The sequence below is a fragment of the Lepisma saccharinum genome, chromosome 12 (assembly GCF_977018435.1).
Source record: "Lepisma saccharinum chromosome 12, izLepSacc3.1, whole genome shotgun sequence".
NCBI classification, from domain to species: domain Eukaryota; kingdom Metazoa; phylum Arthropoda; class Insecta; order Zygentoma; family Lepismatidae; genus Lepisma; species Lepisma saccharinum.
The window spans coordinates 37368441-37512619 of record NC_139240.1 but is presented as its reverse complement, the minus strand read 5'-3'; the positions used below and the strand labels follow the sequence as shown (position 1 = coordinate 37512619).

Genomic DNA, 144179 nt, shown 5'->3' with positions numbered 1-144179 from the left:
GTTGCAAACACTTTTGCACGGACTCCATGGAATGCAGTGGATAATACACGCACGTGCTTTCGCGTGTCTTCAGAACATTCCGGACCTTACAGAGGAACTTTTACGCCATACAGCAAGGACTGTAGGATTACTTTTTTTAATAACCAATATATATACACATATAATGGACATTTGAGTTTAATATTCCACTCATTATGTATTTGTAGTGGACTAAGTTGTTTTTCTTTACTTATCACGTGTGTATTCAAATATCTACTCATATTTAATGGACGGTGTTGGACAATTTTGGTATTTTAATACGTAATGCAGTATAGCATTATTCACTATAATATGATATATTTTCAACAATCTTTTTTTTTCTCTCATTTTTATTGGAAGATGGTACTTATATCTTCTATACATATATTATTCTCTCACAGAGATTCAATGGACGGAGAAACTTGCGTGTGCTTCGATACAATATATATTCACCAGGATCCTCTTATATTAGTGCAAATTGTCTTGAAATTTATTGTGGCGTGAGCAGTTGCTCCCATATTCCTAGTGCTTTGGTGTTAGCCCCCCACATGCTTAGTGGGTGGAGCCACAACTTATGGCTTTGGCCATTCTGACGTCAGTTCAGCAGACTAGTGATAAGCAACTCCTCTCGTGGGAGGATTGGTCGAGTTCAGTGGTGTGTGTGTCTGACGTATCAAACATAGTTCTCTGACCCGAGCTGACGTTACAGCTTAGCTCGTGTTGATAAACATTTCTTGGAAGCCAATGTATGCGTGCTCAGCATAAATATTGTAGTACGCACGCGTTCATTTCATTCATGCTAGAGACGAACGAAATATGGCATTGGACTTCTCATTTTTGATTGCCATCTCGGCTTTTAATTTTAGTTTGCTCCCACAGAGCTTTTGTCTTGATATTCGATAGTCCAAATTAGATTACGACTTGACACCTGTCAACCAAATCTAATTTTGACTGCATTTTTTTTCCTTCCCTTTAGTTTTAGAGTTAGTCTGTAGTGTTCATTTTCACTGATGTGAAATGTATTTTTATTTTTCTTCACTAAATAAATAGACCTTCTAAGGGACTGCATTGGCATAACCGGCACTGTACCTGCAATTTGTCTAAACGTTTTAAAAAAAAAAAATTCAAAGGAATTTTTTTCGCCCAGCTGGATACCGTTACGTATCCCTCATTTTCATTTTCGAGTTACGTTTAGCTAAGCAGCCTGACAGGAAGTATAGGAAAGTGTTAACTTCAGCACCAGCTCAGCGAAAAGCATTCGCCAATATTTGCAAAGGAAAATTGATGAGAGAGAAAAAGGGGAGGTGTTTTGATGAGGAGGAAGGCAAGTTGGATCTGGCTCGGGAGAGACAGGGGAGTTGGTCTTGGGGTTTGAAGAGAACAGGAGAGTGGTTCAGGAGTAAGAAGAAGGGAGTTTTGAGTATTGGAGAGAGGAGAGTGAGTTTGATTTTGAAGGAGATTGAGGCTGGATGCGGACTTTCAGAAACTTGTTTGGAAGTGGAGTGCAGCGAAGCTGAGTGAGAATTTGAGAGGCGAACTTCAGCAAGCAAGTGACAGTTACTATAGAAACTCTTCGGTCCACGATTCTAAAGAGAGACAGGTAATATGCTTTTCTAATGCCATCCTTTGCCAATGCAGACTTAAGGTCATAGTAACCCGAATCATGAGAGTTGCCATTTTATAAAGGGTTTTATATATTTAAGTTTATTCTGGTACCTCCTGCAGTATGCAGATGCAGCCTAGCGAGAGCTTACGAGCTACCGCTAACCCCCAATAGAATTATATCTTTAATCTAAAAGGCTCCAGGTCTGATCCCCGAACCTTTCGAGGTTCACACGCTCAGTAAAAGTGTGTCACAAGACGATAGATTACATTGAGTTGATGGTCACTAATGAAAAAGAAGAATTAGTTGATTTTGCTGGAGCCACAACAACTGCAATCATAGAGATTAATATTTAAATAAAAATACATACAAAAAATGGAAAAAATTGAGAGTTATGAGCTACAATCATCCCCCCCAAACAGGAGGACCTTTGCAAATTTAAATCAACCCAACACAGAGATTGAGGTTGATCTTGATGTAGGGGATGGCTTTATACACCCTCACAGAGCAGATCTATACATCAAATTTGATGTTGTAAAGCTCGATGGTACAGATTATCCGGCAAATTCAAATATAAGATTGGTGGACAATTTTGTGCCACATCTGTTCTCTGAAATTGAGATCAGAAAACATGGTGTTGTTATAAACAGAGTGGATTACCCTGGCATTACCTCTACAGCTTTGGCCACACTAAAATTATCCAAAACCGAGGCTTCTTACTACAAAATAGGTGGATTTGAGGCTGGTGATAAAATAATATCTAAGAGTCACACAGTGCTGTTTCCCATGCGCCTGTTGCCAGGATTCTTCTCAGATTACAAAGATATTATGTGGAAGGGTGGTTTAAGAATCACATTTAGAAGAGCTGCCAATGATAATAATGCTTTGATGAGGTACAGTACATTAAACTCTACAGACATGTCCAAGGATGATTTTCTTAAATTATATGAAGCTCTGCCTAATACCCTACCTGATGAGGGCAAGTGCCTTATTCAGACTATGGAGCTAAGAATCCCGGTTGTTGAATATGAAGCCAGTTATGCTCTTAAATACAAAGCTGATATCCTAAAAAATCCACAGGTGCCTTTACAATTTTATACATATCAATGTGTACAGAAGCCTGCCACTGGTACCTATTATGAATTTGATGCTACAAATTCATTCTCCAGTATACAATATGACATGCCAGATTTTGTGGTGGTACTGTTTCAGACTGGAAGACACAATAATCAGGAAAAAAATTCAAGTAAATTTGATAACTGCAACATCAAGAAAATATATCTTAAAGGTACTATTATCGTATGGGTGAAACACCTACGAATCATATATTTCGGACTTCTTTACATTGCTAACGTGTTGCGGAACATTTCTTAAGGCAAAATAATGCATTTCTAACTAAGATAATGTTTATTTTCTCTATTTACGAGTACTTACTGTTACTTGTTGTTTCGAATCTGTAACACATTATGGCCGTGATAGCATACTGGTTTAGGGGGCGTTCTGAGAGTGTTTTGTCGATTTATGCAGTGGTGCAACCTCGTTCACCGGAAAATATCTACTTTCGTGCCCCTATTTGAAATTATGCTAATACGTCGCATTTACGTGTAGAACTTGTAAAATAACCTTGTGATTTACCACGTTCATTGTCCATACACAGCAATTCGGAACCATCTTTCTTTCGCAATTCGGAACCATTTTTCTTTCGCAATTCGGAACCATCTTTCTTTCGCAATTCGTTAATGCTCTTCCTTTACGCACAACACTCTTGCAACCTTGAATATTGACGTCAGACGAGGAATGCCTACGTGGTTAGGTTAGGCCTGTTAGGTTAGGTTCCATTAGCATAAATACAAAGAAAAAATAATATTTTCGCTAAGGGACGCGTTACCTTTGTATTGCCTAACATGAAAAAGGTCTCTCCTGTGACGTCAGAACACAATGTTGCTAGAGTATTGTGCGATAAGTGACACACATTCGGGTCGGAACCATCTTTCATTCGAAATTGGTTAATGCTCTTCCTTTACGCACAACAATCTTGCAACCTTGAATATTGACGTCAGACGAGGAATGCCTACGTGGTTAGGTTAGGCCTGTTGGGTTAGGTTCCATTAGCATAGATACAAAGAAAAATTATTATTTTCGCTAAGAGACGCGTTAGCTTGTATTGCCTAACATGAAAAAGATCTTTCCTGTGACGTCAGAACACAATGTTGCTACAGTGTTGTGCGATAAGTGACACCCATTCGGGTCGGAACATCTTTCTTTCGTAATTCGTTAATTCTCTTCCTTTACGCACAACAATCTTGCAACCTTGAATATTGACGTCAGACGAGGAATGCCTACGTGGTTAGGTTAGGCCTGTTAGGTTAGGTTCCATTAGCATAAATACAAAGAAAAATTGTAAAAACAGCTCTCTCCTGTGACGTCGGAACACAATGTTGCTACAATGTTGTGCGATAAGTGACACCCATTCAGGAAAAATGGCTTGTTCCGAACTCGACAGGTGGTTCTAGTGAAAACACGGCGAGGCTGAAACACTGGCTACGGGGTTGCATCGCCTTAACACACGGAACATTGCACTCTCATGCAAAAAGCAAATGGCGGGAGCAGAAACAGCGTGTCGGACAGAGATTTTCGCAGAAAACAAAACGCATTCACATTAAAATGGATCAAATCTACATTCAGGAACTTCCAAAACGCTCAAGAAAATGATTTCCGTAAGTACTTTCTCCTGTAAATTTGAAGGAAATTTGAAGGAATCCGTTTCACCCATACGATAATGTTACCATCTTAAAAATGGCAGAAATGAGGTATTTCCTAGAGAAAATTATAATTTAGACATGTCCAAGGATGATTTTCTTAAATTATATGAAGCATTTACAGCATACAAAAGGGTCACTACTGGCAATACTGACATGTATTACACACCAGATGAATTCAAAGCACAGAGACCCATGTTTGTCATCAACACCTCAAAAAGGAAACAAGTTGTGGTTAATGACAGGACAAACATTAAAATTATTTGTGAATTCCATGATGCACTCCCTGATGACACCATATGTAGTGTTATTCTTATAGGGGAAAAGTCATATGTTTATGATGTAAGAAATGAGAGAGCCACAGAGCAATTCTAGAAGATTTCTGCATATTACATTGTTTTAGTACTAGATATGCAAGTTGAGACTGGTGCCCAATTGAACTTAAACCGGAAGTGGACCGGAAGTAAATATGTGTGGGTAGGTGTAAGTGGGTGTGGGTGTATGTGGGTGGGTGTGGGTGGCTCTTATGAGCATCTTGGCTTAGTTTTAAGTGTATCCAAAACAATATCAAGAGGGGCATATTTTTAACAAGCTTATGGACAACAATCTCACAGATGTAGCTTTTTTAAGTGTAGGCAAATCAATCTGAGGGGGCTCATACTTTCACGGGAAATTCCCGAGGGTATTTTTACAAAAATCTTGGATTAGACAGAGTACCACACTTGAGCAATAAGCTCATATGCACATCTTGAGCTAGTTTTAAGTGTAGCCAAATCTGCCTGAGGGGGGCTCATACTTTCTCGAGTTTATAATATGGCCTTTCCCACTACTTCTCTGGCATCCAGTGCTACCTTGGTTACGCGCGTCGTGTACAATTCGTGTAATTTATTCGCAATGCGATGATCGGTGCTAAGTTTTCTTTTACCTTGAAACAGGCATTCTTTGTAGTCTTTCATGCTAAATTTACTGATACTTATTTTTCCCACCCCTTTCGCTTTCTTGATCTCTTTTTCTTCTGCAATCTTGACGCAGTACATTTTGGCACGAAGCCCCGCAAATTCGCTGATGTACTTCCCGCCAACTTCATCTTTGTATTTTCCAATCGTAATTTTATTTTCTGTCGAATGCAAGTGATGGCCTGATGGTAAGTTGCTAAAATCAAAAAGATGCTTCATCGAACTCAGATCATGTTCGAGGCTTGGTGTTTGGATTTGAAAAACGAAGCTATCCGTGTCAATGTAACATATTTCAATGTTATCTCCATAAAAGGGTTGAAACTGATCGTAGTAGGATTGGTACATGTGGAATTTAGAGAGTTCAAGGACGGTGGCACCTATGGCAATCGGATTGTTGAGCATCACTTGCTTCTTGTTCTTCTCGACGAATATCAGATTCTCGTCGAAAATGGTGAACTTTTTGAAGTAGGGGGAAGCAGCAATTTTCTCGAATTTCTTTTCGTCCGTGACCAACGTTGCGTCGATGTAATGGCGCACGTTCTCCATCGTCTTGCCGTAGATGGCGTTCTTGAATAGTTTGTACAGATCCTTGTCTGCAGGCGATGTTGATTGCGCTCTGCGTTGCGTGTTCTCGGCTATGTAGGGTTCGACCCACTTGCTCTGTCGGAACTTCAATCCTCTATGTACTTTCTTCAGCTGCAAGCCGTGACTTACGTAAAATTGGAGGAGTCGGTAGTGCAGAACGTAATTCCGCTTGTTCTCCACGTTTGAGTAGTGTAATTAAGAAATTCAAGCAAGTGTATAATAAAGAACATTTTCTGAAGTCTACTAGCTCTCCAGTCAGGGTGACAGCCACCACCCTGAAACTTAAGGCGCAGCTGAAAGCTGCCCGGCGGGCGCTAAAAGCACGCGCCCCCACTTCCCCTTCATCCCCTTCGCCCTCTGTGTCCTTACCCGAGGACATGATACAGGACGAAGCCGCGGATGAAGAATTTATCAAGGTGACAGGGCCTAGAAATAGAGTACGCCTTAAAAGGTAACGATCATACCTACAGCTATGGCTTATTGTCTCCAATGGAACCTTAACGGTTTCCGTACACATCTCGAGGAACTGCAAATTCTAATATCTGAATTTGACCCTGCCATTATATGTCTCCAAGAGACACATTTTCGTCCAAATGAATCAGTGATTTTGAACGGCTACACGCTTTACCACACCGACAAGCTTCCTCAGGGTCGTCGTGCACACGGTGGTGTTGCAATCGGTGTTCGAGATAACATCCACTCTACACCAATCTTTCTCACCACCTCCCTCCAAGCTGTCGCCGTGCGGGTCCATCTACCACAGCCAATATCTGTGTGCTGTGTCTACATCACAAAGGAGGAGCGATTCTCTCTTGAGGACCTCCTTTGTATATTCGAACAACTTCCGTCTCCTGTAGTTCTTTTGGGCGATTTTAATTCCTACCATTGTTTGTGGGGCTCCGTTCGTACAGAGCCCCGGGGTCAAATTGTAGATCAATTCCATGAGGCATCAGGTTTAACGTTGCTGAATGATGGGACTCCCACATATTTCAGTCATTCCTCAGGCACATACTCTTCGTTGGACTTGTCCTTCTGCAGTCCAAGCCTTGCTCCTACCACATCTTGGAGCGTTCACCCTGATCTCTGTGGGAGTGATCACTTCCCACTCTTTCTTACTCTGGAACATCTTCAGCACTCACGTGAACAACACCCTCACTGGCATCTCAGTCGGGCCGACTGGGGTGCCTTCGAGAGTGCAGTGGACCTTGAAGTCGATCTTGCGTCGACTTTACCACCAATCGACGCCTTAGATATATTTGTGTCAAGAGTGCATGATGCTGCACGCACCTCCATCTTACATCCCAGTGGAACTGCGAGGCGACGCCCAGTCCCCTGGTGGACTGCGGATATCAGTGCAGCCATCAAGGACCGCAATAATGCCCTAGATCGATTTAATAGAAACCACACTGCCGCAAACATCGAGCAGTTCCGCATTAAACGTGCCCGTGCCCGTCAGCTCATTCGAGCCAGTAAGAAGGCGTGCTGGGTCCAATACGTGTCTTCTCTGACGAAGCAGGCTTCGTCGAAAGCCGTTTGGACCAAAGTACGTCGCTTCCAGGGGGGTGCATCTACTCCTCTGAGCGCTCTCTAGCACGATGGGACGTTGTACACCGATTCCGGAGACATTGCCAATATCTTGGCCACGCAGTTTTCTGATGCCTTTAGCTCGGAAAATTATGAACCACGTTTCCGCCGTGAGAAGGACCGTCAGGAACGATGCCCTCTAGTTTTTCGAAGTCATAACACCGAGCCTTACAACTCTCCATTCACTGAACGGGAGTTCGATCAGGCACTTCGAGATTCTAAGAATACAGCTCCTGGAGTGGACAAGATCCACTATGAGATGCTTCGTCATCTGCCCATTGGAGCCAAAAATTTCCTTTTGGCGGTATTCAACAGTCTTTGGTTGGAGGACTCTTTCCCTTCGTCCTGGAAAGAAGCAATTATCGTTCCTATCCTGAAACCAGGTAAACAACGCACCGCAGCCTCGAGTTATAGGCCTATTGCCTTTACTAGCTGTGTGTGCAAGTTGATGGAACGCATGATCAACAAGCGTCTCACCTGGTTTTTGGAGGAAAACTGCTTGATAAGTAATTTTCAATGTGGTTTTCGCTCCAACCGTTCCACACTGGACCATCTGGTTCAGCTGGAAAGACATATTCAGGATGCATTCCTCAACAAGGAACATTTAGTTGCAGTTTTCTTTGACCTCCAAAAGGCATATGACACAACGTGGCGCTTTGGCATCCTAAAGCAGCTCCATTCTTGGGGCGTCCGTGGCAGTAGTGTAATTGGATTGTTTCAAAGTAATACTTGGTACGAGTGCATTTGTAGCCTCTTTTTTTTATCAATTGCATATCAGTTTTTGACATATTTTGACAATTTTTTGTCGATGTTTTAGCGTTTAGCGATGTTTTAGTGAAATTTCCCTTTTTTCCCACCTCATACTTGGTACGAGTGCATTTGTAGCCTCTTTTTTTTATCAATCGAATATCAGTTTTTGACATATTTTGACAATTTTTTGTCGATGTTTTAGCGTTTAGCGATGTTTTAGTAAAATTTCCCTTTTTTTCCCACTCGCATTTGTAGGTATACCACGATCTTACGTGATATAACTTAACCTATCCTTTTTTTTATTACGTGCTAAACTACACGAGAGCCTCTACGTGCTTTGACCTACTTTAGAGTAGACCCAAATGGACAGTTCTACGCCCGAAAGTGGAGCTCGGAGTGGGGCTCGGTGGGGCTCGACTTAATGGTTTTCTTTTGTAAGGCATAAGCCCCATTTTCTCGCAGTGTTGCCAACACCTCACTCGATCACGATCTTACGTGATATAAATTAACCTGTCAGTAGTGGTGGTGGACCGGTTCTAAGCCCGAAAGTGGGGCTCGGTGGGGCTCGCCTTAATGGTTTGCTCTTGTAAGGCATGAGCCCCATTTTCTCGCAGTGTTGCCAACACCTTACTCGAAAAAATCACCAAGGTTTTTTTTGGTCTAACCTAACCTAAAGCAAGGAGCTGGCAACACTGCTTGAGGCTTCTTAATGGTTTGCTCTTGTAAGGCATAAGCCCTATTTTCTCGCAGTGTTGCCAACACCTTACTCGAAAAAAATCACCAAGGTTTTTTTTCTGGTCTAACCTAACCTAAAGCAAGGAGCTGGCAACCTTGCTTGAGGCTTGCCTTACAGTGCATAAAGCAAGGTTGCCAACCTACTGGTACTTTTGCCATAGCCTTTTACAAAAAAAGAGAGAGGAGAGAGAGAGGGGGAAGAGTTAAACAACCGACAGCTGCCAACACCCACCTACAGCTTTTTTTTTGGTCTAAGGCCGCGTCCGAATCGGCAGCAGATGTCACCTAGAGCACCGTTCCATCGGGGGATCCAGCCAACCTCCGTTGTCCGAATTCGCGGTAGACGTGGAGTCTGAGGGAAGAGCAGAGAGGCGCGACAGATGCACGCTTGAACTCGCTGTGACGCTGAGCTTGGCAGCCATATTCTAATTTTTATTTTGTCCAGACAACATTTACTGATTAGACGATGTAAAACTCAGTTATACTTTAACATTTTATCAATAATACTGAATGTAGAAAAATTGTAAATGATGAAATAGCGTGTTACATTTTTAACTAGGTGGAAATCATTGTCATGTTTGTTTGGCGTCTGCCTTCTGCTTCCGTGAGATGCGCCTGCGCCCCAGAGCGCAGTTGGTGAAGTTCGGGCTGACACCTGGCGGGAAAAGTGACAACCGTACTACAAGGGGACATGTAGATTCGGACGACTTGGACGCGACTTCTACGGCACTCAAGAGCAACGGTAGAGAACGGGACGGAGTGCTTGCCAATCCGGACACGGCCTAACCTAACCTAAAGCAAGGAGCTGGCAACTTTGCTTGAGGCTTGCCTTACAGTGCATAAAGCAATTTTTGCCAACCTACACACACTGGGCAAGGAGAGCCGGCAACAAATATGTACTGCCGTAAAAGAGAGATGGGTGGATGGCAACACAGTATGCTCCGTATGGAACGATGTGCCACTCACACGCACGCGCGTGCCTCTTATTATTTCCGTATTGTGACGCAAACAAACAAATAATAATTGTTGTTTTTTAGGATACCTGGCCCCTATAACCCCGCCAGGGTGCGTGGTACCCAACCAAAAAAGTAAAGGTTTTCCCGTACGGCCTTCGAACGTAAAATTGATTGACGTGGGGGCGAATCTCTTCGGGGGTGTTTTTCAATTTGTACATTTACCCGTGCATACTATTCATCATTAATTTAGCCGTGTTCTGTTTGGCTTCCACGCCGCCGGTGTGGGATTCGTGACGCCGCGATAAACATCAACTTCCGTACCGGGTGGAACGTCCGCTCCGGCGGCGTGGAATTCGCGCCACTCCCAAGTTCACGCTGAAAGGGGGGAGGCCAGCTGCTGTACGTAACCCCCGACCAGCTTGTGATAATACTCGAGATGCTGCCGTGGGAAACACAAACATTGCTTGTTCTGCAACGCTTTGCTGAAATAGTAATGCGAGAGATGCCAGTTGAGTTTGTGCCCTCGAACCTGGTCCGCGCGCAACACGCTCTGGCAGCACAATTCGGGTCGCCCTAAACTCAGAGGCCTAGTGAGTTGGCAATACTGACACGACCTAGTTTTTGCTTATATTGTCACCGCAACCGGATGCGACGACGGGTGGAGAGAAGAGAGAGGGGGGAGATGACTTTCGTTTTCTGTGGAAGCTTCTAGACAGAACAGTGAAGTTTTTGCGACTGTGCGCGATTATACTACTATTTGTGAGTGTTAAATTGCTAGCAGCCTTTTGTAGGTAAGTTTTTTTTTTGTTATTTCTTTTGCATGTGTGTGTGTGTTAATAATAATAATTACGAGTGGCGTTAGTGAACAGAAAGTGTTGTTTTGATTAAACATCGAAATTTACGATAAACAAAAAAAAGAATATGAGCATACATAACGTGCGCTTGAAAAAAAAACTATTCTTCATCGCGAATAACATAAAAGCGAGGTAATAATCGGAGGGAGGGGAGGGACGATGATTATGATCATGTTAGTTTACTCATGGTGGATGGTATTGACGCGTGTACTCTAAGTTGGATTTGTTGTTTTATGCACAGTAAGGTTAAGCGAAACTGGACCTACAGTGGGATCTGCCGGGTATCGAACTTGGAGATTAAAATTATACATGTACACAGGAGGAAACTTTATCTTTTTGAATGTGTTGATACTCTAAATTGGATTTGTTGTTTTATGCACAGTAAGGCTAAGCGAAACTGGACCTACAGTGGGATCTGCCGGGTATCGAACTTGGAGATTAAAATTATACATGTACACAGGGGGGAAACTTTATCTTTTTGAATGTGTTGATACTCTAAATTGGATTTGTTGTTTTATGCACAGTAAGGTTAAGCGAAACTGGACCTACAGTGGGATCTGCCGGGTATCGAACTTGGAGTTTAAAATTATACAAGTGTACAGGGGGAAACTTTATCTTTTTGAATGTGTTGATACTCTAAGTTGGATTTGCTGTTTTATGCACAGTAAGGTTAAGCGAAACTGGACCTACAGTGGAATCTGCCGGGTATCGAACTTGGAGTTTAAAATTATACATGTACACAGGGGGGAAACTTTATCTTTTTGAATGTGTTGATACTCTAAATTGGATTTGTTGTTTTATGCACAGTAAGGTTAACCGAAACTGGACCTACAGTGGGATCTGCCGGGTATCGAACTTGGAGATTAAAATTATACATGTACACAGGGGGAAACTTTATCTTTTTGAATGTGTTGATACTCTAAGTTGGATTTGCTGTTTTATGCACAGTAAGGTTAAGCGAAACTGGACCTACAGTGGGATTCGAATTATACATGTACACAGGGGGAACTTTATTTTTTTGTCTGTGAAGGTTCTAAGGTTTTGTGAATATGTTGGAAAAGCACTAGTATATACATAGAGCAAAGTTACAAGGTTTTACGTCCCATAGGAGTCCTATTGGAAACATAATGATTAGTGCTTAAACAAAAACATTTTCATAGTTTCGCACCTCTACTAGATTGGTAGAAAAATATACTAATGGGCAATAAAATCTGAAGAAGATTCGTGTCTAGCAAAAATAAGCTAAATAGAATTACACATGCATACAATATTTATTGTGCTTTTTCTATCTACAATCATATTTTTCTTATATATTTTTTTAATTTTTTTATAGGGTTGACTAAAGCGCATATTTGAGGAAGACAACACCACCCATATATAAATAAACCCTCAAACTAACACTAATTAGAATTAGCTTACAAAATTTTTCTCATAAGGCATTTTTTTGTAAACACTCTACCACCAACAGATCACATATAAATAAACATACCTCGAAAAAAAGAAAAAAATGCGCTCGATGAAAAATTGCCCTGTGTGCAAAACAACCATATCAAGCAAACATTTTGCAAGACATTGTCGCACCTGCGTGCCAGGCAAGCATTTGGCTGCCACCGAACTGTGTTCCGGGTGTAATAAACGCATCACAATTGCGTATGCCAAGAAGCATAAGCTTACTTGTCTAAGCGAAAGTACATCTGGGGCTCAGCCTTCGACCTCCACCAAGAGGAAGGCAGAAGCAGCCTCCATCAATGCACCACCCACGAAACGCGTCAAGCCTGCGATGAAAGCAGACCGGTCTGCTTTCGAGCGTTTGTTAGAGGACTTTGTCCTCACTTCGGAGGGCTTATGCGACGTGCGTAGCTTTTTGGAGAACGTGCAAGCCAAAATCATTTCCATCCTCGGCGATGCGCTTGCAACGCACTCCACCAAATTCTACGCATCGCTACGTTGCCAGTACAAGAAGCCGTCTGATGAAATTTACAGCTTCTGCCACAACACCAAGGCGAAGACGCTGCATCTGGCGGATGTCGATAACCTCGAGGTCATCTACAACCAGTTTGCCGAGGAGCTGCTGGTTAAACAAGAAGAACATCAAGCTAAGGGCTCGGGGGGTTCGCTGTGCGGTGAGCCTCACGAACTGTGCGTCAAACTTTGCAAGTTTGTGCCTCTCTCTGCCTCCAGCTACGTCCCCTTGCCACCTACCATTGCGGCAAAGAAGGCTGTCCTGAACATTCAGAACAGTGACGCCAAGTGCTTTTTCTGGTCGGTGCTGGCAGCGTTGCACCCTGTCCACTGGAAAAATCATCCGCTTCGTGTTGGCCACTACCTACCCTACGAGCCAGAGCTGGAAGATGCGATGGCTGGGATCGACTACCCGGACTACTTTCGGACATTCGAAAGTTTGAGGCTCGTACACACAACCCGCGGTTGGCCATCAACGTTTATGGCCTTACTGACAAAAATGTGGTGTACCCCATCCGGGTGAGCGACGTAGAGGACGATGGTGTGCAGGAAATTCACCTTCTGCTAATCAAGGATGAAACTCACCATCACTACACCCTCATTCGCTCGCTCTCTCGGCTTGTTTCGAACCAACGGGGCAGTGAAAGTAACCACGTCGAGGTGTGTCGCAGGTGCTTGTCCATATTTGATAATCGAGAACAGCAGGATTACCAGCGCATCAGAGGTCCCAACATCGCTGCAGAGAAGCTTGCCAGCCACAAGATCTACTGCAATGCCAACGAGCCGGGGGTGGCAGTCTTGCCCAAACCTGGCAGCGTGGAGCGTTTCCACATGCACGGCGCCATGGTGGAGCATCCCGCTATCATCATCGCGGATTTCGAGGCCTTCCTCAAACCCCTGTCCACTTGCGATCCCGATCCCGAAGTTTCCTCCACCACCCCTTACCAACTCCACGAGGCATCCAGTTTCGCATACGTTGTGGTGCGACGAGACCAGCACATCGCCCCCGAGCCCTACGTGTATCGCGGTCCCGACGCAGTTAAACATTTTCTAGACAGGATGGTTGTCGAGGCCATCGAGATAGGGAAGGTACTGTTGGCCCCCAAGCCTATGCTCCCACTGCCCCCCGACGATCAACGTAGACACGACGAGGCCATCGCTTGCCCCGTCTGCGTCGAGGAGTACACCGCCAACAACCGTAAAGTCCAACACCACGATCACTTTGACGGTAGGTATGTTGGTTCTTGGTGCAACGATTGCAACCTCATGGCTCGGGACCCGCGATTTATTCCGATCTTCTTCCACAACGGCTCGGGGTACGACTTTCACCACCTGATCAAGCATCTTGGATATGACAACGAGGGAATCAACGTTCTCGCCCAGAACGAGGAGCGTTACATCAGTGTGAGCAAACGAGTGTCGATCCCGGGATCACGCTGTACCGTCGAGCTTCGCTTCCTCGACTCCCTGAGGTTCCTCCCGGCAAGCCTCGATGCTCTCGCGGGGAAGCTTAGCGACGAGCAAATACTCATCACCTCTGCAAACTTTCCGAACTTGGACGCCGGTCTCTTCAGGCGTAAGGGGGTCTACCCCTATGAATACGTCACAGACCCTGCCAAGTTTGCGGAGACGTCGCTACCTCCCCAGGCGAAGTTCTACAGTCAGCTACGAGGCTCGGACATATCTGAGGATGACTATAACCATGCCCAGTCCATGTGGCGCGAGCTGGGTTGTCGAACTCTCGGGGGCTACCACGACGCCTACCTCAAACTTGATGTGACGCTCCTCGCCGACGTGTTCCAGACGTTCCGTGCGACTGCAATGAAGATCTACCAGCTGGACCCCGCATACTTCTATAGTCTCCCCGGACTGGCGTGGTCAGCCATGTTTTTGGTAACGAAAATCGAGCTGGAGCTTCTTTCCGATTATGACATGGTGCTGTTTGTGGAACGCGCCATCCGGGGTGGCATGGTCCAGGTGTCGCAACGGCACGCGCGCGCCAACAACCATCACATGGCTACTGGCTACGACTCCACCCAACCGTCGAGCTACATCATGCACACGGACGTGAATAACTTGTACGGACACTCCATGATGCAGCCACTCCCCTTTAGAGGGTTCGAGTGGGCTGACCCTTCCAACTTCGACATCAAAAGCTTCGACGATTCGGAACATGGGTTCTTCGTCGAGGTGGACCTTGAGTTCTCCGAGAAGCTGCAGGATTTGTTCTGCGATTTTCCCCAGCACCCGAGTTCAAGTGTCCACCCGATTCCAACCAGAAGAAGCTCATCATGGATTTCGAAAACAAGAAGAATTACGTCCTGCACTACCAGAATCTCCGGTGGTTGATGCAGCGAGGGGTCACGGTCCACGCAGTTCACCGCATCCTCAAGTTCGAGCATTCTCCGTGGTTGCGTCCATATATTGAAGTCAACACCAAACACCGCACCACAGCCACGTCCGAGCTTGATAAGGATTTCTTCAAGCTCATGAATAATGCGGTGTTTGGCAAGACCATGGAGAATGTACGGAATCGTGTGGACATAAAATTAGTGACGAGGAAAGAGCGATGTCGTCAGCTTGTCGCGAGTCCATTGTTCAAGTCTCGAACAATATACAACGAGCAGCTGGCTCTGATTCACATGAATCAAGGTGAGGTGAGGCTCACCAAGACCATCTACGTTGGAGCCACGGTTCTGGATCTGAGCAAGCTACACATGTTCGAGACGTACTATGACATATTACGTCCACACTACGGCCACAACATCTCGCTTCTCTACACGGACACGGACAGCTTGGTGTACCACGTTCGCACAGCCGACGCATATGGGGATATAGCCACAGTTCCATCTTTGGTTAACCTCTTTGACACCTCGGGCTATCCCCAGCAAAACAAGTACGGCATCCCGGCTCGCAACAAGAAGGTGCCCGGAAAACTCAAAGACGAGAAGGACGGTGATGTAATTCTCGAGTTTGCCGGTCTTCGCCCCAAAGCCTATGCTATTCGGGCAGAAGGATCTATCACGAAAAAGGCTAAGGGTGTGGGCAGGCAGGTCGTCCAAGAGTACCTCAAGTTCGAGGATTACGTCAAAACCCTTCAAACTAGGACGTCAATTCCAGGAGTGGAGCAGCGCATCCAGAGCGTCGACCATGTGTTGACAACCAACCAGGTGAGAAAGGTTGCCCTGGACGCACACGACGACAAGAGGTGCGTTCTGAAATGTGGGATTCACACGCTCCCATGGGGCCACCATTGTCTAGAAACTAGTAAGATGTGCCTCAAATGTAGTAAATAGTATGTATGTATGTATGTATGAAAAAAAAAAAACAGGTGGAGGTTTGGGATTTTTAGCGGGACTAACTCCCTGCCGCGCCCTACGGGGTGAATATGGGGCACACGCAGGGCCAAAGGGGTAGTTCCTTTGTGCGTTCAAGTGTGATTTATTTCTAAAATTCATTAAAATTAATTTTTTTTATTATTTTTTTATTCCAGATTATTCTCACAAATGTAAGAAGGTGTTCCTCGCAGTACATCCTAAACATTGCGTTGCAGGTTAATCTAATATTTGAACCTACGGTCAGTATAATTTTTTGAGAATTATGTGATTTTTTTTTTCTTGTACTTAAAACTGCTCGGTCACTCTTTCATTCTTGACATCATACACAAAAGACTTCTCTGCAATCAGGATGACACTGCACAGAGTATCGACGGGCAGCGCGTCGTGGAACTCGCAGACGACCTTGATGTTGGTACGATCGTTGACCACCACTTGCTTCCTCTTAGATGTGTTGATGACGGTCATGGGTCTCCGTGCTTTGAATTCGCTGGGCGCGTAGTACACGTCCACGCTTCCCTCGGTCACGCGTTTGTAAGCCGTGTAAGCTTCGTAAAGTTTGAGATAATCGTTTTTGGTCATGTCGAGGTTGTAATTCTCGCGCGGGAACACTTCGTTCCTACCGTTCTTGAGATAAACGTTCTTGATTTTGCAGTCGTCGAATTTGCTGGAATCTTTTTCCTGATCGTTATTGCGTCCGGTCTGAAAGAGCACCACGACAAAATCTGGCATGTCAAACTGTATGTTGTTGAACTGCGTCGTCACGTCGAATTCCATGTGACTTCCCGACGCCATCTTCTGCACGCACTGGTAACCGTGAAAGTGAATCGGCACCTGCGGACTTTTCAAGATCTCCGCTTTGTACTTGAGGGCGTAGTTCGTTTCGTATTCCACCACCGGCATTCTCAATTCCATGCTCCGGATGACGCATTTCGCTGCTTCGGGTAAAGTGTTGGCTATCGGCGTGGTGCCGTCCGGACCCAAAGTAGCGTATCGCATCAGTGCGTCGTTGTCGTTGGCCGCTCTTCGAAACGTGATCCTCAGTCCTCCCTTCCACATGATCTCCTTGTAGTCCGAGAAGAAACCAGGCAGGAGACGCATGGGGAAGAGCACCGTGTGACTTCTCGTCGATATTTTGGTCCCGGCTTCGAATCCCCCGGCCTGGTAGTACGCTGCGTCCGTTTTGGATAATTTCAACGTTCCCACTGCCGTCGACGTGATGCCTGGATAATCTATTCTGTCGATGACGGTGTTGTGTTTCCTCACCTCCACCTGCGAGAACAGGTGAGGCACGAAGTTGTCCACGAGTATCAAGTTTGCTGCTGCGGGAAACGCGTCTCCGCTTTCCTTCTTCACCACGTCGAATTGAAGGTAGAGGTCCGCTCTGTGAGGATGAACGAACCCATCGCCTACGTCCACGTCGTATTCGATCTCCCTGTTCGCTTCGTTCAGATTGGCGAACGTGCGACGGTTGGGAGGGAAAGATTGCAATTCGTAACTTTCGATTTGCTCCATTTTACATGTATGGTTATTTATTATACGTTGATCTCCACGATGGCCGTCGTAGTGGCACCTGCGAAATCCACCACGTCTCCTTTCTCGTTCGTCACCACCAACTCTATGTCGTCTATGCGGTTGTGACATACTGGAAAATTGATCGGCGAAGAGGGCGTGTAGATGATCGGTTCCATGAACTCGGAACTTGGTTTGAAAGTGGCTATGATCCCCGTCTGCTTGTGACTTCCTAATAATCCGTCAGACTATGGAGCTAAGAATTCCAGTTGTTGAATATGAAGCCAGTTATGCTCTTAAATGCAAAGCAGATATCCTAAAAAATCCACAGGTGCCTTTACAATTTTATACATATCAATGTGTGCAGAAGCCTGCCACTGGTAGCTATTATGAATTTGATGCTACAAACTCATTCTCCAGTATACAATATGACATGCCAGATTTTGTGCTGGTACTGTTTCAGACTGGAAGACACAATAATGAAGAAAAAATTCAAGTAAATTTGATAACTGCAACATCAAGAACATATATCTTAAAAATGGCAGAAATGAGGTGTTCCCTAGAGAAAATTATAATTTAGACATGTCCAAGGATGATTTTCTTAAATTATATGAAGCATTTATAGCATACAAAAGGGTCACTACTGGCAATACTGACATGTATTACACACCAGATGAATTCAAAGCACAGAGACCCATGTTTGTCATCAACACTTCAAAAAGGAAACAAGTTGTGGTTAATGACAAGACAAACATTAAAATTATCTGTGAATTCAACGATACACTCCCTGATGACACCATATGTAGTGTTATTCTTATAGGTGAAAAGTCATATGTTTATGATGTAAGAAATGAGAGAGTCACAGAGCAATTCTAGAAGAATTACATTATCTTAATACTAGATATGCAAGTTGAGCCTGGTGCCCAATTAAAATATTCGGGTTAACATTAATTCTCTGAACTTAAACCGGAAGTGGACCGGAAGTAAATATGTATGTGTGTGGGTGTGGGTGTAGATGTAGCTAATAAGATTACACTTTACAGAGTATTACACTAGAGGCAATAAGCTCTTATGAGCATCTTCATATTTTTAACAAACTTATGGACAACAATCTGGCAGATGTAGCTTTTGTAAGTGTCGGCAAATCAATCTGAGGGGGGTCATACTTTCACGGGAAATTCCCGAGGGCATTTTTACAAAAATCTTGGGTTAGACAGAGTACCACACTTGAGCAATAAGCTCATATGCACATCTTGAGCTAGCCAAATCTGCCTGAGGGGGGCTCATACTTTCTCGAGTTTATCCTATATACTTTTACACTACTCGTTTAGTATCAGTTTTGGCTCCGATCCTCCAGGTGGCTTCTCTTTGGTGGGGGCCAGGGCCAATCCGTGATGTTTCTCGTGAAGCGTTTCGGGATAATCGAGATCCACTTCCAAGAAACAGCCTCATTCGTTATTTTCGGTCCAGTTGAGAAAATCCTCGCAGGAGAGTTCCTCTTCGGTCATCCACACGTAGTCGCTGATGGGAAGACACTGGGACATGGAATGGCCGTACAAGTTGTTGACATCCCAGTAGACGATGTAGGTGTTGGGCTTCGATGCATCGTAACCAGGCGTATGAGGATTGTTTGCGAGAGCATAGCGTCGGGGACATTGGACGATGTCACCGCGTATCGCACTCTCCATGAAGGCATACTGTTTTTTCTCTGCGATGAGCCCCAGTTCCACGTTGGTGTATTTCATCATAGATTCTCAAGTCAATCCCAGCGTCGTGAAGAAATACGCAAGATCCAATTTGTAGATCGCGATGCATCTCTTGCGAAACGACTCGAAAATGTCCATGAGAAGTGTCACGTCCAATTTAAGATAGAGATCGTGATAGTCGCGAAAAGTTTGGCAATTGATGGCCGTCCACACACTACGAGCGTGTTCGTAGTCCTCTTCGGAACAGACGTCCTCCGTGAGATGAGAATAAAATGCCTCCCGGGGTGGAAGTTCTGTCTCGTCAAATTTGTCGAAATCATTGACGTACTCGTAGGGGTAGACGCCCTTGCGACGCAACAGATTCAAATTCTCATCCCCCGAAAACATTTGCTTGGTGGCCACAAGATCTTCGTCGCCAAGTTGAGCTGCAAGGGTGGCGAGGCTGGAGGACAGGAAATTGTAAGAGTCCAGGATTCTAACTTCCACACTTCCTCCTTCTTCGAGAGAGATCCACACTCTTACTGCAATATACTTCTCGCTCGTTCTAGGGATGATGCAGATTCGAGTCGTGATATTGTACAACTCTTTGATGAACAGATGCGTATCATATTTTTCCGTGTAATGCAGAAACACGGCAACAAAATGCAACTCCTTAATTTTAAGATTGCAGGAATTACAGATGGTGTTCAGGAATAATCCATTCTGATGGTCATGGTGTACGACCTTGTGATTTTCGGGGGTGAAAGCCTGGTTACACTCCGCACATCTTGTCGCCGTGTCATGTCTCCGTTGTTGTTCCGTTGTCAGAGTAGGTGGAGAAACGTAAGAGCCTTTCAGGCTGGGTGCAAGTTCTCTTGCGCATTCCGCTATCTTCTTAACAAAATTTTTTGCCGCATCAGGTCCACAATACAAGATGACATCATTTAATTTTTCTCCGTAAATGGAGAAACTGCAAGGCTCGTGGTGAAAAATTTGCATTGTGCTTGAGGTAGAGGGATCAGGGTTGCAAGACGTCATGGGGACTTGAAAGCTTTCAAATTCCGCATAAAGGACAGCGGGATGGTGGAGAAGAGCCTGGTATTTCTGAAATTTCATCTTGGTTCCGGGTTCCGGCATGACATCTTCGGGTTCTGCATTCACGGAGCCAAAACACTTGTGCTGTTCTTTGATCTTCTTTCCCCCGCGAAAAATTCTCAAACACCGATCGCAAATTTCAATCTTATTGCAATGCTTGCTCATCTGTCTTCCGAGTAATCGAGAAAAATTCCGTATCAAACTGTAACGACCATCTACAAGCAAGAGTCGAATTACATTATTCTGGTTCTCGCAGGTCTTAACACACAAATGTTGTCGCAATCGTCAACCCCAAACACAGAAATATCGATATCTTCTCTTTTTTCCTCTCTATAGTTTTTTATAAAATGATCTATGTTGTTCAGGTTCACAGGATAGGAAATTCCTTTCATTACATTCTTAAATTTTCGCTCGTATCATCTGTAATTGGACAAGCGTTTCGGGTTTTTATCATTATTCGCCGGGTGTAATGCGGCGATGACAGACCATAAGAAACTCTTCGCATCATTACTTTCTATGTTTAACACGGCTTTTTTTTAATGTCTGGTGCAATATTTTTCGTTTTTTGAGGACCGCGTAAGGGTTTGAAGTTGCACACTCGAAGCTGTAACATGTGGCTGCGACCGCAAAGACTCCATCCACTTCCGCGTCCTTCAAAATATTCTTGTTTTTGTCCCAGATGCTCAAATAGCCGTGTCACAATCTCGTCAAGATCGTCATGATTGCCCTCATGTAAGCCTTCGCACCCTACGCAAAAGCTGAAAGTGCTTGTCTCGGACGAGACAACTTTCTCATACAGCAGGGTCAAGACGAGATGAATTTTAACTGCAACATTAACGAGGCAATCCCGTAATTTATCAACTACCAGAGATTTCACATTGTCGAGGAACGTGGTCGAGTCACACTTTTCGTCACTTCCAGATTTATACGCCATGATGCGTGCACTTTTATTCAAAGCACCGCCTTCATGCGCATCAATGCGAGATTTCTTTGCCGGGGGGACATCATGTTCCGGTAGACGACATTTTTTCAAATGCCTAGCAATATTAGGTTTAGAAACCAACTTCGCACAGTTCACACATGCCACTTTCCCGCAAAGACCGGAGGGAACTGGTTGCGATTCCATTTTTTCTCTGTTATTTATATACAGAGACATTTTTTTGGTGTGTGTGTGTGGTGGTAGGGGAAAGCGCACTGAAACAGAAGGAAAAAAATATCAAAAAAGCTGAAAAGTGCTAGACATTTTTCCTTCCACAAAAAATGCATATATATATTAGACGCGAACAGTGTGTGCACTGTTGTAGGAGGTAAAAAAATAAAAAAATGTGTGTGTCAATTTTTATGACTCCTCTGAATATGTGTGTGTGTGTGTGTGTGTCAGATGCAAAACAAAATAAATATATATATCGTGAAAAAATAAAACACGCTTGAAAAACAACTTACCTTTTAAGAGAGAGACAGACTTCAAAAAAAAACTTGTAGCTCACTGAACTTCCACGATGATATATATGTATACTGTCAGACAAACAAATTAAGAATACTGAACTGTCACGATTGACGTTCACTATGATAATGATGTTCAAAAGGAGAAACTGGTACGTTATATAGGAACCCCACCCACGCGACCTCTCTTGGTTAAAACACAATGAGCGCTATAGTCAATGAACCCCGTTGACCGATTCACTCATGCATGTATGTGTGTGTGTTGCCCTGGTACAAACGAACAATGCTATACTTTTCCAACAAAATACTTTTTTTTTGATGCGCACAATGTCCTGGGGGACATATGGCAATGAACGGGCGTTGACAGTTCCACCCATGCATGTTGTCGATCATTTCCTCGGCCTCTTCCACGCCCGTCAGGGGTGATGTGGTTTAAAATTCCAAAACAGCAAGTTGACGAGCGTTTTTTTTTGTTTCGATCCGAAAGATTTTTGGCTAAGCTCTAATTGCGTGAAACGGGTGACTCCGCTCTGCGAGAACCATCACAAAACTCAACCATGCTTGAAACGAAGCGTCCACCGGTTTCGTGTTTGTGATTACATAAAAAATAATACGCGAAAAGGTTTGAAAATTCGACATGCAGCAATGCAGCTTTTTTTTTGGTCGAGCATAATGTGGATAGGTGATCTTCCAAAGCGGATGTTGTGCTCGCTTCCGCCGCCTCTTCCTCTGATTCTATCATTATTGGGGATGTGGATTCTTCGTTCATGACCGTGGAGGCGGAAAAAATATAGATTCGCTTCGGGTGGAAGAGGATGCGAGGTGAATAGGTTCGGGGAGGAGTTGCCGTTGTTATAGCGGGGTTGCTGAGGTGGGGTCGTTTACCGCCGAAGCGGGCAGCGCAAAGGGCAATGCAGGCGAAACGAATATTTCTTGCGCCCTCAAAAAAATAACATTGTTCTCCAATCGAGCACACACGCTTGCAAGAAAGACAAAAAAGCTTGCGAGCGAAAAACTGCGAATCGTTCCAATATGCAGGTTCGGAGCAAAAAAAGCGAGTGATGTTTCGAAGCCACGAACGTTCGATTTCCGCATCATCGCATATCGCCGCCAAAGTTGCCTCGTTCAACGACGATAGTTTCGGAAACGGTTGCAAGATGCTTCGCACGTTGCGTGAAAACAGCTGCATCTTGGACGAAATTTCGGGTTCTTGCCGTGCAAGCCCCGGAATGGTCAACGTCTGGATCGATGCACTCATCGAATCGAAAATCGATTTCAATTTTTCTCTCCCACTCTCGAGCGACATTCTTGGTATTTTAGAACTCGTTCTCGAACGTTTCGCAGAAAATCCGGATCGTTTGAAAGCGTTTGGTCCGTGATGAAGACGTTGCGTTAAGCGATGGAACACAATTTCTCTATCGGGATTGAAAGATTTTGTTTGACCGAGCGTAGCTATCCACGCAAGCATCAAAAAAATTGCGCGAACGCTTTTGGGGAGCTTCGCACATATCAGTTTGTTTTTCATGGAGTAATCTACATAAGATTCCAGCATCGAGAACGAACAACGTTGATTAAATTTGTGGCAACATTCGTAATACAAATCCAAACTCGTGACGATTTCGCCACCACGCACCCTGGCGGGGTTATAGGGGCCAGGAATCCTAAAAAAAAACAATTATTATTTGTTTGTTTGCTTGCGTCACAATACAGAAATAATGAGAGGCGCGCGCGCGTGTGTGTGTGTGTGTGTTTGTGTGGCAGAGAGATCACATCGTTCCCGAGAGGTTTACAAATGTCACGATATATAAACATTGGTCCCGGACTTGGAAAATTACGATAAGGTGCATTCATCCTTCAAGGATGAGAAAGTGCATTTACTCATCACTGCTTTTCTGCGCTGTGAAACATCGTCAGCGCAATAAATGAGGCGCGGAACGTGGAGAGAAAGTGAGTTTTTGAGGTTTTGGTGCGGTTTTCTTAGAGGTCAAAAAATCAGGGGTGTCATAGAAGATACATTTACTATCTACTTTTGTATTCACTTGTTTGGCTAGAAACAAGCCGAGAGAGAGAGCGAATAAGAATGTAGTGATGGCGAGTTTCATCCTTGATGAGTTAAAGATGGATTTCTCGAGCATCATTGTTGTCTACGTCGCTTACCCGAATAGGGTACACCACATTTTTCTCAGTGAGGCCATAAACATTGATAGCCAACTGCGGGTTGTGTGCACGGGCCTCGAACTTGCTAATATTCGAGACGTCCACCAGGTAGTCGATCCCAACCATCGCATCTTCCAGCTCTGGCCCGTACTGCTTGTAGTGGTTAACTTGGCGTGGTTGTTTTTTCCAGTGGACAGGGTGCAACGCTGCAAGCACCGACCAGAGAAAGCACTTGGCGTCACTGTTCTGAATATTCAGGACAGCCTTCTTTGCCGCAATGGTAGGTGGTAAGGGAACGTTGCTGGACGCAGAGAGAGGTACAAACTTGTTAAGTTTGATACACAGCGAACCTCCTGAGCCCACAGCTTGATGTTCCTCCTGCTTGGCCACCAGCTCCTCGGCAAACTCGTTGAAGATGACCTTTAGGTTGTCGACATCCGCCAGATGCAGCGTCTTCGCCTTGGTATTGTGGTAGAAGCTATAAATTTCATCAGACGGCTTCTTGTATTGGCAGCACTGCGATGCGTAGAATTTAGTAGAGTGCGTTGCAAGCGCATCGCTGAGGATGGAAATAATTTTGGCTTGCACGTTCTCCAAAAAGCTACGCACGTCACATGAGCCCTCCGAAGTGAGGACAAAGTCCTCTAACAAACCCTCGAAAGCAGACTGGTTTACTTTCTCCACAGGCTTGACACGTTTGGCGGATGGTGGCAAGTCGGCTTTCGCTTTTCTTTTGGTCAAGCGTGGGACAGGTGCTCCGACGACTTTGCATGTTGTTATATGCTTTTTTAGATTAACAATAGTAATATGTTTACCGCACCTGGGACATGGTACTGTAGCGGTAACATGTTTACCAGGTACACAGGTACGGCGGTGTCTTTCGAAATGTTTACTTGAAACACCAGTTTCACACATAGGGCAAATTTTTACCGATTGAATCTTGTTGAAAAAATATTTGTGGGGTATGTTATTTTATATATATTTGGTGGAGTGTGACAAAATAAATACTTTGCAATAATAAAAAAAACATGGAAGGCTAATTCACGATGGTGCTGGGTTTGGTGTGTGTTATTTATGTATATGCTATTCTTGCTTAAGAGGTATGGTTAGCATGCAATAGATCAGTATGCTAGAAAATACAGAGGGGGGTTGAATCGATTTTATTTGCCAGTCGAATAGTTCTCGTCGAATCCTATTCAACAAACCTAAAATCATCATCCTAGCTCAATTAGGAGCCAAGAAAATCAATATCTTGGAAAAACGTCTTAAGAAAATTTTCTTGACAGGCCGGAAGTAACATCCTGACATACCGGAAGTCGACCTTCTTAAAGATTAAGATATTTGTCTTAAGACGTTTTCCAAGACGCTGAGAAGCAACTAGTCAGTGTTGCCAACTCCTATTGCTAGGTTAACTTCGCCTGTAAAATATCACATGGTGAAATTTTCTTGGGGAGGGTTGGCAACACTGCGGCACACTTAATGCTCCAGAACCGGTCAATTACATCTACTTGCCGCCAAGTCTGCTAATGCAGACGGCGATGTTCTCCTCCACCTTTTGCCAGCTAGCGACCTGCAGAACGTGTTCCGTTGTCGCCTTCTTGACACTTGGCAGGCCGAGTGGGATACGGAAACGAGGAACAAGCTTCGCTCTATTAAGCCTACCACAGGTGCTTGGCGTTCCTCGTCCCGTCCCTCTCGGCGAGAAGAAGTCATTCTAACCCGCATGCGTCTAGGACACAGCCGTCTTAAGCATAGTCACTTGCTACAAGCGCTGGACCCTCCGTTATGTCGTGTTTGTAATGTTATTTTAAGCATTCGACACATTCTCGTTGAATGTGTCGATCTTGCTTACCTCCGGCAGACTTTTAACCTTTCCGGCTGTTTGTCATCCCTCTTGGGTGATGACCAGAATTTTATCAAATGTTTTTAGTTTTTTACGAAGAGCTGGACTCTTCCACCGTCTGTAAGGAGGTTTTTAGTTTGTTTGTTCTGACTTTTTAATGTGTTGTGTTTGTCTCGTGCAGGTCTTTTTACAACCTTGCACTTTTAATTTTTTCGCAAGGGGCTATTTACTCCCCTTTTTAAGATTTGAGTCAGAATTTTAGATAAGGGGCTATTTTCCCGTATACATAGAAGGGTGCAAAATGGCCTTAAGTGCCGACACACCCAAACAATTTTAAATCAATCATGACCTGTACATGGGGAAATCTCCCCGGTGCTTCGTGAATGAGATCCGCTTCCTGGGCCTCATTTTCGATAAGAAATTAACATGGCTACCTCACCTTCGCCAGTTAAAGTTCTCTTGTCTACGAGTTCTCAACTTTTACGCGTTTTATCTCATACATCTTGGGATGCTGATAGGACGGTACTGCTTCGTCGGTACCGTACACTCATCAGGTCGAAGCTTGATTATGGATGTTTTGTGTATTCTTCTTCCCACCCATCTAGACTTCGCATCCTAGACACCGTCAACCATGCTGGTATACTTTCGTACCAGTCCAGTCGCCAGTTTATACGTAGAGGCATCTGAGCCGTTGCTGTCTCTGTGAAGACAGCGGCTGGTAGTGAACTACTTCCTCCATCTTCGCTATATGCCTTCACATCCTTCATTTCACACCATCTCCGACGAGAGTAGGCTGGCAAGGTATCGGCTCCACCCTAGTTCCACTAGACCATCTGGTGTTCGTGCAGACGAGATCCTGTCAGCACTTTGTGTTCACAGTGATCTTCCTGGCGTCTCTCCACTCATTCCGCCTCTCCTACCTTGGAGTTTCCTGCACTTTCCATCGATTTTTCCCTGACTGCCCTTCCTAACGCAGAAACACCAATGGTTGTATACCAGCAACGGTTTGTAGAACTTCGTGCGAAGCACCCCAATTTTAATGTGTTTTACACGGATGGGTCCAAGACAGTCGAATCAGTTGGTTGCGCCTTCGCCCTTGACTCTCAAAGTTCCAGTTTCTCACTACATCCTGCCTGTTCCATCTATACGGCAGAGTTGTACGCCATTCTAAAGGCACTGGACTTTGCAGACGTCAATGGTCTGAAGAAGGTCCTTGTGTGCTGTGATTCGACCAGCGTGTTGCAGACTCTGGATTCGCCGTATTCCCGGCATCCGGTAGCGCAACGCATATTCAGACGACTTGTGTCCTTATCTGCCAGTGCGGATGTTCACTTCTGTTGGGTCCCTACCCACTTTGGCATTTAGGGGAACGAAGCAGCTGATGCTGCTGCCAAGTCTGCTGATGCAGACGGCGATGTTCTGGTCCACCTTTTGCCTACTAGTGACCTGCAGAACGTGTTCCGTTGTCGCCTTCTTGACACTTGGCAGGCCGAGTGGGATACGGAAACGGGGAACAAGCTTCACGCTGTTAAACCCACCACAGGTGCTTGGCATTCCTCGTCCCATCCCTCTCGGCGAGAAGAAGTCATTCTTACCCGCATACGTCTAGGACACAGCTGTCTGACGCAGGGTCACTTGCTGCAAGGGCTGGACCCTCCGTTGAGTCGTGTATGTAATGTTGTTTTAAGCATTCGTCACATTCTCGTTGAATGTGTCGATCTTGCTTACCTCCGGCAGACTTTTAACCTTTCCGGCTGTTTGGCATCCCTCTTGGGTGATGACAGCAGCATTTTATCAAACGTTTTTAGTTTTTTACGAAGAGGTGGACTCTTCCACCATCTGTAAGCAGGTTTTTAGTTTGTTTGTTCTGACTTTTTAATGTGTTGTGTTTGTCTCGTACAGGTCTTTTTACAACCTTGCACTTTTAATTTTTTCTCAAGGGGCTATTTACACCCCTTTTTTTAAATTTTGAGTCAGAATTTTAGGTAAGGGGTATTTCCCCGTATACATGGAAGGGTGCAAGATGGCCTCAAGTGCCGTCGCACCCAGCAATTTTAAATCAATAACAATAACAATTCTGCAAGTCCGAACCTATACCCTTTGGACTAGAAATTGTGGTCCAAGCTTCAGGAGATGGCTTGTAAGAAGAGACATCCCAATATTGAAAGTTTAAAGTGGTTGGTCTCTTCTGAAGACAGTTGCTCATTTTCCAGTCGATGTGCTGCGTAATTCAATTGATCCATGGCCACAAAGACTTACGGAATGTGTGTGTGCTAAGGGCGGTCATTATGAATATTGATTTGTGATTTTGATTTGTCATGCATCCATTTCAGTAATGTTATTAGGATATTAAAATATCAAAATAGCATTTTGTGTCAATTTTTCTTAAATCTTTGTGACAGTATTTATGGTAAGACTAGGTAATTTAAACGGCTTGAACAGTCCCAATTAGCCTATCTTTGCTTAAGATATGCTTAAAATCATTGTTCATTGAGCTTTTGTCAACATAGAAAAAGGCAAAAATTATGGCATTTGTAGTTTGATATTGAAAGTAAAAATATTATTGCACACATCTTCATGTTTTAAAGTACTGTCAATAAATTCCATGAGTCTAGACTACAATTCCTTAAGTCACACCTTTTCTCAATTGTCAGTTTCACTAACATATTCCAATTTTGTTTATTAGCAGGCATTTTCTGTAGTATGCGTGAAGCATAATAATTGACACTGAAAGTGAACCCCCTCCATGTAGGACTGCCTTGACGGGGCGAGGGGGCTTAGTAAAGAGGCCAATTTCATCTCATCATTTCACCCATTCTTCATATCCATATCTCACGTTTTCACCATTCCATCACGTCATTCATCTCCATATCTTTGACCTCCCTCTAAGAAACTAAGGTAGGGAGGTCATTTTCATCTCATCATTTCACTCATTCTTCACATACATATCTCACGTTTTCACCATTCCATCACGTCATTCATCTCCATATCCTTTGCCCTCCCTATAACTAAGGGTCCTGCTAGAGGAGACAACCTCGATAAAAAACCCCTATCCCAAGGTGTGAGTTGCACGTGCCGATGGGACAGTGTTGGCTGCAGGGGTAGGTGCAGTCGCGAACGTGGCCTCGGGGATTTCGGTTTGGTCCTCGAGTAGCCTCCATTTTTGGGGGTAGGCCTTCCTCGGCATAGAGGGCATGTCGAGGCGACAATTTATGGACCCTCCACACTAACACATTTTGTATATGGGTACAAAAAACAACTCAAACGGGGGGAAACCCCAAAACGAGCGCGGCCTTCGAGCCCGCTCCAATTAGTGGAAAAGACAAGTAACGTGCCACGTTACCTTGTTATCAGTATTGTTGACAAGACCGATAGTAACGATGTTTCTGCAACAACAAAGAAACATGGAGCTGCTACATTGAAGGACTTGTCACCATTCCTTATCAAGAAACAGCTAGACTACGCCGCTGGTTCCGATGTTCCAGAAATAAAGAAGCTGAGAAACGGGAGACTACTTATCCAGACCAGCACAGATCGCTAGACCAACAACCTTTTAAAGTTACGATCTTTGGGCGACTTCACTGTTAATGTTGAACTCCATCATTACTTAACAGTAGTAAAGGTGTGATTCGCCACTGGGATCTGCTAAATGCTGAGGAGGAAGAGATCCTTGAAGCACTCTCAGACCAACATGTCACCGCAGAGCAGCGAATCAAGTCTCGCAAAATCCGGAGAACTTGTGCCAACTGCTTCGATTATACTAACGTTCCAAACGACCACTCTCCCAGATATTGTACGGGCTGGATATTTGAGACTCAAAGTCCGGCCATACATCCCTAACCCGATGCGATGTTTCAAATCCCAGCACTTTGGGCACACTCAGCCTTCCTGCAAGGCCAATACCGCCCTTTGTGGTAAGTGTAGTCTGCCTGATCATGGGACCGAACCTTGTTCTTCTGGTCCCAAATGCATTAATTGCCAAGGCGAGCACCCAGTCTGGCATCGTGACTGCCCCTCTTTCCAACAAGAGAAGAAAATCAGAGAGTTGGTCGTCACAGAGAAAATCTCTGCTGGTGAAGCAAAACAACGTCTCCGTGACAGTATACGCACCACTTTACCTGTGCCATTCGCTACAGTTGCTGCAGCTGCTCTTACCCGTCGCAGTATAGGGGTACAAACCAGCGACGTGTCCACGCAAACAACAACGCTTCCCGTAGCTCGCCCTGCTTCGAGGAAACCAGCAACCACTCCTCGCTCCACAGAGAAGAAGTTCAAACAGGTACATAGTAAAGAATACTTCCTGAAATCCAGTAGCTCTCCAGTGAGGGTGGCATCGACCACCCTGAAACTTAAAGCGCAGCTGAAAGCTGCCCGGCGGTCGCTCAAAGCACCCGCCCCAACTCCCCCTTCATCCCCTTCGCCCTCGGTGTCCTTACCCGAGGACATGATACAGGACGAAGCCACGGATGAAGAATTTATAAAGGTGACAGGGCCTAGAAATAGAGTACGCCTTAAAAGGTAACAATCTTACCTACAGATATGGCTTATTGTCTCCAATGGAACCTTAACGGTTTTCGAACGCATCTCGAGGAACTGCAAATTCTTATATCTGAAATTGACCCTGCCATCGTATGTCTCCAAGAGACACATTTTCGTCCAAATGAATCAGCGATTTTGAACGGATACACGCTTTACCCCACCGACAAGCTTCCTGAGGGTCGTCGTGCACACGGTGGTGTTGCAATCGGTGTTCGAGATAACATCCACTCTACGCCAATCTTTCTCACCACCCCCCTGCAAGCTGTCGCCGTGCGGGTCCATTTACCACGGCCGATATTTGTGTGCTGTGTCTACATCACAAGGGAGGAGCGATTCTCTCTTGAGGACCTCCTTTCTATATTCGAGCAACTTCCGTCTCCTGTAGTTCTTTTGGGCGATTTTAATTCCTACCATCGTTTGTGGGGCTCCGTTCGTACAGAGCCCCGGGGTCAAATTGTAGATCAATTCCGTGAGGCATCAGGTTTAACGTTGCTGAATGATGTAACTCCCACATATTTCAGTCCTTCCTCTGGCACATATTCTGCGTTGGACTTGCCTTTTGCAGTCCCAGCCTTGCTCCCACCACATCTTGGAGCGTTCATCCTGATCTCTGTGGGAGTGATCACTTCCCTCTCATTCTTACCTTCGAACATCTTCAGCACTCACGTGAACAACACCCTCACTGGAATCTCAGTCGGGCCGACTGGGAAGCCTTCGAGCGTGCAGTGGACCTTGAAGTCGATCTTGCGTCGCCTTTACCACCAATCGACGCCTTAGATGTCTTTGTGTCAGGAGTGCATGATGCTGCACGCACCTCCATTCCACATCCCAGTGGACCTGCGAGGCGACGCCCAGTCCCCTGGTGGACTGTGGAGATCGGTGCAGCCATCAAGGACCGCAATCATGCTCTCGATCGATTTAATAGGAACCACACTGCCGCAAACATCGAGCAGTTCCGCATTAAACGTGCCCGTGCCCGTCAGCTCATTCGAGCCAGTAAGAAGGCGTGCAGGGTCCAATACGTGTCTTCTCTGACGAAGCAGGCTTCGTCGAAAGCCGTTTGGACCAAAGTACGTCGCATCCAGGGGAGTGCATCTACTCCTCTGAGCGCTCTGGAGCTGGATGGGACGTTGTACACAGATTCCGGAGACATAGCTAATATCTTGGCCACGCAGTTTTCTGGTGCGTCTAGCTCTGTAAATTATGACCCACGTTTCCACCGTGAGAAGGAGCGTCAGGAACGACGCCCTCTAGTTTTTCGAAGTCATAACACCGAGCCATACAACTCTCCATTCACTGAACGGGAGTTCGATCAGGCACTTCGAGATTCTAAGAACACAGCTCCTGGAGTGGACAAGATCCACTATGAGATGCTTCGTCATCTGCCCATTGGAGCAAGAAATTTCCTTTTGGCGGTATACAACAGGCTTTGGTTGGAGGACTCTTTCCCCACTTCCTGGAAAGAAGCTGTTATTGTTCCCATCCTGAAACCAGGTAAACAACGCACCGCAGCCTCGAGTTACAGGCCTATTGCCTTAACTAGCTGTGTGTGCAAGTTGATGGAACGCATGATCAACAAGCGTCTCACCTGGTTTTTGGAGGAAAACTGCTTGATAAGTAATTTTCAATGTGGTTTTAGCTCCAACCGTACCACACTGGACCATCTGGTTCAGCTGGAAACACACATTCAGGATGCATTCCTCAACAAGGAACATTTAGTTGCAGTTTTCTTTGACCTCCAAAAAGCATATGACACAACGTGGCGTTTTGGCATCCTAAAGCAGCTCCATTCTTGGGGCGTCCGTGGCCATATGGCGTACTTCATTCAAAACTTTTTATCAGATCGTTTTTTCCGCGTACGTGTTGGGAACTCCTTTTCGGATCTTCACGAACACGAGAACGGTGTCCCGCAGGGCAGCGTATTAAGTGTGACTCTGTTTGCCATAGCAGTGAACAGTGTTATGGCAAGCATTGTTGCCCCTGTACATGGTCTTCTGTATGTAGACGATCTCACGATCTTTTGTCGCTCACGGAATCTCGCGTCAGTTTCTCGTCAACTCCAACTGACCATAAACCGTTTTGTTGAGAGGTCCTCCCAAACAGGTTTCACCTTCAAATCCGTGTGTGTTCACTTTTGTCGTCAACATACATGTCATTTCGATCCTGACCTGTTCATGGGGAAATCTCCCGTGTGCTTCGTGAATGAGGTCCGCTTCCTGGGCCTCATTTTCGATAAGAAATTAACATGGCTACCTCACCTTCACCAGTTAAAGTTCTCTTGTCTTCGAGTTCTCAACATTCTACGTGTTTTATCTCATACTTCCTGGGGTGCTGACAGGACGGTACTGCTTCGCCTGTACCGTGCACTCATCAGGTCGAAGCTTGATTATGGATGTGTTGTGTATTCTTCTGCCCGTCCATCTAGACTTCGCATCCTAGACACCGTCCACCATGCTGGTATACGTTTGTGCTGTGGTGCGTTTCGTACGATCCAGTCGCTAGTTGTATGTAGAGGCATCTGAGCCGTCGCTGTCTCTGCGAAGACAGCGGCTGGTAGTTAACTACTTCCTCCATCTTCGCTCGATGCCTTCACATCCTTCATTTGACACCATCTCCGACGAGAGTAGGCTGGCAAGGTGTCGGCTCCACCCTAGTGTCACTAGACCATTTGGTGTTCGTGCAGACGAGTTCCTGTCAGCACTTGGTGTTGACAGTGATCTTCCTGGCGTCTCTCCACTCATTCCGCCTCTCCCTACCTGGGAGTTTCCTGCACCTTCTATCGATTTTTCCCTGACTGCCCTTCCAAAGGCAGAAACACCAATGGTTGTATATCAGCAACGGTTTTTAGAACTTCGTGCGAAGCACCCCAATTTTAATGTGTTTTACCCGGATGGGTCCAAGAGAGTCGAATCAGTTGGTTGCGCCTTCGTCCTAGACTCTCAAAGTTTCAGTTTCTCGCTACATCCTGCCTGTTCCATCTTTACGGCAGAGTTGTACGCCATTCTAAAGGCACTGGACTTTGCAGACGTCAATGGTCTGAAGAAAGTCCTTGTGTGCTGCGATTCGACCAGCGTGTTGCAGTCTCTGGATTCGCCGTATTCCCGGCATCCGGTAGCGCAACGCATATTCAGACGGCTTGTGTCCTTATCTGCCAGCACAGATGTACACTTCTGTTGGGTCCCTAGCCACGTGGGCATCCAGGGGAACGAAGCAGCTGATGCTGCCGCCAAGTCTGCTGATGCAGATGGCGACGTTCTCGTCCACCTTTTGCCAGCTAGCGACCTGCAGAATGTGTTCCGTTCTCGCCTTCTTGACACTTGGCAGACCGAGTGGGATGTGGAAACGGGGAACAAGCTTCACGCTGTTAAGCCCACCATAGGTGCTTGGCGTTCCTCGTCTCGTCCCTCTCGGCGAGAAGACGTTATTCTCACCCGCCTGCGTATAGGACACAGCCGTCTCACGCATGGTCACCTACTGCAAGGGCTGAACCCTCCGTTGTGTCGTGCTTGTAATGTTATTTTAAGCATCCGACACATTCTCGTTGAATGTGTCGATCTTGCTTACCTCCGGCAGATTTTTAACCTTTCCGGCTGTTTGTCATCCCTCTTGGGTGATGACAACAGTATTTTATCACGTGTTTTTATAGTTTTTTGCGAAGAGCTGGACTCTTCCACCGTCTGTAAGGAGGTTTTTAGTTTGTTCTGACTTTTTAATGTGTCGTGTTTGTCTCGTGCAGGTCTCTTCACAACCTTGCACTTTTAGTTTTTCCCAAGGGGCTATCTACACCCCTTTTTTAAATCTCAGTCAGAATTTTAGATAAGGGGACATTTCCCCGTATACACAGAAGGGTGCGAAATGGCCTTAAGTAGCGACACAACCATAAGTTTTAACTCAATCAATCAGAATTTTAGATAAGGGGACATTTCCCCGTATACACAGAGGGGTGCGAAATGGCCTTAAGTGCCGACGCACCCATAAATTTTAACTCAGTCAATCAATCAATCAACTGAAAGTGAAGTTACACATCTAATCTTGACTGCTTAGTTCTCTTGCATCAAAAACACATGCACACACACCTTTAAGATGTAATTCTGCTGGAGGTTTTTGAAAGGGCATAAATGTAACCCATTAATTTTTCAATTCAATGTTTCTTACTTCTAACATTTCCATCTGATAAAGAAGGAAAAGAAACTTCTATTAACAGAAAATGAAGAAACACAAAACTAAATAATCTTAGAGATTCACAAACGTGCATAACATAATATGTCAGAGCTCTGCAAGAGCCTGTCAGTTGACTTCCGTTGCGCGACATGTGGTTCGCACGTAGATTTCCAGTAACATTGTTTTCTAGCTTTCCCAATTGGATTCAGCTATTTCTTTTCGAGTAGCTCTTAATTGTCCTCACAATGGTGGACAAACTATCTTTGGGGCAGGGGGGGAGGCCTCTAATGGAAATTGAACTTAAAACTGTTTGTACTAAAATCATTTATGAGCGATAACCATTTGGCTATGCAGGAACCCAAAATGAACCATTACTTGGATGATAACCAAAAAAATCCTAATTACATGTATTTCTTATTCACAATTGATATAGAATTAACAAATTGTCATTATTCCATCCCACTAGTTATATTCCAAAGAGAGGTGCCTTCCCGATGGTGCAGTGGCAGCATCGCTGCCTTGTAATCAAGTGGTCCTGAGTTCTATACCCGGTGGAGGCACATAGTGGTTCGGATCCCACTTTGAATTGTAGGCCAAGTCCCGATTAGCCTTACTGTGTATAAAGTGGACTTAAAGCACCAAATCAAATCAAAATATTCCAAATAGATTGTGTTAAAATGTAGGAACAAAAATGAAGGTATAAATTGGATGTTTCTACAAAAATGTTTCTACATCATACAATTAAACAATTCCCCCTCCATGTAGGACTGCCTTGACGGGGCGAGGGGGCTTAGTAGGGAGGCCAATTTCATCTCATCATTTCACCCATTCTTCATATCCATATCTCACGTTTTTCACCATTCCATCACGTCATTCATCTCCATATCTTTGACCTCCCTCTAAGAAACTTATGTAGGGAGGTCATTTTCATCTCATCATTTCACTCGTTCTTCACATCCATATCTCACGTTTACACCATTCCATCACGTAATTCATCTCCATATCTTTGCCCTCCCTATAACTAAGGGTCCTGCTAGAGGAGACAACCTCGATAAAAAAAACCCTATCCCAAGGTGTGAGTTGCACGTGCCGATGGGACAGTGTTGGCTGCAGGGGTAGGTGCAGTCGCGAACGTGGCCTCGGGGATTTCGGTTTGGTCCTCGAGTAGCCTCCATTTTTGGGGGTAGGCCTTCCTCGGCATAGAGGGCATGTCGAGGCGACAATTTATGGACCCTCCACACTAACAAATTTTGTATATGGGTACAAAAAACAACTCAAACGGGGAGAAACCCCCAAAACGAGCGCGGCCTTCGAGCCGGCTTCAATTAGTGGAAAAGACAAGTAACGTGCCACGTTATCTTGTTATTAGTATTGTGCAGAAGACCGACGATGAATCTGGAACAACAACGAAGAAACATGGAGCTGCTACATTGAAGGACTTGTCACCGTTTCTTATCAAGAAACAGCTAGACTACGCTGCTGGTTCAGATGTACCAGAAATAGAAAAGCTGAGAAACGGGAGTCTACTTATCCAGACCAGCACAGATTGCCAGACCAACAATCTTCTAAAGCTAAGATCTTTGGGCGACTTCCCTGTTAATGTTGAACCACATCGTCAACTTAACAGTAGTAAAGGTGTGATTCGCCACTGGGATCTGCTAAATGTTGAGGAGGAAGAGATTCTTGAAACACTCTCAGACCAACATGTCACCGCAGTGCAGCGAATCAAGACACGAAAGTCCGGAGAACTTGTTCCAACTGCATCAATTATTTTGACCTTCCAAACGATCACTGTCCCAGATAGGGTACGGGCTGGATATTTGAGACTCAAAGTCCGGCCCTACATCCCTAACCCGATGCGATGTTTCAAATCCCAGCACTTTGGGCACACTCAGCCTTCCTGCAAGGCCACTTCTGCCCTTTGTGGTAAGTGTAGTCTGCCTGATCATTGGACCGAACCTTGTTCTTCTGGTCCCAAATGCATTAACTGCCAAGGCGAGCATCCAGTCTGGCATCGTGACTGCCCCTCTTTCCAACAAGAGAAGAAAATCCGAGAGTTGGTCCTACAGAGAAAATCTCTGCTGGTGAAGCAAAACAACGTCTCCGTGAAAGCATACGAACCACTTTACCTGTGCCATTCGCTACAGTTGCTGCAGCTGCTCTTACCCGTCGCAGTGTAGGTGTACAAACCAGCGACGTGTCAACCCAAACAACAACGCTTCCCGTAGCTCGCCCTGCTTCGAGGAAACCAGCAACCACTCCTCGCTCTCAAGAGAAAAAGTGGAAGCAGGTACACAGTAAAGAATACTTTCTGAAGACCAGTAGCTCTCCAGTCAGGGTAGCAGCCACCACCCTGAAACTTAAGCTGCCCGGCGGGCACTCAAAGCACCCTCCCTCGCTTCCCCTTCTTCATCCCCTTCGCCCTCTGTGTCCTTACCCGAGGACATGATACAGGACGAAGCCGCGGATGAAGAATTTAACAAGGTGACAGGGACCAAAAATAGAGTACGCCTTAAAAGGTTACAATCTTACCTACAGATATGGCTTATTGTCTCCAATGGAACCGGGGTGTAAGGGGTGCTGCTTCCACGTAGTGCACCCAAAAGTCAACCTCACTTCCACGTAGTGCACCCTGGACAAGAGACTAACGAGGCTCTGGCGACTGGCGCTATGGCCAGTATAATTTTGTGTGTGTTGTCCTGTTTTATGTCCTTGTGTGTGCTGAGTGCGCGTTTACAGCCTCAGCTTTTAACAAGTCAGAACATTTTAAGGTTTTAAAGTTTTTAGTTATGCAACGTTTGAGTTGTAATTTGTAATGGTAAGGGGCTGGACCCCGTATAATGTGACGGGAGCAAATTAGCCTAAGTGCTGACGCTCCCAAAATTTTAAATTCAAATTCAAATTCAAATTCCAATGGAACCTTAACGGTTTCCGAACGCATCTCGAGGAACTGCAAATTCTTATATCTGAATTTGACCCTGCCATGATATGTCTCCAAGAGACGCATTTTCGTCCAAATGAATCCGTGATTTTGAACGGATACACGCTTTACCGCACCGACAAGCTTCCTGAGGGTCGTCGTGCACACGGTGGTGTTGCAATCGGTGTTCGAGATACCATCCACTCTACACCAATCTTTCTCACCACCCCCTCCAAGCTGTCGCCGTGCGGGTCCATCTACCACAGCCAATATCTGGCACATATTCTGCGTTGGACTTGTCCTTCTGCAGTCCCAGCCTTGCTCCTACCACATCTTGGAGCGTTCATCCTGATGTCTGTGGGAGTGATCACTTCCCTCTCATTCTTACCTTCGAACATCTTCAGCAATCACGTGAACACCACCCTCACTGGAATCTCAGTCGGGCCGACTGGGAAGCCTTCGAGCGTGCAGTGGACCTTGAAATCGATCTTGCGTGGACTTTACCACCAATCGACGCCTTAGATGTCTTTGTGTCAGGAGTGCATGATGCTGCACGCACCTCCATTCCACATCCCAGTGGACCTGCGAGGCGACGCCCAGTCCCCTGGTGGACTGTGGAGATCGGTGCAGCCATCAAGGACCGCAATCATGCTCTCGATCGATTTAATAGGAAGCATACTGCCGCAAACCTCGAGCAGTTCCGCATTAAACGTGCCCGTGCCCGTCAGTTCATTCGAGCCAGTAAGAAGGCGTGCTGGGTCCAATACGTGTCTTCTCTGACGAAGCAGGCTTCGTCGAAAGCCGTTTGGACCAAAGTACGTCGCATCCAGGGGTGCATCTACTCCTCTGAGCGCTCTGGAGCTCGATGGGACGTTGTACACAGATTCCGGAGACATAGCTAATATCTTGGCCACGCAGTTTTCTGGTGCGTCTAGCTCTGTAAATTATGAACCACGTTTCCGCCGTGAGAAGGACCGTCAGGAACGACGCCCTCTCGTTTTTCGAAGTCATAACACCGAGCCATACAACTCTCCATTCACTGAACGGGAGTTCGATCAGGCACTTCGAGGTGTCAAAATTTGGGGTGGGGTTTAAATCCTAAACTGGTTAACAATTTCTTTTCATTTCTAAAAAAAAAAAATGAAAAGGCCCGCTAATCTCCACCACGTGTCATTCTATAGAATGAAGGGATCTGAACCAGTTGTTTCTGCAATTAATTGCTGGGGTGATGTAAACTACTCATCATTCATCCTCTTGATGAGACGACTCGTCATTGACATGACGAGTTATCGCTTGGCAATGCGAAAGGTACACTATTACACTAGGGACTAGACTACAGAAAAGACAATGGTCACTCGTTGGGTTTTGTGAACCGTTGAACCTGAATCATGGCTGGGTGTTAGGATAATTACCTGTCTATCTGAAGTCTTTAGCTGAATCGAAATAATCGAAGTCCTCTGTAACCTTCTCTCTTATGCTGACCAAAGCGTGCTTCCACTACTGACCTCCTGCCTTGCTGACCACCTTCTCCCTCTCCACTCAATCCCAAAAGTCCATCACTTCCCAGCTTGTCTCACCTCTATATTCCCTGGCCATCGAGCTCTTCCTCGATGCCGAATCGCCGAATCGTGTGATTATAATCATTGCTACCATGTAAACCGCTGACTCTAAAACCAGAAGTATTACCTGTTTCCTGAATGCTCAGGAGGTTTGCATGGCACAACACAATGCATAGTAAACATGCCTCAGAGGCTTGAGACAGCTGAGAAAAACAAGTGAATGCCCTGGTCAACATGAAGCGTTCAGAGAGACTTAATAAAATAAACATACAATCCTAGGGATTGATACGATTTCAATATCGAAAAGTACGTACGTTCTAAATTCTGAGACTATCCTGAAAATATTTCCACAGAAGGCAATCATATCTTCTTCAATGGAATTTCACTCGAAGCTCCTTGTATATTAGTTCGGTTTGTAAAATTGTAAGAAAGGCATGACACGACAAACATTTCCCGTCAAATTTAGTGTGCACAACAGCATGTTCATGGTGGTAGTATCCTTCTGCGCAATGATGGGCGCACAGAAACAAAGCTACACTGAGAGAAAAAATAGTTATTTCTTTCTATTGACAGTACACACAAAAAATATCTGCTTCAACTGAAGAATGGATGAAAACATTTTCTCTGGGTGATTTAGAATTCAATCAGATTGCAAAACTTAAAATAAAATATTCTATTCAAATGACTAAATGGACATGATAAAGACTGAGTACGCAAACTTACTCACTTTAGAAAACGGCTTCTTCAATTTTGACTAAAACGCCCGCAAATATATCGATTTAGTCACTATTGACTAAACCATTTTTAACAGTGTACAGAGAAGCGGTACTGATTACTCTTGACTACCCTAGTAGTCATAAAAAAGTTTTTAGGAACAAACTGAGAGAATGTGGAGTGGCGTATACGTCCTCAAGAGGAAAGCTTGTTAAGGCTAGGGAAATAGCAGATAAGAAATGCTGCTGTTCAAAGAAATGTAACACAATTTGAAACCCTTGGAAAGACGACTGGACATTTATCGCCAGTTTTACTCTTTGGAATGGTCGCTAAAAAATGCTTTCATTATGGGATCAATCACGGTAACCCCTGTTCAAAGACATCGGAAGAAAGCTGGAAAAACAGGAAAATTTGTAGCACAGGAACAAAAGTGCATTGGCTTCAAATGCATCACATCATTCTCAGCAAGGACAGTCCACTGATGTTCACTGCATGCTATAAATTCCAAAAAGTGAATCCCCTGTTTGTTGATCTCAGAAAAACTAAACTTGTCCAGTCCCATCCAAGTGGATTTAAGAGAACTACACCACTCTTGTACCCTCAAGGGTGCAAGATTACATCTGAGAAAAATAAAGATCTGTTGCAGCTCTTAAAGTACATACCTCCAGTGCATCATGAATTTTACAGACACCTTGCAACAGCGGCTGCAGCAACAGAACAAGATGAAGATAGCACAGATGTCTGACCAGGGTCACAAGAAACATGGTGGTTCTTTGTACGGTTTCATTTTCAGATAGCCCCCCCCCCCCTCCATGTAGAACTGCCTTGACGGGTCGAGGGGGCTTAGTAGGGAGGCTATTTTCATCTCATCCTTTCACCCATTCTTCATATCCATATCTCACGTTTTCACCATTCCAACACGTCATTCATCTCCATATCTTTGACCTCCCTATAAGTAAGGTAGGGAGGCCATTTTCATCTCATCATTTCACTCATTCTTCACATCCATATCTCACGTTTACACCATTCCATCACGTCATTCATCTCCATATCTTTGACTTCCCTATAACTAAGGGTCCTGCTAGAGGAGACAACCTCGATAAAAAAAACCTATCCCAAGGTGTGAGTTGCACGTGCCGATGGGACAGTGTTGGCTGCAGAGGTAGGTGCAGTCGCGAACGTGGGCTCGGGGATTTCGGTTTGGTCCTCGAGTAGCCTCCATTTTTTGGGGTAGGCCTTCCTCGGCATAGAGGGCATGTCGAGGCGACAATTTATGGACCCTCCAGAATAAATAATTTTTGTATATGGGTACAAAAAACAACTCAAACGGGGGGGAAACCCCCAAAAGGAGCGCGGCCTTCGAGCCCGCTTCAATTAGTGGAAAAGACAAGTAACGTGCCACGTTATCTTGTGATTAGTATTGTGCAGAAGACCGAGAGTAACGATGAATCTGCAACAACCAAGAAATATGGAGCTGCTACATTGAAGGACCTGTCACCATTCCTTATCAAGAAACAGCTAGACTACGCTGCTGGTTCCGATGTTCCAGAAATAAAGAAGCTGAGAAACGGTCTCTTGCCCTGTTAATTTGTTAAAGAGCTCTTGTATGATCTTACAAGCATATGTAGCAGAATAAATATTTTTTTTGGAAAAAATAAAATAATGTTTATCTTAGAAAAATAATAGCCTGCACTTAATTCTTCATATTCATACATTCCCTATATCACATAAAAGACTACTAACTTGTATTTCTAGGTGCTACATTATCACAAATGTATCAGTTTCATGTCTTCTTTTTTACTTCAGTGTTCTAAATATATTCAGTTGTGTACTTATATTTTAGTTCAGAGGTCTAACACAAGTTCCTACAGTGTAGGACAATGGCCAATTGCAAGTGTATGGGCTTGCGAGGGTCCACATAGTGGAAAAATCATGTAAATTGTGCATCAGGGACTTCACAGAAAATTTTAAGAAATAAGGCCCTCCTAAACACAAGCTGATCATGAGTAAATCAATTATCAATAAAAGAGAGGACAACCATCCCTGTACAGGAAACATGTGAAGCAGAGGCAGCATCTGATCACTCAAACAGTCACTGTGGGAAAAATATGAACTTTGAATTCTAAAAACCACAGTACTTTGTGATCTCAGAGTAGTTGCTGTCATTGATACACATGTTCTATTAGTCTATGCAGTTTCAATTAGCCATTTTTCAACATTGTGGGTGCTTGTGTTGACCATCTGCAATGAATGATAAAATGCAAGTACACAACATCATATAAATGCATCGGGTTGACAAGACATTCAGGCCACACTGTACATTATGGAGGTTTCACTCATCGCATGCTAACCAGAGACCATCATGTACTGACATAAGTGCAGAATGCTTTTGTTTTTAGGTTAGGCTTGTTAGGTTTAGTTCTCTTGGCATAAATACACTGCAACTTTTCGGGGCTTCACTGCGGCTTGTATTGTTTATGCTAAGAGAACTAAACCTATCAACGAAGTCATTATCGGAACACAAAGGGTGAGGCTTAACCAAAAAGGTGTCTGCTTTGCGTACGATGAGAGGGACCCACATTATGGTAGATTGAATGTACTGCAGATATCTAGTACCAGATGGCTATTCAAAGCAACTAGTGAAAATACATACAATTGGAAGGAAACCTGGAGGTATTGTAATTAGTAGCTATTAGTATCTCCTTCTTGGTATCTGTGGTTTTAATATGGTTAATGGTGAAAGAATTAGATTTTTCTATTTGGTATTAAATGTCTTCAAAAAATATTGAGAAATTTCATATTGTGTATCAGTTGCTAAACTAGTAGGTAAATTTTGTAGGTCCATCCAGAATATTCAGCAGACATGAATGGACGGTGTAACGTGAAGGCACTTCACTTTATGAATAACAATATAATTTTAGCCATTTTATGCAATTAATTTCCTGCATATGTGCTAATTTGAAGACCCTTAACTGGGAAATAAACATGCCTGCAGAACTGTAATTTTAAATACAACCTCCAAAGTACATCACATGAAAATTCCCATACACAAAAAGTAATCCATGTACTCATCTACATAAATTCTACCTTGATTGAAAATTATTGTATTTCAAAATGTTGAAACAAAGTAACATATCAGTGATTCAAAAGCTAGTTAATAATGAACAATATAAGTAGTTCAAAACAATACAAATGTCTGCATTTTACACTCAAATAGCATTCATCTAAAATTTATAGAACTAACACATTGTGACTCACATTTTAAGTGCAAAATTACATAAATATGACACATGTTGAAGCATCTTCACTAAAACGTGAAGAATTATATCATTATTGCTAATAACTGTCAATTGTCTCATAAAAGACAATTATTGCTCGAGATTCTTCATAGTGAGTAGTCAGTCTTTCCTTCAACCAGATCATCTTTAAATATTACTGCATACTTTCTTTGCATAAGATTTTCACAATATATATTCTACATTCATAAAATAACAAAAATATTTTCTTCAAATACAAAGAAAAGGCAAGAAACTTTTAAAAATAAAATGTGGGAAACTACTGTTGGTATGCACAACATTAGAAATTTTTGCCTCCTGCAAGGTGTTTCAACAAATACTGTAATAATTGTAAAATGTACAAAAACCGTTATCTTTTCAGTATTTTCAAATTTTGAAATATGCCTGCGTTGTTCTTGAAGGAGGTAAGAGTATTAAATGCACATGAATTAAAACAAGGTAAAAGTTAATCCTTAACTCCATTTGAAAATGACAATTGTTGACTATCAATCTTTCAGGATTTGACCATTTTTGGTGACATAGTGTGGATCCTGTTTGCATAAAACCTTCTCCAACTATTTTGAGAAAAATCAATCTTGTCAAATTTTTAGTGATTTTAAAGAATAGCTCATTCACTAAACACAGTATTTTCAAATGTACATACCGGGTGTTTCAGAAATTATTGCAAGTATAGTATTGAACTTATGTTAATGAAACCAGTCCAGAATGAATGAGGAATGCAAAGGCTTTTTTTGTTTTTTTTTAACACATACAAACGTGTGCACCATGGGTGACATGGCTCACATCAACACAATAGTCTACTCATATCAACATGGGCCTGTTGATAGTGTCTATCGCTTTGATGATATTGCTCCCTTAGGTCAGCGATATCATGTTCCATTGGTGGGATGAAACCCCACAAAAAGAAGTCAAACAGTGTAAGGTCTGGTGACTTGAGTGCCATGTAGTGACAGGAATGTGAACTCTCAATCCTTCCTTCCAGGAAGGAACTGATGGGATTACAGCCCCTCCCGAAAAATTTAGATCAAAGTTTTCAAATGAAGGCCGTAAACTCGGGAAAAATCACAGTAGTAACTGAACCCCAGTCTCTTAAAATGACTCCCAATTAACATTTTTGTCTTTGGAACAACTTTTAAAATTGTCGAAATTAATAATTATGAAATATTTTATTGTATATCCCCCCCAAGAATGCAGTTCTGTAATATCAACCATTACAATTCCAGCCCCCTCCAAAAAAATCCTGTGTACGCCAGTGTTTACAGGTTACCTAATAATTTCTATTTCAGTGAAGAATATGCTCCAGTATCTTTGTGCACTCCATTCAATGTAAAAATGTTCAACAATGGAATCAGCATTAAGTACACCAGGCTAGTAGCATTGTACAAATAATGAGAGTTGATTTTACCCTGTGTACACACTTTACATATGAAACATTGGTGACAAATGAAGATGCTAGCATGTAATGTTAATTGGACATTATCCAATGTCTAGAACTAAATTATTCTAACATAATGTTTTGATAGAGCTGTTTCACTATTCCTGACCTATCTATTTCACATTTGCTGCTTGTGTTCATATTTTCTCTTGTATTCAAGAAGTCCAGATTTTCCAATGTAAGATTGCATTCACATGGTATATGAGATGTGTACAGATGAACATAAGCAGCACACATGCAAAAGTGAAATAGATAGGTTGAAAATAACCGAAACTGCATGGAATGAATCACATAGAATTCAGCGGAACAATATAACATGCCACCCAAAGAACCAAATTGGAAAATAATTGGAAACAAATTGAAAAATTAAAGAGTGCCTCATAGCAATGGCCCAAAATCCTATGTCATTCCAGTACAGAATTGAAGCAAACGTGGCCCTCTCTCCTCAGAAAATAGAAATAGTATCATTCATGTAGCAAGAATTAGTACATAATTCTGGCAGTTGCTGTGGAGTAGTTGGTAAGTGCACCAGATTTGTAGTGAAAATAGCAAGTTTGATCTCCACCAATGGCCAAAAGCAATTTGTTCACCTGAAGATGAGAGATGTGCTCTCTAGAAATGTTGTGTTAGATTGAATGATTTGGTTTATTTTATGTCACTTTTCTGCCACTTTTAGCTAATCACAAAGATGAGGATGAGTGATGGTATGAAGTTGATGAAGGGACTCGCAAAGAACACCTATGCCCAGGCTGGAATTCGAACCTGAGACCTCTGATGCCGTAGCATGCTGTGCTAACCACTCTGCCATGGACGTTGGTATTGTGTTAGAATATGTATAGTTAGAAGCACTAGACAATGGATAATGTCCAATTTAACATGTCATGTTAATATAGAGGCATTGTCACTAACATACAGAGAATTATTGAATGAAGATGTTCTCTTGGTTTATGACCAGGTGAGGTCTGGTGACGATTGTATTTCGCTGAACCCACCTGGCTGCTAACTCATGATAACCTCTTGACCATTCTTGAAATTGTCAAAGCCTTGGTAAAAGCATGCAGTATTGAAGAAGGACAACACTATAATTGGTTCAAAGGAGACTGCATTCATGTTCTGATTGGTGCGCTAATAAGATCTGGTTCACTGTTTCAATGGAATGGGAGGCTCCACAGTCTGCGAGTCTGCTATACCAAAAGCTGATATGAACACATTGACGATTGTCACTAGAAATATCCCTATGACGACGAGGTTGTTGATTTTGTTGGCTTTAGGCATATCTCTCTCCCTCTTGATATTGTACTTGCTCATGAAGATGAGTCCGACTCCAACAACCACCTGCAAGGAATTAATTCAGAACAATTACAATGTATTTTCACATAGAAATTGTAAAAACTCTATCTTGAGGTTAAAAAGGAAGTACCATTTATTTTTAGCTAGCTCCATCTATGTTTATTAAAGGTTTAGTGCCATATTATACATGTTCTTCTCAGAAGTTGGCATAACCACTTTTTGTAGATGCAAAATAATGTAATATAGCTATTTTTAGTCGTTTTTATTTTTTCTGCGACATTTCATCCTGGTTTCGCAAAACTTTTTCAAACTTACACCAAGGTAAACACACAACACACAACCTTACATGGCTAGTCACTCTACACTTCTATGGAATGTATAATTTGTGTCCTTATTTACTCCTAGGAAAACTGGCTAGGTACAGCAAGGTGGAAAGGTCAGGAAAAATAAAAACCACTAAAATAACTGTATTATATTATGAGATTTTTTTATTTATTCAAGATTTATTTCGTATTTTGCAGATTTAGATGTTTTTGAGTTTGTCATCAATTGCATAATCTTAAACGTTCAGAGGAGGGGGGAGGTTAGTACCTTGTTAACACACCAATACTTAGGAATTAATATGAAACAGGAAAAATCTTCCACTGTAGAAACCTATTTTATACAACTTTTGCATAATATCATCCAACCAAAAACTCACGCTCTTTATTCATTCAGTTTTAAATTACACTCACTTAGAAACCATAGGAAACATTGATGAATTAATTTGATTAATTTTATTCCACTTTTTTGCCACTTTTGGCTAATGGCAAAGATGAGTATGAATGGTGAAGATGAAATTGATGAAAGACAATTACAAAGATGAATGGACAGCACAAAATACAAGTTTTACAGTGGATTATACTGCATACGTCAGAGCCTCGTCAGTTTGCAATTGACTGTCCAAGGATACTAAGTGGAAGAGTTGACAATTAGATCCTTAGGGCAAAGTCACCCTTTACACTCCCGTAGAAAGCATGTACAAGTGGTGTAAGGGGTGACCTTCACTGAAGGCAGCCACATGTCAACATCCTTTCCATATAGTACAAACCGGTAATTTCAATGTTACAGGCCAACAAGAGACTGGCACCTGGACTCACAGTCAGTATAATCCTCTGTGGGCTTGTGTCAGCCACATATAATTGTGATTGTTCTGTCATCCATTTCATGTTATAAGCATTCATCCTCATCATTGCAATTGGCGAGAAGTGGAAGAAATGCTACTGTAAATAAACTAAATCAATCAAAACATGCATGTACAGTCAGCTGTTAGATTCCCATAGATAGGATGAGCCAAGTATTGTACAGTCCTATGAAGGTGATCGGGGGGGGGGCTTTGTAAACCAAGTCCATTTTTCAAAAGTTTAACAGTATTAAATGAACGTAAATTGTGTGTGGGGGGAGGGGGTCATTATATTATTATAAAACATGAAATTTAGAAATGTCATGCAAATACTACAGTTTTTTTCTTTATCTTCTAAAACATCTATTGAAGTGTTAATTGACTGTTACTGACACCATCCCTTAATACACACTCCATACTATTTTCAATGATACAGGTATTTATATCATGGAAGTAAAAATGTACAATGTTCACTTCAATCATAGTGCCTGACATACCCCAGCTGAAGCAATAAAACTCCCCTACGTTCCCAAAACTTTGGATCTGTTGTCATTTGACGCAGCTGTGGAAGGAATGTGGATGATGACGTTAAAAGTCACAGATATTTGTCAAACTAGAGGCTGCAACAGGGGCAGGGAAGTTACAGATAAAGAAGCTCCCCTATGAAAGAAGTCTAGAGAATCTTCTAAACACTTGCCACAACTTAGACTTATGCTCACAAACAAGATGAACAAATGTAATAGATACCGTTCATGTTCTGTGAATTTATCTTCGCGAACTTGTGAACAAAATAATATATGCTGTCTATATTTTCACTCTTCACCTCAAAGAAATTAGAATACATAATAGTTTCTCAATGGGGCTTGCGGCAGTGCCAGAGGGGGGGGGGAGGCGAGGGCTTGGCCCCTGCCTTGCTACGGGCCGCTACTTCGCTCGAACCCATTGTGATCTGTAGGAATAAGAGTTTTTTACTCTACATACCCTTTTAACTTATAATGCCTGGAAAAATAGTGTTTTTATATTATAAAGATACAAATATAGATTTTATTTTTTAAAAAAACATAAAGTTGCTGACCAAGGCAGTTTATTAAGATTTAAAAACACTTTACACGTAAAAACTTTAGTTCTTTGTCTGAGGAAGACTTTGATAGAGGGTAGAAACGTTACATGTAAAATGTTTTTAAATCTTAATAAACTGCCTTGGTCAGCAACTTATGTTTTCTTAATATGGAAACAAGGCTTAATTATATTACCATTAGAATTTTTTCTATTACATTTAAAACATGTTCTATTGGTTATATGTGTTTTGAGCACAAATATAAAATAATGTATTAAGCAAAATTTTTGGCTACTCTCAATGTCGAGTGATGGTTAGATAGAAGTGCTACTCTCACAAAGAGAGACCCAAACATGGATCCAAACCTAGAGCCTTAGATATCAAGATGTGGTCATTCCATGTGAAATCACCCAGGCCATTTCACCACCCAACACATATCTTCAGGAAATCATTTTATACTTGTAGTTTTGACCTAGTTAAAAAAAAAAAAAACGTGTATTTTTTTTCTTCTGTGGGCTTTGTAGTTAGTTACAGGAGGTCACATTTTTCAGGGTTTGCTTATGTATGTCACTCCTGACGCTTCCTTGTAGGAGTGTTGTAAATTAATGATAAAAGATACTTTTAAATTTAAGTAGCTCTGAGTTACTCTTTTGCAATAGGAGTAATGTTAACAACAGTTACTTTTCAGTTATTTTGAAAATTAGTAACGTGAGGGAAGGGTGTCGGGAAAAATGCGCCCGGGAAAATTGCGCTCTCGCAATAAAAGTGGAAAAAATGCGCCCTCTCAAGAGTAGCCACAATGAAAAGTGGGAAAAATGCGCCCAGCACACACAACCTTCACCAATATGATAATATGTTGATTAAAACAACCTTTACGCAGCTTCCGCTCACACTTAACACAGGCTTGGAACTGTCAGGAAAGATAATTTTGTTTTTAAAGTACAGTAAAAATATTCATTTTTCTGGCGTGTTTAGAAGCTGGAGATGATGTCCGTATTCATATATATATTTTTTTAATTTTACTTTTGTAATTTTTATTTAATATGTTGTAATTTTTATTTTATTTCATTAAAGTTTTTATTTACATTTGTATTTCCATTTCTTGTGACTTCCGTTGACGATCTTTTACTCCATTCTTTGGATGTACGCCAGACTTCTCAGGCACTTGGTAAGGTCCTTGGGTGTGCTTGTTTTGTAAGTATGTAAAATTTTGCTAATCTGTTCATCCAGTTTTATGTACGTTCGTTTCCTCTTCGTTCCTTCCAAACCGATGCTAGCCCTGTCATATTTGTATCCGCTGTATTCCGCTGAACATTAGTTGCTAAAGAGCTTCGAATTGTCACGGTATCCAGTGACATGTGAAAAAAAAACACCGTTCGATATTAATAATTTTTGTTTATTGATTCATATTATGTTTAAACGTAAAGTGTGAGGTTTGAGGAGCTTCAGCGTCTTCAGAAGGGTGTAGAAGTTGGGATGAAGTCGAACTTTCTTCTGCAGCTTATTGTTCCACCCTTCGACAGCATTGTTCGTGCGGTGCTTTGCATCTCCACAGTGCCACACATCAACTGGTAGATTTGGATTTTGCAGCCATTGTTGCACAAAGTAGTCAAGAAAAGGTGTCAGTTTCTCTCCTGCTGACTGATCATGTGTGCTGGGCGCATTTTTCCCACTTTCTAATGTGGTTACTCTGGGGAGGGCGCATTTTTCCCGCTTTTATTGCGAGAGCGCATTTTTCCCGGGCGCATTTTTCCCTGATTCGAGGGAAGAGCTAAATGTGACAACTCTCTGTGTGTTTTTCCTGGATGATTTTTTTTGTAAGGCAATAAAAGTATGTAGATTCAAGGAAAAATGCCCAAAGACTTTTGTGATCTTTCCTTACAGTTGCAAAAATGATTTTACATAGACAAAACATGTTTCTTGCTGCAAAAACATGAAATTGTACAGGGTGGGACAGAAAAACCTGATAATTTTAAAAATTATATAACACAGTAAATAAAAAGAGTTAGTCTTTATTCATGTGCTAGCCTTACAGCCATATGTATACTATTATTATTTAAAGAAAAATATGATTTACACCAACATTAAGTGCGGAAAATATCATCTTGCAAATGGCGCCCATTTTGGTCCACACACTATGGGAGTCGGCTGCTGAAACTTCTTTCTTCTGGGAAAGAAAACAACTACTGATTGTTTCATTACATTGCGTCCCATGGTGGGAGGGGAGATGGTGGGGATTCCATTCCTCATTAGCTGCCATTTCAGTCACCATATGGAGCTGTTGAACGCAGTGCAGCGTACCATGCTTTCATTGTTAAAAGGCCATTTGCAAGATGTTAGTTTTGTACTGGATGCTGGTGTAAATCATATTATTTTTTGTTTCAATAATAAATGCATACATATGGCTGTCAGGCTAGCACATGACTCTTTTTATTTACTGAATTGTATCATTTTAAAAATCATCAGGCGGTATTTCTGTCCCACCCTGTAGATATTAATAAAGCTTGTGTCCTGCACTTTCCGAAACTGTTATGGTGCTGTACTTATCTTAATTGTTAAGCTCGGTATACTCGATTTGGCTCATCTTCTTTTTTATGCAAAACCATTTTCTACACGGAAAGCGGTAGGTGGTATCGTATTTTTCCCCGCCTTTCCCAATCTGCATTCCAAACATACCCTTCCCATTTGAAAATCGCACGAAGGGGCATGTGCTCCCCACTAAAACCACAAAGGTTGGCTTTCGGGCTGTTGCAAATACTTTCTACGGATTCTTTGGGCCCAACTTAGTAGTGCATTTTTTTGTTTCAACTTGATACGATCTCCCGTTCTCGAGAAAAGGGTAGTGTCTGGGTCGCTCTGAAACACCCTCTATATATATAGATAGATAGATAGATATAGATATATATATATAAAGAAAATAAAATGAATGATCATTTCAGCAAAACTCACTCCTTGTTCCATTTCTCCATTTCATTCTTTTATTTGTTGTAATAATATAAATACATGAGGACTTGTATGTACCAGAAACATAAGTAAAGCACACATAAGTCTTCAAATATTTAATTTATTGCAGTAGTCATCACTGATTGTGTGTAATTTATTTGCAAGCAAATTTCCACAAGGAAGTAACTGTAAAGGTAACTTAGTTACATTCAAGTACCAGTAACTTTAATTGAGTTACTTCTTAAAATTAGTAACTAACTCTTGTTAATTTTAAGATGTAATTTTTCGAATGTGTTTGTTACCTAAGTGAGGGATCCAAGTTCACAAAATTGCATGGAGATATGTTTACTGGTGACATTTCATCCATTATTGGTCGAATTGAATTGTCAACTCGATTGTGAGCCACTCGGTCAATGCACCTGGTCACAGAGAGAGTTATTGAATGTTCTAATCAGTAAACATAGTATGGGGAGGAAGTGTTATTTAAATGTTTAAAACATGTCAACTCCCCCTCCATGTAGGACTGCCTTGACGGGGCGAGGGGGCTTAGTAGGGAGGTCAATTTCATCTCATCATTTCACCCATTCTTCATATCCATATCTCACGTTTTTTCACCATTCCATCACGTCATTCATCTCCATATCTTTGACCACCCTCTAAGAAACTTATGTAGGGAGGTCATTTTCATCTCATCATTTCACTCATTCTTCACATCCATATCTCACGTTTTCACCATTCCATCACGTCATTCATCTCCATATCTTTGCCTTCCCTATAACTAAGGGTCCTGCTAGAGGAGACAACCTCGATAAAAAAACCCTATCCCAAGGTGTGAGTTGCACGTGCCGATGGGACAGTGTTGGCTGCAGGGGTAGGTGCAGTCGCGAACGTGGCCTCGGGGATTTCGGTTTGGTCCTCGAGTAGCCTCCATTTTTGGGGGTAGGCCTTCCTCGGCATAGAGGGCATGTCGAGGCGACAATTTATGGACCCTCCACCATAAAATAATTTTGTATATGGGTACAAAAAACAACTCAAACGGGGGGAAACCCCCGAAAACGAGCGCGGCCTTCGAGCCCGCTCCAAGTAGTGGAAAAGACAAGTAACGTGCCACGTTACCTTGTTGTCAGTATTGTTGAGAAGACCGATAGTAACGATGTTTCTGCAACAACAAAGAAACACGGAGCTGCTACATTGAAGGACTTGTCACCATTCCTTATCAAGAAACAGCTAGACTACGCCGCTGGTTCCGATGTTCCAGAAATAAAGAAGCTGAGAAACGGGAGTCTACTTATCCAGACCAGCACAGATCGCCAGACCAACAACCTGTTAAAGTTACGATCTTTGGGCCATTTCACTGTTACTGTTGGAACCCCATCGTCAACTTAACAGTAGTAAAGGTGTGATTCGCCACTGGGATCTGCTAAATGCTGAGGAGGAAGAGATCCTTGAAGCACTCTCAGACCAACATGTCACCGCAGTGCAGCGAATAAAGACGCGAAAATCCGGAGAACTTGTGCCAACTGCTTCTATTATATTAACGTTCCAAACGACCACTCTCCCAGATATTGTACGGGCTGGATATTTGAGACTAAAAGTCCGACCATACATCCCTAACCCGATGCGATGTTTCAAATGCCAGCACTTTGGGCACACTCAGCCTTCCTGCAAGGCCACTACCGCCCTTTGTGGTAAGTGTAGTCTGCCTGATCATGGGACCGAACCCTGTTCTTCAGGTCCCAAATGCATTAATTGCCAAGGCGAGCACCCAGTCTGGCATCGTGACTGCCCCTCTTTCCAACAAGAGAAGAAAATCAGAGAGTTGGTCGTCACAGAGAAAATCTCTGCTGGCGAAGCAAAACAACGTCTACGGGAAAGTATACGCACCACTTTACCTGTGCCATTCGCTACAGTTGCTGCAGCTGCTCTTACCCGCCGCAGTGTGGGTGTACAAACCAGCGACGTGTCAACTCAAACACCAACGATTCCCGTAGTAGCCCGCCCTGCTTCGAGGAAACCAGCAACCACTCCTCGCACCACAGAGAGGAAGTTCAAGCAGGTGCATAGCAAGGATTACTTTCTCAAGTCCAGTAGCTCTCCAGTGAGGGTGGCGGCCACCACCCTGAAACTTAAGGCGCAGCTGAAAGCTGCCCGGCGGGCGCTCAAAGCACCCGCCCCCACTCCCCCTTCTTCATCCCCTTCGCCCTCTGTGTCCTTACCCGAGGACATGATACAGGACGAAGCCGCGGATGAAGAATTTATCAAGGTGACAGGGCCTAGAAACAGAGTACGCCTCAAAAGGTAACTATAATACCTCCAGCTATGGCTTATTGTCTCCAATGGAACCTTAACGGTTTCCGTATGCATCTCGAGGAACTGCAAATCTTAATATCTGAATTTGACCCTGCCATCATATGTCTCCAAGAGACACATTTTCGCCCAAATGAATCAGTGATTCTCAACGGATACACGCTTTACCGCACCGACAAGCTTCCTGAGGGTCGTCGTGCACACGGTGGTGTTGCAATCGGTGTTCGAGATAACATCCACTCAACGCCAATCTTTCTCACCACCCCCCTCCAAGCTGTCGCCGTGCAGGTCCATCTACCACAGCCAATATCTGTGTGCTGTGTCTACATCACAAGGGAGGAGCGATTCTCTCTTGAGGACCTCCTTGCTATATTCGAACAACTTCCGTCTCCTGTAGTTCTTTTGGGCGATTTTAATTCCTACCAACGTTTGTGGGGCTCCGTTCGTACAGAACCCCGGGGTCAAATTGTAGATCAATTCCGTGAGGCATCAGATTTAACGTTGCTGAATGATGGGACTCCCACATATTTCAGCCCTTCCTCTGGCACATATTCTGCGTTGGACTTGTCCTTCTGCAGTCCCAGCCTTGCTCCTACCACATCTTGGAGCGTTCATCCTGATCTCTGTGGGAGTGATCACTTCACTCTCATTCTTACCTTCGAACATCTTCAGCAATCACGTGAACAACACCCTCACTGGAATCTCAGTCGGGCCGACTGGGAAGCCTTCGAGCGTGCAGTGGACCTTGAAGTCGATCTTGCGTCGACTTTACCACCAATCGACGCCTTAGATGTCTTTGTGTCAGGGGTGCATGATGCTGCACGCACCTCCATTCCACATCCCAGTGGACCTGCGAGGCGACGCCCAGTCCCCTGGTGGACTGCGGAGATCGGTGCAGCCATCAAGGACCGCAATCATGCTCTCGATCGATTTAATAGTAAACACACTGCCGCAAACCTCGAGCAGTTCCGCATTAAACGTGCCCGTGCCCGTCAGCTCATTCGAGCCAGTAAGAAGGCGTGCTGGGTCCAATACGTGTCTTCTCTGACGAAGCAGGCTTCGTCGAAAGCCGTTTGGACCAAAGTACGTCGCATCCAGGGGGGTGCATCTACTCCTCTGAGTGCTCTAGAGCACGATGGGACGTTGTACACAGATTCCGGAGACATAGCTAATATCTTGGCCACGCAGTTTTCTGATGCGTCTTGTTCTGAAAACTATGAACCACGTTTCCGCCGTGAGAAGGAACGTCAGGAACGACGCCCTCTCGTTTTTCGAAGTCATAACACCGAGCCATACAACTCTCCATTCACTGAACGGGAGTTCGATCAGGCACTTCGAGATTCTAAGAACACAGCTCCTGGAGTGGACAAGATCCACTATGAGATGCTTCGTCATCTGCCCATTGGAGCCAAACATTTCCTTTTGGCGGTATTCAACAGGCTTTGGTTGGAGGACTCTTTCCCCACTTCCTGGAAAGAAGCTATTATTGTTCCCATCCTGAAACCAGGTAAACAACGCACCGCAGCCTCGAGTTACAGGCCTATTGCCTTAACTAGCTGTGTGTGCAAGTTGATGGAACGCATGATCAACAAGCGTCTCACCTGGTTTTTGGAGGAAAACTGCTTGATAAGTAATTTTCAATGTGGTTTTCGCTCCAACCGTTCCACACTGGACCATCTAGTTCAGCTGGAAACACACATTCAGGATGCATTCCTCAACAAGGAACATTTAGTTGCAGTTTTCTTTGACCTCCAAAAAGCATATGACACAACGTGGCGTTTTGGCATCCTAAAGCAGCTCCATTCTTGGGGCGTCCGTGGCCATATGGCGTACTTTATTAAAAACTTTTTATCTGATCGTTTTTTCCGGGTACGTGTTGGGAACTCCTTTTCGGATCTTCAAGAACAAGAGAACGGTGTCCCACAGGGCAGCGTATTAAGTGTGACTCTGTTTGCCATAGCAGTGAACAGTGTTATGGCGAGCATTGTTGCCCCTGTACATGGTCTTCTGTATGTAGACGACCTCACGATCTTTTGTCGCTCACGGAATCTCGCGTCAGCTTCTCGTCAACTCCAACTGACGATAAACCGTTTGGTTGAGTGGTCCTCCCAAACAGGTTTCACCTTCTCATCCGAGAAATCCGTATGTGTTCACTTTTGTCGTCAGCGTACATGTCATTTCGATCCTGACCTGTACATGGGGAAATCTCCCCTGTGCTTCGTGAATGAGGTCCGCTTCCTGGGCCTCATTTTCGATAAGAAATTAACATGGCTCCCTCACCTTCGCCAGTTAAAATTCTCTTGTCTTCGAGTTCTCAACCTTCTACGCGTTTTATCTCATACTTCTTGGGGTGCTGATAGGACGGTATTGCTTCGCCTATACCGTGCACTCATCAGGTCGAAGCTAGATTATGGATGTGTTGTGTATTCTTCTGCCCGCCCATCTAGACTTCGCATCCTAGACACCGTCCACCATGCTGGTATACGTGTGTGCACTGGTGCCTTTCGGACCAGTCCAGTCGCCAGTTTGTATGTAGAGGCATCTGAGCCGTCGCTGTCTCTGCGAAGACAGCGGCTGGTAGTTAACTACTTCCTCCATCTTCGCTCGATGCCTTCACATCCTTCATTCCACACCATCTCAGACGAGGGTAGGCTGGCAAGGTATCGGCTCCACCCTAGTGTCACTAGACCATTTGGTGTTCGTGCAGACGAGATCCTGTCAGCACTTGGTGTTGACAGTGATCTTCCTGGCGTGTCTCCACTCATTCCGCCTCTTCCTACCTGGGAGTTTCCTGCACCTTCTATCGATTTTTCCCTGACTGCCCTTCCAAAGGCAGAAACACCAATGGTTGTATACCAGCAACGGTTTTTAGAGCTTCGTGCGAAGCACCCCAATTTTAATGTGTTTTACACGGATGGGTCCAAGACAGTCGAATCAGTTGGTTGCGCTTTCGTCCTAGACTCTCAAAGTTTCAGTTTCTCGCTACATCCTGCCTGTTCCATCTTTATGGCAGAGTTGTACGCCATTCTAAAGGCACTGGACTTTGCAGACGTCAATGGGCTGAAGAAAGTCCTTGTGTGCTGCGATTCGACCAGCGTGTTGCAGTCTCTGGATTCGCCGTATTCCCGGCATCCGGTAGCGCAACGCATATTCAGACGGCTTGTGTCCTTATCTGCCAGTGCGGATGTACACTTCTGTTGGGTCCCTAGCCACGTGGGCATCCAGGGGAACGAAGCAGCTGATGCTGCCGCCAAGTTTGCTCATGCAGATGGCGACGTTCTCATCCACCTTTTGCCAGCTAGCGACCTGCAGAACGTGTTCCGTTGTCGCCTTCTTGACACTTGGCAGGCCGAGTGGGATACGGAAACGGGGAACAAGCTTCACGCTGTTTGGCCCACCATAGGTGCTTGGCGTTCCTCGTCTCGTCCCTCTCGGCGAGAAGAAGTTATTCTTACCCGCATGCGTATAGGACACAGCCGTCTCACGCATGGTCACCTACTTCAAGGGCTGGACCCACCGTTGTGTCGTGCTTGTAATGTTTTATTAAGCATTCGACACATTCTCGTTGAATGTGTCGATCTTGCTTACCTCCGGCAGACTTTTAACCTTTCCGGCTGTTTGTCATCCCTCTTGGGTGATGACAGCAGTATTTTATCACGTGTTTTTAGTTTTTTGCGAAGAGCTGGACTCTTCCACCGTCTGTAAGGAGGTTTTTAGTTTGTTCTGACTTTTTAATGTGTCGTGTTTGTCTCGTGCAGGTCTCTTTACAACCTTGCACTTTTAGTTCTTTCCCAAGGGGCTATCTACACCCCCTTTTTTAAATCTCAGTCAGAATTTTAGATAAGGGGACATTTCCCCGTATATACAGAAGGGTGCGAAATGGCCTTAAGTGCCGACGCACCCATAAATTTTAACTCAATCAATCAATCAATCAATCAAAACATGTCAACTCTACAACATTAACTACAGCTGTAAATCATGACAGGAATCTAATATGTCCAAGAGCCTATACTGCCGCCACCTTGGCATTTAGTTGTTGCCTCACCTGGATGATTAGACTTAAGCTAATCAGGACAAGGTTGACGTGGTAGTAAGGGTGTTGGCCTCCGCTCTCGAGAACGTATCTGAGCTGGTTGGCGTTGGCCGACAGGAGTGCCAGATCCATCATACCCTGCGCCAGGGTTTTCTTCGTTGCATACTGGTTCACATCTAGAGGCCGTCGCCCTGACTGGAAGAGAGATGGTTCAAAATATTAATGGGTACTTATAACTTGTGTAAACAATTTGCATTAATTTTATAATAAATAAATTGCAAACGTGCACAATCCCTTATGATAACTTCGTTATTAGTGCATATAGCAAAAGTGGAAAGAAGGGAAATTTGTTTGAAATAAGTAAGTTTCAAACTAAATACAGACACACACACACGTAATGCAGATAAACGGTAAATATCCATGCAATAAATAACCAAAGATTTTTTTCACTCAAGAGTACCTAAAAAAAGAACATTTTGATAATTCTAGGTTGAAACCAGTTCAGTCTATATACACATGCATAAATGCAAATTTGTGTGTGTGTGTGTGTAGTTACCAGAGGGTGGATTTAAATGCACTAAGAAGGCCACAATATGCATTAACAAGTCAGTAGAATATATACTAAAATTTTTAAAACTTACCCTAAAAATTACCATAAAAATGAACATGCTACATAATTCCAAGGATTGAATGAATTTCAGTCTTTCGTGGCTGACTAATATAATTTCTCAGCATGGATAGTGAAAAATTATTGCATTCCTATTACTTCTATTTTAAGAATGAAGGCCATTTACATGAAAGAAATTGGTGAATATTTGATGGAGCTTATTTAACGTCTTTATCTCAAATAACTAAATCATCATGTTGTAAAGTTATTGACTGTTCAACACCAATAACAAAAATTGTCGGCAAAAAATATAAAGGGACAGATACCGATGACAACCTATTTTACATGTTCAAAGAACGATGGTAGAACTTCACTGTATAAGGTAAAACTAAATTCATGTGAACAACCCCATGCTTTGCACACCATGACGTAGTGTTTTCATAGCTATGAAATTCTGGCCAGAAACCCACAACACAATTAAACTTGCTTTGAAAAAAACAACTAGTTTTCTCATCTTGAGACTAAATCTATTCTATTGTAATCAACCTAGTATGAAGCAACTTCATAAAAAGCATTCTTAACTTAAGTATTCTCATTTTGCATCTTTACCCTCCTAAACATCTCTTCAATCCTTAACCATACTATGCTAATACTCTTGTTTTTTTATCTTATTTTATTTTCATCTTTACTTTTTTTGTATTAAACTTACCTAAATGACACCAAGCACAATCCTGTCAATTCATGTAGTGTATACTTTTGTGTAATTTTGTTATAAATAATAATAATAATAATAATTTCTTTTTTTCCGTTGATCCATGTCCATAGGTATGAAAATCGTCATATAATAATACATACAGTAATAAAATATTAATACAATTTTAGACAAGAATTTCAGAAATGATTTGAAGAATTTCTACATGACAGAAATTCAAATAAAGGAGGAATACTCTGTATGAATGAAATGACATATAATATTTAAGGTGAGCACAATAATAAGCGAAGAAAATTTAATATTGTAATATAATGTAAATGTAAATATGTAACTTATACAACATGGAAGAAAGTGGAAGAATGCAAAAATATAAAGAACCGATTAATGATCATTTAGGAACAATAATAGCATGTAGTGAATAATTTGTATATGATAATATAAATGATATAATAACCTATTCTGTACAATCGAACTCTCTTTGTTGACAATTTATATAATTATAAAATATTTACAAATTTAGAAATTCATGACCCTTTGTTCTCATTTTTTCTCAGTATTTTTTTTTTTTTTTGTGTTGTGTAGTATATGTATCCATTAGGGCTAGGTGGCAGAACAGCCATAGGCTGAATCTCGCTCTTCAATTAAGAATAACTGAATTGAATAATTCTAGAAGTGTAACGTAGGTGAGATTTTCTACTCAAACGCTTAGAGACAAAACTCCTAAAAATTAAAATTGAGAGCGGGTACGGTAGGGGCAGTGTATTAATTAAGTCACTCCACTCTTGGGGTATTTGAGTTTTTATTTTAAGTCTACTTTATGCACAGAATGGCTACGAGACTGGACCTACAGCTTAAAGTGGGATCTGAACCACTGTGTGCCTCCACCGGGTATCGAACATGGGACCCCATGACGACGTTACCACTGCGTCATCGGGGAGGCCTTGAGGTATTTGAATTGGAGTATGCGAGCATTATTTATGTAAACATTGCCCCCTCCATGTAGGACTGCCTTGACGGGGCGAGGGGGCTTAGTAGGGAGGTCAATTTCATCTCATCATTTCACCCATTCTTCATATCCATATCTCACGTTTTTCACCATTCCATCACGTCATTCATCTCCATATCTTTGACCTCCCTCTAAGAAACTAAGGTAGGGAGGTCATTTTCATCTCATCATTTCACTCATTCTTCACATCCATATCTCACGTTTTCACCATTTCATCACGTCATTCATCTCCATATCTTTGACCTCCCTATAACTAAGGGTCCTGCTAGAGGAGACAACCTCGATCAAAAACCCCTATCCCAAGGTGTGAGTTGCACGTGCCGATGGGACAGTGTTGGCTGCAGGGGTAGGTGCAGTCGCGAACGTGGCCTCGGGGATTTCGGTTTGGTCCTCGAGTAGCCTCCATTTTTGGGGGTAGGCCTTCCTCGGCATAGAGGGCATGTCGAGGCGACAATTTATGGACCCTCCACCATAAAATAATTTTGTATATGGGTACAAAAAACAACTCAAACGGGGGGAAACCCCCAAAAAGAGCGCGGCCTTCGAGCCCGCTCCAATTTGTGGAAAAGACAAGTAACGTGCCACGTTACCTTGTTATCAGTATTGTTGAGAAGACCGATAGTAACGATGTTTCTACAACACCAAAGAAACACGGAGCTGCTACATTGAAGGACTTGTCACCATTCCTTATCAAGAAACAGCTAGACTACGCCGCTGGTTCCGATGTTCCAGAAATAAAGAAGCTGAGAAACGGGAGTCTACTGATCCAGACCAGCGCAGATCGCCAGACCAACAACCTTTTAAAGTTACGATCTTTGGGCCATTTCACTGTTAATGTTGAACCCCATCGTCAACTTAACAGTAGTAAAGGTGTAATTCGCCACTGGGATCTGCTAAATGCTGAGGAGGAAGAGATTCTTGAAGCACTCTCAGACCAACATGTCACCGCAGTGCAGCGAATCAAGACGCGAAAATCCGGAGAACTTGTGCCAACTGCTTCTATTATATTAACGTTCCAAACGACCACTCTCCCAGATATTGTACGGGCTGGATATTTGAGACTAAAAGTCCGACCTTACATCCCTAACCCGATGCGATGTTTCAAATGCCAGCACTTTGGGCACACTCAGCCTTCCTGCAAGGCCACTACCGCCCTTTGTGGTAAGTGTAGTCTGCCTGATCATGGGACCGAACCTTGTTCTTCTGGTCCCAAATGCATTAATTGCCAAGGCGAGCACCCAGTCTGGCATCGTGACTGCCCCTCCTTCCAACAAGAGAAGAAAATCAGAGAGTTGGTCGTCACAGAGAAAATCTCTGCTGGCGAAGCAAAACAACGTCTCCGGGAAAGTATACGCACCACTTTACCTGTGCCATTCGCTACAGTTGCTGCAGCTGCTCTTACCCGCCGCAGTGTGGGTGTACAAACCAGCGACGTGTCAACTCAAACACCAACGATTCCCGTAGTAGCCCGCCCTGCTTCGAGGAAACCAGCAACCACTCCTCGCTCCACAGAGAGGAAGTTCAAGCAGGTGCATACAAGGGAATATTTTCTGAAGTCTACTAGCTCTCCAGTCAGGGTGGCAGCCACCACCCTGAAACTTAAGGCGCAGCTGAAGGCTGCCCGGCGGGCGCTCAAAGCACCCGCCCCCACTCCCCCTTCTTCATCCCCTTCGCCCTCTGTGTCCTTACCCGAGGACATGATACAGGACGAAGCCGCGGATGAAGAATTTATCAAGGTGACAGGGCCTAGAAATAAAGTACGCCTTAAAAGGTAACACCCATACCTCCAGCTATGGCTTATTGTCTCCAATGGAACCTTAACGGTTTCCGTACACATCTCGAGGAACTGCAAATTCTAATATCTGAATTTGACCCTGCCATCATATGTCTCCAAGAGACACATTTTCGTCCAAATGAATCAGTGATTCTAAACGGATACACGCTTTACCGCACCGACAAGCTTCCTGAGGGTCGTCGTGCACACGGTGGTGTTGCAATCGGTGTTCGAGATACCATCCACTCAACACCAATCTTTCTCACCACCCCCCTCCAAGCTGTCGCCGTGCGGGTCCAGCTACCACAGCCAATATCTGTGTGCTGTATCTACATCACAAGGGAGGAGCGATTCTCTCTTGAGGACCTCCTTTCTATATTCGAGCAACTTCCGTCTCCTGTAGTTCTTTTGGGCGATTTTAATTCCTACCATAGTTTGTGGGGCTCCGTTCGTACAGAGCCCCGGGGTCAAATTATAGATCAATTCCGTGAGGCATCAGGTTTAACGTTGCTGAATGATGGGACTCCCACATATTTCAGTCCTTCCTCAGGCACACACTCTGCGTTGGACTTGTCCTTCTGCAGTCCCAGCCTTGCTCCTACCACATCTTGGAGCGTTCACCCTGATCTCTGTGGGAGTGATCACTTCCCACTGCTTCTAACTTTCGAACATCTTCAGCACTCACGTGAACAACACCCTCACTGGCATCTCAGTCGGGCCGACTGGGGTGCCTTCGAGCGTGCAGTGGACATTGAAGTCGATCTAGCGTCGACTTTGCCAGCCATCGACGCCTTAGATATATTTGTGTCAAGAGTGCATGATGCTGCACGCACCTCCATTCCACATCCCAGTGGACCTGCGAGGCGACGCCCAGTCCCCTGGTGGACTGCGGAGATCAGTGCAGCCATCAAGGACCGCAATCATGCCCTAGATCGATTCAATAGGAACCACACTGCCGAAAACCTCGAGCAGTTCCGCATTAAGCGTGCCCGTGCCCGTCGGCTTATTCGAGCCAGTAAGAAGGCGTGCTGGGTCCAATACGTGTCTTCTCTGACGAAGCAGGCTTCGTCGAAAGCCGTTTGGACCAAAGTACGTCGCATCCAGGGGGGTGCATCTACTCCTCTGAGCGCTCTGGAGCACGATGGGACGTTGTACACTGATTCCGGAGACATAGCTAATATCTTGGCCACGCAGTTTTCTGATGCGTCTAGCTCTGAAAATTATGAACCACGTTTCCGCCGTGAGAAGGACCGTCAGGAACGACGCCCTCTAATTTTTCGAAGTCATAACACCGAGCCATACAACTCTCCATTCACTGAACGGGAGTTCGATCAGGCGCTTCGAGATTCTAAGAATACAGCTCCTGGAGTGGACAAGATCCACTATGAGATGCTTCGTCATCTGCCCATTGGAGCCAAACATTTCCTTTTGGAGGTATTCAACAGGCTTTGGTTGGAGGACTCTTTCCCCACTTCCTGGAAAGAAGCTATTATTGTTCCCATCCTGAAACCAGGTAAACAACGCACCGCAGCCTCGAGTTACAGGCCTATTGCCTTAACTAGCTGTGTGTGCAAGTTGATGGAACGCATGATCAACAAGCGTCTCACCTGGTTTTTGGAGGAAAACTGCTTGATAAGTAATTTTCAATGTGGTTTTCGCTCCAACCGTTCCACACTGGACCATCTGGTTCAGCTGGAAACACAGATTCAGGATGCATTCCTCAACAAGGAACATTTAGTTGCAGTTTTCTTTGACCTCCAAAAGGCATATGACACAACGTGGCGCTTTGGCATCATAAAACAGCTCCATTCTTGGGGCGTGCGTGGCCATATGGCGTACTTTATTGAAAATTTTTTATCAGATCGTTTTTTCCGCGTACGTGTTGGGAACTCCTTTTCGGATCTTCACGAACAAGAGAACGGTGTCCCGCAGGGCAGCGTACTTAGTGTGACTCTGTTTGCCATAGCAGTAAACAGTGTTATGGCAAACATTCTTTCCCCTGTACATGGCCTCCTCTATGTCGACGACCTCACGATCTTTTGTCGCTCACGGAATCTCGCGTCAGCTTCTCGTCAACTCCAACTGACGATAAACCGTTTGGTTGAGTGGTCCTCCCAAACAGGTTTCACCTTCTCATCCGAGAAATCCGTGTGTGTTCACTTTTGTCGTCAGCGTACATGTCATTTAGATCCTGACCTGTACATGGGGAAGTCTCCCCTGTGCTTCGTGAATGAGGTCCGCTTCCTGGGCCTCATTTTCGATAAGAAATTAACATGGCTACCTCACCTTCGCCAGTTAAAGTTCTCTTGTCTTCGAGTTCTCAACCTTTTACGCGTTTTATCTCATACTTCTTGGGGTGCTGATAGGACGGTATTGCTTCGCCTATACCGTGCACTCATCAGGTCGAAGCTAGATTATGGATGTGTTGTGTATTCTTCTGCTCGCCCATCTAGACTTCGCATCCTAGACACTGTCCACCATGCTGGTATACGTGTGTGCTCTGGTGCCTTTCGGACCAGTCCAGTCGCAAGTTTGTATGTAGAGGCATCTGAGCCGTCGCTGTCTCTGCGAAGACAGCGGCTGGTAGTTAACTACTTCCTCCATCTTCGCTCGATGCCTTCACATCCTTCATTCCACACCATCTCAGACGAGGGTAGGCTGGCGAGGTATCGGCTCCACCCTAGTGTCACTAGACCATTTGGTGTTCGTGCAGACGAGATCCTGTCAGCACTTGGTGTTGACAGTGATCTTCCTGGCGTCTCTCCACTCATTTCGCCTCTCCCTACCTGGGAGTTTCCTGCACCTTCTATCGATTTTTCTCTGACTGCTCTTCCAAAGTCAGAGACACCAATGGTTGTATACCAGCAACGGTTTTTAGAACTTCGTGCGAAGCACCCCAATTTTAATGTGTTTTACACGGATGGGTCCAAGACATTGGAATCAGTTGGTTGCGCCTTCGTCCTAGACTCTCAAAGTTCCAGTTTCTCGCTACATCCTGCCTGTTCCATCTTTACGGCAGAGTTGTACGCTATTCTAAAGGCACTGGACTTTGCAGACGTCAATGGGCTGAAGAAAGTCCTTGTGTGCTGTGATTCGACTAGCGTGTTGCAGACCCTGAATTCGCCGTATTCCCGGCATCCAGTAGCGCAACGCATATTCAGACGGCTTGTGTCCTTATCTGCCAGCACAGATGTACACTTCTGTTGGGTCCCTAGCCACGTGGGCATCCAGGGGAACGAAGCAGCTGATGCTGCCGCCAAGTCTGCTGATGCAGATGGCGACGTTCTCGTCCACCTTTTGCCTGCTAGCGACCTGCAGAATGTGTTCCGTTCTCGCCTTCTTGACACTTGGCAGACCGAGTGGGATGTGGAAACGGGGAACAAGCTTCACTCTGTTAAGCCCACCATAGGTGTTTGGCGTTCCTCGTCTCGTCCCTCTCGGCGAGAAGACGTTATTCTTACCCGCCTGCGTATAGGACACAGCCGTCTCACGCATGGTCACCTACTGCAAGGGCTGGACCCTCCGTTGTGTCGTACTTGTAATGTTTTATTAAGCATTCGACACATTCTCGTTGAATGTGTCGATCTTGCTTACCTCCGGCAGACTTTTAACCTTTCCGGCTGTTTGTCATCCCTCTTGGGTGATGACAGCAGTATTTTATCACGTGTTTTTAGTTTTTTGCGAAGAGCTGGACTCTTCCACCGTCTGTAAGGAGGTTTTTAGTTTATTCTGACTTTTTAATGTGTCGTGTTTGTCTCGTGCTGGTCTCTTTACAACCTTGCACTTTTAGTTTTTTTCCCAAGGGGCTATCTACACCCCTTTTTTAAATCTGTCAGAATTTTAGATAAGGGGACATTTCCCCGTATATACAGAAGGGTGCGAAATGGCCTTAAGTGCCGACGCACCCATAAATTTTAACTCAATCAATCAATCAATCATTATGTAAACATTGTTTATATATTGAATTCATTGGGGCGAAATTTTAGTTTAATGTTCACACTGACCTAGAATCAACATTACCTGTGGAGATCCTCCAGGAACTGCTGGAATCCCTGGATTCGAGGGAGTGACGGAGGGTCGCCTGCTGCCTGGACGACGCGGGGGCAGGAGTCCATCGTCGATCCCTGACTCTGGCGGCTCAAGGTCGTCTATTTCGGGTCCACTGGTGGGCCTCCCCTCCCAGTTGACGTCGGGCTCCCTCAGCCCCGCCAGTTCCACGGATGGAGTTGTCGGCATTCTCTTCGGAAGCGGCGATGCTGACGATGATGATGAGGAGGAGGAGGAGCTTGAGCTTGTTTCTGACTTTGGTCCACGCTGGCGCAGAGATTCCGTCAAATCTGAAAACAAATGAAGAAGAATTGGGAATCAATCAAGAGTTATGCGTTTCAAATGTTAATAACGAAACCAAACTCCTACTGCAACAGCCCCTGAGGGCCTGCCCCTGCCAAGCTGCTTTTCATTGGGTGACGAATGATCGAATCCCATTGCCGCTGTTTTCTGGCTTTTCGAATGTTAATTGATGTAAACCCTTAAGTACTATGGACGATGATAATCACACAATTATTATGGAAGGGTCTGCAGGCCGTTGTTTCTTCCGCCGCGTCGTAACACTCGGCGTCACCGTTGTTGTCTGGTTCGCCTGCGACATAATCCCCGCTCCCCACTTCCCTTGCCAGCATTAGGATCGGCCGCCGTAAGAGTAGAAAATACCTATAGTAATGAGACTTACGAAACAAGAACAAGAAAGCCTGTTTCGTCTCTGTAGCACCCCAAGTGTCACTTCAGAATAGGGGTGTAAGGGGTGATCTTCACGTAGTACACCCTGGACTGCATTTTGCATACAAACGAGGCTCTGGCGACTGGCCCCATGGCCAGTATAATTCTGTGTGTTGTCCTGTTTCCTTGTCCTTGTGTGTGTGAGTGCCCCTATACAGCTTTTAACGGAAGTCAGAATATTTTAAGATTTTAGTTATGCAACGTTAGAGTTGTTATTTGTAACGGTAAGGGGCTGGATCCCGTATAATGTGACGGGTCCAAAATAGCCTAAGTGCTGACGCACCCAAAATTTTAAAATCAAATTCAAATTCACTTCAGAATATTAGTTTTGCTTCTGAGGTGCACGAGGTGGCTTATGATATTGTAAACGCAAGTTGCTAACATTTCCATTGCAGTATTTAATCACATTAGGCTATATTTTACTATATTTCATGTGTACATACATTGTATTTCATTGTACTATTATATTGCAATGTCTATGATATTGTCGAAATTGACATGTTCGATATCACAGCAGGGGTGCATTTACCAGTTTGGTTTCTCCATAGTTGTTTACTTCTTTCATTTGAAAATTATGATTTTCTTTAATTTTCGAAGTAGCCCCATCATCCCTTACTGCGTACGCCAGTGATATGAATGGAAAATAGCCTACACAGCAAGACAAATATGGTCTGTTCTTCTGTGGGGATAAGATCGTCACGCTACCCATTGTATGATAACGAAGCACGACACCTACCGCTAATGTTGAAAGTTAATCGACGACTGCAGCGATCTCTAGCAGCAGAAGATGCAATTACCTTTTACAAATGCGTGAGCTGAAAAGATTTTAATCGCAGTCTTCATCAGAAAAATGACGAAGGGATTAGAGCTCGCTGTTTTTAGAAGCACGCTAGCCAAATTCTGAATATTAAATGCATTTTAACGCACAGTTACGTGCCACGCGAGCAGTCTGCGTGTATGTTCACGCATAATGGAAATCCAGCTTTAAGACTGTGATTACTTCTTTTAGAATCCTCAAAAATCTAACGACCGATCAGCTTCTGGGTTCTTTATGGTAAGTAGTGTGTTGCCAGAATGTCTGAGGAGTATCGAGCGATTGATTGAAGCAGAAAGGAAGACCAACAGGGATCGTTAAAAGTAGTCTGCTGGTCTATTTTTGCAGCTGAAACTGCCATCTGTAGAGCCTAGTTTTTTGGCGTGATATAATTTTTACGGGGGTTATTTATAGCTTTTGTTAGTCTTTCATGTCATTCTTTACAGATCTGATAATTGTTCCTAATTTATTTCATACACAAGAAGCGCGATGAAGAGTTTGCAATTGCTTTGCAAGTCTTCAAATTTAACTCACTCTTCTTTTTATCTCTTTTTACCCTACGTGTGACTTACTCTTTCTCTCTCAGTACTTGTCCTCTTCCCATCTCTCTTTCTCCTCCCTCCCTTTCTTATTTTCTCTGTTACTTCCCTCTGTCCCCCTCTGCCCCATCGCATTCTCTCTCTCTCTCTCTCTCCCTCCCTCTCTCTCTGTGTCTGTATGTGTGTCTGCTTCCTTATACTTGCCTATCTCCTCCATTTTTTTCCTATTCCACTTCTCTCTATCATCTCTGTTTTCGTCTCCTCTTTCTTCAGAGCGGTTTTAGTCGGAAAAGGAGGGGGGGCACGTGCTCCCTCAAATATTATGAAAAGCATTTGTAGCAGTATATTACAACGAACAAAAAATGATCAATCAAACCTTTTCCAGACACTAAAAGAGAATAAAACAAACTTGATCACAATTTCATTAATCGGCACTAGATGTAAATAAGTCGGCACGCGACTTGTTCATTACAAGGCAATAACATAAACTGATTTGCATTCTAGATCAAATGTTTCCGATGCTTTTGAGAGTTCCGCCTGAACAAATGAATTCTCAAGCTTATCCCTTTCTGTAATTAATTGTTAATACAAATAACGCAGAAGTTCTTCTATTTCACAGAAATCTACTAATGCTAACACCTCATATTCAAAGGCTGCGGGGTTCGTTTCCTGGTGAAGGTACATTGCGCAGTGGCAGGCCCGTAGCTAGAGGGGGGCAGGGGGGGCAACTGCCCCCCCTGAGAGCCTGCCTTGCCCCCCCTATGAAAAATACAGAACATATTCCTACCTGGGATTCTCACTAATCTTTACAATTATATTCTGTATTACTCTAGCATCATAACAAAGACATTTGTTGATTTTGTGATTTATGAAGGTGGATTTCGTATAATGTCGTATCAGGATTGGGGGGAAAGAATTCCCTTCCAGCTTCAGACTTCGGGAAATGATTTCGCAATTTTCAGTATATAGTAGAACAGTTGTGACATTTTGAATAGTCTTGTATTAAAGGTGCCTAATGTGTTTAGATGTTTTTCTTGGATGTGTTGCTATGAGGTTTGAACTGCATAATTATTTGTTTCGCAAGTCTACCTTTTGGTAATAGCGATTCATGTGATAAAGAGAGGGAGTATTTTTGTTACTTAGCGTTGCTTTTATGACACATCTAGCTAATCGTGACAATGAGTGATGAGTGACGTGAAATTGATGAAGAGACACTCACAAACAGTGTTGCAACCACAGGGGGGCAGGGACATTGTCCCCCCAATCTTGGACGGAAGTCCAATCTAGGGGGGGCAAACATTGAAGTAAAGAAACATGAGTAGCAGAATCTAAGAATAGCAGGACAAATGGATACTCAAGATGGAATTAGTTTTCAAGTGTTTCTCGCACTTTTCTTCCAGACGGCTAAGGACACTTGCAGGGGGCACAGAGGGGCAATTTCACTTTCGATTTCAAATTTTATACAAATTAAAGTACGCAAGTCAGCCTTTGGAGCCAAAACGATCTAAATGGGGGAAAAAATGTTAAAGAGAATGCCATGGCGTCCGTTATATTAAGCCTGAATCACACGGAACTGGATATCCAGTAGGAATGCTCTAGTTGACGCTGGACTGGCTACTCATTTGCTAGTTTTCGCCTCACACGGTACTTGTTATACCGTACTTGTCGATAGTCTTTCGTTCCCATAATGGCGGCCGCGCGAGATGTAAACAACGTATCACTTCACACTTTTAAAATACGATAACTATTCAACCGAGAGAAATATCGCTTCGTATTAAATGGTTTTAGGTAGAGAAAAATGGCGCTGATTAAATACATACTTTACAACGTTTACTATACACGTATGGAAGAATATTTTAGCTTTTTCAATTGTAAACATGCCTTTCGTGCTGTATGCACTCGGAAACCATAGACAAAAAATGCTACTTTGCGAACTCACAGATTATCTTCACATGGGCAAACTTTGCTCTGATTGGCTGTTCCAGAGAATCTAGTCGAAGAAAGTTAGTAGCAATTAGAACATGTCCTATTCCTCAAAACCAGTCAAGCAGTCAGCCAGGCGACCATGATTTCTACCTAGAATGTTAGTTCATCGCCAACTAGGGCATTCCAACTAGATATCCAGTTCCGTGTGATAGGGGCTTTATTTGCGCCCTATTAAATAAATATTGTTTTCAGTTTGCAAATATTTGGATTAACGATTTTCCTGCTCGCTTCGATCCCAATATGATTCTTTGCTGTAATGCATTCTAAATTACCCGAGAGAGAAGGAAGGCCAGATATACTGTATACTTCAGATTGTTGCTGCTTAAATGCATGAACAATTGTTTTGAGAAAAAGGAGCGCCCACATTTGATAGACAATTTGGCGGAGGAATTGATCATGTGGCCTAATGTATTTAAATAATATATATATATATATATTAAAGAAACTTTGAATACGTACACAATTTAGCATTAACATGTTGCATACGTATTTTCTTATTTTACGTTGCTCCATGTTCCATATGTGTAAAATATATGTTGTACATGGAAGTTATACCTGTCATATGTACAAAAAGAATAATGTTCGTCATGCATATTCTGTCTTTCAAAAATACAGTTTGTATGCTTGTTTTCCATTATTAGCTAATATGAAATTGAACTTGTTGGAAAAATATTTCAAATCATTTGTTGAAAAACAAATGCTTTAGCACCGACTTCTACCCCCTTTTGCATGATTTACGACAATAATAACATTTTTAATGCTACTATTATTACTACCACTACCCCCTCTATAGTACTGTAATTATTATTTGCACGTTTGTCCTGGTACTTGACTCCAGATAAAAATTTGTGGTTTCGCCTCTGCCCACAAAGAACACTCATGCCCAGGCTTGAACCTGAAACCCCTGGCTTCGTAGTGTGTTATGTAACCATCCCAATATGCAGTTCGACTAGTGAAAGATGTAGGACGCAGGTTACTGTCTCAAATTATTATCAGACACGATGAAAATGTGATAGTGTTTCACATTTATTATTTCGGTTGGAAAGCGATAAAATTTGTAGTTTGATACAGGTTACACTAAGCATCTGATGGAGTATAAATATCAATTTCAAATCTTATGAATCATTTATCTATGCAAACGCATCAAATATGATAAGCAACATAGGTATGTGTTATGATATCCATTTTATAAAGGAAAAATTAAGTTTTAACCCTTACTGTTTGCATGATATCGTTTCTACAGCATGTTATATATTGCTCTCAGAATTTTAAAGGGCAGTAAAAATTAATGCCATTTGCAACTGTGAAGCTATCAATGGGATTTCATACATTAAGGACAGAAGATGCCATATTTCGATTGCTTGTAACATCGAAAGAAGAATTAGACAAGCAAATAGTGACTGAGAAGAGTTGCTTGCCTTGATGTCCTGTACACACTGTGAAAGTTGTCTGTGTTATTAGGCGGCACCCTATGAATATCGGTTCAAGAAAATGACAAGTAGAAAAATGCTGCAGTGAAATAAATACGATTGATTGATTGAATTGGTGTTTTAAGTCCACTTATGCACAGTAAGACTAATCGGGACTGGACCTACAGTTTTAAAGTGAGATCCGAACCACTATGTACCTCCACCGGGTATCGAACCCGGGACCCCTTGATTACAAGGCAACGACGCTACCACTGCGCCAACGGGGAGGCCCTAAATACGATTGAAAATGTCTCAAATTATAATCTATTTACATTGTGTGTGTTGTAGACGTTGTCTGTTAAAGTACCTCAGGCACAACCTAATTTTTTGACAAATTATTATGTCAACTCTTCTTGTAAGGAGTGGATTCTCCTAATTTTATTCATTCTATCTTAAGCCATTCTGTGACTGGCAGAAATCAGTATCAGCATAAAAAAAACCCTGATATTTGGGGTTTGTACGCTTCTGCTCAAAAAGTGGTGACGATAAGCGGCCCAGAGACCTCGTGCCGCGGAAATGGGGTAAGCGAAGGAGGTCTCTTATAGCGTTCGGTTTCGTACCATAGTCATTAAGGAAGGTATTTTTCATAATGTAAAGAGGATACAACATTTCCCTCTATAAAACTTGATATGAAATATTAATGATGACACTGTAATTCAAGAAGCCATTGATCAATCAAGGGATTCCTATTTGATTGTCGGGTGTCAAACACATGTATTTCAACAACACAATATTTTGCAAAATGGTTAACGTAACCAGCAGGCAAACATTGTCTGTAGTGATGCAAGAGTCTTTCATTTGAAGCAAATATAATCCGTGGTGGAGTAAGAGACCCATGCTTCAATGTTTTAGCAAGTAGGCCTACAACAAATGTACTACACATTTTTACACAATTCATCAGTCTAGATAATATGTAACCATTATTATTGAACTAATTCGATTTTTCTTGCATAACACAACACAATGGTGTTGTTGGATTCTCGTTAGATTCCTTTTTGCATAAAAATCTTGCATACTGGAAACTAGAGGGAAACATTATGAAGCACGATTTATAAATGACTTCCTTAATCAGTTCTGCGGAGAAGCCCGAAGCTGTTGGTACACATTAATCGTCTATTAACATTATTGACCTGTAAATGTAAAGTAGATACAGTCCCGATTAGCCTATTTATGTTACACTTTATCTTTGTATTCTTTGGTAGTCCAAAAGGTTATTATCGAAATATTGTTATTTGATGTTGCTCGAACTTTTTTTGTTTGTTGGAGTTTCAAGATAACATCCCTTTCCTGTTACTTATTACTTTTGGAGGAGGTGGGGGGCAAGTGTCTCTCTGTACCTTGCTATAACTGTCAATACAACACAAAATATATTAAAAATTTGCCCCCTCTAGGATTGACTTCGCCCCCCCTACTAAGAATTCCTGGCTACGGGCCTGCGCAGTGGTACGGATTCCAGTTTGAAGGTCCAGTTCAGATTAGTTTGACCGTAAACTTGACCTACGTAAAATGAACCCCTGCAATTGTCTTGATGTGAATCGTATATATATATATATATATATATATATATATATATATATATATATATATATATATATATATATGATAATCTGCACATTTTATTTTCAGTGTTACATCTTATCATACTCCTACAGCATATTCTGTGGCTTTCCCTGTCAGTCTATCCGTCTGTTTCTCGCTCCCTTCTTTCTTTCTCTTTTTCTTCATGTCTTTCTCTCTTCCTCTTTGACCTTCTTCTCTCACATGCCTATTTGTTCTCTCTCTCGGTTGCAATTTTCTTCACACACGCCCCTTTCACTATCAGATCTGGCTAGGAGCCTGTTGACATGCAGCACCTGGGAGCATGTCCAATGTTTGTGTTTTGTCATTCAGCCTTCCGTGAAGAACAAGCTCAGCAGAAGCTGGCAACAGTGAGTGATTCTACGAAACGACCAGGTCATAAATAAGCATCGATCTGTGTATGGAAGCAACTGGCAATTTCTCAGAGATTTCACAACACCATAGCACAGGAACTCGGATACAAATTTAGGGACGAGAAATACTGAAGGAGATAAGAAAAATAGTATGTGAAATTCAAGTACAATATTTACGCTTAAAACTTTCTGACACGATTATGTATACGATTAAATTATTTTTATTTTATTTTCATTTGCTTTATTTTACTTCGCTTTTTGTGCCACTTTTGGCTAATTTGCGAAGATGGAAATGAGTGATGAAATTGATGAATGGACACTCACAAACATCCACGCCCAAGCCGTGATTCGAACCCGGGACCCTTATCGTTGTAGCGCGATGTGCTAACCACTCGGCCACAGGGTCCGGCCAACTAATAAGAAATTCGTTCCAAGATATACAGGGTGTAACGAAAATACTGGACAATACTTCAGTAATGCATTCTTCATACATAGATAAGAATAAAGTTTGCATCAACATGGGTCCGGAAATGTGTAATATCTGAGTAAGACCTGCAAATACAGTGGGATGCACAAGTATTTCTCGGCAAATAGTCCTTGACTATTTTAATTAATTTTTCTCTTTTATTATACATGTCTTAAGGAATATATTTTTAAGAATGCTGCTGCAGAGGTTGTCAACAGCTTGTTTCGTCTTTGGTTTCAATTCTTGAAAATCTCATTGCTTAAAACAAAGAGAATAAACATGGTGATGGACAATTTGCGTAAGAATATTGGAATATTTATGCATCCCACTGTACCAGGTGGTTATAATTAATGTTCCCATTCGAACCATGGGATTGCGGTGAATCCATGGGGAAGCGAATGCTGATAAAAAAAAGAATAGTGTGTGAATAGTGTGTGTTTGTATATATTTACAGTATGTAACATTGTTATATTGTTATTCGTACACATAGAATTTCCGAGGAAAAAATGTCATATCTACTAGTAAATATAATCATTTTCATATGTACCTGGAAGTTAATGTTAATGAAGGTTTCACCAACAAATGTCAATAAAAATGTATGTTCAAAGTGTATAAACAAAGCATATAATTTGTGTGAAAAGAGAAAAACACGCTGTTTCATGCAACATTGTTATTCGTACAGGCAAGAGTTTCAATCTTCCTCGCATAGAGCGCCACCGCTATTCGGGCGATTTCGTGTATAGTTTGCAACTTACTAACAAGTTTGAACATGCAGGCGCGTGGGCGCGCTCCCCGTCAAGCGGAATGCTGGCGTAGGTATTGTTGTAGGCCTATCGTCTATCTATCACCGTGTTCGAAATGAGCAAGGTGAAGGAAGTTAGTTCCGATCTGAAGGAAAGTTATTATAAATTTGGCCCTTAGAGGTTATTCGTTAAGAAAAATTGGACAAACAGTCAATACATCACACTCCACAGTTCAATACTAAACAAATTTAGAGAGGAAGGTTCAACACAGAATGTGCCGAGAAGAACAAAAGAGAGACGGTTGAATAAACGTGATGAACGCTTTATTTTAAAAAGAGTGCGAGAAAACCCCCGACTAAGTGTTCCTCAGTTACGACCGTTAGTAGAAAATGTTGCTTGCAAGATGATGTCCGACCAAACTGTCCGACGTGCCTTGTGGAAGCATGGATATCATGGCAGAATACCACGAAAGAGGTCCGTATGTAAATAAGGTGAATCGCAGGAATAGACTATCATTCGCGAAGGAGCACATCCACAAGGACCAGGAATTTTGAGATAGTATCATATGGTCAGACGAGCCCAAGATTAAAATATACGGATCAGATGGGATAAATAGGGTCTGGAAAAAATCAAATAAAGACAATGATCACATTAACACAGTTCCAACAGTTAAACACGGTGGTGGGTCATTAATGATTTGGGGCTGTATGTCGTCCAAAGGTGTTGGTACCATCCAGTTTATTGATGGTATCATGGATGCATATGTCTATTTGGACATATTGAAGAACAATGTAAAGCAGAGTGCCCAAAAAATGGACATGCCGCCTATCTACAGAATCCAGCAAGACAATGACAGTAAGCATAAGGCGCGAGTTAACATGAATTGGCTAATATGGAATGTGTCCAAACTACTACAAACACCAGCTCAAAGTCCAGACTTAAATCCCATTGAGCATTTATGGGCAATTTTGAAGAGGCTAGTCCATAAAGCAGCCGTGAAGTCCAAACAAGAGTTGAAAACTGTTGTGCAAGCAGAGTGGAATAAAATAAGCTCTGAAACATGTCGGAAACTGGTTAATTCTATGAAGAACAGGTGTCAAGCAGTAATTAAAGCCAAAGGATACGCATCAAAGTACTGCCGAGACGACAGGTGTTTCGTATACGAGGCGTTTCATCAACGAGGATATCGTTGCACGCATTCATGTCGCCGCAGCGACGATAACAGACACGGCGGGGTTGTTTTGCTTGCACTAGACAATCGTTGATTCAGCGTTGTCATCTCTGCATGGAAGTTAATGTCAGACAGTTTGAACATCGTCTGTGATGTGGTTCCCTCAGGACCTCCACTCTGCACACAGTGAACATGTCGACTCATATGCAACCTAGCGTACCACCACCACTATCTTTGTTTTTCTACGTAATGGTGATGTCCAATACGGATATTCGCTTTCTTCTTAGTTGTCAGTCTCCACATATCACTTCCGTGGATAACACATATCGCTAAACAATTCCCTACCCACTTAACTTCAACAGACCCATTCGCTTCCTTTTGGGAATCCCTTGCGTATCAACTTCACACATCTGCCATGTGCTTTTTTGAATAGAGCATGCCGCATTTCTTTATGGAACGCCCTTCACCGCGGTCATATGGTTTGCCGTTGTGCCACTATTCCCTTGTAAACATAATTTTCACACTTTTCCCACTTCAATAAATCCGAATGATTGCCGTTTTCGGCATTTCGTCACATGAACTTTTGTGTTTATTTTCGCTTGTAGGATCACCTCCTAATTGGAAACGAACTTTAGTAACACCCTATACAGGGTGTCGCAAAACTCTTTCAACAACGCTTGGGTGCTGGTAGATATCATAAAAACAAGTATCTTTTCCCTATAAAGTTTACCTCGAAAGCGCTTAGTTTCAGCTTAGGCAGCAAACACATCATGTTTACATTTGTTCGTTCTTGGATTTCCCATATCTCACGTCTCCCTTGCAATTGTTGATATCGCATGACACGAAACACTCCGTGGTGATGTGGTTAGCACAGCTCGCTACGGCGCCAGGTATCTCAGGTTTAAATCCTAGCCTAGACATTGGTGTCATTTGTTATTTCATCATATCATCCTCATCTTCGCGATTAGCCAAAAGTGGCAGAAAAGTGAATTAAAATAAACCAAATCAATCATGGAGATATTTTAGAATGAGTAATCTTGAATTTCAGTTTGTCCATTATTTATCTTGGTCAGTTTATAAATAATTTTTAATGCTTCTTACAACATCGCAAGTATCATTAATGTTTTGGATTTTGCTCAGGCAATACTTCCAGGTTGTTGTTTTCAAGTCGTCCCTCTTAACGAGGAACCCTAGTGGCAACCCTGCCACGCGCCCCTCGTTGTTATGTCAGAGCAAGCGTTTGCTGTGTTGGGTTTCATACGTACAGGATATATATTTTAAGCGCTTATAGCGCAGAAACTAAGCGCTTTCGAGGTAAACTTTATAGGGAAAAGTTACTTGTTTTTATGATATCTACCAGCACCCAAGCGTTGTTGAAAGAGTTTTTGCGACACCCTGTATATATATATAAACACACAGGGTGTTTCGTAAGTTCGTTTACAACGCTTGGGAGGTGATTGTACGAGTGAAAATAAGGTGGAAAATTCATGTAACGAAATTCCGGAAACGGCTTTGTTGCCGAGTTATTGACGTTTGAAAACGTGGGAAAATTATTTTCCGAAGTGAATAATGGCAAAACGGGTGGAGAGAAGTCGTCGGTGTTGGGCGGTCCACTAAGAAATTGGGTACGCTCTTGTCAAAAAATCACGCGGCAATGTTGTGCAATGTCGGCGCAAGGGATTCCCCAAAGGACGCGAACGAAGATGTTGACGGGAGTGGGGTGGGTGTGCGTTCTGCGTGAGCTGGTATCGACGAAAATTGGCATGTGTTGAATGACACCAAAAAACAAAGAAAATTTCTTGAGCGAAGGGCACCATGACGTAAAAACGAAAAAATTGAACTGTCATAGGTTGCATACCCTGAAGGGCAGATGGGTGTCAGTGTGATCTGACGTTAAGTACCACACTTCCCGCTAGGGGCGCCAACAGTGTAGGTTGCCTTATGAAGGAGCGCACATGTCGGTGCCATTCGTGCTTCAGGTGCTGTGCCAGCAGCAGGTTGTTAAACATTCCCGGTTGAATGGAAAGACGTGAGGTTCTTGGACAGTAGTGTTGGGCAAACATTTGGCCTAGCAGTGTTACGTGTTAATTCTTAGCCACAGCCCATCGTTTTCTGTGAAGTGTACTAGTGTTAACGGCCATAAACACTTGTAGCCCGGTGTAAGAGATGGCTGCATACACGTCCCAAGAGCTGGCGGACATGCATCTGATTTACGGGGAGGCTGGAGTTAATAGCAGCGCTGCGAGGCGTCTGTATGGAGCACGTTTTCCAAATAGAGTGTTACCATCGCAAAACCTTATTTCAAACTGTAGACACTCGACTTCGGGAAACAGGATCAGTGTTGCCACCTCGTAGAGAAGTTGGACGACCGTGAAGTGTGCGAACACGACGGTTTGTGGAAGTTGCGCTAACTGCAGTGATGTATCATCCAGGCACCAGTACGCGCGCACTAGCCCACGAACGAAACACCTCCCATGTGAATGTGTGGCGAGTCCTGGCAGAAGAGGGGATGCACCCGTACAAATTGAAGAAAGTGCAAGATCTTTTACCTCGGGACTTTGGCCCAAGTGAGAACTTTTGCCAATGGTTTGTTCATCAAATTGAAACTATCCCCAATTTTCAGAATACGGTACTATGGACTGATGAGGCTATCTTCACGAAAACTGGTGTGTTCAATAGTAAAAACAGTCATGTGTGGGAACATGAAAATCCACATGCACTGCTAGTGGCACATCATCAGCACAGATTTGCAGTGAATGTGTGGTGCGGGATACTGCATGACCATTTGATTGGACCGTACATTCTCCCTGTTCGCCTATGTGAACCCACTTATCAAGCATTTCTCAGTGAGGTTTTGCCTGAACTTCTAGAGGACGTGCCCTTGGCATTGAGACAAAGACTGTGGTTTCAACATGACGGTGCACCCCCACATTTCGATCGGAATGTGCGCCATTTCCTCAATACCGTATTGCACAACCAGTGCATTGGCAGGGGAGGGCATGTGCCATGGTCACCTCGATCGCCTGATATTACGCTCCTGGATTTCTTCCTCTTGGGGGAGAGGTGAAACGCCTCGTTTACGAAACACCTGTCGTGTCAGCCGAGGACCTTTATGCCCGTAACAATGTAGCTCCAGCATCGATAGCAGAAACGCAGGGGTTGTTGGGTCGCATTAGACAATCCTCGATTCGCCGTTGTCGCCTCTGCTTGGAAGTACATGGTGGACACTTTGAAAACGGTCTGTGATGAGGTTCCATTCAAATCTCCATTAAGCATACTATGTGTCCTTCAGGATATGCAACCTATGACAGTTCATTTGTTTTCTTTTTTACGTCATGGTGCCCTTCGCTCAGGAAATTTTCTTTGTTTTTGGTGTCATTCAACACATGCCAATTTTCGTCGATACCAACTCACGCAGAACGCACACCCGCCTCACTCCCGTCAACATCTTCGTTCGCGTCCTTAGTGGAATCCCTTGAGCCAACATTGCACAACATTGCCGCGTGATTTTTTTGACAAGAGCATACCCAATTTCTTAGTGGACCGCCCAACACCGACGACTTCTCTCCACCCGTTTTGCCATTATTCACTTCGGAAAATAATTTTCCCACGTTTTCAAATGTCAATAACTCGGCAACAAAGCCGTTTCCGGAATTTCGTTACATGAATTTTCCCCTTATTTTCACTCGTACAATCACCTCCCAAGCGTTGTAAACGAACTTACGAAACACCCTGTATATATATATATATATATATATATATATATATATATATATATATATATATATATATACAGGGTGTCGCAAAACTCTTTCAACAACGCTTGGGAGCTGGTAGATATCATAAAAACAAGTAACTTTTCCCTATAAAGTTTACCTCGAAAGCGCTTAATTTCTGCGCTATAAGCGCTTAAAATCTATCCTATATGTATGCAACCCAACACAGCAAACGCTTGCTCTGGCATAACTACCAGGGGCGCGTGGCAGGGTTGCCACTAGCGTTCCTCGTTAAGAGAGACGACTTGAAAACAACAACTTGGGAGTCTTGCCTGAGCAAAATCCAAAACATTACTGATACTTGCAATGTTGTAAGAAGCATTGACAGTATTTATAAACTGACCAAGACAAATAATGCGCAGACTGAAATTCAAGATTACTCATTCTAAAATATCTCCATAATTGATTGATTGATTGATTTGATTTGATTTAATTCGCTTTTCTGCCACCTTTGGCTAATCGCGGAGATGAGGATGATATGATGAAATAACAAATGACACCAATTTCTAGACCAGGATTTAAACTCAAGACACCTGGCGCCGTAGGGAGCTGTGCTAACCACATCACCACGGAGTGTTTAGTATATCATGCAATATCAACAATTGCGAGGGACACGTAAGATGGGGGAAATCGAACAAATGTAAACATGATGTGTTTGCTGCCTCGTTTCGAACACGCCAGACTGTTTTGTTATTACAATTTATTTGACAATTATTCCTATCTGTGCTAGCGTTATTGCTAATCGTGTTCGTCTTATAAGGAAATAGTTGCAAGGCTCTATTAATTTAATGATTCTATTGATTCATTGATTGGTTGATTTGCTTTATTTTACTTCGCTTTTTGTGCCACTTTTGGCTAATTTGCGAAGATGGGGATGAGTGATGATATGATGAAATTAATGAATTGATCCTCACAAACATCCATACCCAAGCCGGGATTCGAATCCAAGGCATCGTAGCGCGATGTTCTAACCACTCCGCCACGGGGGGCCGACTTTCAATTTAATGATCATTAAATTGAAAGTCGGCCCCCCGTGGCGGAGTGGTTAGAACATCGCGCTACGATGCCTTGGATTCGAATCCCGGCTTGGGTATGGATGTTTGTGAGGATCAATTCATTAATTTCATCATATCATCACTCATCCCCATCTTCGCAAATTAGCCAAAAGTGGCACAAAAAGCGAAGTAAAATAAAGCAAATCAACCAATCAATGAATCAATCAATCATTAAATTAATAGAGCCTTGCAACTATTTCCTTATAAGACGAACACGATTAGCAATAACGCTAGCACAGATAGGAATAATTGTCAAATAAATTGTAATAACAAAACAGTCTGGCGTGTTCGAAACGAGGCAGCAAACACATCATGTTTACATTTGTTCGATTTCCCCCATCTTACGTGTCCCTCGCAATTGTTGATATTGCATGATATACTAAACACTCCGTGGTGATGTGGTTAGCACAGCTCCCTACGGCGCCAGGTGTCTTGAGTTTAAATCCTGGTCTAGAAATTGGTGTCATTTGTTATTTCATCATATCATCCTCATCTCCGCGATTAGCCAAAGGTGGCAGAAAAGCGAATTAAATCAAATCAAATCAATCAATCAATCAATTATGGAGATATTTTAGAATGAGTAATCTTGAATTTCAGTCTGCGCATTATTTGTCTTGGTCAGTTTATAAATACTGTCAATGCTTCTTACAACATTGCAAGTATCAGTAATGTTTTGGATTTTGCTCAGGCAAGACTCCCAAGTTGTTGTTTTCAAGTCGTCTCTCTTAACGAGGAACGCTAGTGGCAACCCTGTCACGCGCCCCTGGTAGTTATGCCAGAGCAAGCGTTTGCTGTGTTGGGTTGCATACATATAGGATAGATTTTAAGCGCTTATAGCGCAGAAACTAAGCGCTTTCGAGGTAAACTTTTTAGGGAAAAGTTACTTGTTTTTATGATATCTACCAGCTCCCAAGCGTTGTTGAAAGAGTTATATATATATGTATATGCTGGGTGAGTCTGTTAAAAGAGGCCCCGTGGAAAATGTTTCCCTCTCATGTAGGCAACCCTGGTACACCGAAGAGAAGAGCGGGGTAGACAACAGTCCAGGATATCGGTGTCAAGCAGTTTAGACAACATGACATAGAGGGGCATTGAAAAGAAAGTGTCCAGTAGTGACCTTGAGGCAGGCAGCGTGCAGGTCAGTTGAGTGCAGTTGAGCGGCGAGAAAATTTGTGAGTGTTGTTTGGTGGGTCAGCATGGTGTTAACGGTGCAGCAGCTTATCTTTGTTGTCGAGGCGTATGCACGCCTCGGTTCTTGGAAACAGTGTGCAGATTTTTTTACGACGGATTTCGCGGTGAATGGAGTTCCAGCGAAGGCCACAACCAAATCAGTAATGCAAAAACTGATTGCAAAATGGCAGGAAACCGGATCCGTGCTGAATAGGCCAAAAGTGCGTCCAAAGACTGTCCGCACTGAGGCAAAGGTGGGCGACGCAGCGCAACTAATGATACGCAGTCCACGAGAATCATTTCTGCGTTTCGCACAACAATTCCAGTTGTCCAAGTCAACCGCTATGCGGATCCTGAAGCAGGACTTGAACTTGCACGCATTCAAAGTTACCGTGATGCATCAGGTGTGGGATGTGGACAAGGCAGCTCGCGTGCAGTTTTGTGAGTGGTTTCTGTCCAATATTGCTCCGGAGGTGCTGCAGGATGGTTACTTGTTCATTTCCGATGAAGCATGGTTCCATCTGTCAGGCTACATAAACTCCCACAACACGCGACACTGGTCAGGTGACAATCCACACGTGTTCATGGAGGTTCCACTGCACGCACAGAATCTCGGTGTCTGGTGTGCCGTGTCGTCTCGACGCATCATCCCCGTGTTCTTCCATGAGACTGAACTCGGTTCGTTACATCAGTAACATATTCAACGTGTTTGAACGCTTCCTTTCAGCAGGATGGAGCCACGGCGCATACAGCATGTGCAACGATCACGCGCATTGAGTCAGTGTTCCCGCCTGATCGCGTCATCAGCCGTGGCACGAAACAACCTTGGCCACCTCGTTCTCCAGATTTATCACCCTGTGATTTCTTCTTGTGAGTAGCTCTAAAGGGACAGGTGTATATCAACAACCCTCACACACTCGAAGAACTCCAGAACAACATTATCATATTTATCCAGGCCATCCCGCAGGATGTCCTCGCCCGTGCTTCTCAGAACATGTGGTATCGTCTGCACACGTGCCTCGAGGTCAACGGAGGACATTTCCGGCACCACCTCTAGGTAGGTTGTTGTCACACTGTACTGTATTTACAGAAAATTAACAACTGGAAAGACTTGAAGAGGAAAGAAATACACAAAGACGAACAAGAGAAGTTTCTGAGAAAATGTTTGGAGAGAGGCACAGTGCCTAAAGGATTAAAGACAGAAGAGATGTTTCATTCATTTACGTTTATGTCATGTTGTCTAAACTGCTTGGCACCGATATCCTGGATAGTTCTCTACCCCGCTCTTCTCTTCGGTGTACCAGGGTTGCCTACATGCAAGGAGCACATTTTCCACGGGGCCTCTTTTAACAAACTCACCGAGTATATATAAAGGGTCTACCAATTTGAACGTCAGAATGGCAACACTGACTTGAATGACGAGATGGAACTGTAACATCTGTGTGCAGTAGTCTGTGGCAAGTTATCATGGAGAGATACACAATGCAACAACGCATAGAAATTATTCGAATTTATTATCAAAATTCGTGTTCAGTTCGACAGACATTTCGTGCATTGAGGGGAATTTATGGTCAACATAATCGACCGACAGAACGCTATATTTACCGCCTCGTAGAGAAATTTGAAAGAACAGGCTCAGTAGCAAACGAGCCAACATCTGTGCGTCGTCGAGTCGGTCGTTCAGCTGAGAATATCGTTTTGGTAAGCCACAGCGTGGTGGACGATCCAAACCTGTCTTGTTTCACGACGTTTGCAATAACTCGGCCTTTCATAGATGACAACATGGCGATCAAGATCTTCACCTAAAAGCTTATAAAGTGCAACTGACTCAAGAACTTAAGACTAATGATCATCGTCTGCGTCGGGAGTTCGCTAATTGGGCTCTACAGCAGTTGGATGCCGATCCAGGTTTTGGCCGGAAAATCATCTTTTCCGATGAATCACATTATTTTTCTTCATGGCTACTTTAACAAACAAAACTGTAGGATTTGGGCAGATGAAAATCAGCAAGTGATTCTGGACTAAGAAAGCGAATGTGATGTGGTTTTTGGGCCAATGGCGTGATCGGGCCTTATTTTTTTGAGGACAAACATGGAAATCACGTGACTGTCAATAGGGAGCGATACAGGAATATGGTGGTGCAGGTTTTGTGGCCCAAACTGGCAAATCTTGACATCAACAATGTGTTTTTCCAACAGGACTGTGCAACTTGCCACGCAGCTCGCCAAACACTGGAATTATTGCAGGAAAAGTTCCCCGGACGAGTTCTGTCCAGAAAGGGTGATGTGAACTGGCCACCAAGATCATGTGACCTAACCCCCCCCCCCCCGGAATTTTTTCTATGGGGTTACTTCAAATCTAAGGTCTATGAGACTAAGCTACGCACTGTTCGTGACCTGAAACGGAACATCGAACGAACCCTTGAGGCTATACCGCTCAATATGTGTGCAGACGTCAGAGCTGTAGCTAGGGGGGGAGGGGAGGGGGCAGCGGGGCGGTCGCCCCGGGCGCTGATGGAAGGGGGCGCCGAACGGCAAGAAGAAAAAACATGAAAATTACTTGTAATAAAGGATCCATGCGATCCCCTCGAAAGTATTGGCGCCCTATTGAAACAATATCATTGTCAGTTTGCAAAGATAATGTTTTTTTTGCTCGCTGCGCTCGCTTTGCAAGCTTTTCTTTTAAACAATTAAAAGAAAATAAATAAATACCCAATTTATATATATACGTATATATTATTTGTTTGTTAGTGAGAATGTGTTTTACAATAGTATATGTAGCTGTAAAAATACTATTGGTGTAAACTGCAGTCTGCATGTCGTAGCAACTGCAGTAAATTTCCTTTAAAACAAAGTAATTTTTGCGAAATTTGACGGAAAACTATCTCTTCAAAAAAGCTATTTCATATAAAAGAATACGTCGTGATGGTCTTTGGCTCTTTCAGTGATCTTATCAGGCAGCTTTCAAATAAAAGGTGTACAAGACGAGAGTACACGTCACTTAGAACAACAATAATAAATAAAAGTCTATGCTGCTTGGCGTATGTCTACTGTCTTCCTTGTTTGCCAAATCAGATTCGTCACAGTTTTGCCGTGCTCAAGGATTTTTCCACTGGCATAAACTTAATCCGCGATCACGAAAATTCACAATTCCATAGAACTGCTTTTGCCAAGTAGAGGCAGCTATCGTCACGTTTGAAGACCAACACTGCTATACGTAGACAAAGTGATACAACAGCAAATTCTGAGTGAAACTGGTAAATGGAGGCATATACTACGGGCACTATTAAACTGTATTTTGTTTCTGGCATCAAGAAATCTTGCATTACGAGGCACTGATGATGTTTTGTGGAAGAAAGCTGATGATACTACAGAACAACACGGGAATTTATTGGGCCTATTTATGTTGTTGGCGAAATATGACGATGTGTTAAAATCTCACGTGTCAACAATAATACACTCTCCATCAGCTCTTGATGTAATATATTTATCTCCACAAATTCAGAATGAACTTGTCCACATCGCAGGGAATCAAGTACGTCAGACAATAATTGAGGACATTAAAAGGGCAAAATATTTTGCCATTTTGTATGACTAGACTCCTGATGTCAGTCATAAAGAGCAAATGTCCCAAATTTATCGTTACGTTACAGTGTCTTCAGAAGGAGAGTGCAAAATCGAAGAAAGTTTCGTTGGCTTCATTACTACTGACAACAAACTGGCGCTACCTTAACTGAAGACATTTTACATGCTGTTCAGTTCAGAATGATGGCCTTTCCATGTCAAAATGCCGTGCTCATTGCTTTGTTAAATTTAGTTGGTGTTCATGCTGCGTCAGTAGACACAGAAACCGTCAATAAATTTGGAGCAATTCAAAATGTTTACAGTTTTATTCAGTAAATCAACTCATTGTTGGGGTGTTTTAAAAAATCATGTTCATATTACTGTGAAGGGTCAATCAGCAACTAGGTGGTCTTCAAAAGCAAACGCAGTACAATCTCTAAGTACCCAATTTCCGGATGTCTGTGCAGCTTTGGAGGAATTATGTGACATCTCAAAAGAGTCACCCGAAACAGTTATACGGTGCCAAATGCCTGCTACACAGCCTTAAGAAGTTTAACTTTCTTGTGTTCTTATTCTGCTGGGCTGATATTAACGACGTTAACCTACAGCTACAAGAAAAGTCTGTTACAATAGATATAGGTGTTAGTCACTTACAGGGACTGCAAAGCTTTCTGTCTGCTAATCGGCAAAAAATTGTAACTAACGCTATTGAGAAAAGCAAACAGATATGCGATGATATGAGCATTGCAAGTAAAGAACAGCGTCCCAAAAACAAAAACCAAGTTTTTCGATGAAGTTGCAGAAAATGAAAGTGTAGCCATAAATGAAGAACAAAAAATTAGGAATAGCTTGTTTTGTGCATTGGATTCAATTTTGTTACAAATAGGCGATCGATTCAAGGTAATGAAAGGAGTTTTGGAGGATTTTTCCGTAATTATTCCAAGCAATATGGCAGTTATGTCAGAAAAAAACGTTGAGAAAGGGAGTCTTTGATCTGGCTTTATTAAACCCCGAGGATATCAACGGAAGTGAGTTACTTCATGAACTGTTGTTCTTTAAACATGATGCGCAAGCATTTTTAAAAGACTTTCACTTGGAATGCTTATCAGAATTGTCAGCACTTGCTGCTCTCTCATTCATCATACAATATCATGTATTGAGTTGTACCCAAATTTTGTCACTGCATTAAATCTACCTTCGTCTGTTGCATCTTGTGAAAGGAGTTTTAGTAAGCTAAAGCTTATAAAGAATTACTTGCGTTCTTCCTTGAGTGAAGGAAAGCTGCCTAACCTGGCTATTTTGTCTGTTGAGAAGTACAGAGTTCAATCACTTGTGTTCGATGATGTTATCAATGACTTTGCTGCTCGAAAGGCAAGAAGAGTGAAAATGTAGTTAGTATGTTCGCACAGGAGAATTGTCAAATAATCGGGTACTGATTGTTGTTCTTAGTATTTTTTTAATTTTTTTTATTGTTGTTGATTTCAGCTGATCAGTATACCATTTTGTAGTGTAAATAGGTTTTACTTTGGTATTTGAAAAGGTTTAATGCAATAAGAAAAATATTACATTACATTAATGATCTTTCTTAGAGATTTTTCTGCTGCCTACGAAATATATATGCTATTCATATGGTAAGATTTTTTTTTGCATGCATGCATTAGTTTCATTTCTAGGATATATTATCATTGCACATTGCATAATGATCCTTGATTCAGAAGAATATGTGTATACGTACAAACAACTACGTAGATAGTTGTAATTACATAAAATTGCTACAATTATTAGCATAAATGAAACGTCAATTTGAATGAACGACATTATTTAAGTAAGGCACAACAACAAATGCTTCTACCCCTCCCTTAAAAAAACAATGGTAGAAGTTCGACAAGGCGAGTGTAGAGGGCGCCAAAATTTATTCTCGCCCCGGGCGCAGAAATCTCTACCTACGGCTCTGGCAGACGTGTTGGAAAATTGGACATTCAGAATCCATTCCACCCACCAAAGGAGATGAGGACATTTTAACGACATATTGTTCAATACATAATGTCATTGTTTGCTCTTCAAAATAAAATAAAAATATATGTCATTATCACTTGTGGTTTTCATCTTATCTAATTTTAAAGATCTGACGTTGGTAGACCCTATATATATATATATATATATATATATATATATATATAATGAAAGTATCATTTGCACAATCGATACAGTCGAACTCTGTGCCGGAGTTGACAGCACTGCCCGGCTTGGCCATTGGCATCCCTTCATCAATGGCATCACTTATCCTCACTTACTTAGCCAAAGGTATCAGAACCTAATCCAAACAATCGATACAGGTGAAGAGATCGATTCAGTTCGGTAGTTAATGTAATCGATTCCTAAAAATCAATATTTCTTCAAACACTCACCTCTCCATTTCCACATATTCTGTTTCAGATGGGCCTTTTTCCTTATTTCACTGGATATTATGCACTAATGTATTTCACCAAGTGCCGATATTGCAAACAAACTGCTGTGTTGTTCACAGTTTGACTGACACACAAGGATTTCCGGACGATTCATGAGATAAGCAACACTATTGCCAGGCCGCTGTTGTGTAATTCACTGTTTAAATATGCGAACTGATAGGTTCGAAATGTTTACTTTTCATTAACATATATACTTCCGGTCTCGTGCTAAGCGTAACGCGCTACGAAGTATTATTTATGCAATCATTCAGTTCATCATTCATGCTGATCCCAAGACAGGTACAGTGGGATGCACATGTATTGCTCGGCAAATTGTCCATGACTGTTTTTATTGACTGGATTTTTATGTGTGTAGTGGTGCAGAGGCTCTTAACAGTTTGTCAAACGGAAAACAACGAGAATAAACATGGTGATGAACAATTTGTTTGGGAATACTTATGCATCCCACTGTACAAAAGCAACGTAGAATATCCCAAATACGTAGAAAATAAAGTTATGCCTTGATCACACGAGGTAAGATTTCCAGTTGGATTTGGACTAAGCCAAGCGTCAGGTCAACTTTGCAGCAGGTTTTCGCATATGTAGATCCAAACGTGCGCGCAGCATATAGTTCCACTGAGACGGGTTCTATTCCGACACAACAAGAAAACAGTTATTTAATTTTTAAAATACAGACAAAATAATACGTACATCCATGAACAGGTATGTACTTGATCGGTGTCAATCACTGTGCAGACGAACTTGCATCCGCAGATTCGCCAACTGGAGTTTGTATTGCGCTGAGGAATCGCTGAAGCCCAAGAGCGAGTCGAGCAAGACTGAATACGTTGAAGAGCGCGTGGAATCCGTGATACCAGTGTTGCACATCCCACTATTTTAACCCTATCTTTATTGTGATTAATAATCGTACTATACAGCGGCGAGAATGGCTGAATCGAAGTCTCCTGTTCAGCAAGTATTATTTTGGGCTTCAAATCAAGCAAGTTGTTTAAAATGCATAATCTTCCTTACGGCAACAAGATCAAAGTAAAACAGGGCGTGAGGAGATTTGCCGTCAATGTGTGGTGCAACTGTATCACAGGTGTTGAATGATTTTCGGTTTGAATTTAGGAAGAGGAAACGATTGTTTGTTGTTTGACGACAAAAGAATCTCCGCGATATTAAAAGATATCGCCGTGAGAAGAAACATGTTTATTATTTGGACCAGAGTTGCTTTAACTCGGTGGGGGAGGGGCGGAGGCGTGCATTGAATCATTTTTTTATATACCACCGTTGAAAACCACCGCCAGCGCTGAAGAAACCGACGAGAAAGTGAGAGGGGAAGGAGGAGGCTTTGGACAGACCAAGATTTGAATGCTAGTTTGGTGAAGTGATTCATAAATTGAAACCAGAGTAATAGCAGCAGACAATACACCTGATTGTATATATTACCACTAACAAATCATGCTTTTTTTTGCTGGTATAACTTGAAGTGTCTTACAGTAACGGATGTATTGCGAACGAAGTAACCATGTTTTTCATAAATGTATTTCTTTCTAAACCAAGAACAATAATTTGTAATTAAATTCAAGAGGACCTATCGTTGTTTACTTTATCTTTGTTCATTTATCTTTTTGCGTGCTCGAAATATACACACATGCTCTCATGTTTCGAAGATATTTCGCACTTATATTAAGTAATGACACATTTATTAAATAATCTATGCGCAGAAAGTACTTCTAAAATATTATGTTTCAAGAGACAAAAATACATTCCGCTTGACATGCATGGGGGTTTTGGTGTGTTGTGCGGTTGGCAATACTGTGTATTTTGTCACTGTCTGCGATGCAAGCAGCTCGGCGGTCGAGGCAAGACTTGCACGGAAGATTCTGAGGCGCGGATTGATACATAAAACCTGCTGCAAAGTTAGCCTGATGCGCGGTTTAGTTGTGTAGTACTGGCTTACCTGCTATTTTCGCTGGATTCATTGATAATAAAATTTTTGTTCAACTAAATATGTCAAACATTTAATACACTGGTATTAATAAGGATTTTCATTATCGACCATTTTGTCGTGTACAAATCTCATCGCTTTGGATACATTTCTAAATATTAATGAACTCTATCTCTATCTCTGTTCTTTTTCTTTCATCGAACAGCGAACAAAAAAAAAAACACTCGGAAACCACAGACAAAAACTTTCCCTTGCGAAACTTACAGATTATCTTCACATGACCAAAGTCTCGGTCTGTTTGACTGTTCCCCAGAATCTAGCAGCGAAAATCAGTTGCAATTAGAACACGGTCAATACTGTATCCCGGGATCTCTCGAGCATGGCAGCGCAAGAAGGGGAGAGATCGAGTGGGCGGAGCGAAACAGTACACGCTGATGCAAAGGCTGGTAGCGGCAGTCGTTTTCCCCTCTCCACGCAAACCTGTTCTCTCTTACGTGTTCATTTGTCGAGCCCTCTTGAGTCACTACGTGCCCAGAGACTTCCTTTCGTTCTTTCGTTAGCCTGCTCCAAAGATCGCCAGGACTCCTACCTAGGAACTTCAGTGACAATCTCCCTTCCACGTACTACACCCTGGAATGCATTTTTGCAGACTAACGAGGCTGTAGCGTCTGGACTCAGCCACTAGGACCTTCTCTAGAGCTTCGGAAGGGGGTAAGGGTGGGTCACGGTCCACCCTCCTGGAAAATTAATTTCAATCTAAAAGTATATATTTCACACATATAATTTCATTTTAGTCACAGTAATATATGTCAATTATTATAATGGCGTTGTTGTAACAACATGAAAACTTTAACCCTGGAATAGTACCTAAAAAAATCTATGTTTAATGGTACCTATACGTCCCATAGACGTACACATAAAAAAAGAAGTTACTATACCCTCTATAAATGATTTAATTTTTTTCCATACTCTTCTCGCTGCATTTTAGATACTTTTTATTGTTAATGAATATAATTAAAATAACATTTTTCCGTAAACTCATACATTTTAAACATTTATAAACTAGGTTGCATAGAAAGAGTCATAATATATATGCAAATACGAGTAGGTAACTCGAACAGCAAGAAAATAATAAACAAATAAAGATTATACTTAGGTATAAGACAATCCCTTTAACTAGGAAATGGATGTAAAAGTATTAATGAAGAATACATGAACTAAAATTTACTCTCTATCACTAACAAACAGTCATTTAGACTAGCCACAATAACTAGAAAAAACTTCATGAATAAAAATGTTCACTCCTCCTTCCACATCCAGAACAGTAAATAGTTACAAACAAATCAGTCTTTAAATTATCATTTTTTACAAATGTGGCAAACGATGAAAGAAGCTCGCCACAGATAGGCTTTTTGCAGTTACAGCAGATCATTTTACTCATCCTTCTCTTTTTATACGAGCAGTAAGTACAGTACTGCCTCTTTCCAGATTTCGCTGCAGGTTGAACCACAACAGGTGGATCCACAACGCCAAGGCAATTTTGTATGCTGCTTCTTAGAGTGTGAGGCATATGTGGCTGTTTCATTCGTTCCTTCATCCATGGAAACGTTAGTTGATTTGCCAATTTGATGAGGAACTGAAATCTCGACAAAGGCTCGACGTCGTCATCTTTTTTCTTTTTCTTGTAAAAGTTGAGCACATATATTATGTAAGAGTTGTAGCATGCAATATTGAGCATGTTGTAGAACTGGTTCATTGGCCACCTTCTTGTTTTTCGTATGCAAGAAGTATTCGTGACACACTGGTCAAAGGCATCAACTGCTCCCTTTGTTTGATTATAACACAGAATTACCTCAGGCTTCATACTGTTTTCATTTATTACATCGTCGTCATGCATTGTGGAAATAAGAGTGACCAGTTTGTTAACACGTGGAGTAAATGAAACTGCTGTCGGATCCTCATGAAAAAGAAAGAGCGATGACTGAGGAGGTCGTGAAAGATAACTGGGGTCCACAAACTCCTTAGGAAACTCAGGTTTATTTTTCTTCGTCGTCCCAATCATTGTGAGGCCTCTTTCTGCCATTTTCTTAGCTAACTGGATGCTGGAAAACCAATTATCCATTGTAACATTACGACTTGAATTTTGGATGATGTCTGTTAGCTTTTCAACAAAGTAATCTGCTGCAGGCGTGCCTGAAGGTGTAGTTCCTTTACCAAGGTACGGGATCGCATTTACCATGTAATTCGTTCCTTGGTCGCAAAGCATCACAATTTTTATCCCATACTTTGCTGGTTTGTTTGGGATGTACATTTTGAACCCGACTCGTCCTCGGAATGGCACTAGTTGCTCATCAATTGTCATGCAGGCACTTGGTTCATAATTTGATATGCATTGCTCAATCAGCATGTTCCATATATCCCGTACGGGTGCAAACTTATCAGTTATCTTCCTTTCCTCACGAGTTTCTCGAGAATCAAAGCGAAGAGTGTTGAGCAAGAAGTGATGTCTCTGCACAGAAAATGATGCATGATATTTTTCGCCGCATTCCTTTGTGTCATGTAATGTTTGTAACTTCATATGGTTGTCTTTCTTGGCCCCTGCGAGAATTGTCACACCGAGGAGTGCTCTCAGTTCAGCCAATGAAACGTCCTTCAAAGCAGAAGCATTCTTGTTTTTATAAGACTCCCTTTGTCTTGCAATTTCCTCATTTGTGTTGTGCAGGATCATGTCCAACATTGTTGAGGTAAAGAAGACGTTAAAACATTCAACAGGGTCAGAAACATCTACAGCTTCGTTTTTTGTTTTTCGTTTGACATGTACAATGTTTTTAGCTGCGGCTTTTCCAGATGTGTTAGAAATGGGAACAGTTTTCCAAGCAAACCCGTTAAGCCCGAACATATCGTCACATTCAGGTTTTAATCTTTTGTTTGTTGAATGGTCATCATTTCCTTCGGCTGACCTCTTCCTCTTTTCACCTGACTTTGGAGGTTGTTTTGCAGGTCCTGACTTTTGCTTGCCTTCAGCTCTTGACGAACTTGATTTAGAAACAGATGAAGGCCGAGATGATTGTGCTGCTGATTGAATGATGGCCTCCTCGATATCTTCTTCTTCTGACGAAGGTTCATAGTCTGGGTCCAAGTCGGTATCGTCAGGATACTCAGGAAAGGCATCTTGATCCACTTCAATTTCGTCTTCAACCTCGCTGCAATCGGATTCATCTAACTGAAGTTGCAGTTCTTGTAAAATCTCATCTTCAGTAGTGAATGTTTTGTTTGTGTTTGTGCCAGACATCTGGAACAATAAGGTAGGTACCTATGTAATCATAAACTCATCAACGGTAGCAACACGCCTGGCAAACGTAGGAACACTACCTCATGAATGGTACCAACACGTCTGGCAAACGTAGAAACACTACCACATGAATGGTACCAATACGCCTGACAGGCGCAGGAAAATTTACGTTAAATGGTATCAATACGTCTCACAGGCGTACTAGGCTTTGGAAAAAACAAAACACTGATCTCGACGTGAACTGCTCGGCAATCTGAGGAACACTGACTTGCCAAGAGAGTTTCCGTTGAAGCATACCTGGGAGGCGGGAGTAAGGTTCCCCCCCGAAACAAGATGGCCGCTGTTCTTCCACTGAACTACGTCTCTTAGACGCATAGGTACCATTCCAGGGTTAAACGTACGGAGTGTTTTTACAGGGAGAAACACTATTAATGAGTGGGAATGTGCCTCGCTTCATCACTTGATACAGTGGACAATTATGTAACGTCCTGTGTTCGATTTCAGGGATGGAGTATACTTGTCTAAAGTCAAGAGTTCGACTCCCAGTATAGGATCAGCTACGAGTATTTCTATCATAACTGCAATGTTGCCAGGCCCTCGCAATAAATAGACATATTTAGAGTGAAAATTCAGTTATGACGTCACGGTACTTGAGCATAAATCAATGGTGAGTATGAAGCAATTATCCTGTTATTAAAATTAACTTCTCTCTTGTGTTTTGTCGTCCGCTACCTATTATTATCTCTTGACAGTCTCTCCACTTCCTCGCGACCTTCAACTTGCCGCGATTACGTCACTCTCACCAGACAACATCTTTGGAATGCAGGCATCGGAGTCCGTTCTGCAGGGTTGGCAGTGTATTAATTTTTCCGCTAGATCTAGTGATTTTTGACGTGGTTGTTTGATTTTTTTTAGCTGATTTGCTGTCTCTTGATTTGAAGTAGAGCGCCTTGGTTCGTAGGTCTCTAAACCAGGGAAGCTTCAATGTCCGAACGTGTTGCAGGATTGCCTTACGATATCACCTCTGATGGTTTTGTGTTCAGTCCCCGGCCTGGACAAGTGTAGTCTTTGTATTTGTCCCTTTATCAATTTCACCTAATCGTTAGTTCATCCTAATTAATCTAAAGAAGTGGAAAAATGACTTTAAATGCAAAATAAGTTGTCCATTTATTTCAATTTTGCCTTTTTTTTCTTTTCTTTAATTGTGTACTTTCAGTGTTTAATACTAGTTACGTTTATTGGCTACGGTTGGCAAGGACACTTTACTTTCTCTTGGTAGACAACGCCTTTGTATTAAGAGGCCATGGGCAAAAAGTGGGAGGCAACTGTCCCCCCCCACGCCCCCCATTGATTATAACAGAGACCTTTTAAAGTATAATGAAGTCACTTTTTATCAATAACTGAATGAAAGAAATAAGTGTTGTTTTCCTTCGTATGTATGTGTCTGTGTGTGTGTGTAATTGTAGGCCCAGTCTCGATAGGCCAAGCTGTGCGTAAGTGCAAACACTTAAATTACTATAGTGCGCGTCAAATCTCCTGCATATGGCGATAGCCAATAGCAGCGCACTGCAGCGGTGCCATGTCGAAATCTCACACGAAAAGAGACAGCGTGGTCGAGCGAAACGCCTTGTCACGGAGAGCACGGAACATTAGATAATATAACATATAATAAACATAATGGGAGAAAAGAACATACCTGATTAGGGACTGCATAATTCTTTCAATATTCTCAAGGTGAAAGTTGTAGATCCTTTGTAAGATATTTTGTCCCGTAAAGAGTACGTTATCTTTTTGGTAGTAGAAAATTCGCCACGATCGTAAATCTCAAAGACTGTTCTACGAACTACGTCTTTTTTCAAAGTCATCTAAATTTGTCGTTCTTTTCGGTATATTAATGTGCTTTCTAGTCTAGGTTATTGAAACATTGGAGCAGGCCCCGATCCACATTGTTTTGCCCCCGAACATATCCGAGAAACGGTAGCTTGATTCACACCACACGCTTGAGCTGTTAGATCCTGGCACTTCTTAAAGTCAATTTTACTTCTTTGTTCGTCACTCGAACACTTTTTTTTTTAAAAAAAATGTACACCTGAAAAATCACCTGTCGTGCCTGGCTTCGTACAACACTGTATTTTTCCCTCTTCTCTCGCCATCACTACCACTTGGTTTACTCAACGACATGCTGCACACACACACTAAACACATGAAAAAAACGAACAATGACGGTATCCTCTTCGTCAACTTCTTCTACCATCACTGGGAACGAACGTGCCCTGTTCCCTTAGCTAATCGGAAAGTTTCAGAATGCAACAGGAACGAAGGGAGAGCAAAAAGGATACAATGCAAATACGTTTATAATAACATTGCTTCTACAGAGGGAACGGTATAAGCTACAATCACGCTTGTTTTTCGTACATACTCGCAAATTCATTATCTTTCCATCTGTTGAACTACTGACACTTGAAATAATCTATTTATATCCGAGCGCCAGGTACACGATTTAGTAGCGAGGTGAAACAGCTTCTGAACTAGGCAACGCTGCACGTCCGTGATTCGCTGGTGCTGTTCAGTCGTTCAAGGTCATATGCAGGAGATTTGACGCGCACTCTAGGATCGTAGTTGACAATTTATTCAAAGAGGTTGTTCCTTTCGAACTGCTAGCGACAGTTAGATCATGCCAGTTAGCAACACTGTCCCCGTGCCCGCACTAGATGCAAAGTTTACCCGTGAATGTCAAGGCGGATTTTTGGGCGATGAAATTACACGACGTATTTCCCTGAAAACTATGCAATCATGCATTACAAATCTTGATGCGTGAATCATAAGAGGAAACAGTGGTATGTAGGTACAGAAATCTGCCAATTGAACAAAATTATGAATCACGACCGGCCGTGACCAAATCTCGTTACGTTCATTATTTTTTTCTGCTTCCTGCGATCCGAACCTTATCTACAAGTTGTCGCTTTTCCTCGCTAGATGTCAGCCCAAGCGACACGCATGCTAAGATCTGGTCCAACCCCCCCCCCTCTCCCCTCTCTGTTCAATTCCAAGCGCATATTAGCCTTTTCTTTAGCAAATGACCTTCTCCTTCTAGGCCTCTTCCAGTCTTATAAACACTGCATGCCTGCAATGTTCTCTTTAATTATGATTTTCCCGCATACAAATGTACAGGCCCGTAGCTTAGGGGGGGCAGGGGGCAACTGCCCCCCTGAGAGCATGCTTTGCCCCTCCCTGTGAAAATACAGAATACATTCCTACCTGGAATTCTCACTAATCTTTATAATTATATCATGTGTTACACTAGCAACATAACAAAGACACTAAATTGATTTTGTGATTTATTAGGGTGTATGGGATTCCGTATAATGTCGTATCAGTATGGGGGGGGGGGGATTCCCTTCCAGACCCAGACTTCTGGAAATGATTCCGCAATTTTCAGTATCTAGAACAGTTGTGACATTTTGAGTTGTCTTGTATTACAGGTGCCTAATGTGTTCGGATGTTATTCTTGGATGTGTTGCTATAAACTTCGAACTGCTTAAATTTTTGTTTCCCTAGTCTGCCTTTTGATAATAAAGATTCATGTGGTAGAAAGAGGGAGTGGATATTTGATTTTTGTCACTTAGCATTGCTTTTCTGCCACTTCTAGCTAATCTCAACAATGAATGATGACGTGAAATTGATGAAGAGACACTCATAAACAGTGCCGCAACCACTGGGGGGCAGGGGGCATTGTCCCACACCCGACCTTGGACGGAAATACATTCTAGGGGAAGCAAACACTGAAGTAAAAAAAAACAAGACTAGGAGAATCTAAGAATAGCAGGACAATTGGATAGCTACTTATGATGGAATTAGTTTTTACGTGTTCCTTGCATTTTTCTTCCAGACGGCCAGTTGTACTTGCAAGGGGCACAGAGGGGCAATTGCCCTCCCCTCGATTTAAAATTTTATAGAAATAAAAATACATTTTGTAAAATTTTCTTGCTCGCTTCGCTCGCAATATCTGCTGGTCTTATGGTCCAAGTTCATAGCTATGGGGCGGCGGGAGTCGGCCCTGGGAGTCAAACAATCTATATGGGGGGGGGGTGTTAAAGAGAATGCCATGGCGCCCCGTAGAATTATTTGCGCCCTACTAAATCAATTTCTCAAGGGACCCATGTTTTAATGTTTTAGCAAGTACAAAAAAATGTATTACAAATTTTTACACAATTCATGAAAGTGTAAATAATATGTAACCATTATTATTTAATTAATTCGATTTTTCTTGCATAACACAACACAATGGTGTTGTTGGATTCTCGTTAGATTCCTTTGTGCGTAAAAATCTTGCATACTGGAAACTAGAGGGAATCATTATGAAGCATGATTTATAAAGGGCTCCCTTAATCAGTTCTGCAGAGAAGCCCAAAGTTGTTGGTGCATATTAATCATCTATTAACATTATCGACCTGTAAATATCAAGTATATACAGTCCCTATTAGTCAACCTAGGTATTTACGTTAAACTTTATATTCTTTGGCAATCTGGAAAGGTCATTATCGAAATATTGCTATTTGATGTTGCTCGAAGTTTTTTGTTCGTTGCAGTTTCAAGATATCATCCCTTTTCTGTTACTTATCTATTTTTGGGGAGGGGCAAGTGCCTCTGTGTACCCTGCTATATATGCCAATGCGACATAATATATTAAAAATTTGCCCCCTCTAGGTTTGACTTCGCCCCCCTACAAAGAATTCCGGGCTACGAGCCTGCAATTGTACTGGGCAACTACACTTGTCAGTGACGTGCCATAGGATTTCATAAAACGGCTACTTTTAGTAATTTGTGCCATAATTTGCCATCTATTACTGTATTCTTTTTCTAGGAATTTTGGGCCAAATGAGGGTTATGACCCCGACGCAGTGACGTCGCCAAGCTAACGGATAGACGCAAATCTGTTCTACTTCGGCTGTTAAAATTATCGTTTTATTTCTTTCTCCTTTTTCGTCTCTTTCTGTATTCTTTTCCCCTCCTTTTTTCTTTCTTGTTTCCTTTTTCTTTTTTTCGATCTCTCTATTTGTCTCATGGTTTATCTTTATACCTCACTCTTTTACCTTCATTTTTTCTTTTTCTTTCTTCCTCTCACTCTCTCTCTCTCTCTGTGTGTCATTCAAGCTCTACTACACTGATGCCAACCGTAGGGACATGTCCCTACGCATATTTCACCCACGTAGAGACAGAATTCGCCAAATTAGGGAAAACGTAGGGACTTTTTTCAATGTTGGAAAATAACATTTTATTGTGCAAAGGTGCAAATCTCCCATCAGAATTTTGGAACATGTTATCGGTTACCAAGAACTTTGAAGGCAAGTTCTCTTTTGAAAACATTTCCACTCTCGCGAAAATAGTGCTAACATTACCACATTCTAACGCAGAAACGGAAAGAATATTTTCAATGTTAAGTGATACAAAAACAAAAGAAAAAGATAAATAAAATGGGACCAGAATTGTTAACTTCTTTGCTAGTGATAAATTATTTCCTTCAGGCACGAGAAGAAGAGACTGCAAGAAATACAGCATCACCAACCAACATCTATCTCTTCACAGCAGCTGCGTGTATGACTTCAAATAACATAATCAACAGTAAACTACTCACCATTATTCATAAATTGTGGAAGCATCGAGCAGAAACATTTGGTAAGAAAATGTGTATATTTTATCTTCTGTCTTGCATGCTCGTGACCTGGTGTTTTTTTAGTCGCTTTACTTGGCGTAGGGACATTTGGTCAGTTGTAGGGACATTCCCGAAAAGTGGTTGGCAACACTGCAAGAACAAAGTAAATGTAAGCAAAACCACGTGACCTCTGAGGAACAGTTATTTTCCTATGTGTTAGTTCCGATGTTGTGTTGCCCATAACTATATCGGTACAGCGCACAACTTCAATATAGCAGCTACGTTGATAGGTATGGCTTACCACACGCACTATAATCTGACGCGCAAGATTCGTGCACTGCTGCCATTAGAGTAACCAATAGGACTTATCGCATGGTACCCCACGTATCGCTATGCTCTCTTAGCGGCCAGAGAATAGTAAAAATTAGTGGCGCCAATTTTAATGGGCCTTTAGGGTTCTAGCCCACCCAATAATTCGTCCTGTTGTTGTTATTATTGTTATGTATTTGTTATCGCCGGTCTCCGTAGCGGAGTGTGTTGTTGTTGTTGTTGTTGTTGAAACACTGGCTCGGTTGCTTAGTGTTAGAGCAATCGCACGGTATGCCAGAGCCCCGGTTTCGAGTGCTGGTAGAGCCTGCATTTTTCGCTGAAATATCTACCTAGTATATCTCCTGTGTGTGCCTAATTTAATGAATTGACATTTCTACGCTGGGAGGAACCAGGCAACGTCTAAACTCCGTACCAGCTAACTGTAAACCAGGCGAACGAGAACAAGTCTCTGCGCAAGTAGTGACGCGAGACGGCTCCACCTAAGAACAGTGAGAGAAGAGGGGATTGTGTAATGGGCGACTGGAGTTACCCGATTTTCTCCTTCTCTCTGTAAGCGTTGCAAACTTTTGAAAAGGAAAATACCGAACGCACATGACAAACGGACCGTATTTTTGTCTCCAGGTCCGTACGATTGGATTAAGAATTTCTTAGGGAAATATTAGGGATAAAACTGCAAGAGCAAATTTTCACAAGCCGTGCATTTAGCGTAGGTACTGGACCGTACGTCCGTACATGCCATGAAATTTCCGTAGTACATGAACGGTCAGAACAGTACGGTTGGCAACGCTGTGCTTTCACCACTCGATTTTCCTCCTCCTCCTCTGCCGATATGCGCGGCTCTGCTCTACAGTTAGCTGATACAGGGTATACGTCTACAGTGTTTCAAAGGCAACAGATCCTGTTGCGGTAGCACGTGCAGAGACGATTCCACACAGGTAAAACAGCGACAGCGAAAAATCAGGCGAAGCCAGACCGGCTCGGTAGCTCAGTGGTGTCGACCTCTGTGGGGGAGTTCATCAGTTGGCCCCCGTGGCGGAGTGGTTAGCTCAGCGCGCTACAACGCCAGGGGTCCCGGGTTCGAATCCCGGCTCGGGCGTGGATGATTGTGTTTGTTTGTCCTGATGAAAAATGAGAATTAAGAGAAATTGATATATATGAATTGAATGTGTGTGGGGGTCTTCCTTTAAACAAGAAATAGTGATTACCACAGCACTGTACAATGCCAGGAGCTCCCAGGTTCGAATCCCGGTTCGGACATAGATGTCTGTGTTTTTCCCAATGAGAATTCAGAGAATATAGAGAAAATTGAAAGACGTGTGAAATTGAGAAAATAGTGAAAAATGGCACGGTATGCCAGAGACACGGGTTCCAGTCCTGGTCAAGCCTACATTTTTCACTAAACAATCTACGTTGTTTAGCATTTGTTGTATAATTGAGGGTGTTATTGATTTCCATTACACGAAAGCAACGATTAGATTGGGATCATACACCTTTGAATAAGTACCAAAAACATCTATGCACACTACTACTTGTAATAATATGCAGAAAATATTAATCAGTAACTTTACTTTTCGTCAACTGGATGTAACTTCCTATTCTGTTATTCAATAAATATAAAATTCTGTATGTTTTTTGACATTATTTTCCTTGCCAGAATAGTTGTTTTATACAAACGTAAGGGATGTAAGGGGTGACCTTCCATGTAGTACACCCTACTGCCAACCTCACTTTCACGCAGTACACCTTGGACTGCATTTTGCAGACTAACGAGGCTCTGGCGACTGACCCTATGGCCAGTATAATTCTGTGTGTTGTCCTGTTTTTTGTCCCTATGTGTGCTGAGTGCGTCTTTACAGCGTCAGCTTTTAACTGGTCAGAATATTTTAAGATTTTAGTTATGCACCGTTAGAGTTGTTATTTGTAACGGTAAGGGACTGGGACCCCGTATAATGTGACGGCTACAAAATAGCCTAAGTGCTGACGTAGCCAAAATTTTAAATTCAAATTGAAATTATACAAATTTAAACGATCTTAACTACACGTAAAGTAGATAATGAATGCGTGCTGTTATATCTCTATTCTTCTATGTTTTTTGTCCAATCATTTTATACTAACAACGCAATATTAATTCATTTTTACATTATCAATAATTCTATAAATTATATTAATGTATTAATTTAAACATTATTATTATCATTATTATCATCATCATTATTATTCTGAGATACTTGGTTGGGACCCCCCTCAAGAAAATATATGTCTAGATACGTGTCTGGACAGAGGCACTGTCAAGCAGCACAATAGATTTTTTTCTTCCATGAACAGAGCGAAAGCTTGCAGTATTTGCATTTACGTTACACAACCTTTATAACCGTAAAAAAAATCTGAGCTGGTCTGGAAAATAGTGAGAGAGACTGCATGTGTGCACTTGCATTATCGCTAACACTGAAAAGGGATTAGTTGCTCAGTGTTGCCAACCGCATGCTTAAAAAGGGGTTAAGTGACTCAGTGTTGCTAGACACAAATACGGAAAAGGAATGGTGACTTGCATTATCGCAGTGCAAAGAGAGTAATTGCTCAGTGTTGCCAACCGCATGCTTGAAAGGGGGGGGTTACTGTCTCAGTGTTGCTATCCACAAATACGGAAAACGAATGGTGAGCGATACAGGTTACGACACTTTTCTACTTCTCCAGGTTAATCGCGCCAATGAGAATGGATGGTGAATTGAGGCTGTGGATTTTGTGAGAAGTGTAAATAAATATTGACACACTCGAATTTTAATTAACAGCTTACGTAAATTTTTATTCGTATTGTTTTCTTAGGACCTTTTAAGCCGATCGGAAAAGTTTGTATTCAAAGCATTGAATTTTAATGCTTATCATCTGGCATGATGTTTGCTCGAGAAAAATAAACACAATGATAGCAAATTAAAGATATGTGTATTTTTACAATATATTCGAGAAACCTTACTTTGTAAGAAATCTACTTATTGAAAAAGTGCAGACATGTAAAAAAAAACAATGGCCAGTGTGGGGATCGAACCCACGACATTCGCGTTATTAGCACGACGCTCTAACCAACTGAGCTAACCGGCCACTTCGTATGATCTTTGCAACACAATCACATTCATTATTATCAGGCACGTATCTAGAATATTTTTTGTTGGGGGGGGGGGGGGGGGTCCGAACCAAGTGTTTCAGAATTAATATGTAAGTATGTTATTATAAGGCGCTGTGCCTTGGACTCCGACTACGGGATGGCACGGCATGGGCTCGATTCCGTCTGGGTTCAGTCTCTCGGTTCTCGGCCTGTGTATAGAACCGGTGGCAACCCATCATCGTGAGGAAATTGGGGAGCTACGAGTGAGTAGCGTAATCCGGTCATAATAATCTCCTATAACGGCTGAGGATTCGACGTGCTGACCCCACGTTACCCTATTACTACACATGTATGTAGTATTGTGGGAGGGACTGGCAGTCTGGAGATAGGCCGAGGCCCTTACAGGGCTGTCGAACCACGGGTTATTATTATTATTATTATATATTTTTATTGATAATAATATGTAAATTAATTAATATTGTATTTTTATTATTACATTAATAGGTAAAGAGACAGTATAAGAATATAGACATAGCAGCAAGTATTCATTATCTAGCTTACGTGTAATAAAAATTGGCAAAATTTGTGTAAAACAACTCTCCTGGCAAGGAAATTAATGCCAAAAATATAAACAAGTGATTACTTACTTGTTTAATAACAAAAAAGGATGTTCCTGATTAATGCACATAATTATTATTATTAGTGTGAAAAATATTTGGTACTGTTATTCAAAGTAGAATGATCCCAACCTAATCCACACCTTCCTAAACAAGTATACTTTCATTATATAATTTTAGAACTTGTAAAGGGCTTCGGGGGGAGGAGGGTCCGGACCACTTGCACTCTTCTAAATATGTCCTTGATTATTAATATTTACCTAATTTTATTTGCGGTATATTGAAAGAAACTCAGTCGCCTCTACGTAACTTGTGATTCAGAACAGTTTCCTTCGGTACAGCGCTGTCATTCCATACAGTGGGGGGGGGGGGGTGAGAAGTTAAAACCCTATATTTATTAATTTCTCTGAGATTTCCGATACGGGGCTTTTAGTTGATGAATCATTAGGCTTGTTACTGTTATCAAGTATAGCTATTATAATCCTACAAGGAAACAACATTAAACATGAGGCAATGGAATAGCTGGCAGCGTTTTTCAAAAGCAAGCATTAAAGAGAACCTTAGGTACTGAAATTGGTGCATAAAAAAAAACAGGTATTTCATAACTACACACCAAAACTTACGAACAAAAATGTGAAACAAAATATAAAGATCTTAACAGAAGAAGATTTTTTTGACAACAATAGAGTGGGATGCACAAGTATTGCAGAAATTATCCATGACTATTTTTGTTAATTTTCCTCTTGCATCCTACGTGTTTTTAAGGAATAGATTTTTACGCATACTGCTGCACAAGTTGTCAGTTGTCTGTTGAAGAGTTGTTGGTGTTAGGTTTCATTGCGTAAACAAATAGAATAAACACAGCGATTGAAAATTTGCTTGGTAATACTTATGCATAATTCGAAATGGTAAAGTTCCCTGTGCATATAGCACCGTGCCACGAAGCACATTTAGGGGGTGTGGGGGTAGGACCCCACATACTCTCGATCTAGACCATTTTGGAGGTGATGTGATCAGCACCACGCTCCGGCAGCCTTTACTCCCCAGGGTTGCCTCCAGGTGCCTATTAATTTAAGGCTGGGTGAGCCCCAGAGCCGCTTTATGCGAGGACAAGGCCGAAAAAATTCCGACCTTAGATCATCCACTCCGGGAATCGAACCCGGGTCTCCCACGTGGCATACCGACTAGACCACCGCGAAATAATGAAGTAAATTGTATGAAAAGAAATAATAATAAGAAAAGCAATTCTGGTTGACTTATTCGAAATGTTGAAAAGAAGTAAAGGTAGAGTCGAACATGTTCTAAATTCTAAATTCAAAAAATGCACGTAAAGGAAATTGAAGAAGATTGTTAAAGAAAATAAATTTGACTTCACAAAGAGCTAAGTAAAAACAACCGCAACTTACAGATTTTCTTGGAAAAGGGTGGAACTGCGGCTTTATACTTGGATTCCGAAAGGCGAAAGAAAACAGTTTTCACTATAAATGAACGTACTGTACTAGTGCCAAGCTGAAAGTGCAGGAGACCTTAGAAACAAGAGAAGGTCGCGAATTACATTTTTTTCACTGTCATTTGGAAACGTGGGGAAATACAACAAGGAAGTGCAAAGGTGTTACACGTAAGCAAAGGGATAATCAAAGTTGCCAACTTCCCACTTTATGACTAGTTACGTAATACTATGCAAACCGAGACGTGCTCATGGAGGGAGGGTTGATGGGAGACCATAACCAGTGGAGTGTCCAAGCAGGAATTAGTGGGCCCTGTGCCCCAGTATTAAAAAAAAATAATAAGCACGTCAAAAGCAGGAAAAGATGGCAAAATGAGGTTGACTACTTAAAAAAATATACGTAATACTCTCTTTTCAAAATCCTGGGTACGCCACTGAATATAACCCCCCCTTTGTTCAATTTTAAAAAAAGGATGCGTATAGTCAGAGCCGGGAGGGTCAACTTAGGGAGGGGCAACTCCGGCACTTGCCCGAGGCCCTGCGCCTAAGGGCCAGATAAAAATAATTCTGTATGTACGGTTTATTGTGAGTTTATATGGCGCTAATATTTCCAATCACAGCCAATAAGGACCTCGGCCTATCTCTCTCGACTGCCAGTCTCCCTCCCACAATCCTACCTAGAAGTGTGGAGATCTTCAACCGGTAATGGGATGACGTGAGCACGTCAACCCCCAGCCGTTATAGGAGATGTTTATGACCGGGTTACGCTGCTCACTTGTAGCTCCCCAATTTCCTCACGATGGTGGGTTGCCACCGGACCTATACACAGGCCGAAAACGCAGAGACTGAACCCAGGCCAACTCGAACCCATGCCGTCCCACAGTCGGAGCTCAAAGCACAGCGCCTTATGGCCACAGCGAAAATATTATTTTATATGAAACAATGAGAATTGACTAAGCGTGAAAATTCAATGAAAAGTAAATAAAAAAAGAATTATGACGGACATATGATTAGGAATTGCCACTTTGATGAACACACCCAGTTTTGCAATTAAATATATTGAACGTAGCAACAAGAAACACTAATTTACATACTTTCATTAGCCTCCCATACTTCGTGGTTCTAACTTTGAAGACTTTGAAGCTAATTGTTCTTCATCCCTGTAATCAAGGGGTCCCGGGTTCGATACCCGGTGGAGGTAAATTGTCCAGGCCCCGCACCCACGTAAGTCATATGACCCTGTACTAAGTCATATTCTCCCTGTACGAAGCATCTGGTTAAGAAATAGGCTTACATTCTGTTCACCTAAATATGTCATGAATGTGCAAGAAAGGAGAATGGCTGAATTTTGCAGCCATCGTCATAGCAACAAGCAACTGGCACTTTTTGCTGTGCAAGAGGCAAAAATTCTGGCCAGTGTGGGGGTCGAACCCACGACATTCGCGTTATTAGCAAGACGCTCTAACCAACTTTTTTTTTTTTTTTTTTATTTCACTATTCTTTTTACATCAATGGATTTTTTTCCTACATGTATACATACAATTACATTACATCCAGATATTTACCAAAATATTGTGACAATCTGACATTTTGTTTTTTTGATTGTTTCCATCTAGATCTTTTAAGATACATTGTATATATTGTGATATTTGGTTCAAACTTTTTGCTATATATATAGTATATTGTATGTGCTATTAGCCACACAATAGCATTTTGTTTCTTTACAGGGAAATATTTGAAGTCTGGTAATATACATATTTTTGCTTGAAAGCATGTTGGCGATATACGACATATTTTGGCAAGGCACATAATGAGAAAGGCCCAAATTTCTGGAATTCCTTTACATGTAGTGAGGCGATGTTCATTTGTATCCACCTCTCCACATTGTCTACACTCATTTGTTGGTAATCTTTTTATTTCATTTAGTCGAACATTTGTTGGAACTAGATCATGCACCAGGGTATACCACAAACTTCGTATGTCCGTGTCAAGGAAAGGCTTGTGGAGATTTTGCCATACATTTGACCAAATAACATTAGGAAATTTTTTCTCTATTCGACTCTGCTGCAAGATAAGTTGTCGTTGAAAATGTTCATACAAATATTTGGACAAAGTATTCTCCTTCAAATCCATGGGAAACTCCACATAACTCCATTCTTGTACAAAAATTCGTATATACATAGGGTGCTTTGTTAGTTGAGACAAGTTGGGTGGATTTTGCGGTGGCAACGTATCGGTAAATATACGCAACCACATTGATGTAATCGACTGTTCGATTAAGTACAATTTATAATTTCTAGCTAAAAATAGCGACTTACATTTATTTTCAATATTCCATAGTTCTAGACCACCTGTCATTTGTGTTTGGCACATGATCGGGAAAGGTACCCGAAAAAAATGTCCGTACCACATGAACCATCCCACAGCAGACTTGATTTGTCGGAGATATTGCTGTGTGATTGGCAACACTTGAGCGACATAATTTAATTTACTAAAAATAAAAGTGTGTAGGAACCAAACACGCTGAATTAAATTGAGTTGTCTGCCTCTCATTTGATAGCACTGTAACCTGATTTCGCTTACAATTTTCGTCCAGTTTAGGTCCAGCATTCTGGATTCGGTAGTATGAAAAGTAATGCCCAGTATTTTGAGTTCGTTTACATATTGTATCCCTATGTCCGGATTTTCTTGCTTCCAGGTGCCAACAGGTAAAGCTTTTGATTTTGTCATGTTTACCTCCGCTCCGCTGGCAGAACAATACAAACACATTGCATTTAGTATATTTTGAAGTTGGTTCGTTGTTGTTACACAAGCTGATAAATCGTCTGCGAATGTAAACACTTGCGTTTCAAGGAAAGCACTCGCTGCGGGTGGGGCTCGGCACTGAATATATCGGAGTAGCGGGTCCAAGGTCAAAGCGAAGAGAAGCATACTCAAGGGGCACCCCTGGCGAATGGATCTCGTCACGTGTATTGCAGGAGTCACGAATCCATTGATAAGAAGACGGGAGGTTGCCTTTCTATAGAAACTTTGCAAAACAGATATAAAAGCTTCACTGAAGCGATAGGCTCGAAGTACTTCAAACAAATATTGGTGAATTACAAGGTCAAAAGCTTTTGTAAAATCAAAGGATAGGACACAAGCTGATGTTTGTTGCATTTCATAATAAGATATGACATCACGTATACCCGCCACCGTTGAAAATATATTTTGAGTTTTACTGACACATGTTTGCTGTGAACTGAGTAAGGAAGATAATATAGGTTTCAGTCTATTAGCCAAGACTTTGGCCATAATCTTATAGTCACAGTTTAGTAAAGTAATGGGCCTAAAGTCAGTCACTGCACTCGGACGCGTTTTTTTGGCAATCAGTACAATTATACCTTCATTTTGAAGCACGCATTTGTTTCGAAAAGCATCTTGTATTATCTTGACCAATTCATGTTTTATAATATCAAAAAAACGTATATAAAATTGGTAGCCTATGCCATCGTTCCCAGGAGTGCGCTTAACGTTACAAGTACGCAGTGCTTCATACACCTCATCGACGGTGACTTCACTATCTAACAAAGTTCTGTCTTCGTCCGTCAAAAATGTATTTACCGAGGTGAGCAATTGTTGTGCAGCCAATTGATCTAATTCTTTACCAGTATACAAATTATTATAATACGTGTAAAACGCCTGTGATATACCTTGTTGAGTTCTATGTGTATCTCCGCCAGAATCGACAATATTGTTTATCAAAAGAGCTCTCTTTTGTTTTTGTGTTTGTACATAGTGAAATAAAGAGGTTCGTTCATCTTGCAAGGATGACGCATGAGTAGCTCTTATCTTTATACCCTCCAAATGATGCCGTTGCAACGTAAGGATTTGTGCTTTGTATTTTTGTATCTGTGGATAATGTTCGGTGACGTCAGGTCGCATACATAACTCATGTAAACATTGGTAATAGAAGTTCAACATTAAGTTCCGGTCACGTGCACTCTCTTTCCCTAGCCATTGAAAATAGGATTTTATTCGAGGTTTTACGTATTTTACCCACCACGTATTGTAATCAGTATAGTGTTTTTGTTGCCGGCACCAATACTTCCATTTTTCTTCAAACATATCATTAACATTAGGCTGTTGAAGTAGGGCAGAGTTCATTTTCCAATAGGACGGACCCCAAACTAATTTAGATTCTTGTAGATTAATACTCATTCTGATTGCTATATGATCTGAAAAAGGTACCGGCAAAGCATCTATTGTCGTCACATATTTTATAGTATGACCAAGTGTATAGAATCTGTCCAATCTAGAACCTGCTTTGTTATTGAAATAGTAAACACTATGTCCTTTCGTTTTTCGGTCCAGATATCCTTCAGCTGTAAATCGCTGATTAAGGTCGTTAATGCTAAACTATTTTGAAACTTACCTACACAATCACATGATCGCAGAACTTGATTAAAATCACCACCTAGGATTATACACGAATCATTATTTGGAAGTAAGTATACTATGTCAGTCTGGTAAAATTGTTCCCTTTTCCATCTGTTTTGCTGTCCTGAGGGGGCGTAGATATTAACAAAAGTATAGTGTTGACTTTGAAAACTAATTCCCCTCCCATCGACTAATTTCTTTACATTTTGTATTTCTATACCACTTTTAATTAAAATTGCGGTCCCTCTTCCGCTTGTCCCCAAGTTGACAATAGCCTCGTACCCATACAAGAAGTTAAAATCTACAATACAAACTTCCTGCAAGTATAAAATGTCAATCGAGTGAATTCGGACAAATTCCGCAAGCAATTTGCATTTCACTGGAGTCAAGATCCCATTGATATTAAGGGTACACAGACGAGTACTGTAATTCATGCACAATTGGAAGTTATAATAAACTGAATATAAGAATACCACGTAAATGTGCATTTTTGGTGCTCAATTACACTAAAGTAAGTATTTTTTTCTAAGTGGTTTCAGAATGATAATAATCGTTCATGTGCATGACACAATTTACACTATTTTTTCGACCTGTTATTATATCGATATTCATCTTGTAACTCACTATCATGTAATATGTAACATTTCACTGTATGCATTAGGAAAGTAAACTAATTTCTGTCCCGCACTACACCCGTAAATCATTCTCATCTCAAAACATAAACCAACATTTCTCCTTACACAAACTACCTAATGAAGGGAGGTAAATGTTTGCCTGATTAGAACTGTCCACAAAAGAAAACTAACCTTGCTTACATTCTTCAACATTACTAAACTCTAATTTCTGCCCAGAATGCATTAACTATGCTTTCCACTAAATAAATCTGGGGTAAGTTTGTTACTCGTCGAAGGTTTCTCTTTAATTACATTTCCTGAATGACTTGTTAAACTACCCTTTGAAACATCTTGTTTTGGGGTACCAGGTTCTACTCTAAATTCGTTATGAACTTTTGTGGAACTTACGCATTCATTATTTTTCTTCTTCTTTCTACGTAGCACCATGGACTCTTCCGCCACTGACCGTAACCTTGATACAGATCTTGACCGTGATTTCCTAGGAGAGGTAACTACGGGGAATTCTGCCTCCGCGATCAAAGCACTTGGGGGTGAGGGCGGGGGTATGTGATGCATCTCCTCCGAAATGGTCAATGTTGGCTGCTCCATTTCTTCCCTTTCTGTTGGTGCATTCTTCTCACTAACTTCCTGTCTGGTACCTGTCTCCTCGTCGGTGATTCTGGGGCTATCCGTGTTCCCTCCATTGCTATCTCCTGACGCTGGGACTGCAACTAACGGAGCTGAATCTCTTGGTTTAGTCCGTACGGGTAGCACAGTTGGTTCATATACCATCGGTACATTGTCAACGGGTAGATTAACCGGACCCCTGCGGGGCTGATTCCCTGAGGATCGACGCTTAGGGCACTGAGCAACTACATGATCCTCCCCCGAACACGCGAGGCACGTACGCACCTGCCCAGGGTATGTTACCCAATAAGAGTCTCCATTCATTGTTACATATGAGGGTATGGGTTTACGTAGTATCATTTTAATCAAGACACGTCCAGTTCGAGTAGGGTAAATGTGATCTACAGAGTATGTCTCGTCTTCAATTTTTAACACTTCCCCATAAGACCTCATCACACGACTTATCACTTCTGCACTTAATTCAATTGGGACTACATGGATTCTGACGATTACATGCCGCTGGTGGGCCCATTCTACTTCAACTTTATGATCACCATCTACGTCACTATAGATTACCTCAGCACCAAAATCATTTAGTAACCTTTCTCCTACCACTTTTGTCGCAAATTTCACGTACAAACACTTACGAAAGTAATCTATTTCAAAACTGAGCACTTGGTTCGTAGGCACTTGGTAGACATCATGAAACCATCGATGAAAATCCAATGACGTAGGTCGCGTTTTGACCTCACGGAAAACAAATTTCAAGGTGTTTTCTCTTTGTGTATTCATCGTGAACTATTTCATCGTATCTTCACTGGCGCACGGTAATTGTAGTCAAAACCTCGCTTGCACTCGGAAGGAAAAAGAACTAACACAACACTAGCAAACCGTATACGGCCCTAGCTAACTCGGACAGTTCGATCACTAAGCCTTCTCACGCGAAGAGCGGAGCGCGGTACGAACTGATACCTGCACGATCTGCAGGCAGACTACCAACTGAGCTAACCGGCCAGCAGACTTTCGTTTGTGACATTGATAACTGTTCTTCGGGCACTCGAGTTATGTTTATCACGTCTGAAGTCATTAACAACCGGTTCTCTGGAAGTCACATTACGAGGTTTCTAAAAGTCAGTTACGTTTGGCTAATGCAGTGCTATCTTCTCTGAACAATAATAAACTAGTGATTTCCTCTCATTCCAGTGCTCGAAGTAAGGGGCGATGTGGGGGTGGTATGCCCCAGATAGCAAAAAAAAAAAGAAAAGTAAATCCCCCTCCCCAACTGTCTCCTTGGCACTCACGATCTTTAATCGGTCAGTTCAAAATAAAATTTTCACCCTAACGAGGTGGAATTTTAGCGGCCCTACTTTCATCCTGCCATCCCAACTTTTCACCCCCAAAAAAAACCTTGACCATGTTACAACATCAGAGAGAATTATCGTAGAGAATGTTATTGGATGTGATAGGTAGATTAATAGTTCCATATTGAACATAGTTTTGTAATTAAATATAATGATCATCACACCCTGGCACATCGGAAATTAAAAGAAACACTAATTTAAAAACTTTTATTAACAATTTAAAATCCCATAATTCTTGGTTTATATATGTAATATACCGGGTGTCCCAAAAGTCGCTTGACCAACTAATAAATATTTGAAAACAATACTTGTGTTACTAAATCACACAAGTATTGTTTTCAAATACAAATATTTATTTCCCGGTCAAGCGACTTTTGGGACACCCGGTATAAATTAATTGTTTATTAATTGTGATAATGGTTATATTGTGATCAGGTGTGGCGGCAGTGGGCCACGAGGGGGTGCTAGCGCACCCCTTACTTTTCTTCCGCACCCCCTTCAGCACCTCTTATGTTCAACTGGAAACACTAACCTTGAGAGTTTTATGTCATGTCGTCACAGTAGCGTACGCAGGATTTCATCAAGGGGGGTGTTATTTCTAAAACTTTTTTTCCAAATTCACATTACCATTGTTTTATTATACTTGAATTAAATATTAATAATAACAATTAATTAATAATACTTATAATTAATTAATTAGCTGAATAATACAATAATACTACAAATACCACTACTGCTACTATTAAGTAGTAGAGATCTACATAAATATTGTATTTATGAAAACAATAGAACGAAATTACTTTCTAGTCATTCGATTTTTATCAAATCCTGGGAGCATTTTTTTTTGTTTCTTTGTTACGAGATAATTGTCTGGTCAACGAGGTGAGACATTTCAAGGGTGAAGAAGATCCATAAATACAAGAAAATATATTAAAATAAATTGAAATAATCAAAGTATGGAACTCATCCAAGGAGCTGCGGTGATCTGGTTGGTAGAGCGTCTGACAAGTGACAATCACGCGGGAGATCCGGATTCGATTCCCGAAATTGGTCGGAATTTTTCCGGCTTTTTCCCCGCATAAATGTCCCCGATAATTCACATTTGGATTATCTCGCTGTTCTTACCAACAAAACATTTTACAATAGTTAAGCTTATTGTCGTTTTAATAATTGTCTAGTCAACAAGGTGAGACATTTTAAAGAGAGACATTCAAATGAGCTGTGGTATACTACTTCTACTACTACTACTACTACTACTAATAATAATAATAATATAATAATTTGAATTATTATTTCCATGCAGCATGGAGAAAAGCACAGCATTCCAAACACACGCGTCTTTCAGAGTGATGCCTTGAAAATAACCACGAGATTATGAGGTTAGGTTAGGGTAACTATGATTTAAAAGAGAAAAAAGTTGATTTGTATCTCAGTTGCAACAATGTTCAACACACTGGCGTACGCAGGATTTTTTTTTTCGGGAGGGGCTGGAATAGTAAATGTGGATAGTAAATGGCTTCGATTTGGAGGGCAGGATGCATAATAAAATATTTCGTATTTTTGGAGCTTTTCAGTCTATTAAAATTGTATTCAAAGAGAAAAATGGTAATCGGGATTCACTTTAAAAGAGGTTTCGCATTTACACATTTTGATTTTTTAAAGTTCTTAACGGATTTTTATTTGAAAATTCTGATTTTATCAAAATTTCGGTAGGGGCTGGAACACCATCGGCCAAACCCTCTACGTACGCCAGTGTTCAACGAACATGTATTTTGTGTGTGTGTGAACAATGAGAATTAACTAAATAAAGTTATTGGTACGTTGTAAGAGGCTAATGTATAGACAAAGGCTAGGCGGACAAGAACACAGTCACCAATTCGCCTTCCCATTATATATAGTAATATTATTGTCCCAGATCTTTGACTGTGAAAAATTGGCCATTTAATTTTTTTCAACAGCATTTTTCATAATATTTCACAAGCACTGAAAGAGATGCCGATATACATACGTACTACTTTCCTGTACTGGCGACAGCCTCTATAAAGACCAGCGGCCTTTTTTCTTTCTTTCGTCAGCATTGTTGTTATGATTTTTTTTCTTTCTTCAAGTGGTCTGTTTGTGGTTTTCGATAATTGCCTACAGCAGGGGTTCCCAAACTTTTTCGTTTCACGGCGCCTTTAGTGTTTCAAGATTTTCCCGCGACGCCCAAGTCAGAATGTAGGCCTATATAACACTTTCAATGCTCAGTTAGTGTTGTTAAACATTTTACATGCAAAAAGTAATAAATAAGCACATATTTCAAACAATCATATATCATCGATTGAATTTACCACGTATAGACTAGCAGGTAAGTGAAAATATTGCAACATCTCGCAGCGAACTTTTTGGGAACCGCTGGCTTACAGCTTAATGTAACTTGTAGTTTCTTTTTGTTTTTTTACCCTGTTGTTAAACGGTTTACTTTCCGCTTACTTGTTCTTCCTCACACTGGAGCAAAGATTTCAACAGCTTTCAAGGTTTCATCAAGTCGCGCTCGGGAAATTATTTAATGCGAGTTGTGACGTCAAAGGTAGTTTTGTTGTTAATACGTTCAGTAGTAAACGTATCTGTAATGTGCTTTTGGGGCCTCCCCGATGGCGCAGTGGTAGCGTCGTCGCCTTGTAATCAAGGAAAGCCGGGTTCGATACCCGGTGGAGGCACATAGTGGTTCGGATCACACTTTAAACTGTAGGTCCAGTCCTAATTAGCCTTACTGTACATAAAGTGGGTTTAAAACACAAATTCAATCAATCAAAGAAATGTGCTTTGAATTTTGACTTTTTTGATCGAAATAGCATAATAATAAATCATAATTGCAATTTAAAAAAATATATGTTAATGGCTACGTATATATCATGAAAATCATTTTCAAGAGCCCACACGCTTCAAATTGATATGATGTCATTTCTCATCAACCAATCCCAGAGTACTATATTTGACTGACTTACCGTCAGTCTTTGTGTTATTTTTGTTTTACATGTTATGTATATCTATTCAGGGGCGCCGACTTGTCAAAATTATTGGGGGGGGCTCTGATCACTGAAATAAATTAATGAATGATTCACTTTCTCCCTTTTTAAAGTTTTGTCCTCAGTGTTCGGAATCTCATAAAAGCTAGGGGTGTGCGGGATACCGAAAAGTTGGGACCGGGAGCGGGAAAAAAAATTTCCCGTCCCGATCCCGACTTCGGGAAATGATTCCCCGACTTTTCGGGATACCGAGGAGTCGGGAAATACCGAATGCTCATTTTAAAATGTCGTTATTTCTCGACGTTTTCTGTATTGTTAATTTCTGGAACTTATCGTAAATTGTTAGTTTTTAATCCAGAAATCACTTAAAGTGAAAATGACGTGTAGAATTCGAGATTTTCAGAGCTTCGGAAAATTTCGAACATTTCCCGTCCCGAAAATTTCCCGACTTTGTTGGGAAATTGAAAATTTTCCCCGTCCCGATCCCGTCCCGCACACCCCTAATAAAAGCCCATGAATTCCTCAAAAATATCAAATTTTTTATTCACAGTTCGAATGCAGAATATTATTTGTCCACGGATGGATATGTCACAAGTTTCGTCAACCATAATAGCAAAATATTCCCGACTTTTAATATCTGCTACCACGGAGCGCAAAACAGATCTCCCTAATATATCAACGATCTCGTTCTCAATGTCATATGAGAGCCATTTGTAGCCCGAACGTCCCATCCACTACCCTAGTTCATGCACATCGTCCTTTGAAACTCTTTTAGTAAAAATTCTAACAATACTCATAATTACATACTTAGTATAGAGTAATAAGTCATGTGTTTTGCTGTCTCTGGTCATAGCCTACGCAAAGCTGATGATTTAGCGGTCTCAGCCCCCCAAAGTTGGTGGTCTAGAAAATTTTAAATGTGTATTAAAAGTTAAGTTCATGTGGCACAATTCAGAGTAAACTTTACAAGAGAAGCAAAATAATACATTAGATCCTCTTAAGTAAAATTATTTGGGGGGCTCTGCCCACACATCGTTAATATTGGGAAGGGCTCGGGCCCCCCAAAACCCCATGTAGTCGGCGCCTATGTATCTATTTAAAAACATATTTATTTTCCTTTCACTTACCTCCACGAGCCATGAAACAATTGAAAAGAAAATGTGGGAACAATCGCTTGCTGTCAATAACAAACCAACCTTCCACAAGATGACACAGATGAACTGTGATGTGCGAAGAATCGCAGCGCCTTACAGCGGACTGTCCAGCAACTACATCTTAATGACGTTCATTGCGTGCAAAGAAATGCCCCTCCTTCGATTTAAAAGATTATGCATGCGTGACACAGCGCTTCTACTGATTCTTTTTTTCAAGGGGAGAGCAGGAAATTTCAGTGCCGTATATGAATAGTCTTTTATTTTGCGTTTTGGCGGCAAGTGTTGTGACAGCAGAATCCGAATTAGTGAATTAGTGCTTCAAAAGTTGCGCGACCCTAATTTTTATCTTTAATAAAACGAAAAACTACAGAAACTCCACACAGGTTTCTTAGCATTATACTTTATAATTACTTATAGGTACTTGAATTTTAACACCATCGGGTTGGGTCTACAATATAGTTAATGGACCAACGTTACAAAAAAGGGCTAGTTCAGTCTAGACAGGAAACAATTGAAGCCCAAAAAATCTGTAAATTAGCAGACATACCTATGTACTACTAATATATATTCTACCACCACTTTTAACGAGTCCTATAACACAGGTTAATATAATTGTCTGCATGCTAAATGTGCATGTGTGCGTAAAAATAAGCGGGACGTTACGGTTCGAAAATGCCGGCATCTGCGCAGTCTGCAGTCATGCGCTAACTCGGCCCCGTGCCAAAATGAACGCACTGTAGCTAGAAAGCTAAAATAAGATATATTGCCATATCTTTCTTACTAAATCTATGACTTTATTAAATGGTAGAAATTTGCTATTTTCATGTTGTCAACTATTCAAATTTGTAGGGGTGTGCGGGACAGAATTTTTTGGGTCAGAACGGGATCGGGACGGGAAATTTTTTAAATCCCGACATTCGGGACGGGAAAAAATTCTCAATTTCCCGACAAAGTCGGGAGATTTTCGGGACGGGAAATGTTCGAAATTTCCAGAAGCTCTTGAAATCTCGAATTCTAGACGTCATTTTCAACTTAAGTGATTGTTTTTGTATTTCTTGTACAAAAACTAACAATTTCAGATACGTTCCAGACATTTACAATGCAGAAAACGTCGAGAATTAACGACTTTTTAAAATGACCATTCGGTATTTCGCGACTGCTCGGGATCCCGAAATGTTGGGAAGTCATTTCCCGAAGTCGGGATCGGGACGGGATTTTTTTTTCCAGATCCCGTTCCCGACTTTTCGGGATCCCTCACGCCCCTACAAATTTGCATTCGAGTTTGGAATGGTTCTCTATTGTGTGTCTTCCCTTTCTAATATTCAATTTTTATTCTGCTAGCAGCTAATGTCTCTTGTTGATAATTATAAATGATAATTGAAAGAGCACTCTAGAATTCTCATTTATTGCTAATTGTATGTCAAGGACGAATGCAAACGAACCTACACGAAGTACCTCATTGACTTACCTTTATGTATCCGCCTTGATTATGACCAATGGTTATTTCTTGTGGCACACGCGTAAGGTTGTAAACACTGATTTGCGGTGATTCATCCATTGCATTCGAGCGTTTCAAATTGGAATCTAGCTTGTGTTGCATGTCGAAAAGCAAAAACTGTTCGTTGCTTCCTTATTGATTGCAAAGCTTTTCCTGCCGCCTCATAGAACATGCATTAATAGGTCTTCCAAGAAACCCAGTGGTGATCGATAAGGTGAGTCGAACATCAACCAGCAAAGGCTCTTTGACAGTTTGACAATCAATGCCTTTTCTTTAGCAAGAGGATTAGAAAAACAGAGCCAGGTCTAGTGGCTCTAGGGTGTATTCATAGACACAGAGAAATGTGGCATCTATGTACATAAATTAAGGGTGTATAAGCTGATCGTCCCTCCCTTTGAGGCGTCCTTAATTTTTAAATATTGAAAATTATTCTCAAGACATTTGACGTAATTCTCAAGACATGACCGTAGAATTTTATGCATAACTATTGTATTAATTAATGAACATATAAAAAACATGAGAGGTGAAGGATGCATAAATGAAATGCGAAAAACTAAGAATAGTAATAATCATAATAATATTTCGTGAAAATTATAAACAAATGTGTGAGGGGTGAGCACACAAGTTTACATGCACACAACAAAATCATTTTATTTTTCTACTATGAAATATCTGGAAACAGTGGTAGTGAGGTGTCATGTAATTTCTATATTTTTTCTATTTATGTCAACCTAGGTATTGTGATATACATAATTGAAATTGATTTTCAAATCATGTACGGATTCAATAGGTTGAATTGAATTGTAAAACAATCATATCGGGCTACGATTTTTATGACCTAAAAATTACCAAAATATGCTCTTGTGACCTAAAATTTTACAAAATATGCACTATAATTTGAAAAATATGCTCTTGCAACTAGACTGTTTCAAACATCAATATGTAACTTATGCTGAATTATTTTCATAAACATACTATTTTTAAATCACTTTATGGACCATGATGAGTTGAAATGCACAGTGAATACTTTCTGTAAATTTAAAAGATTTTGCTGCAGTCCAAATAAAAAAAAACCTCGAGTGATCATGGGTGTAAGAACGAATCCACTTGAAAAATGACTGTATATTTCTTGAAAAAGCGAAAATATGCTGAATATGACAGAAAATCCATCAAAATATGCTTTATCATGTAGAAATGGCCAAATATGCCAAAATATGCCCTTAAAATCACCTTAATTCAATTACTTTCTTCACAATATGAATTTCTATATATTTAGGGAACACATCAACCTTACCAAAAAAATATGCTAAGTCATAAAAAACCTAGCCCTACCGATATATTTTCCCAATTTCCGGACATGCTACTGTAATCGAGACCTGATGTAAGGAAAGGAAAAGGACTAAGGGAAGGGAACACAATTTTAGAGCCCGCCAATGAAAATAATGCGTGCGTCACACCAATTGAACGTGAAAGTAACAGAACGCATGGCCGGTTAGCTCAGTTGGTTAGAGCGTCGTGCTAATAACGCGAATGTCGTGGGTTCGATCCCCACACTGGCCATAATTTTACACGTACACACACTTGTAGTCAAGACAATTCAAATCAAACTTTGGTGAAGGTAGTTTGTAAAGTGTGTCATATTGAAACATGCATTTTTCATTAAATCTGTGATTTTGCGAGTTATTTTGATCACATGATTTGCAACATGTGTAATTCCCCCAAGGTACGTGCCATATTTTGAAAGGTTTAGAGAATATTATAGCTCGAGTGATACCCTAACATTTCGGTGAGTTTCGTTTCCTAAACTCGCAAAATGTTAAGACAGTCTACAAAATGTCGAAACGATGTCCAGGTTCAGATTCTACGATGAAGGTTCGCTCAATAACTGTAAAACAAAATGAGAACACGTTTGAAAAGGTTTCGAATGTACAGGGTGCGGCAGAAGTCATTAAGCAGTTTGGAATTAGCGCCATTCACGTCTGCTGATAGATAAGTGCGCTGTTTCAGTCGTTATTTAGTGAAGCAGCTCAAAGCCTTCAGTAGACATGGAGGTCTGGTCAAGTGAGCACTGCGCGTATGCTGTGGAGCGGTTTTTCAAGAACAATGACTCAGCTACTGCAACGCAACGTGACTTCAGACGTAATATTAATATCGGAAGAAATGGAAAGGTTCCAACACGCCAGACAATTTTAAATTGGGGAAGACCTTCAGAATCCACCCCACACTACCGAAGAGCTGAAGGAATCCATAATTGCTAAAATTCAGAATATTCCACTGGAGATGCTGCGCAAGACGATGGAATCTGTTATGCAGCGTGCAGAGATATGTTTGCAGAACGATGGAGCTCATCTCATTGACATTATTTTCAAATCGTAAACACCAAATTAAATGCTTTTGTATGTACCTTGCAGCAATATAAGTGTTTGATCATTAGTTTATATTACAATACACAGTTTTGGACCAACAAACTGTCTAGTGAATTCTGGGACACCCTGTATGAAGCAAATGCAGAGGAAAATAATTGCACTTATGACACCGTGATATATCCCACCTATTCCTTACTGGGTATGTTAATATTCCAGCTCCATTTTTTGCAGGTGCAAGTACAGTGGGATCCATGATTATTACCGTGCAAATTGTCCATCACCATTTTCGTGCGCTTAATTTGATCCAATAAGAGCTTCAAGAATTAAAAGAAAACTCAAAACAAGCTGTTGGCAACTTCTGCACCTGCATACATACAAATCAATCGCTTAAAAACACATAGGATGCAAGAAAAAAAATAATGAAAATAGTCATGGACAATTTGCACAGTAATACTCATGGATTCCACTGTATGTGGAAGTTTGGTGCCGGGTGCCGGATCAGTAATGTATGTTGCATCTAGCTATTACACGACCCTGCATTTAAAAAAAGAAAAAAAGAATCGAATGTTTTCAAAACAATAGGTGATTCTGGAAGTATTTAGAGGCTAATCACAGAAATGACATCCATTTTTTACCATCACGTCAGGATTTTTCACAATTTCATAATCAAAATTCTCAAATTCGCCATTACATTACATTTATTACAGAACGCAACAAATTTATGCAAGGGAAATTTCGGCTCCACAAACCAAAAGCTGATTCTGGAAGCATTTTGAATGCTGATCACGCACATGACATGCATTTTCCCCCATCATGTCAGGATTTTTCATAATTTCTCAATCAAAATTCTCATATTCGCTATTCCATTACGCCTATTTCAGAAACCAACAATGTAAACTTACACCGGGGAAATTGTGGTTGTTTTAAACCAAAAGTTGATTCTGGATGTATTTTGAATGCTGATCACGGAAATGACATCAATTTCTTCCCATCACATCAGGAATGTTCTTCACGTCACTAACAAGGGATGTTATCTAAGTGTCCCCCTCAGATTTCCATGAAACTTGGCAGGTGTATAGAGGGGCCCAAAGGAAGAAATACGTGTTTTTGTGTTTCAGCTAATAAAGAAAAAAAACTGTTTTAGGGGACAAATCCCTCCTGAAGTGGGTATCTGACCCCGAAACCACGTAAATATGGCATAGGAAGAACACGCACATATAATTGGAACACACAGCACAGAGCTGTGTTTGCCAGTGATATGCACTTCATATCTCAAGTGTCCCCACTTGTGTATCTGCCAGTACTATTAGCACAGAACTTCAACCACCATCGTCCTTCACGAGAGCACTTGCGTTTGGTACAGTGGGATCCATAAGTATTACCAAGCAAATTGACCATCACCACGTTTACTCCCTTTCTTTTATGCAATGAGAGCTTCAAGAACTGACACAAAACACCAAACAATCTGCTTACAACCTCTGAACCAGTAAACGTAAAAATACAGTCCTTAAAAATACGCAGAATGGATATAAAAACCAACGAAAATAGTCATGGACAATTTGCTGAGCAATACTTATGGATCCCACTGTACCGACAATCCTACAGTTCTGTGCTGAGTGTGTTCCAATTATATGTGCGTGTTCTTCCTATGCCATATTTACGTGGTTTCGGGGTCAGATCCCCAATTCAATTTCTCCTCATCTTGACATTTGAGGGGGGTTAGCCCCCTAAAACAGTTCTTTAGCCGAAACAAAAAAAATACGTACTTCTTCCTTTGGACCCCTCTATACACCTGCCAAGTTTCATGGAAATCTGAGGGGGACACTTAGATAACCTCCCTTGTAAGTTCAATCAGCCCACCATCTTATAACATTGAGTTTTAAACATTTTGTGAAGGAAATTTTCATGAGGGATTTCGAAAATAAAACTTAGGAAATCAAAGTCCATACAATTTTCATCCCAATGTGTCTTGTGAAGGTAAAAGATGGATTAAATGCTTATTCTTCTATACATTTACAGTTCAAAATTGGAGGATTTGTATTCTAGAGAACCAATATTTTCCCATCATCTAAACAGAGTCATCTATTGGGGAAATGATGGAACTACATATTTTATTGTGAAATTAAGGCAGTTAATATATTGCTGTTACCTGAAAAAACTAGACATGATGGGTGAAAATGAATTTCATTTTTGTAATCAGTGTGCTGAAATTATTCAGACATCCAAACCCATGTAGGCCAGTGTTATTGATCGGTGTGCTATTGTCTCTGAACGATGGTCGCGAAACAAATAATGGAGAAACTGGTAAAGGAAATATAACGTTTAAAGATAAGGAGGAAAATATCACAAAATAAAACCAACACGCAAGGCAAAGTCTATGAGGGGGAAAAATCATGAGTCAGAGAGAAAGTTTAAGGAAATAAAGGACAGCGTAAATGTCCCTGTGTCAAGCAGAATGTCCATGACTATTTTCATGATCTTTTCTCATGCATCCTACGTAATTTTAATGAATGGGCTTTTATGATGGACAATTTGCAATACATGCATTCATACTCTACCTACTGGAGACATATTGCGTCCAGATGTTCTTCTAATCAGTAACTTTTTCAGCATTCGTGCCTCTCCTTTCGTTCTACTCTCATTCTCGAAGTCGCGAAGAAATATTAAAGAAAAGCGAAGTTCCTGACAGTGTAAATTTCTTACGTTTCCATCTCTTTATTTCTCCCTTTCTTCCTTCAGTGGAGAATCAGTAAATTCTAGCAATGGCGACGATTAGGGGGAGCAAGGGCGAATTTGCCCCCCATTTTTTGCCCTACCAAGAGGAAATATACTCTCCTATCTCCCATTTTGGTACACAATCGCCGCCAATGAATTCTAGTGTTGGAATCTCTATGTAAAATGTAGATCTTGTCCCGAATATTGAACAAAAACAAGAACATTCATTCTAGAATATAAATTATCTCGTTGGATATGATGAACGAAACGTTGAAAGATGAATTTATGAGCCAGTTCCATGTATGAAAAGCAGTTGTTGCTGCAAAATGTTTTATATTCACGTGTGTCGCACAATAACACTGACATATATTGTGCGAAACACTATTACTTTTTAACATTTTTCTTCAATCACATGTTGCACATGATATAATGTCTCGAAACAAACAATATACTTAACATTCCGTGAATTGCTACGCTCCAATTCTCATTTCTCCTTATCACTGGTTCACGGGACGGACTGGCATAAGAAGCCTTGACTCTTATCGCACATGTGAACACGAACCAAGGCCGGTTAGCTCAGTTGGTTAGAGCGTCGTGCTAATAACGCGAATGTCGTGGGTTCGATCCCCACACTGGCCATAGTTTTTCGAACAAAACGCGTATGTGGAAATATTACAAATTTTGATGTGTATTCATGGTATACTTGTTTAATCTTGCTTCACTAAATTGTAATATTCCCTTCTAGAATTTTTAAAATTTTCTCCTTATGCATGCAGTCCAGCACAAGAGGAGGGCACTTGCTACCCTGAGATATCAGGAAAAACTTAATTCAATTCGAATGGTGAAAACATGGATGGGGAGTGTCATGAAAGACTGCAGAATAAACTCTGTGCATAGTGAAAAGTATAAGAAGACAATCAAGCAAGTGAAAGATGTTTATGGAAAGCAAGCAACTCTAATCCAGTTTCTAAGAGTGCAGGGCATCCCCGATGGCGTAATGGTAACGTCATCGCCTTGCAATCAAGGGGTCCCGGGTTCGATACCTAATCATCTTCAAGATATCTTCCGTCCGTCAGATAGATTGTTCTGCAAAGGACACTCACGAAGTAAAGGGTTGAGAGAATTCTACTTTACTTTCCACGCAGCTTTCTTTTCCTTCTTCGATAAAAATAAAAAATAAACTGTGAAAAACTTACCTGAGGGCATTCATAAATATGTATAAATTCAATGGGATTTAGATTAATAAAAGTTGGAATTTTTCACGTCTAAGGAGAAAATTTTAAGCATAATTCACGTATAACTTCCGGAACTAATAATACAGAATTCCCGGTGATTAGCCACCCTATATTTTCTTACACGCCATATACTAAAATTACACATTTACCAGTGGCGGCGATTGGGTTCCAACACCGGGGGGGGGGGGCAAGGTCGAAAACTGGGGGCAGAGACATTATATTTCTCTTTGTAGATAAGATTTAGCATAGTGCGGGGGCAAAGTGGCGAAAAGTGGGGGGCAACTGCCCCCTCGCCCCCCTCTAATCGCCGCCACTGGCATTTACTATAATCGTAGATCCAGCCACTATAATAGCAATAACTGGGGGCCCATTAGAGTAGTCTGCCCGGGACTCCCATGAGTCGCGTTACGTCCCTGGTTCGGATCCCACTTTAAACCGTAGATCCAGTCCCGATTAGCCTTTCTGCGCATAAAGTGGACTTAAAATAACAAACCAATCAATTAATCCAGTTTCTAGTGGACTCAAGTCTGAACTTGACAACAACGCCACGGTACTTTCAATCCAAATTATGATATGTCAAATACCAATCATAATAAATGGTAAAATACTATGTTTTTTTTTTATGATTGAAGGGCAAGATATAAAATCTTACTTTGAATCCTGTACCGTAGTTGGAGTGGAAATTCCCAGGTGAGGGATGGGGATGCTTGTGTGGATCAACATGCCTGTGCAAATTATCCTAGTGGGGGTACTTTATAAGAATTTTCTTAACTGGAGGGGGGATAGCATCACTCCACGTTACACCCCCTTTGAGCGCTGATGCCCTCACACTGAGAAAAGAATTCCTGTGGGCGGTCTTGTGCTTGTCCTCTGCCTTTGTCCCTGGGAAAAACTCTACGGGACTTGATAATCAAATAACCAAACGAGGTTAGATCACATAAATGCAGAGAAGAAATTATTTCTTGCATTCTTTTCGTTTTGCTTCTCCATTCTCCCCATCATTCTTTCCTTGCCAAGAATGATAACTGCAGTTACAAGACACGTTTTTGCCTCCTCCAATTTCCAATCGAAATGTCAGTTTGAAAAGACGAAAGTTAAAAACTTTCTTGTGACTTACGTGTATGCTCCTCAACGCGACGAAAACATGGCTGTCTTTTTATCCTGGTAGAAAAACTCTCGCACTTGCCGCCGAAACACAAAACAGGGTTCTGTTAACTTGCGGCAGCTTCCTACCAAGTTCATTCCTTCCTTTCCTACGCCTACACTCAGCCGTTTCTGAAGGCCCCTGAATCAGGATAACATCCTCCCCAACATTTGCATGAGACTTGCCGTCGGGAACGCACTCCTTATGCAACACAAACCCCGGCCTCCGTTTTCTGACGTCATCTTCGAATCCATTCATTGCACTTGAACTTTTTGTGACGGCACAAGTCGAAGAACAAGGCGGAGCTCAATGGTATGTGCTAAAAGTGAGACCTCTCGGCTTGGACACTAGCACCATCTTTTGACATAGCTCGTAAACTTTGAGTCTGCTTCCAAAACATTCCGAATCAAGGTGGTGAATGAGAATAGGCATTGGCGGGCTTAGCGGGAGGGGCACGGGGCACGGGGCACGTGCCTCTTCCAAAAGGGTTGACTAAGTATTGTAAAACATATAGATAAATATGTATTTCACAAGGGAAAGGGTGTTTCAATAATCCTTTTCCAGATAGTAAAAGAATAAAACAAAATTTAGCACAAATACATTTATGGGGAGTAGATTTACTTTACTAGACACTTAAATAAGACGAAACCAAAAATCAAATGCGGAACTTGTTACAATGGAGACTGACAGTGGCGGCGATTGGGTTCCAAAATTAGGGACGGGGAGGACAATGTGCCAAAACTGGTGGGAGGGGCAAAGGTAGTTGATAAGGTTTAGCATAGTGCGGGGGCAAAAGTGTAAAAAAAGAGGGAGGCAACTGCCCCCAACGCCCCCTAATCGCAACGACTGGTGACTTATTTACTGATGACACAAGGCGAGATTATTCCAGGTCAAATATGTCCAATCTTTGTCACAATTTCTCATGAGGGAATGACTTCTCTAGCTTATCTATTTCTTTCTGTAATCCACATTAATTGAAATAAAGCAGAACTACCCTGTTTCACAAAATCCGCAGTCACGGCAGATAGAAAACTTATTCTGGCATCGAAAACTGTACAAATCCTTCCCTTTCACTCGAAGAAAATTGCATGTCTTAAAAAATAACATATTGGTAGCTTCCAGGTGGAAAAGTAACACATTTCAAGCGGTTCGATTTTAAGCACGAAGTTAGCAGATTAGGTATGTGTAAAAGGAGTGGCCAGTGTGGGGATCGAATCCATGACATTCGCGTTATTAGCATGACGTTCTAACCAATCGCCCATCCCAGGTTTTTGGATATATTACGTATTATGCCATATTTTTTTGAATACTCAAATGCCTTGTCTTTTAACACCAAGTTTAATACGCTCGAGCGTATGTTTATATAAAGTTTGATTCAAGCCCACTTTTCCGGTTGACAGACTAATCGGAATTGGACCTAGACTCTACAGTTTAAATTTGGATCCGAACCTGTGCAATATGCCTGAAAAGGTGATCGAACCCGACACCCCTGCAAAGAATGCGTTTTTCATTTATTTTACTTCTCATCCTATCTGATCGTTCAGTTTACTGGACAATAGGAGGAATTGTGGTAATAACGGCATGCAATAATAACAGCCCATTCCAACCCTGGGCCCTTATTGTTGAAAATCTCTAGAACATAGTTGGTTCCTGTTCACAGTACTGTATAATGTTTGTATATAACAGTGCAAGTGTAGGTTAGAATCAGTGCCGGATCTACAAGCCGCAAAACCCCGCAGTGCGGGAGGGGGGGGGGGCGGAGACAAGTAAGCTTTTAGGGGGACCTCAGCCATTGGCATAGTAGAGGGTTCTCGTTAGTAAAAAATAAACTTACTTACTCAGGGGTACAGAAACGAATACAATATATACAGGTGAATCCGGCTCTGGTCGGAATTTATTCGGCCTGCGTATAGGGCCGGTGGCAACCCACCATCGTGAGGAAATTGGGGAGCTCCGAGTGAGTGAGCGTAATCCGGTCGAGAAGACCTACTATAACGGCTGGGGATACGTCGGGCTGACCCCCCGACTATTCCAATACTGGTTGAAGATCTCCACGCTTAGAGGTGACGAAGGAAAGCGTGGGAGGGAGATCGGCAGTCGGTAGGTATGCCTAGGCCCTTCATGGGCTGTTGCGCAACGGATTATTATTATTATTATTAAAGGCAAAGTTAAAGTTTCCGTGCATATAGCACCGTCCAATGAAGGCACATTTAGGGTATGTGGATGTAGGGCAGGGCCCCACGTATTTACGATGTTGGACATCTTGGAGGCGATGTGATCAGCACCACGCTCCTGCCGCCTTTAACTCTCACCGGGTACAATTTGATTTGATGCTGGGTGGGCCCTGGAGCCGCTTTATGCGGGGACAAAGCCGGAAAAATTCCGACCTAAGATCACCCACCCCGGGTCTCCCGCGTGGCAATAGAACCAAATAAAGCTAGAATTTCACGAGAAATGCAGTGGTAAAGGTTTCTTCACTCTATCTTTAATCAGGATAAAGTTATGACTGCATGATTGTAACAAATATATCATTTTACAGGTGTGAGAAAACAGTGTCACATCACCACGGGGGGCAGAGGGGTCCGGGCCCCTCCGGTTAGTTTGACCCACCGTATAGGGGGTCCAGTAACTTTCAACATATTACATAACTTTTGCAGACAGAAACTTTGCACACAGCAGGTGCTTGTGCGTTTACTATCTCAGTATTTCTTTTTTCAAGCCGACAATGAATTAAGGAAAACGCATGGTATTTATGAATGAATATGTGTGAGAATAGAGGAAATTAATGGGAATACTGTAGTCTTCATGCTCTTGAATGAGCCAGTCCATTGCAAAAAAGGCACCTTTCGGAAAAGCCAAGCAGAAGTTGAAAATATTCTGTTTTCAATATGCCACTGTTTTATATAATCGCAGGATTAGTATATTTTCACATGCACCTGTACACATGTGTGTGATCACCAACCTCGACGGCGCCAGACCGGGGCGTGCACATTTAGTAGAGCCAATCCTTATTTCTGATTACATAAGTGTGTATATTTGTTTTATAAAGAGTTGGATTTGTGTAAATCATTGAAGTTACTGCTCAATGACAAACGTATATTGCAAAATCATGTAGCAATTTAAACTTAGAGACTACTGTTATTTAGATATTCAATACAATACACGCGTTCTTTGACATTAAGGCATTGAAAATACATGGGTATTATTTATCGTCGTTTAAACCGTAAAACATATACAGCACAGTCATGTCTTGCATTAGCTGAAGGTGTAAAGTAGTGGGATCAGGGTAGAAAGTAGAGGCGGGGGGTGACAGGGTGGGCAGTTGGGGTGCCAAAAATCGACCTCGCCTGTATGAAAATTTTATCTTGGGCCTTCCTTTTTTATGTAAATATGTGTGAAGATATTAAACTCCTAAAGGATTGTAGGAATACATATTGAAAATCAAAGATGATAATCAAATTCTCTGTCAACAGTTACATGTAAAGTATTATGTTGTATAATTACATAATCACAGTACTAGAGTGATTTTTTTGTCCAGCTAATAAGGTTCGATATACCCTGATATACGTATATGTTTTGTTGTAAAAGCTAGTTATTATAATTACAATTTTTCAAAGGTTAACTCAATTGTACATTAGGCCCAACTTACAAAAAAAAAGAAGTTCTTCCCCCCCCCCCCCAAACAGAAATAAATCAGTATTTATGCTTTACTTAGCTTTGCCATCCAAAATATCTGAAGAAATCGGCGCCTATGCATATCACCCCCTTCCCATTTAAACATTTTGAGTTGAATACAATATGGCGGAAGTCCGCTTGGAACACAGATATGTGGTTCCCCCTAAGCCTAACATGTTCCTAACATGATTGATTGATTGATTGATTTGGTGTTTTAAGTCCACTTTATGCACAGTAAGGCTAATTGGGACTGGACCTACAGTTTAAAGTGGGATCCGAACGACTATGTACCTCCACCGGGTATCGAACCCGGGACCCCTTGATTACAAGGAGAGGACGCTACCACTGCGCCATCGAGGCGGCCTAACATGTTCCTAACATGACCAATTTTACCCAGACTAACTCTTCACTTTTTATAGGGGGTGTTAAGGGATTTTTGAATTACACACACACACACACATACATTATATGTGTGTTATATATATGTGTGTGTGAGTGAAGGTAGGTAGGTAAGTAGAGTGGGAGCCTTTGGTAATATTATGAAGGGGGGCAAGATTTGTAGATCCGGCACTAGTTGGAATTGATTCTCGGTTAGATGAGACAGCTAACTGAAATTCGCTCCTCTCAACTGTAACTTCTATATCCGCCACTGTATAGGATAGAAAGAGACAAGGTTAATAGGAAGTAAAAGGTGAAAGATAAGAAATTATAGATAGAGATACAGGCATGGACGTCTGCAGGATTTTTTCCAGGGAGGGGCAAACAAGGCACATTTTCCCCCATAATGGTGCTTTCCCCCTCATAAAACATTGCTTCGATTTGAAGTTATCATGTTCATGCAAACATATATTACTGTACCCAGCAGGGGTGTAAGGGATGACCTTCCACATAGTACACCTTGGAGTGCATTTTGCAGACTATGGAGGCTCTGGCGTCTGGCCCTATGGCCTGTATAATCTTCGTAGGACCGTGTGTGTGTTGTCCTTTGTTTTGTCCTTATATGTGCTGAGTGCCTCTTTGCAGCCTCAGCTTTTAACCAAAGTTAGAATATTTTAATATTATAGTTACGATACGGGATTACAGTTATGATAGTTTAGTTCTGGTAAAGAACTGGACCCCGTATAAAGTGACGGGTGCAGAATAGTGCTGACGCACCCAAAATTTCAAATTCCACCAGCATCCGATGAATAGACATCGACATTTTTATTCACATATGCCCACATACAAACGTACCAGCTCTTTTCGAAAAACTTTGGCCAGTGTGGGGATCGAACCCACGACATTCGCGTTATTAGCACGACGCTCTAACCAACTTCTTTTTTTTTTTTTTTTTTTTCACAAGGAAAGCCCCTATGCGGAAGCTTCCCCCATCACACTTCATTCACTCATATCATTTCATTCATATTTCAATTTCAAGACTTTTCAGGACAGACAATCACAAACATCCATGGCCGAGCCGGGAATCGAACCCGGGACCCCTGGCGTCGTAGCGCGATGTGCTAACCACTCCGCCACAGGGGCCGCCCAACCAACTGAGCTAACCGGCCTTGGTTGGTGTTCATATGTGCGATAAGAGTCAATGCTTCTTACGTCAGTCCGCCCATGAGCACCGGAGCGTAGCAACAGTACACAGAATGTTAAATGTTATGTTTGTTCGGAGACATATCACAGCAACCCAAGGTGGATTGATTTAAGTAAGGTTGATTTAAATCCCAATTTCAATCACTTCAAATAAATAATTTATAGAATAATTTTGTAGATATCAGAATCACTTTTGATAAAAGTGTATTAATCTCGTAATATATGTACTGATGGGGTGAAGCTCATACGAAAGGAAATGTAAGATATAAACTGTAAACACACTTAAATCCTCTTGATTTAAAATTCAATAATTTTTATAGTAAAAAATAGCACACATTTTGTGTAGAATAATATACAGCTAATATTTTGCAAACCATCATTTAAAAATTTGCCCAAATTCAGCTACAAAGACTTTCAAATATACAGTATTTTAAGATACAATTCACTGGAAGAAAAGGTACTGAAATTATGTATCATAGTTTCAGTAACACATTCATCAAACATTTCCATACTATTTTCATGTATATAGTATCAGAAACAGAAAAATGTATATTTACATACAATGTTCTATTTGCTTTAATCAAACTGTTAAAATGTCCTCCTCCGTAGCCGAGTGTCGACCTCCGTGGCGAAGTGGTTAGCAGAGCGCGCTACAACGCCAGGGGTTCCGGGTTCGAGTCCCGGGTAAGGCATGGGTATTTGTGATTGTCTGTCCTGATAAAGTCCTGAAATAGAAATGTGAATGAAATGATATGAGTGAATGTGAGGGGGGAAGCTTCCGCTTAGGGGGCTTTCCTATTTTGTAAAAAAAAAAAAGCGGGTTAAGGCGTTCACTCATCTTGAGATCGTTCGCTGCGGGATGAGGGATGGCGTAGGTTCGAATCCGGCTCTGGTCGGAATTTATTCGGCCTACGTATCGTGAGGAAACCCGGTCGAGAAAACCTACAACAACGGCTGGGGGTTCGTCGGGCTGATCACCCGTCACCCCAATACTGGTCTAAGACCTCCACGCCATGACAGGTGACGGAGGAACAGTGTGGGAGGGAGACCAGCAGTCGATAGGTAAGCCAAGGGCTGTAGCGCTGTGGGTTATAAACTGTTAAAATATTTTACTAGAAAAAAGCTTTTCTATAACAAAACGTATCTATATGTATGGTGCCAAAAAACATACCAGCAATTTTAAGCGTGTTTTGCTAAAAAAAAAACAAAAAAATCGATTTAGATGTAAAAAATCAACATAAATGATTTTTTAAATAAAAATCATGATTTTTACTCATCCTACATGCAACTTTGTGATTAAAGAAAAATGTTAAAATAAATTATAATGTTTCACACAATATTGCCAGTCTATTACCTGCCATTACTCTCTCTAAAGTACTTGAAAAAATATACTTTCACAACTAATAAAATATGTTCACACGAGCAAGTTATTCCTTACAGTTCAATCTGTGTTCCGTGCACGGCATAGCAATCACAAGAGTCACAGATGGTATTCTTTACGGAATTGACAATCGTATATAGTTCTACACTTCTCGTGTTACTGGATTATAGTAAAGTAACATCTTTTCTCCTGAGATTTCGGCCTGCGTATAGGACCGGTGGCAACCCACCATCGTGAGGAAATATGGGGAGCTACGAGTGAGTAGCGTAATCCGGTCTCGGAAATCTCCTATAACGGCTGGGGGTTGATACCGGTTGAAGAACTCCACACCTCTAGGTAGGATTGTAGGAGGGAGACTGGCAGTCAGGCCAAGACCCTTCAAGGGCTGTCGAGCCACAGATTATTATTATAGTTCAGTTAATTCCATTCTTAGAGTTCCATAGATAGAAATAACCTAAATTTGTAGCGGATGTATCGAGTCTGTTTTAGATGCCATATGTTCAGCATTTTCGCCAGGGGTCCCGGGTTCGAATCCCAGCCTGGGCACGGGTGATCGTGGGTGTCCCTGCATCAATTTCATCTTGTCATCGCGTATACTCATCTTCGCGATTTGCCAAAAAGGGCAGAAATGAGAAGTAAAATAAATCAAATCAATCAACCAATCGATATTAGGCATTTTATGAAACTCATAGAGGATGTTTCATGAGTAACTACATGGGACTGGGACCTCCCGACAAGGGGTCCCGGGTTCGATACCTGGTGGAGGCAGTAGTTCGGATCTCACTTTAAACTGTAAGTCCAGTCCCGATTAGCCTTACTGTGCATAAAGTGGAGTTAGAAGACCAAATCCATCAATCAATCATGAGTAACTAATTTTCTATGGAATGCTTAAACTGATCAGTGCTTTTGGCGTATGTTGGATCGCTTTGCCCTTGAATGCTTCCAGTGCTTGTTGAGAGCTATAGCGCTTTTTTGTGTCTTTTGAAATACTGAGTCGAGAAAGCGAGAGGGCCAAGTTTGATGGACTGCTAAAATATTTGGCAAAGTAGTTATTTATAATGGAATTAGCTCTACTTTATGATACTCTACAAGCACTGAATGTGCCATATTTGCCGGCGTGTAAAACGCACCTTTGTCCTTTAAAGATAGGCCTGAGAAACAGGGTTCATCTTATACGCCGACACTCAGTTTTTGATTGCCTCCATTTCTGGAAATTTCCTCTGTTCTGAGTTACACGATTTCCTTGCGGTGTGTGACGAAGAAGATTAAAATGTTTTCGTATCTACTTGGATTAGGTAAGTTATTTGTTGAAAGTAGACTTACATATTGATATTCAGTGATAGAGATTTTTCCTAAAAAATGTGTAAAAAAATGGGAGCTCGTCTTATACGCTGGTACATGTTATACACCACCGGCAAATACGGTGCTTTGTTCATTGTAAGATATCTGAACCCAAAGTAACTAAGGTTTGTGGTTGTTTCTATTGGTGTACAAAGTCAGAAAGGTAAAACTAATCGCAAAAGAGGGAACATTTCTGGATGTTTACTGAAAATTGGAGTCAGTTCCAAATAATAACATGATTAAAGGGAAGATTTTCTTAAAAAGTAACTTTGGATCATATTGAGTACATATGTACCCAATATGGCATAGTCAAAATGTTGATCTTTCATATCAAAAAATACTACAGAAATTGTAAAGAAACTACCACAATGTTATTTTTATAGGTAGATAAGTATGTTGATACACTTACGTTTTATTTACATAACGACATAATCAGGGCCGGATTAAGACGAAATTGGGCCTGATGCTCGAAATCTTCGGTGAACAATAAACACAACGACGTTATAGTTACGTCACAGCGCAAAGATTAATAGTAACTGTATAATAAGTAACGCTGTGTCTAGGCGTCCGAAATTGGGGCTCCAAATTTCATTCTAAGATTTATTTTCAGGTTAATATAGCAAAAAAAATTGTTAAGCTTTCGGAAAATTCTCGTGTTTTCATCTGGGCCTATTTCAGGAATGGGCCTAATGCTGCAGCATCAATACCACCCACCTTAATCCGGCCCTGGACATAATGAGATTTCACAAAGAAATAACATCGTTTACAAACCAATAAACAAGGAAGTGACGTGTCATAACTTGTCAGCAGAAGACCATGGATCGATCACACATCACAGTCTGGGCAAATGAAAGGTCCTTTATCATCCTTAGTGACTCCTACACACACTACGTGTACATAAAAGTAGCAAATGTCACATTTGCGCATGTCTTTCACGGTATATTCTTATGTAGGCCATATTGAGCCTACCTTACATAGTGTTCTTTTTTTCCTTCGTTATAAACAGGCCTTTAGATTAAAGTCTAAACTATCTATATTGTTGAAAGTACAAATTATGAGCTATCATAATATGGACTAGAGATATAAACACCTATCACTTAGAAGATGCAGAAAGCAATAACTGTAATATGCAATGGCGCAGTCGGTAGGATGCCATAATGTTTTGCGATGGAAAACACATATATGAACAAGATTAACTGAATATATTAAGGAACTCACAAAACAACGTAACACTTTACATTATAACGAAACTACATTCTCCATTCCAGGTTCTGTTTGCACAGACTCTTGTCTAGCAACAGTAGCTTGCTTCTTCTTCCTCTAGGAGGCAGCACGTAGAACACAATCACGAGATTCAGCTATTTCGCTTCTTTGCCCTCAAGTTACTGTCCTACAGGTACAGCCAACAGGTTCAATCACGTCATTCGGACAGTCTAAATGACATACTAACGTCATCTGTTGAATTTACCTTGTAACTACTTGGAAACAGCGAAAAGGTCATATTGGGTACTAGGCTACATTGGGTTCACGTACTGTACCTTGTAAGCAAAACCGAAATTCTTCAGTTCTTAGATCAAAGCAAGAAATTGTCATTGCTAGAAGAACTCTTGAATATCTTTCTATTGATTGATAACAATTGATTCACCGTGTATGAGGAGTTAGAGTCATTTTCTATTTTCAACAATACCTCTCTGTATATATATTTTTTTTCCGAACACGCTCTGACAAAGTTATGAAAAATAATCTGTGAGCTGTCTCAGAAAACCTGAAGAAATAAGCTACTGTGTGACATACAAGTATATCGATGGGAGCATTTCAATCTATCGTTTCGTTACCTTAATAATAATAATAATAACCCGTGCCCTTGAAGGGCATAAACCGATCTCCCGACTGCTTGTCTCCCTCCCACAATCCTACTAAAAGGTGTGGAGATCTTCAACCGGTAATGGGGTGACGTGGGGTCAGCACGTCGAACCCCCAGCCTTTATTGGAGATTTCCGAGACCGGGTTATGCTACTCACTCGTAGCTCCCCAATTTCCTCAAGATGGTGGGTCGCCACCGGTCCCATACACAGGCCGAGAACCCATGTTTCGTTACCTTGCGTTTCAAAAATAATGGACTGGGCATTTCATCTCAAATCATACAGGTAAGTAAGTAAATTTCGAATTTCAAAATCAGCTAAAAAAATGATACATGATACATGTTCAAAAATAAAATATTTTTCTTTTCTGTTAATTTGTTACAGTGTTGCAAGCTCACGAAGAAAGACATCTTTTTGATAAAAAAAAATACGCAATGAAAACCACTAAATCAAAACCCAAAAATAGTAGAGACTTAAGGTTTCCTTTATTTGAAAGCTTGATCAAATTGCTTGTATTTCCAAAACCTTATTAAGGAACATATATATGAAACCCTCTTCAATTCTAAAATTAAGAATAAAAATATACGAAAATTTCATTTTTTTTCAAATTTCAATTTTTTTTGTTTAAAAAGTGAAGAACAACAGGACTTGAGTTTTCCTGGGATAATAGAATATAAGAAGTGGACTAACTATTTACAATGCCATTTCTGCACTAACGTCTAACGTTATTTAGATAATTCTTTGTAAAAAATGAAATGAATCCATTTTGATCTCTTTTCAGACAGCATTTTCTCAAAAACACCCATCTCAAAATTTCTGAAAATTGTACAATATAATCTTTGGTTACTGAACTGACAGGAGGTGCAATCAGACCGGGCAATATTTTTGTGTGTAACTCGGAAGATTTTTTTTTAAACGGCCTCCATGTTCCATAATTTTTTGGGCTTTTACTGTAAAATATGTTACACTGGCAACACTGTTTCTGATTACTGCTGATCAGGAAACCTGTAGAGCATCAAGATATTACTGTTAACATTTTGTGCGTGCATGCACACTCGCTCGCACGTGTGCAGTGGTGAGGAAATACTTAAAACAGAGTCATTCCACACCATTTCAAACAACCCTTGTTGCATCTACTAAATTTAATAACTTATTTCTACATCCTGTCGGGCTGACCCCCCGACTATTCCAATACTGGTTGAAGATCTCCACGCTTAGAGAGGTGACGAAGGAAAGCGTGAGAGGGAGATCGGCAGTCGGTAGGTATGCCTAGGCCCTTCATGGGCTGTTGCGCAACGGATTATTATTATTATTATGAAGTGTTTAAAATCGACATTTGAGGCTTGTGTGTAAATCTGTCAGCCATTTTTGATTTGTCGCATGTGGTTATTTTACCGTTTTCAGACGTTTATGAAAATCCCTATTTAAAGTGGTTTGAACATTGCATTATTTTCCTTGCGTATTTCTTTTTATCAAATAGTATCTTTCTTTGTGATCTTGTAACACTGTAACAAATCAACAAAAAAGGAAATTATTTTATTTTTGGACATGCATAATGTGGTCCTTAAACATATATTGTTTCCAGCAAAATCCGTGATGGCGAGTTGACAGCATCTGTATGATCTATCACCGGACTTTTAATTTTCAATATATTTGGAGACGTACTTAGTACATTGTAGGCCCTAAAAAAGGGTACACCCTATGATATTATTATTATTTCGAGTGGGGATGCGGGTATTATAAATTTCATCTTAGGACAACACTCATGAATTTCCTGTTTTAAAATGGAAAGGTGAATAAGGTGCACATAAAACAAGAACTCAAACAAACTAAAGTACATCATCCACAGAGGCCCGTAGCCAGGCAGGGGCCGGGGGGGCATGGGGCTGAGCCCCCCCTGGAACTATCGTCAGCATCCCCTGGAACTGAGGTCAGCCCCCTTGACATTAGGTAAACCTATTTTGTGTAATTTGTTTGCAGTGAAGAGTGGAAATGTAGACAGCCGATATTAATTTGCTCACAACTTTGGTGAATGATAAATTCAGGGAGCATGAACAGCAGCTATTACATTCGTTCATCTTATTTACAAGTAGTCTAGTAGCAGCAAGTATTTAGGAGATTCTTATCTCTAGACTTCAGAAAGTTCCTTTACAGGGGAGCTTCTTTATCTGTACCTTCTTTTCACCAGTTGCAACCTCCCATTTATACAGAAATCTGTGACTTTGATGTCATTATGTTCTTCGTCAAAGGCTAACAGCTCCCAAGTTTTGGAAACGAAGGGGAGTTCTATTGTTTCTGCAGGGAGTGGAATGTACGCTAGGCACTATGATTGAATATTGCCCCTTTTTTGTTGTGTGATATCTGTATCATCAAACATAGTATGGAGTGTGTAGTAAGGGATGATTTCAGTAGCAGCCAATTAACACTTCAAGTGATATTTTAAAAGATATAGAAAAAATGTAGTATTTGTGTGATATTTCTAAACTTTATGTAACTTAATGACCCCCACACACATAATTTACCTTAATTTAACACTGTTAAACTTTTGAAAAATGGAGTTGATTTACAAAGCCCCCCCCTCATTACCCGTGAGCCCCCCCTGGAGATGAATTCTGGCTACGGGCCTGCATCCACAATGGTTTAAGGTGGTTTGAATTATTCTGGAAAGGAAGATAATGTTTGCAAACATGAACAAAAACAATGTGTTGGGCTAGGCCTATTATATAACAGGTTATTTTATTTATTATCAGCACCTTGCATGCGTTATATTATTTGAGAGGGGTACAACCTGGATCGGCGGATTTAGGGGGTACAACATACACCCCGTACTCTCCCTGTTCCTGCGCCACTGCCAAAATCTTCCCAGGATTTCTCTCTTTTCCTCGCCCCCGTTACCCCTTCAGTCACCTAATCTATTCTTTACTTTATCTCATGTATTATTAAAAACAAAATCTCAATCATTCTCTTTATTGTTATATCACTCAGCAACAACAATTATGGGGATAAAGTATGTCTTAAAAAATGGAGAAAAATTTTGGCCAGTGTGGGGATCGAACACACGACATTCGCGTTATTAGCACGACGCTCTAACCAACTGAGCTAACCGGCCACGAATGTTTGAAACATTTACATTTTCACCACTGTCGGACGGCTAATTCGTTCCAATTTCTTTAGATTGCCACTCATACCACTCTGAAATTTTGTGACTTTCATGAATTTTGATTAAATACTGGGTACGCTACCGTTCTTCTCCAAATTCATTCATTATGTCATGTTTTTCTTTTCTTTTCTTTGCTACGGTGTTCCTCGAGCAACCGTGCAGACAGCTTTAGTCTTGAGCTTTAGTGATAGTGCTGCCACACTCAGAAGGTGGCGCAGAGAGGAAGTGTTCTCTACTGAGAAACGTCTACGTACGAGCACGAGAGCTTTGGGAGGTGGCGCCAGAACGGGAAAACAGAGAACTTCTTGGTCAATTCTGAGCATCCAAAAGAGTAAATAGAACCAACCACTACCAGGCGCAGATCCATGGGGAGGGCGACAAGGGCGATCGGCAAGGACGTATTTAGGAGGGGTCTGGACCCCCCGAAAGATTTACCAAGTACAAAAATCAAATAATGAAAACATACTTTTTAGCATTTGTTGTTGTTGTTATTATTATTATTAATATGTTTAAATAAATTAATATTGTATTGTTATTATTACATGAAAATATAAAAATAATAGATTTTAAAATAGAGATATAACAGCTTGTATTCGTTATCTAACTTATGCGTAGTTAAGATCGCGTATAAAAATAACTGTCCTGGCAAGGAAATTAATGTCAAAAAGGTAATTTATTGAATAACAAAAAAGGATGTTAGATCCAGTAGACGATAAGTAAATTTCCTGCAATGTGCGAATTAACGGGGGGATGACGGGGATTACCCCCACACAAAAATTGTTATCCCTGGCAGGAGAAAGAATTTTTCATCCCTACCAGGGATGTTTTTATCTCCGCCAAAGAAAATGGAATTGAAATCATATTAAACCATTTTTTACCTATGGAACAAACACCATTGAAAAATCATTCAGGAAACTAACTAACTAACTCTCTAGCCTTCTTAAACCCGAAGGTTCATTGCTGCAGCAACACAGGCCTTCCATCTGTCCCTATCTTGAGCAAGATCTATATACTCTTTTCCATCCCTACCGATTTCCTTTAGGTCCATCTCAACGTTGTCCCTCCATCTTCGTCTTGGCCTTCCTACAGGTCTCCTACCCATAGGCGTAGCTAGAACTTTATATTTGGGTGTGCACAAAGAAAAACAATGAGGTCTTATACCTTTTTAATAGCATATTTTGCAATACAATCACTTGGCTCTTTAACTGCACTGATGTTTGTAAAGGAATATAAATTCACTAAATGACAGTGTTGAAAATTTCTGAATATATGTAGTAGAAAAAAATTAAATTGCATAGAAATTACACACACACAAAATGTTCATAAATGTTACAAACAAATACATCAAAATACACGTCATCTACAACAAGAGACGTCTGTCAAAATGTACAATGTTCTTAAACTCATCAATAACTTCATTTACATCAATAGACTAAGCTTTTTCCTGTTCGACAAATAGAAATAGCAAGAGCAGAGCTTCCAATCTACCCTGCTTCTGAGTTGCTCTTAATTTAGTTTTAACTTGGGTAAGCTTGGAGAAAGCTCTCTCACACACGTGCAGCTTGTGACAGGTATTGAAGAAAAGCACTGCAGTACAGAGTAGAATGCAGTAAATATCTTTTCTCCAATGACATAAAAAAATCGAAAAACTATAGACACTCGTTTCATCAGCGATAATGCACAGGTTTGTACCAAGTAATAACATTTTCAACTTCTTACAAACTGCCGCTTATTTTCTCTCTTATTGAAATATCTGTCTTTAATTCTCTTTGATAAAGCAGCCCATTAGGGTGTGCCTAGGCACACCCCGTCGCTACGCCTATGCTCTTACCATCAGGTTCCCAACAAGAATCCTTTAAAATCCTCTTTCCTCTCCCATTTGTGCCACATGGCCTGCGCACCTAAGTCTTCTTGATTTAATTATTCTAATAATATCTGGACATGAATACAAAAAAAAATCATTTGGCAAAACAATTAACCTTTACGGCAACTGTACCCTGCTTTGCGTCTGAGGTATTCTGTTCATTGCCAAATAAAGTACAAAAGCCTATTTCCATGGCAAGAAGAGTTGATTTCGTCAGCCTATTCGTTGGAGATACGTACGTACAGTCACAGACAGTGCCGGCTTGTAATGAATACATTGACTTTCAATGGAATCGTTACAAGTCGGCTGTGTCCGTGACGTACATCGAATATCTCGCCGCACGCCGTCATTGAGTTGAACGCTCAATAGATATTTGGCCAAGTTTTGTCTGTGCTACTATTCAATAGCTCTTTTTGTGTACGAGTTTGGATTTTCTTAGAAATTAGAATGCAAATACAGTAGAACGTCGTTTATCCGCATAAATTAGGACCGAAGGTTATGCGCATAACGATAATCAATACAGGCTTCTCTGCGGTACAGGTTTATTTTATACATACGTATTTAACAACGAATTCCAAGTTGCTTGGCAGGTGTTCCTACCCCTTCAGCTTAATTTTTGCAGAGTCCGTTACTCAACTTTCTTTCTGCAGTGTTGCCGGTCCATTAAAAAAACAAAAACTAGAACACATCTAAATTGCTTAGATTTGTTCAAAACTGAATCTTGCTTTTTTGAGTGTGCGGTAACTGACGTTGCGGATAAACGACGTTCTACTGCATACTGTTTCTAAATTACGTCATAAGATTTAATGTCCTAGGGACTTAGAACTGGCAGGCAATAGTAGATACTAACTGGTAACATATACCCCCCTGGAAAGAAAATCTCAAATACGACACTGATTGGGGGCACCCCCCAAAAGCAAAAAGCTTAATGCGCACACTGAGTTCCTGAATAATATTTTATTCATATTATTATAAGTAGTAGTGTGCATAGATCTTCTTCGGTGCTGTCATTCAAAGTCGAATGTTCGCAATATAATCCTTGCCTTCCAGTAAGTTCGGTGGAAATAAATAATTCTCGACTATATACAGAATGTGAAACAAGCATACGATTTTTATTTGTTTAGACTCAGTCCCAGCTCGTCTGCTTTGACGTCACACTAACGGAGTCCATTAGTATTTTCATTACTTAATTTTAGTACTTGTTAAGTTAATACGTCCTTGTTTATGTTATATAAGGCTCTACTGGCAGTAGTAAGAGCGATTTTTTTTTTCAAATTTTCCACTTCATTCGAAAAATCGCTGTGATATTCCAAAATATAAAAAAAATTACATACGCTTAGTATTCCATAGAGCATTAATGTGAATTTTTGTGTAGTTTGCTTCCACTGTTATCTAGATATTCTCAAAAGTTTCGCGATTACGTAAGTCTATTAAATTATTGATAATATCTAAACAACAACAGTGAAAGCAAAACTACACGAAAATTCACATCAATGCTCTAGAAGAAATTCTAAGCGTATGCAATTTTTTTTATATATTTTGGAATATCAAATAGGTTTTTCGAATGGAGAGAAAAATTTGAAAAAAAATCGCTCTAATGGCTGCCAAAGGTCCAGTGGTTCGTTTAGCCTGCTACTTATATTTCTGCTTACTTTCTGAAAAGAAAAAAATCCTTACATTACCTGGTACGCGAACGAAAACTATACTTCAATATTTTTGCCTGTCTTTATAGAATGGAATGAATTTGATTGTCTTAAAGCAACTCGGAATGTGTTACGAATTCATTTTTTCATCGTTACAATATTCCTCCCAGTACAAAAGCTGTCAGATACTCGAAATTAATATTTGTAAGCATAGCTGCTAATTGAGGGTTCCGCTCTCCTTTCCGTACGTACAGTGGGATGCACAAGTATTGCTCGGCAAATTATCTATGACTATGTTGGCGAAAGGGCTGTCAGCAGCCTGTTTGGCGTTTTATTACAATTCTTCAAGCTCTCATTCTGTAAAACAAATAAAATAAATATGGTGCTGGACAATTTGCTTGGTAATACTTATCCATCCCACTGTACATTGCTGCGCGCATGAGTGGATTCACCCGCGACCCTTACGAAGCGGCGAAGTTAACTATCTACCCTTACCAACATTGACGAATTTATTGTGCTCACATCGTTTTCTAAACATGGACGTCAGGGATGAGCAAGTAAGGTATTTTTTTTTTCGGAGGGGCAAACGAGAAATATTTCCCCCCATAACAACCTTACCCCTCAAAATACACTCCTTCAGTTTGACGTTATCAGTGTGCAAATTAACGGGAGAATCCCCCCCAAAAAATTTTATCCCTGGCAAAATAACTTTATTTTATCCCTGCCAGGGATGTTTTTTGTCCCTCAAAGAAAATGGAATTGAAATTACACAGTATACCATTTCTTAACTGTAACAAACACAAATGAAAAAATCGTTCGTGTCCATTAATTGTCTAGTCGTCATTTCCATACCGAAAACTATGCACATCACATTCTGCAACCAGGGGGTGCTCGTTCGGCGGCGCAGATCGTATGCGCAGTTGTCCGTGGATGCATGACGTCACCATCGAAACACTCGGCAAGGAAAAGGCTGGTTCCTTATGCAAATATTGAGAAATTTGACAACGAATATCTTCTAAAATATAGTAGCAAGGGAAAAGTTACAACTTTTACTGTTAAGATTCATCCTTTCTAATCAATTTATCGCAAAGTTGATTCAAATGTGTAAAATGGTTTTCAAGAAATCGTGTTACGAAGGAACCCCTGTTTTGTTCTCTCCAGGCTTCCAATTTAAGGGAGTTTTAACTTAAGCGCGTTGGATTTCCTTTTGCTCTATGTTTTGAAATAAGATTATTTTGTTCTTGTCAACTGAAATCATGCCTAAATGCTATGGAAAGCTGTGAAAACTATTATCAGAAAACTAACGGAAGAAAACTAAAATATCACAGCTTGATTGATATAAAAAAATGAGAGATTGCCCATTTTTGTGAAAAAGGCATTGTGCGAGATCTAAAAGCAGAACTTTATAATATTGTATGTAAATGTAAGGGTGTAATAAACGTGACTGCTTCCCAGGCACGTATCCAAGGGGGGGCTTAGGGGGCTCAAGCCCCCCCGAAAGTTTTCGCTTTACACTAGATAAAATGAGATTTTTTGTTTATTGTGGTGTCAAATAAAGTAATGTGACGTTAATTTAAGGAGAGAAATAATTATCGAGGTAAGACGGAGAATATTCTATAACCCTGTTATTGGTAACAGCTCGTATCCAAGGTGGGAATCAGGGGGCTCAAGCCCCCCCTTCAGAAAATTTTCAGTTTACGCTAGATAAAATTAGGTTTTTGGCTTCTTGAATAATATGGTGATAATTTGAGAGAGATAATTATCTAGGCAAGACGGAGAATGTTCTATAAGTCTGTTATTGTTAATAGCGCGTATCCAAGGTAGGGATCAGGTGGTTCGAGCCCCCCCCCCCCCCCGCTCCTCAAGGAAATTTTTCAGTTTACACTGATAAAATTATGTTTTTGACTTCTTGAATAATGTGACGATAATTTAAGGAGAGGAATAATTATCGAGACAAGACGGAGAATGTTCTATAACCCTGTTATTGTTTATAGCGCGTATCCAAGGTGGGGATCGTAACTCGTGGACTCCCCCCACCAGGAAAGTTTTCATTTTACACTAGATAAAATTAGGTTTTTGTCTTCTTGAATAATGTGACGATAATTTGAGGAAAGAAATACTTATCAAGGCAAGACGTAGAATGTTCTATAACCCTGTTGTTGATAATATTGCACGTAAACTTTTCTTACGCTTTCGGTGTTGTCGTAGCGAACTTGAACACTATGTAGAAGAGACTTGTCAGCATTTGGAAGCTGCACAACAAAGGCAGCGCCGCAGGTAGGGCGATTCGGATTCATTGTAATTTTTTAATCTCTGGAAAGCGCGAGAGGGAACGTTCTTGAAAAAGAGAAGGAGTCGAACTACTGGCAATATTTACGAATCGTGATATCTGCGAAACGTTCTAGAATATAATGAGGATATTAATACGCGGCTTCAATTTCCCGGTTGATCTGTACAACAGAATAGGTGGAGACTTCAGAGGTAAGTGTGACAATTCGTACAGTCGATTAGTGATCAGTCAGTGTCCATTGGTTGCTTTATAAGATCTAGTGATTCGAAAATGAAATGGACTAAATACCGTAAAGTAACGAAGTCTACCACTAGTTCCAGTTCGGTCCCAAAGCTAAAAACATTGACGACAGCGGAACTTCGAGTAGTGATACGAGTAGTTCGGGTGGAAAGACGAAGAGATCGAAGTTCTCTCTCTCTAAAGTGAATATTTCGGCAGTATCGGGCTGGGCATTGGAGCGATTTATTAAAAAAGAAATAAGCTGCACAGATCAACTGAAAATCAAAGTTTTGAGTGATGATTTCGTTGTGCCAGGACCAAATTTTGTGTATGCAATCCGAGAATTTCATGGCATAAAAAAATGCTTTTGTTTAAGGCTACTGGGTTCGACACCACTCAACAGACAATTTTGGACACTTGCGTGCGAGTGCTTAGGCATGAATATGAACAATTTGGTGGGTTTCGGCTTTTATAAGAGCTGCAAACATGGGAGGACAAGAGGCATTAGTGGTGTTCAGGCTCGAATGAGAGAGAAATATTCGTGAACTGTCTGATTCCAGTTCCCTGCACACAGTTTGAATCTTGCGTTGTCGAGTGGATTGTGCATTCCGTGCATGTGTAACAGCTTCGTAAAAACACTTCTGGTACATAGATGTTTTGATGCCTGATGAGAAGAAATGGACAAACGTACATACTGAGATGGTTCCGGCACACAATATTAATGCATGGAAACAGAGGAGTTGAGTGGTAGAAAATGTCCCGATTTCACGTTCTGATTAAAATGACAGCCTTAAACAGTGGCGACGATTTAGGAGATTGTTGCTCCCCATTCTTTTGCCTCCACACTATCACACTATGGTCTCTTAATGCTTGTCTCCTTGTCCATCCCCCCCACATTTTGGAACACAATTGCCACCACTGGCCTTAAACATACAATTGTGATACCCCTTTAAAAAATGGTGTTCAGCCTCCCCCCGCAAGGAATTCCTGGAAACGTGCCTGCTGCTTCCCGTAAAATATCACTGCAGTCTCCACGTTCTTCTTCTTCTGTCTTTTCTTTGGCGCCGTCAATAGCTTCAACACGTTGTATTTTTTATATATATTTGTCACATATTTAGTATTCAGCTCGTTCCGCCACCTGAACGCAGCAGCTACGGCTCAAGGGCAGTATAGTTACACCGGAAGAAGGCTCGGAAATGGCAGGCTTCAGAAGTTAACTCATCCAAATTAAATTAAACAGGTATGTGCTCTCTCTAAATTTAAATCATAGTTCACAAATAATTTGATTAAAAGTTTTAAAAGTATCTGTTTTATTTAATAGCATATTAATTGGTTCATTCTTCTCCAGCATAGACATAGGCAGTGACCACACTACG

The 144179-nt window shown here is 41.6% G+C and overlaps 1 protein-coding gene and 4 non-coding genes across 8 annotated transcripts; 2 read left to right on the top strand and 3 right to left on the bottom strand.

Annotated features, from left to right (window-relative positions):
* Positions 1-41301: 41301 nt before the first annotated feature.
* LOC145995985 (ninjurin-1-like) lies at positions 41302-123908 on the bottom strand. Of its 4 annotated transcripts, none has more exons than XM_083132102.1 (4): positions 123761-123908; positions 65368-65684; positions 57261-57443; positions 41302-45791 (listed from the first exon to the last, which is right to left on the bottom strand). In XM_083132102.1, the coding sequence occupies exons 2-4, from the start codon at positions 65581-65583 to the stop codon at positions 45597-45599; spliced, it is 594 nt and encodes a 197-aa protein (XP_082988228.1). In that variant the 5' UTR covers positions 65584-65684; positions 123761-123908; the 3' UTR covers positions 41302-45596. The 4 variants fall into 4 exon arrangements, with proteins under 4 accessions (XP_082988228.1, XP_082988227.1, XP_082988229.1 ...); XM_083132101.1 differs by lacking the exon at positions 123761-123908 and adding an exon at positions 114803-114885; XM_083132103.1 differs by lacking the exon at positions 123761-123908 and adding an exon at positions 89797-89912.
* Positions 101505-101578, bottom strand: TRNAI-AAU (transfer RNA isoleucine (anticodon AAU)). The gene has a single exon. It is a non-coding gene; the product is annotated as a tRNA-Ile (tRNA).
* On the top strand, positions 117814-117887 carry TRNAI-AAU (transfer RNA isoleucine (anticodon AAU)). The gene has a single exon. It is a non-coding gene; the product is annotated as a tRNA-Ile (tRNA).
* TRNAI-AAU (transfer RNA isoleucine (anticodon AAU)) lies at positions 121974-122047 on the top strand. Its single transcript has one exon. It is a non-coding gene; the product is annotated as a tRNA-Ile (tRNA).
* Positions 123909-136662: 12754 nt separating the features above from the next.
* Positions 136663-136736, bottom strand: TRNAI-AAU (transfer RNA isoleucine (anticodon AAU)). Its single transcript has one exon. It is a non-coding gene; the product is annotated as a tRNA-Ile (tRNA).
* Positions 136737-144179: the final 7443 nt, after the last annotated feature.

What these genes read in the sequence shown, in the direction of transcription:
- LOC145995985 (XM_083132099.1), bottom strand. An exon ending in TTCCTGGAGGATCTCCACAG is followed by an intron (nt 57,444 to 65,367) that starts GTAATGTTGATT and finishes TCTCTCTTCCAG; the next exon opens with TCAGGGCGACGGCCTCTAGA. An exon ending in GCTTAAGTCTAATCATCCAG is followed by an intron (nt 45,792 to 57,260) that starts GTGAGGCAACAA and finishes AATTCCTTGCAG; the next exon opens with GTGGTTGTTGGAGTCGGACT.